Source organism: Cupressus sempervirens, chromosome 2, assembly GCF_028749045.1.
Source record: "Cupressus sempervirens isolate cs-2001-9-10 chromosome 2, ASM2874904v1, whole genome shotgun sequence".
NCBI classification, from domain to species: domain Eukaryota; kingdom Viridiplantae; phylum Streptophyta; class Pinopsida; order Cupressales; family Cupressaceae; genus Cupressus; species Cupressus sempervirens.
The window spans coordinates 123,086,872-123,231,050 of record NC_143119.1 but is presented as its reverse complement, the minus strand read 5'-3'; the positions used below and the strand labels follow the sequence as shown (position 1 = coordinate 123,231,050).

At 35.0% G+C, this 144,179-nt stretch overlaps 1 pseudogene; it reads right to left on the bottom strand.

Moving 5' to 3' along the window:
* Positions 1-50,963: 50,963 nt before the first annotated feature.
* On the bottom strand, positions 50,964-90,177 carry LOC149571327 (uncharacterized; annotated as a pseudogene).
* Between the last annotated feature and the right edge of the window lie 54,002 nt (positions 90,178-144,179).

The following is a 144,179-nucleotide window of genomic DNA, read 5'->3' as shown; positions in this document are numbered from 1 at the left end:
AAGTAATCATTGAAGAACATAAACATGTAAACATAAATATTAACAACATTCTATTTTAGAAGAGAGCACACTCTATTTATGGACACATATTTAAATCTCTCATCAGCATCAACTTGAATAGTGTAGTCCAGTTATAGAAGTTCATACGTTCTTCTTATTGGATCCATGTGATATCTAATGCATGAATCCCTACATGAACCATATAAACATTATATTCATTGTTCCCCTCTTTTACTCCCATTTTGGGACTTTATAGAGATTCAAATCCTCTTCACTCAGTAGATTCCCAAGATGAGGGTTTTGACAGTCTATAGAAAAATCTTTATATCTTTATTAATATTGTATGAAATCTTCATATCTTTATATCTTGGTTCCATAGAACCAAGAATGAAGAAGATTCAATATACTACAATGAAAAATAAGTGGACCATCGAACAGACACTGTTCTCAACATAAAAAACACGAAAATTAGAAAGTGAAAATCTGAATAGAAGAAGGGTTTAGGGCAACTTACACCAAAACTTGAATAACTTGGTCGATACTCAACGAAATTAGATGATTCAAAAGCCAATTTTTTGAGGATTCATGCCTCCACAGTGTCCAATGAAAATCAGATGAAGATATTTAGGATTTGATACGTTCATATGGATTGAAATTGGACTATGTTTGCAAGAAACCAAAATGAAGACCATTTTCGAAGTAACAACCATATCTCCCTTAATAGTCAATGAAAATAAATGCCACAAAAGCAAAAACGTGGCTGATGCAGCCCCCTAACAAATAAAATTGATAGAATTAAGAAATGGAATCATACAGATCAAAAATAAACATTGAAATGAGACTGTTACAGAGAAAGAATCATAAAAATGCAGAAAAACCGTGCTTTATTCAAATCAAACTTCACTAGTACATTTGTTATTTACCATTCTCTCAGGCATGATACATTTAATTAAACTTTATCTAAGTCCCAAAAACTGATCATAAACTCCAACTAACTTCTAAACTATTTAGAACAAACTAAAAACCCAACTATTTTAACTTATTAGTTTTGACAGGTTTATAGCTTAAATTTGTCAAGTTGTCAAACTTTGGTAAGATTTGTATTAACCAAACCTTATTAAGAAGGCCTATACATGACCTCATTACCCTATATTAACCATGAAAACCATAAACCCTCACAAATTAGTCCTTTAGGGTCTATTTTGCCTATATAGAAATAATATATTTTTATGCACTTTTATTGCATCCCATTACATTTTTTGGTTCTATTGGCCCAACCACATTAATTTAACATAGTTCCTATTTGACTCTTTTGTGCATATGATCTTCCTTGTGTTCCATCGAATTCTCTGGGTACATCGGGATCTTTTTGCCATCTCATGGTGCTCCTGCACCACAATCAAACTCTGAATTAATGAAGCATTCTGGAAAATGCTATGACAGTGAAATTCCTGATTTTGTTCTTGGCACAATACAGGTCCAAAAAAAATTTAACTTCCCCTTAACATGAGGGCCAAAGAGAAACATGATTAATTAAGTCAATAATATGTTATGAAATAGACAAAAAGATAAATATAAAAGCAAAATTGACAATTTGGAAGGTTCACAACTCATAAAATAGGTGCTATTTATTCAATTTTCTTGAATTTTCATTCTCCATTTTCTTTGGTCTTTTTGGTGTAGACATGGATCGCTCTAAACGTTCTCCTCAAGGCTAAAATTTTTGATGTATTTTTTCATTCACTGATATAAAAAATTAATTCACCTTCTTTCTTTTGAAGAAACATCTAGCTGTGGTTTTCATAGTTCATATTTCTCTTTGGAGGAGAGATTTTTTTTACATTAACAAAATTTCTTGAAGTTTCCATCAATTTTGTGGTTTATATTTGGGGCATCTATCCTATAGGCATTTGTTGAGTAATTCATGTTTACTTTAAACTTATGTTTTTTTCTTTTATGATATTCATTACTCGGAGAAAGGGAATAAATATCGATAATAATGATGATGACAATGATGATCCAGAAGATTTTGAGAGAGGAAGATACATTTCTTGTGCAATGTGCTCGCCCTCCTATGCTCGGAGACTACATCCATTCTATTTTTCAGAATGATTGTTTTATACACATAATTGTGTTATAGAGACAAAATCTTTAGTAGTTTTTTTAGATATATATGGTCTGCTGCTAGAACAAAACAAATTTTAACAATGGCTAAATGTTTTGAATTATTATTTGTATGTATCTAAGTAATCATTATTTGTTTTGCAACGTGGTAAAAGATGGACGAAAAAAATCTAGACTTATTCAAAGCATACTACGCAAGATTACTTGTGAAGCAACAAATCACAAAGTTTGATGAGCTATTATGATAGCAGGTTGAACTTATGCAAAAGATGCAGGCAACAAAAGCACCTCCTATTTCAAATGGATTACATTCATCACCAAGTATGTTACTTTTTTGCCTCAAGTTTGGTTATAATATTTCATGCTTTCTTACATTTGACAGGGAATGATAGTGGTTAAGATTTGATGCAGTGTGCATAAGCGAGCTATGGTATCCCTACCTAAACAGTAATGCAATCTTTATTCATAATCTTTGTTTCAACAAGATAGATTTCTTCATAATCTTTACATGATTCAAATCTAAATTAAGCCTCATAGAAATAATAGATAGTTCTCTTATTGAAGGCAGGTTCTGTAACTTGATCAATTGGTTATTACACTAAATCTATAACTTGATCTTCCTTTCCCTCTACCACTACTGGACTTGGAACAGTGAGCCATAGATTTCCAATGGACTACATGCCCTTTTCTCAGATATATATATCTATATGGATTTTTCTATGTATCTCCCCCTCAAATAATCTTAAAGAGGGTGGCCTACTATTTTTTAATGCACCTGGGCTAATTCAACTTTAACTAATCTATACCACTAGGGGCTAAAGGAAGGAGCCGGTTATAGCACCACAATAAGCATAAGAGGTAGCGTGGACCACCGAGTCCCCAAACTAATTGATTTAATTTACCCATAGGTAACCTCAACACGCCATGATAGTAACCTCAACACATCAAACAATGTCCACAATTCCAACTGTTCTCGGAACACATGTTGATCCAATACAACTCATATTGATTTGTGCGTTGAAGGTTTGAAGCTAGATCTTAATGCTTCCATATCAAATCCTCTAGTTGATAGGCTTTTGTTATTGATTGTACTGGCAAACACTAGCCATACCTTAGTGTTGCCTAATACTTCTCCTGTAACTTGCAGCACATACCAGATTGTATATTAGAGACGGTTCACAAGGTAACATGCATACATTATATTGCTAAATTAGAAACAATGAATATACATACACATTGAATTCGATTTTTCTTTTTGAACTCTTGGGCAATATATGGTAGTCATTGATATAGTGAATGTGGTTTCACAGCCACAACAACCTAGCATCGAAATTTAATTTCAGCAACCAGAGCATGTGGAACAAGGCAGTGACTATCATGCCACAAAATTCGTTGGGTTTTGGATGCCGTATGCCCCAGGCAACGTCTATACAGCCACGAAAATGCACTTCCATACGAAGGAGAGGACTTGGTCAATTTTTTAAAAAGTTAGAAAAAGCAATGTAAATGAAGTGCATTTTCGTGGCTGTATAGCCACGGGCGTATGCCCCATGCCTCATTTATGGTGCCATTGTACTTTATTAATAAATGAGCACTTCACAAATGTTTTATTTCAAACATTTTTATATACTTGATATTTTTCATGTTTGCTTTTTAGTCTTACATTTTTGGATAATTTGATTTTTGGTCAAAGAATAAAAACTCTTTTAATTTTTAAATTAAATTATAATTTTTATTATTTCTCTAAAAATATGTGTAAATATAATGATGAAGATTATAATTTTTAAATTAATAAATATTTAAATCAATAATTTAATAATGAAAAGTTATAATTTTTTTGAGAATTTTAAATTATTTATTTAATAAATGATTATATTAATTTAAAAAATTAAATGTGTACATTGTGTATAGTCAATAATAATGTTATAATTAAGAGTATTTTGACACTCTTTACTTGTCTATTATTATACTAATATTAACATTACTTACTATTCTAGGTTTGAATTGAATTAAAACAATTTCAAGATTAAATAAAAAATTAAATTTTTATACAAGTGTTACTATTCTAGGTTTGAATTGAATTAAAACAATTTTAAGATTAAATAAAAAATTAAATTTTTATACAAGTGATAAGATTCTTTTTATGCTTAAGAATATTTCAACACACTTTTTACATTTTTATTGTAATTTTTTTTTGTGAATTATTATTTTTATAATGGTTATAAATTTATAGTTTTTAAAATATTTAATTTAAGATTAAAGATTATTAACATTACTTACTATTCTAGGTTTGAACTAAATTAAAGCAATTTCAGGATTAAATAAACAAATAAATTTGTATACAAGTGATAAGATTCTTTTAATTTTTATGGTTAAGAATATTTCAACACACTTTTTACATTTTTATTCTAATTTTTTTTGTGAATTAACTTTGTTATAATGGTTATAAATTTATAGTTTTTAAAATATTTAATTTAAGATTAAAGATTATTATTTGTATACTAGGTAAATAGTGACATCTACTTATTTAATCTTATTTAATTTAAACTAAATGTTATAAGAGTTTAATAAATTTAGATTTTTTTAGTATAAGCTTGACCCCTTACTTACCAATTATTCTATTTCAATTTTTCTTATAAAAATAAAATTCAAGCCACATGTTTAGTTAAGAGTTATTTTTCTTAGGTCTTAAATGAGATTTTAAGTTAACATCTTAGGTATTTGTTAGAGGTATAGAACTTGCAAATATTTGTTTAAAGAGATTATGGGTTTATATTATAAATTGTGATTGAAACTTTGGTTTCCCTATCTTTCCTTCACTAGTAAATTTAGGGCTAAATTTCGACGTGAAAAGGTCGCAATTTCAACAAGAGTAGGTCGATAAAGCCACCAAACTTGCTATCGGTCTATTTTGGTCGGTTTTCTACCACATTCATTTTGAGTCACAATTTCGACTTCATTAAGGTGGACTTACCGACACGAATTTCGTCGATTTCTCTAGTCAACTTGAACTATTATTTTCTCATTTGCGGGCGTAGGTCGTCGCAATTGTGATGTAAACCTACATCAATTTGGCATCTGAATTATGACCAAAACCCCTTACTTTTCTATGCCGATGCCATACTCGCAACGTCAAAGGGGACCAGTTTGGTGTCGCAATCGAGACCAAGATATGTAGAAATTTCGACGCGCTGTCCCAATTATTTTGAAAGCTTTGCTCTCACAGGACCCTTCAAAACTGCACAAAACTTGATTCTAAAGCGTAATTGCTTAATGCATGAGAGTCAGGGTATCATGAACATTTCTACCTCCACACCATTGTTTCATTCTTCAAATGATTTATTTTATACAAAACAATGGGAAGGAGGAACAAATGTGCACGATATCCTATTTTCACTGAGCAATTATGCTTTACAACTCAAATTTTGTGGAGTTTAGAAGCCTCCTATGAGAGCAAAGCCTTTGCAATAATTGGCACAGCGCGTCTAAATGTAACGCCCCGCTCAGGAACCCAAGAGAAATAAACCCAACATGTTACAATGTTTACTGAACTATATTTTTTTTTGAAGTTTAAACAACATCAAGATAACATTAATGCGGAAGCAATATGAACATACACAACAAATACACATTCGCAATTACAGATATAGTTTCAATTCCTCAAGAGTTCCTTTACGTTGAGTCACATTTAATGTTTTTAAATTAATTAATTTAAGTTCCAAGTACAATGTCTCAAGATCATAAGGAAATAACAGATACATAATCGCATAAGCAAAGGCATAAGTATAAAAAATACAATGAAAGTACATCCAATCAATAACATCCACTGCACATGTCGCAGGGTATGTGAAAATAGATACAATACATCAGAATACATGATAACGTATATACATCATCTGAAAAGAAGTCTCTGAGATAAGAAATAAGAATGATAAAGGTACATTTTCTGCATCAAACATCCAACAGCTGGCAATGTGAAGGGGAACCCAAATGGTAAGAAGGCACTACCTCCCGACCACGTGGTTACCTAGTCAGGCTTCCACTCCCACCATGCAGGGAAGATAATGAACGATCCACATACGGCTATCAAACATAAAACATTCCTAGGCAAGGTACCCCTAATAGCCAAAACTACCTCAAAGGTAACACATACTACTCAAGAAGATAAAATAAACCAAAAGTAAGAACACTCAATCCAATACCGACACCACATAACCAAACATCATACACAAACCAAATATAAACCAAATACCAAGATCATAAGATAAAGTCAACGAAAGATAATCATCTCAAGTCAAAAGCCACATGTCAAAAGTACAACATAATGAAACACCAATCATCATCAATGAAAGTAAGTAACCACAATAAACACATCCAACAATAAATACACCACCAGACGTACACAAAATCTATAGAGGAGACTCAGGCTACATACTAGGGAGTGTCATCACATGGCTACTTGAGTTACCCTGGACTGATCTCTTAATAGACCTCGGACCCTCAAGCGTTGAGTTACCCTAGACTGGTTACTCAGAACCCCGGACCCTCAACATCACTCATATGGAAACTAGAAAGCCCTCTCAAGAAGACGAGGCACTCATCTTATTCCCATCCTTAGTCTATACAAGCACTAAAGGAATGGGTAGATCAAATATCTCTAACTTATTTTTTAGTGTGTTTTCCCCCCATAAATTTTAATTACTAGATTATCACTTATTACATAACTTGCATTAGGTTACCCTGGTACTGACCACTTTGGGTCCCGGACCCCTATGCAAGCCACTCCCAAGTCACGTACCTAGACAACCTCTCCTAAGCACATAAAAACACAGTTGTGTCCCATACCACAACACCCATAAAGATCAAACTCGGTTTCTTAACAGGCAACTTGATAACAAGATGGTTCTCCCATCCAAGTACACATAATTTCTCCACAAGATAAACCTCATAAATATAATCTCCAATATAAATCACAAAACACATCATGACATCCAGCCACATAAAGGGTATTAAAGAAATCTGACAAAGCCTCTGGTGTACATCCTAGACTGGTCAAACTAGGTCAACTCCAAAATCCACAAGATAAATCCCCTTTCTTTTAAAATAACAATTACCAGTTCAGAAATTAATTAAATAATTAATAATAAAATTTATTAATTAATTAATATTTAACAAAACTATTTAGTAAAAATTATTAATAATTAATTAAAATAAACTATTTAAATTTCATTAACTATTAATTAAATTAACAATTATTAAAAAAAACATTATTAACAATTTAAATTTAATACATATAATTTAATATAAATATTATTTATTATAATAAAACAAAATTAATAATAAAATCTAATAATAAACATTAAAAGAAACAATCTAATTTTAATGCGAATTGTTTTTAAAACAATCGCATGCCTTTAAAAAGGCTGTGCCGGTGGCAGGCCTGTAGACGCAGGGCCTGCGGCAACTCGCCTGCACAATACTTGCGTCAGCAGGGACTGCCGGCGGCCGTACGCCAGGGGGGAAGTTGGGGGAGGTCGTGGCCCCCACTTCCCAATTTCATTTTATATATATATTTTTTATTTTTAATAATTTTTTTTATTTATTTATTAATTTTAACAAAAGACTTTTTCTCAATAATTTTATTTTAATAAATTTTATAAACATATAAAATTTATAAAACAAACTTTCTTTAACATATATATATATATATATATATATATATATATATATATATATATATATAAATATATATATATATTTATTATTTATTTTTATTTTTATTTTTATTTTTTTTAAAAATTATTTTCAATGTTAATCTGATAGAGAAAATTCGAGCAACTAATCGAATTTTCTTTTATTTTTATTTTTTTTAAATATCATCAGCAAATATAGTCTGGTAGAGAAGACACAACAAATCATTCGAATTTCTAATTTTAAATATTCTTTTCCTTCAAACCCTACATGATTTAATTAATTTCCTCAATGATTCTTCTGTATAAACAATGAGAAACTAATTTAAACCAATTAGATCTTGAAAATAATCGAAATGATAAACAAAATTTTAGGAGACTAATTATCAATCAGTCAGATCGGGAACACAATCAAGATGACAAACGTAATTTCAATCACCCAACAATCACGAAGCAGATAGATATTTCCAATTAAAATTGCATTCACGGGATTTCAAAACCCTACCTCGTACTTGATGCTAAAACTCTAACAGCTGGATGAAAATTTCTACTACAAGCAATATCTTTTAAGCTACGAAAAATTCCTTTTTCTCCAAACCCTCTGAATTGCTCTCCAAAACCTGTGTGTGTTCTCAAACTTGTCTCCCAAAAATCTCCCTTGAAAAATGAACCCTCAAATTGATAAGGAGTTCTCTTCCTACAATCGAGGCACTAATTGTGCGTTTACCCGAGAGGTCTCTTGATCAATCTTGTTAACTCTAAAATCAACCTTTATTTTCTTATCTTTCATATTTTCATGCATGTTAAATGGATTATTAAATCTCTTTATTTAATTTCCACTCAACTTCTATTTTAAATCAGTTTATAACTTATAAATCTCATGCACACTTAATGCGATTAAATATCTTTATTAATTTCACATGTTTAATCTTTTTAATTAATTTCTTTTATTTTCAACTCATGCATAATTCATGCAAACTATAATCTTTATGATAATTAAATATCTTTTCACTTTTAATTTCATTTTTAGAAACTTAATTGATAAAAATATTTATTAACTTAAATAACAATAATATTTAGCATTTATTTAAAAATGCACTCTTAATATATTATTATTAAATTAAATAAATATAATCACGTTCTAAATTTAAACTTTAACTTTTATCTCCAATATTTAATTCTCTCTCATTTAATTAATTCATTCATGCACAATTAATTTCTTTTTTAAATTAAAATATTCTTTTATTATTCTTTCATGCACTTTAAGTGAATTGTTAAATTACTTTATTTAACTTTCCACTTTACTTTACTTTAATAAATTTATAACTTTAATCTCATGTGCACTTAATAAAATATCTTAATCAAGTTCACATATTTTATCTTTTAAATTAATCTCTTATATTTAAAACTCATTCATGCGAACTTAAATCTTTTCCGTAAATTAATATATTTTTCCTTTTTAATATATTTTGAACGTTTAATTTGATAAATATTTATTAACTTAAATAACAATAATATTTAGCATTTATTTAAAAATGAACTCTAAATATATTATTATTAAATTAAATAAATATTATCATGTTCTAAATTTAATCTGAAAACTTTTATCTTCCAATTCAATTCTTTATATTTAATTAATTTCTCAATTAATTAAATATAATTAAATATTCAAAAAGTCATAATAATTCTTCATTAAATTAAATTATTAATTTAATCTATTAATTACACTTAATTAATAGAAAATACATCAAAGACTCACAAAACAATATACGCATAAAATACTCACGGGTTTAAAAAGAGTAGACAGTCTGTTACAAGTCCTCCTTGCAGGACAAGTATTATAGGCTTATGGCTAGGATTGGACCTAATCATTATCTTTCCATTCTCACCATTTGAGTATTTGTAATAGGGCACGCTCATCCTGGCAATTCAGGGAAGTCGATGCCTGGTACCTGCATCCTGCATAAAAGATGAGCATGTACATGTATATAATATATCTAAACTAAACAGATAATGGCGGGGAGTGGTTCATCGTGTAGATCCCGACTAGCAGGTGACTACGACTCCCTCCCCTAACCACATCAAACACGTCAGACAGAAAGATAAAATAAACATGCACACCATACACATGCAAGTATGGGGTAAGTATAAAAATCACAAATCTAAGATCAAATGCGTACATATAATAATGCATCTCTATCAATACAACATAATCATCATTAAAGACATCTTGTTAACATTTTTATGAAAGAAACCACATTTACTAACTAGGATCATCAAAATACCATTAACAACACATGAATGAAATCAACTAAGCAATAATAACCGATGCATTTGTAATTCAAGACATGAAATAATATCATAATATTGTAAATCCAATATCTCTAAACTAATCAATGCATAAAATCAACCTAAAAAGAATTTGACAATGATAACAGAAATGCGAACTAGGGGCAGGCACTACACTAAATTTTGGTTCCTGTAGGGAAGAATAAAATTAGGAAAGAATTATTTATCAGGAATGAAGGCCAATAATTTTATCTATTTTTTTAAGCAGATAAACGTGACAAAAAAACTTACAATCCCAATCACATCATCATAAGAGCGCATATATAACTATAACTATAACTATGTCTAAAACCAACATAATTTACAAATATCCACAATTCAAATATTATCCCTTGATGTTTTCTTTAATGCAAAGTTTTAAGTCAACTATGTTATCGCCCTGGATGTAATACCAAACTGTCATTAGGCTAAAGATTACAGCAAGATTTACGATTTACAAATGCAAGGAGAACTACCCAACCAAAGTAGAAAATGACATGAAAAGTTAACAATCTATCAATTAACAATCTGGATGAAATATTTCTAGCAATTGAACTGTACATTATAAAAACAAAAAAATGCCTTAAAATTGACACCTCGCCAGTTGTTCATTTGCATCCGTAATGGCTTCACAAAAGTTGAAAGCTTATGATTTGTCAAGAACACAAAAGGCACTCGTAGTTCAACTACATCAATAAAACTAAAGTAGTTCAGTTACACAGTGAGGGCAAGAGACTATCAATATCAATTGTGGAGTTGCAGATAGGTAAGCGATAAACATAAAAAGGTAGTACAAGATTTTAATAACAATTGTGACCTTCACAGTTTTTCTCAGTAGTTTTGGGTCATTAAATTGGATAGAAAATTGATAGTAAAATGTGAAAGAGAACACACATAATGTCACATCAAAATAAGTTTGCATCCTACATATGAGTATGCATCAAAACTAAATTTTTACCTTCTCAATCTATCTATATCAATAAAGAAATAAGATGTTTTTGTAATACAAAATTCTTGAACCCTATTCCACTATAATCTTTCAAACCTGCAAAATAAAACAAAAGCCATAAGAACTAAAATAAAAGGATTTATTTCTAACAAACTATCATAGATGCTTTGTATATACCTTAGGACATGATACAAGCTGTTTCACAAGCAACACTTAACATTCCAATTTTTTTCTCATTTACTAGAGTGATGATAAACTATATGCAAAGTAGAAATAGTGCAGCATAATAGATGATTAGTATCTACAATTTTTAATACTGAAAATTATAAAGAATGTAATACTCACAAGTGTCGCTGCCTAAGAGAATGCAACCCAAGTTTATCATGATCTCTACATCATTCATTGCATTGGGAATATCCTACTTATTTGCAAACACTAGTAACACTGCATCTCGTAGTTCATCTTGCAAGAACAAGAAACTTAAATGATAAAAAAAATTCTACGGATAACATGAAAATAATTCTTAAAGAATTAGGCCAGTTTTACACATAATAACCAAAGTTGCCATGAGAAAGACATGAAATCCTATTGATCCATTTTCCAATTGTGTTTATACAATCCTAAAAATTCACTTTGATAGTTCTGACTAATTATTGTTGGAAGGATTTTATTTGCTTCATCAAACGAGTGTATATTGTAGTCTTGGCTTCTTGTATTTTTCAAGATAGTATCATTACTCGTCTAGTATTGTTTAATCTAAAAGGATGATATTGATATGTTGTTTTTCTATAACAACCAAAACAAGGGGTTGTTAACCTTTACACAAAAAAGGGATGAAAACATAAACATAGGGCATCAACAACACAACAAAAAAAACCTCTTTCTATGCACTTGGACAAAAGTCTAAGCAATGCTATTGTTAGGATTGCAACAAAGGAGACCCCACTACGACCTGTCAACAAGGCCCAAGAGTGATTATTTAAGAGTCAGCATTATCAGTAGAATTTTGTTCAAAACAAAAGTGGGAGTAGTAACTTCAACAACATAGGCCACAAGGCTAGCAGGCATCACACCTGAAATACGGTCTAACATCCAAAATTGTGACAAGAATGGAAGTGATAGAAGTCTAGCTCAAACCAACAGCATGAGAAGCATCAATATAATCAAAAAATGTTTCTTCTTCATTAGAAAACAAGTCCTCAAAAGGAAAATCTAAAACAGAATCAGAAGCTCTAATTGTCAAATGGTCATTTTTCATGACCCTCCATCAAGTGACAGCACCTATCCAACACAAAATGGAAATCATTAGGCATGTATCCTATAGAGATGCAATCTCTACAACAAAATGGAAAACCCTCATATTCAATGCTTCACCCATGGCCTCTCATCAACCATGATTGAAGTGGAGAGATCTCTATTTCAACTAGAATACAAACATATAATAGCCCAATATTGTACTAGATCCATCCAATTTTAGGAACTAGCAAAGGGAATTTCCAATGGCCTCAGGCAAAACAACTCACAAAAGTGAAATGAAGATGAGGAAGGAAAACCCAAACATAACTCACATAGGTATAGCTCAATGTCACCAAACATTAGGGACTTCAAAGAATTAGTCACCCGATGGTGTAAATCTTAGAGGCACTAGAGAATCTAAGAATTTATAGACCATACTTCTCCACTGATAAAAGTCCATGTTATCACCACAAAATAGGACAAAATTTGCATTAGACTTGACAGCCCAAGCATAGCTCCTTCAACCAAAATTTGACAGATAATTATCTAGAGCATTCAGTGGGTCTAGAACCACCAACAAGAGCAAGTATCCTAGCACCTAGAAGCCTAGCTTGGCGCTACACTAGGAGAGTCAAACCCCAACAAAAACCATCCAATGGATCTCTTCTAATGGGGTGTGTTACAAGTATATTAAGTTCCCCTATTTATCTAGAGTGGAAAACATCATGAATTTTGAGTTCAGATCTATGTTATGTAATACTACTTTACTCATGTTTAGAGATCCTTACAGTATATTAAAAGATACTTATTATATCTACTCTATAATAAATGGCAGTGTAATAGCATACTAGCATTAAAGTTCACAACCCACATCAAAAGTGGTTAGTTACACAAGAAGAAGCATCCAACATGGGACATGAGAAACAAATTTAGATTGATTTCTCCTCTATTATCAGAGGATCATAGTAAGGCACAACACAAATTCTCAAATATATATAATAGTCAACTGTCATTTTACTTAGATCCTTATGAAAATGTAGCACTAAAATACAATATGCATTGGAGTTAGGAATTTGGTTGACAACCAAAATCAATTGAATTGAAATAAGAAACTTCACCAAAGAATCAACTAAATATGTAATTTTAAGCATATTTTGCTACTCAAAATGTTACGACTTCTTCCTTCTTGACCTTAAACTCGTGACATTTTCTAGTTTTACAGGGGGAAACACGATCTCTCCAATTGTTAGCTCTAAATAGCTTCCACCTTAGGCGCATAGAGTCTTTGAACTAGATAGATAAAATACACAACCATGCTGAAGACCATGGAAATAGAGGATAACATGGAAAATACCAAACAACAAGTTGGATGATGATGAAGACTACAGTGAAGGTAGAAGATCCCAAACATCATCAATTAATACCAAACTACCAAATGGAGTATACAAACTTGAAAAGATAAGACACACTTTACAACTAAATGAAACTCTAGAAGCTACCATCAAATGGCATGACATTGAATCATTACCAATAAATGAATACAACATAGAGAAGCTACTATATATGGTATTTCTATTCATTTTTCAAACAAAAGAGTGCAGTAGGTATGCAACCACGACTAAGGAAAGTGCAATTTCACACCATTTGCCATGTTGATGTTGAGATACAGACCTGTGCAATCCAATCTCCCAAGGAATAGACAACACCACGTATTGCCATCTTTGCCAAAATAGGATTTGTCATAAAGCGATGTTAGAATAGTTACTAAAATGGTCATAAATTATGTTGTTATAGTAAAAGAATACTTTAACTTAAGAAAGAAAAATATACACTATTAAAACATGATATCGTGCTTTAAAAACTAAAAAGGTACCTGTAACGAAGAACTTCATTTCCACTTGCTAATTGGTTGTCACTATTAACTATAAGCTTATCTTTAAAGTTTGAGCTTCACTTGGTTTCGAGAATAGTTAAATATTCTCTACTTAGTAGGGCCAACCACGTGAAGGTGGAAGCTCATTTGGCCCCTCCCCCCCTAACATCACTCTAAAATTCCCATTAACATTTAATAACATTCAATTCATCCATTTTTGAACTATAATATTCAATCATTATAATCACATGATAACATTCATTAACACATAAAATTCATAAACACACAACATTCATGAATAATTCAAGAGTAAGTCATTCATGAATAATTCATTAACACAATATTCATTAACACCCAACATTAATGAATAATATTCATTAAAAATATTCACACAATATTCATTAACAATATTCAAGAGTAAGTCATTCATGAATAATCATATCTTTTTTGCTTTCTTGCCGTTTCTTTTTTTCATAAAATTTCTAAGAGGAATATCAATGTCCTTGTTATCCCCATTAACATTTAATAACATTCAATTCATCCATTTTTGAAATATAACATTCAATCATTATAATCACATGATAACATTCATTAACACATAAAATTCATAAATACACAACATTCGTGAATAATTCATTAACACGCAACATTCAAGAGTAAGTCATTCATGAATAATTCATTGACACAATATTCATTAACACCCAACATTAATGAATAATATTCATTAACACAATATTCATTAACAATATTCAAGAGTAAGTCATTCATGAATAATCATATCTTTTTTGCTTTCTTGCCGTTTCTTTTTTTCATAAAATTGCTAAGAGGAATATCAATGTCCTCGTCATCCCCCTCCTCTACTGGTTCTAACACATGTCTCCTCCTCATCCGTTCAGGAACATCATGAGGTCATTGCACCAAAGGGCGGTCCACTGCAATAACAAGTACTTCATGAGTTGAATTCGCACCATTTTATATTAGTGAATTACGAGTTTTTATTTAAGTAAAAGAACTATAAATCAAAAAATTAATTTAAAAGAACAAAACATAGATTTTCTTTACCTGAATGTGCGACATGATCTACCTGCTAATTAGTCTAAACATCCTCCGGCACTCATTCAGCATGACATGAATCTATATCCTCAACACAAAAGGGTTACACCAAGTTCAATTAAAGATGTTAAATTGTATTAATAATTATATAATTAGTTTTAAATAACAAATGAGCACCTCCATCGATAGTACAATGCACATCAGGGGCTTCATGATGCTGCATATGATCTGTGTCATAATTAACAGGTTGCATTGCAATGTCATGCACATTATTATCAAATAAATTGTTGCTCAAGTATTCAATTTATAATATATATTTTGGCATATTTACCTATGCACATGATGCAAGAGACTGTTCGGTTGGGGAAATGGAAGTTTGTCGTAGGCATTCTGCCTTCGCTGCATAGCCTTGCTTGAAGACAATTTTTTTGTGTTCTTCTGTGGCCTCCAGATTAAAATCAGTGCCCTGCATTTTTTTATTAATTGAAAAAATTATTTTCATTTTATAAATAATTTTTCTTTGCAATTCATTTATTTCTACTTACAATGCGTGCTTTGATTTTCGAATATCCCCGAGAGCCAAGTCTATGCTGCCCAACCTTTTCCAACCTCGCTTTTGTTGCCTTTGATGTGTCCTACAACCTATGAAAAGTTTGAAATATGTTAGATGATATAGATATAAAGATCAGTACTAAATAGTGGATTATTATATATTGGTATGAAGGTTTTAGCACAAAGTAGCATGTTCCACCAAAAATATGAAAAAAGGGAAGAAATTATAGCATCATACCTTTAATTGACATGTGTAATCATGCTATTTATCCATGGAGTTCATGCTATTTATCCATATTCTGACATGCCTCTCCATAAAATTACACATCAATTTCAACAGTCTATATTATCCATTGTCACACAAAGTAAATGATAAGCTAAAAGTTCAAACAGCTACTAGATTTTATAGATTAAATTTTTTTTCCATCAAAGATAAGTCAATTTAGTTGAATGGGATGTGAACATACACTACTACATTTGAGCCCAATTTTCGACCAAAATTTTTGACCATCAATTAAAAAGGTTTAGGTTGGTCAGTTGTAGAAGGAAATCTTTCTCTTTTTTAAAAATCTAACCTGTGTTGGTCAAAATTTCAACCAACACGGGCTTTCACTTTAAAATGAAAAATCATTTGGCCGAGCATGCGAAGGAGTGGGAGAATGGTTATGGGTTTAAGTTTTAATTTGTGATACCAGGACCAAACACGCAACAAGACATGCAACAGGCCTACTGAGAACAGTTGCAACAAATCATTCCTCTGCCATGGTCGCTAGAGGCATTCTTTCTTCCTATATCTACCTACGAGTTGCCTGCCCTACCTACCCCAAACTACAGGTATATCAGGATTTAACCCCTTTATCTAGCGATCATTAGAACGTTACAACCCTAGGAGTAGGATTGAATCGTTTATTGTTTCTATAAGTTTTTTTTTTTTTTTTTAAAGTGTAGTCTGCATCTAGGTAAGGACATTTTAAAATGGATTTGACAAATCTCGATGTATACAAAGTATATTTATAAGCGGAATTCATATCTAGTTTAAATCTTAAGAAATACTAGTGGAAACGTTACATTCAAGAATATATTCTTACACTTTTGGGCGTGTTTCTTTTATCAATATCACATTTCTAAAATGCGAGTGTCCTTTAAAGTAGATTCAAGTTAATTATAACTTATTGTCTCCTTGATACAAGCATCTGCAAAAATGGGCAACTTTTCACTGAACAAGAAGATTTATTTATTGTGTGCCTCAATGGTGGTATGTATTTTTGGTTTGATCTGGTATTTTTAAATTACATGAACCGTTTAGTTATTGTCTTCATTTTGTCTTATGATTAGCCATTTTTTGAATGATCTCTTTTTGTTTTCACCACATCAATTTCATTGTCCTTTAATTGAAAATCCATAAACTTTAGGTATATGCCATGATTTCACCTGACTCTTGTTTTAATAATGTTTTAAATCTAAGGGTTTGTTGACCATGATATCTACTTTTGATTAACTTTGGTATGGTAGATGCACCCAGTACCAATAATGTAGAGGCACATGGAAGCATAGCATTCTGACACAATATCGTTTCTTCAACTATGTTATGTAGCAACACTCACCTATAATTAATAATTGGCTGATTGTGTTTTAAATTTACAGAGCCAAAAGATCCTAGAAATGCAAGAAATGAACTTAAAACTTAACAAGCAATCCACAGGAATTTATGTCCTTACTAAAACCTGCCTGTGCATTGTATGAATTCACACATTAGGATTTGCTCACTGTAATAAGTTTTCGAGCAGATACAAGAGCAGTCCCATTGACCCCTCACTAAACAAACAATACATAGAGAAAGTGCAGAAAATGTGAGTCTAGATTTGTGCAGAAAAATTGCATGATGGGTGTCTTGTTGGCAAATAAGCTAGCTGTCATAGTTATCATGAGCCTCACCATGTTCCACATTAACAGTAGTCATCTACTCTATTCCCTTTTAGTTTTAGAATATGCTTTTCTTTTTTCGTCATTGCCTTTCATTCTTTAATACTTCTGGCTGACAATTTTGACCTACACGTTCTATTATTAGTTTTAATTTTATTTTTGAACTCTTTACAATCTTTCAATTTCTCTAATTGTTTTATGACTCTTCAGATTAATGTGGTTGTGCTTTCACATTATTGGAGGCAATCCACACTAATTCAAATATTTTAAAAATATCACTTAAACCAGTACTTTTACAAGCTTATTAGTTTCTGCCAAAAACTATAGTAAAGATGCAATTTGAGAAATGTTGATTATACTTTCTCCCTATAACCTAATACAAAAGTAGAAATTGTTCATTCTAACATATTTCCTCACAGCCTTTTATAATTTCTCCATTTTCTCCTATTTTCGAGAACCACCTGCCAACTCTTGGCAGGAATGCCCTGTAGCTCTTGTTATCTTTAACAAAGGCACCACTATAAGATACCTTGCACTTTTACATTTTTTCTATAGATGAATTCCTATTTCTTAGAGAAGAGAACCAAGAAACTTTGAGAATAGTGTAGTCTTTTAAATATTGTAGCCTTAATAAATCAGAGTTGTAATAATTACATTGTAAAGCCTTTCTTGTTAAGTTAGAGACTTTTTTTAATATTAAAATCTCATGTAATCCACCTTGACATCTTTGGCACATTTGACAATTAATGAAGAATTGGCAAGGTTTTTGAATTCTTTGCAGTTTTCTCCCTTCTTACATGATCTCCAAATTCCTTTCCACATATTTCATTAAAAGTGAAATGGTGGCATGTTTTAATGGTGGCATTCAAATTAATATTGGGCAAGCTAATCTTATATGCCATACAATCTATAGATATTCTCCTAAAATTAGTGATCATCCCCTTCTTACTACTCTCATTTCCCAACTTAGGAACCTTAACCTTCCTATTAGTAACAAAAATGTTCCCCTTAAATATGTCTATTTGATAATTAAACTCGCCTTCATCCAAAATAAACAATAGATTAATGTCATGTATAATAAAATAATTTGAAAAAGCCTCCCGCCTTTTTCCAAATGTTTAATTTTTTATCATTAATTAAATTAATTTTAGTTGAATACATAAAAAATCACTTTCACTTCCCGGCAGCCCAAAATCTAGTTAGAATATCTGCTGCCCCATTTCCTTCTCTTAGAGTATGTGTGATCTTGACTTATCTAAACATGGCTATCCTTCATTTACAGTCATTCATAAGGACGATATTTCTCTAGGACCTATTATCTTAATTCAAAAGGATATATGTGATGAGTTTGGATTCCTCTTCCAAAATGATTTCTTCAACCGTTAGTTCCCAAAAAGATCTGATACCATGTCACATAGCCATCCCTTCCACATAACTATTAGAATAGATACCTATATCTTCATTAAAACCTTGGATCTTATCTCCTATTTTACTCCTTACCAACCCTCGTATATCAGATATAATTGGGTTTCCTTGGTCTAGATGAATCTATTTAGTTTCTTTCCTTCTCGCTATGTTTAAGCAATTCAAGTTGTTGAGATTCTCATTAATATCATCAGTTAATTTTATTCTAGTTTCATAGTGGTTGGGAAAACAATGATTTAAGGGTAGGAAGTAGCATTGAAATTACCACTAACCAATCTCCTAAGAAGGTATTGTATGCTTGATTGGGTGTGTCTCTAAAATATAGAGAGCATATCAAAGCTCAAAGCAATTTGTTCATATTCAGCTTTATCCATCACTACTACATTTGATCTTATTTTTTGACCAAAAATTTTGACCATCAATTAAAAAGGTTTACGTTGGTCGGATTGGAGAAGGGAAAAATCCTCTTTTTAAAAATATAATTCTGTGTTGGTCAAAATTTCGACCAACGCAGGCTTAACTTCAACATGAAAAAACATTTTTCATTTCATTGATGTTTGAGAGCGCACGCGAAGGAGCTGGATTTGTGTAAGGGTTTTCTTCTGCATTGTGGCAGGAAAAGATATGAAGTGGTAGTCCATCTTTTCAGATCCTGAATCCCATCCAACAGTTTAAGAAAGAGTTTCCCCTGCCTCTCATTCCTCTTTTCCTACTCGACAAACCATTTCAATCCCCGGCTAGTGCTCACTGTCGATGAGAAGATCAATCAAGGAAGGAGGGAGACAATGATATGATTGGTAGGTAAGAAGATTTCTTGTCCTTGGCTTGACGCTACTTGTGCATCTCCACCTGAATCTTGGAGGCAACCATATTTTGGGAGCCCAAGCATATGGATTTCTACACTCAAGATTGGTTCATTATTATTCTTGTTAAATTTTCTTTATGATTTTTTATAGTGCTTATTAATATCATTTTTCAAATATATTAAATTCCTTCATATTCATACAATAGCCAGATCATGTATAGTATGTTAAATGACATTTTGAATATGCCCTTACATTTGCTTTCAGTCCACATATTTCATTTTATTTATCTACTGTGTGCAAAGCTCTTCGGATTAAGGAAAATGTAGAGTTTACAGTATTTTTGTTTTTGAAGTAAACCCTCATTTTGGGTTTTACTCAAAATTCATGTATGAATCCAACCTCCAATATATATTGTGCTATGGAATGATATTTTTTAATGCAGTTAGCATATCACCTAACAGTTCTGTCTTGTAACCAAAAAAATGATAATCCAAATTGATTTGGGAGCTATAGAGCATAAATTGTGTTATGGAATGAAATTTACAATCATAGCAAGAGAATTACCTAATGGTTCAATTTTGCACCCAGAAACATGGTACTCCAAACTATTTTGGTAGATCTTAGGCATAGATTTTATGTCATGGAATGACATTTCCACTTATAGCTAGATTATCTAAGTTCCATCTTGCAACCAGAAACATGACACTCCAAAATGTTTTGGGAGCTTTCATTCATATGTTTTGTGTTAGGGAATGACATTTCTAATTACAACAATAGTATCACCTAAAGGCTAGTAGCTTTACCTTACAACCAAAAACATGGTAGCCCAAACTGTTTTAGGAACTCACATGCATAAATTGTGCTATGGAACTCTTAACCAGTATGAAGTGGACCACAATCTAGCTAATTAGGATTAGGCCATCAGTAGTTCACTTTTTAAAGAGCCATTGGCCTTACTGGCAAGCAACTTCATTGCACATTTGATTCTATAATTAGCTACTAGTTTAAGCCTTTATTTCATTGGATTTCATATAACAATTTGGTTGTACTTACAGTGTAAAATCCTCAAATTCACATAATCAAGAATGTCAAAAACATATTTCAATTTTATTTACAAATATGTTGTCCACTAAAAATGTAGCATTATTGAAATTTCCAAATGTAGTTGTCCATACAATCTAAAATGTCAACCATAGCAGCCTTTTACTTTCATTTATATTTGGAGAAGTGATAAATATGAAAACCCTTTTCTCCAAATTTAAATTAGCATATACAGATTATAAATAAGGAATAATGTGATTATTTTCCTAGTTCAGTCCTTTGCCACAACTACTTTCCTCTGCCCCAAATTACATTTCCCCTATAGGCAGGACATTTGTGGTACTCGACCTAACAACTGTAGAAGCATTACAACTTCTCAAGAATTTGAGTTATGGAAAAATTGTCATATAATAATCTTACTCTCTCAAATTCATTTTTGTTTAGAAGACACACTTTTGAATTCTTTAGAAATGGTTCAACATTTTGTAATCTACAAAACTTTGGTAGCTTTGATAGTGCATCTCCTTGTTTTGAAATATATCCCTATAGCATAACTCTCATCATTACTTCAACAAGCTGAACTCATTGCACAACTACTAGTAACTAAGTCTTCTTACACACATCATGCATAGGCATTATTAATAGCAATCACAGGGTCTTTACTTACAACAACAATTTCATCATTCATTTTTCTGTTTCATTATTCCTATAGAATTAGTATAAGCATTAGGCCTAGAGTCATTTCTTATCTACACACCACAACTTCCATAACCCTATCTTGTGGAGCTCCTGTTGCAACCAATTCAACATTTTTCCTTTTATTTCTTTCATTTCACTGATAATCATTAACATTCAATGTGAGAGATTCAAGATGACTTTTTTGATCATCCATATCATACATCCTTTGCTTTTAATTTTATCTTTTCTTCTAGGCATTTCCAAACAATTTATAGAATTATTACTTTGAATTTGCAGCATTACATTCTTCTAACCCTACAAACTGTCATCACTCATCCTAACATTTTCCATCAAAATAGATTTAGGATATCACTGCTTCCTACTTCTTCATCCTTACGCTTGGACTCCCTACATTCAAGCCTAGGGCGAAGAATAGTAGGGGTAGAAAGGAACTGAGCTAGCATAGTTGAATCTGCCCCCCACACCCTTGACTATTGAACTCAATTTGTAACTCATCGCTCCCTTTGCATTCACACATTGAAAATTACGGAATAAGAGTTCCATTGAAATCTACAAGAGAATCTCCAGAGAGAAACCTCTAATTTGCAAAACAAGCTATTTAAAGGTATGCTTATTTTGATTCTTTCTAATTTGTTTTTCCAAAATATTCTTACGAGGGTTGATTGATCCTCATAATTCAAATATTCTGAATAGTTATTCCTCAAACTCTAACATTAAGCTCCATTGCAATGCATTATAATTTGTTATCCTAATGTGATCTTAGATCAATTGATATGTATCCTCATTTTATTCTTTTCTTTTTGTACATAGATGCACGTATCTGAAAGATGTAATACAAGGTTAGGGAGTTGGATCATTTGAAGAATTCTTTCCCCCTTTAAATTGACAAATTACTATTATGAATCATTTGAAGAGGACACTGAATTGCTTATGATCATCTAAGGTTTGAAATCGAGTCATCCAAATTATGTTTTTTGACTAAATCCTAGACTACATATTGTTATTAAATTGTCATAATGTCATGCATCCAGGTCTGAACCTTAGTGATTTTGATTATTAATCTGTCAAATTACAATTTACCATTAAACTAAACCAAAGCTACAATCCAATTTACCCTTTGTAAAATTAAATCTCTATTACCTTAACTAGTCTTCACTCTTAGTCAATGATGGGTTAAATTGCAGTTGGGTTTTCCTTTCCCATCTTTGTTTGTTTGCAAGTCTATGTTTTCTTTAATTTTAGAACATTGCCATCTGAATGATGTTGATGTCTTTAACTAGTAATTAAAATATTTTAAAATTTAATTAGATCTACCTCTTAACAATTCCTTTAACTGGGCTTATGGTTAAAAAATTAAATATATCCAACAGGCTAACACATGCCTGAACTATTACTAAGGTGATACATCCAACATTTAAACACAATGCAATGGACTTTAAATGACTATCAACACGACACAATGTTAGCCATAGAGGATTTACCAAGCTTATCTCAATCAGCAACCCCAAGGATGTGGAGTAGAAGAATTTGTAGCTACCATCACTTGGGAGTTGTAGTGGATGATGTCAACATGTAATCTAGAGTCTACACTTTATACCCCCTCTATCCATGTCTTGGCTTACCCAAACCTCCACCTCAATCCATAGGGTAATTCAATAGCACTAGTATTCTTCTTAAAATATACCATTACATAAACATTCAAGCTTATTCATAGATGTGGAATATTATTTTTTTTTGTTACCACTATAGTAATGCAAAATGATCTGTTTTGACTCTTCATGCCCTCACAAAGATAACTCATCAAGAGGCCATCCTCACCGACCAATTGTAAACCATAGACCAAAAGTTTTTTAGAAGAAATAGAATAAAATTTAAACGATTAGTAGATTAAATTTAGGAGAAACAAAGAGATAATTCCATTTTTTGTCAGGTTCTCTTGAATTGCATGGGGCAGGTCCAAGTATCTTGTGGGCTTTTCATAGGGGTGAACTTGCACCATATTGAATATAACCGTGGAGTAGATGTGGTTGATTAGGCACATAAACAAAAAATGAAAAACATTTTCGATGAGAATGGCTTTTGGCAACCTGCCAAGGAGATCGTGTAGATAATTTTCCTTTTTGTTCTCATTTCGATTTCATTTCATCTTGTTTATTAACATTTGTTTATGTTCATTGTTCATTTTCAAAAGTAAAACGTAAAACTTAAAGCTTAATGTTTCAAGTTTTCAACTTTCACAGTGACCACAGTTCATAGAACATGTTATTGTTCCCCTACAAATTGCTGATGAAGGGACGCTTGCAATGGGATGCATTTATGAGGCTATGGAGAGGGTAAAAGAGGCAATTAGATCTTTTAATCTAGAGAATTGGGCTAAATATGGTCTCGTATGAGAGGTCATTGATTGATGATGGCACAATATACTTCATAGGCCGATACATGGAGCTGCTCATACCTTAATTCGACATTCCAATTTCACCCATATTTCAAGGTTGATGAAGAAGTGTTGGCTAGGTTCTATGAATTTGTAGAGAGAATGTCTTTTGATTCATTACTTGGACCATACATAGTCTATGAGAAATAATTGTGTAGAAAATCACAAGGAGACTTCTTCTCATGAGACTTATGCAATAAAAATAAGGCACTACCGATGCTAGGTAAACACCTATTCAGGGCATAGTAAAAAAATTAAAGTGCAAACTTTTCTATTTAAGATTTTGTTAGCATTTTGCATTGATAAATTTTAAGTTATAGAATAGATTATACTTTATAGGATTGATTTTTAATTTTTTTTGTTTTAGATGAATGGTGGGAGATGATTGGTACTCAGGTGCCAAATCTATAGGGATAGTTTGTATCTTGAGCCGACCATGTAGTGCTTTAAAATGCAAATGCAATTGGAGCATGTTCAAGAATATACACTCAAGAAAGTACAACAAACTGGTAGTGAAAAGGTTGAATGATCTAGTGTTTGTACAACTTTTGCCTCAATCACAAACCGATTTTGGGCGCTGACACATCTCCTATCATTTTAGAGGAGGTTGGTGAACACATCTTCAATGATGAAGACTTGGAATGGGTTGATCAAGTGGATTGAGAGGTAGAGGTAGTAGTGATGACAGAGGAGGAAGGTAGAGCATAAATAGACCCATTGGAGGACCCTAAATGTGGATAAGGATGTGAATGTTATTGAGGCTGAGCTTGAGACACAGGCATAGATCATGACTGCAAAATCTTCCCAGACCTATACTAGGCATACACATAGGAAGGTTATAGGGTTGATTGGTCATTGATATAGGCTACTCTAGGCCTTAGTGTTATAAGCTTTAGCTTTTATTTTGGTGTATGTTTTGAGCTTTTGATTCCATGGATTTCTTATTCCATGAACATTGTAGAAATTTAACAGTGACCCTATTTATATTACTAATGTGCTATTTAGTTTAGCTTATTTCCTTCAGAAATTCACATTAAAACTAATGTGATCATGTAACTTTGTGTATGTGTGCAAGTTAGCTTCTGTTTATCTCAATTATTGTGTCTTTAAGGTTATTAAATTATATACAAAGTCTTTAGATATCTGTGAATTTCTTGGGTTTTTCAATTTGCGGAGTCCTTATTGAGTTTTTGCCCTGTTTGAGCACCAAGTCTGAGTCTGAGTCTAAAATCAGCTTTCTACGAGCCGAATATGTCTTGTAACACTGATTAGTATTGACTTAGGACCATTCAATAACCTTTTCCTTTTGTACAACAATTGCATTTTCCAATAAATCTTCAACATATACAAAAACTTTATTTTTGTTAGGGAATTTCTCTATACACCATGCATTAGTGACAATCATTTTTTTATTACAAAAACTCTCTTCACAATATGCATTTAGTTTGAAAAATGTCTAGGATGTATCTAGATATTTGTAAATGATGGGTGGAATTGTACAATAAAATGTAAGATGTCTCACGTAAATATTTCTTAATCTTTCTTAGTTTGTTTTCAGTATACTTGATACTAATATTGAAACTGCTAGTTTTTGTACCTCTAAAACTCACACACTTAAAGGATTGTTAAAATTTCATTTACTTCTTTTTTTCTACTTTACATAAAATTATTAATAATCCAACTATTGATATTTATGTTTCAGGAAGGTGTGCTAGAAAAACTAGTTTGTGAGATACATTCTTACCATAGAGAGATTGTCATCCTCACTTTAGGAGCAGGTATTTTAAATTTTGCTACCTTGTCTCTATATATTTTTCTTAAGGTGTAAAACTTATTGAGAAAGAAGTAACTCTTTTTCTTAAAATAGAATTTGTCATATTATGAATATCAAATTAATTTTAAAGCAATCAATTCCTTTTCTGAGATCCATTACTAAACATAAAATGGTGGAATATATTTGAAATAGCATGTTTAATTCATGCATTGTCCTTGTGTACTGTAGTTTATCAGGTCCATCTACCAAAAACATAAATCATGATTGACACTCTTCTACATGGTTCTTAAAGATCTGTTAAAATTTGATTGAATTTAGAGGTTACAGTATTTTAAATTTTTCTTTATAATATTCTGGTGAGATTTGTTTGGCACTTATTGATTTCTGTACCTCCCGAGTCATATTGGATCAATTATATATAGAACTTAGTGGAGACATGTCTACATATGGATATTCTCTATGGAGTCATGTCTTTCCACTGATCACAAAATAATGTTAATAATTAGTATCAACAACATGATTAACATAAATGGTCTGAATAAAATCAACAACATGATTATTAGCATGATTAATAATAGTTATTTGAATTTCAATTTGAATCATGTATACACACACATACATACATCCATGATTGTTATCTTACTATTTATCAATCATGTATTATGATAACAGATTATCATAGCACAATATAGAAGGATAGAGATCAAATGCTCAAAGCCGATAGGCCTCTTATGCATTTGATTTTATTGATAGGAACAATCTGTTTGAAGCTACAATTCATTAACAAGATCAATGGAAGGTTGTAGAAAGATTGTAGCTCCACTTTGTAATTTGCTGATCCTAAATAGGAGTGGGGTATTATGCCGGAGATCTGAAAATGGGGATGGTTCTCTCTTCACCTCTCATTGTGGCCAAATTATGACTCGTGTTCTGAATAATTGGGATTTCAAGGTTCTGGAAATATAGACATGCTCTTGGATTGTTTTCAAATGTTTATTTCTCCCCCCGTTCTCTAAGGAAATTCTTCAATGGTGGCCATCGATTGTCCTTCTGTTCCAGCAACTATATTGGCCTGGAGCTATAGAAAACATTTTTCCTAATACAGGGTCTAGAAAAACCTGTACACTAATTTACTAAGGGCTCATATGCTATATTCAATACCCTATGTGGTGTTTACAGTTTGAGTTTTGGATGCAAATCTCCAATTCCAATGTATCTCCATCTGTTCTTGGTTGTGAAATAGGAAACCTTGTAGGTAATTGCACTTAGACTGATTCCAAGGATATGAATTCTAGTTCAAAGTCTGGACAAATCAACTGCTTGAAGATAGAAATCTGAGTGTCCGATGCTTGAAAGGTTGGGAATAGAAGGTGAAGGACTTATAACCTAAGGCAACAATTTTTTTTAGCTAGTCGTGGACTGGCCTTGTGTATGAGATTAAAGGCAGAGGTGGGAGTTGGGCTTTGACATTGCTGTGAGAGAGGCTAGCTAAAATTTAACAATAAGGAATTGTAACACCTGAGACTTTCTTGCAACAAGAACTTGATTGTTATGTATATAAAGTATGTGGGGGTTAAGGGGGACTGTTCACCATCAACCTTGATTATGTTTTGAACAGAACATTGGTTAGAAGCCATCTCTTTATGCACAGGTGCTCTGTTATTTCTTAGTTGAGAGTTACATGTGGTGGCATTTTATAAACCTTTTTGTCTTTTTATGCAATGCAAGTTGCTTGGATTCCATATCACATTTACATGCTAGTTACATCAAATGTGATCAATCTTGAGATTCCATGTCTCATGAAGTTCCAATTTAAGGTAGAACCCACTGGAGTGCCTTGTCAACTTGGGACACAATGATTGCAGACTTGTGATTATCTTTAATAGCTAGTTCACCAATCTTGGATTCCAAGTTTCCATGAACTTCAACCTTGATTGATAATCCACCAGGGGTTCTTTTAACTTGGGCCTCAAGGCTTGCAAGATTATTTGATCAATTTCAAATATATGTTAGTTGACTTGAATGCTTTATTATTATTTTCATATAATATTTAAGCCATTTGATTGTGAGGTTAGTGGATTCTAGGATTGGAGAGGGACAACTTACAGTGAGAGAGATGATTCCCTAAGTAACTTATAGATTTTCACTGTTTTGATGCTCAGTTGTGGAGGAACAGTTTCTCTTGTGTTGAAAATTTCCTAAAAGCAATCAAAAGATTAAGTGAATTCAAAGGAAATCATGTGAAGCACAAGTGTTGTTAAATGAAACGAGATTGGAATTGGCAAGGCAAATAATGGTGAACTACCTTTGTAATAGAGGTGCACTGTAATGCCTAGGAATGGTAGATTGGGATTTGGAAGGTTGTAAGTCAAGCCAATGAGAATATATTTTATTTTAATTGTATTAAACAGTAAACCATCCAGGTCATCAAAATATGACTAATATTTAGTGTAATACTCAAAGCTTCTCAATTCTTGAATAAACTCTGTATACAGTACAAAATATAGAGCCCTTTTGCGGATCTAATATGCTCGAGAATTTGTGGGTGTTAATCTAACTTTCAATCTTGAACAGAGACTTTCTCCTGAGTAATGAAGGGGACTTAATAAATAACATGAAAATATAGATGCTACTAACTGATTTCATGAATTCCAAGGCCGTGACAATATGTTGGGAGAGTGGGTGGGCACTCTTAAGGTAAAAGATGTCTTGCAACTCTTTGTTGAAGCTCAACAAGTCAAGTGCAATGCTCATTGACATGTGTAATGTCCCAAGCTATTTTTTAAAAAATATTTATGAATTTTTGATGAAATGCATAAATCTTTACACTATTTGATCACAGAATTTTCGATGCGTGCAAGATGCCAACCTACAGTGACATGGGGGACCATCTCTCTCACAGTAAGTTGGATAGACCTAAATGAATTCAGCTTTGGAAATGAAATCGATAATTAATGATGTGGTGGCATAGTAATGTAGACTTCGGATTTAAGTTAGAAATTACAAATGAAATAGAGAATCTAATATCTCGGTGGCATAGTCATCCAGACTTACAAATCTTATCTGAACTAGTAGAGAACCATCTAGTTTATACAATGTATGAACTTTGATTCCTTGGCTTCAAGCCCACACAAATATATATTGCTCAAAATAGTAATCAAATCTTAGGTTTTCCAAACAATGTTTTTGGGTATAAAAGAAACAATCTTGATTGAAGCTATTTGTAATCAATTGTATTAGCTAGGGTATGATCTGAAATGACTGTGTAAGGGTTTTCTTCTGCATTGTTTTCTTTTGTGTAACACTTGAATCCTCAGTCAATGCTTGGGCCAATGATTTTTCTAAGAATAAAAATGCTCTGTGGATTGAAATTTTCTCTCTCTCTCCTCACACTGATTTTGGGAGGTTCCTTTACTTGGATTGCATGGGTGGTGTTCGACAGTGACAAGTTAAAGGAGTGGAGAAAAGCTAATTTCTATAATGAAGTTTTGGATGTCTCATACAATACTTGAGGGTTTTCATCTTCTATTGTGTATTCATTTTTTGTGTAAGTTCTTTATGAGCCATTATAATACATTTTTCTACCTGAATTTTAAGATGGGGAATTCTAGATTCATTAACTAAAATCATCTTTTAGTATTGTAAGTGGTTCTTATCTACACCATTGCTCACAAGTTTTGATAAGTGAGGAATTTGCACACCTCTGAACTATCTCTGAGGTCTTAGGAAACTTGTTAACAACTTCCTTGGTGATTTGCTTGATACTTTCTACCATTTTCTTCCAATCCTTGATGAATCTTAGATCGTGGGTTAATGACTCACTCACTTCCTAAGGAGAGGACCTAGAGGCCAAAGCAACTACCACAACTAAGCCTAAAATGACCATACTAGTAAGCAAGCGAGGGGGGTCCCCATTTGCAGTGGGGAAATATATGAAAAGGTCACAACACAACTATTATACACACACCCATTTAGAGTGGCCTTTTTTTGTTTCTACTATTTTGTAGGCTCTTCCCTTACCTTTCTATTAATCGTTGTACTAGCTTAGCAATTAATCTTCTCAGGTTCACCCCATGCTTCAATTAAGCCCACTTTTTTTTGTTCTCTTTGCCCCATGACTATAGCTATTTTTCTTCACTCCCTTTCTATTGTACCTACTATACATTCTGTCGCTTTTAATCTATTTCTAGTTATTTCTGCTAGACATTGGTATAATTTCTTGGATCAGGAGAAAATAGATTCCATTGAAGTTTATAAAATAAGCATATGTTTGCATGTTATTCATTGCTAGTCTTTCCATCAGAGTGATGCCTACATCATCTCTTCACTCTTGCTTACTGTTGAAATGCATCCTCAACCAGTCCTCCTTTTGAATCTCTTCTCAAACCAGCAAGTGCCACCTATAGACTTGATTCACTGTGTTGTTGATCACTCTTCTACCACATTCGAATTTGTTGAGTGATTTGTATTATGTTTAGTAGACGTATTCCTGTTTTAAGCTATAGATAATGAATCAGAAATATGCAAGTATTATGTCAGTGCTTAACAATTCAGTTAATTGTCCTAGGACAAGTTGTCCTAGTTTGCTTGTATTATATCTAATGTACGTTCTAGCCTGTTGACTTATTCTTGGTCATTCATGGTCATTAATAAAGTTTCTGCCTTTTTTCTTTCTTTCTTTGCATTCTAATGTAGGCTGTTACAAAAGCAAAGTTAGGTTATGATCCATTGGAAGTAAATCATGAGGATATGGTCCGCTTTGCAATGGAAGAGCCACAGGGCAGTCATAATGATACACTTGAATATTGATGCCGATTTCTTGATTCACTCATTTTGTTCTTCACTAGTAGGAGTAAAAGATAATATTGCATTGCTATTTACATTGGTTGTTTAAATTATTTGTCTGTGTACTGGTTATATTGTTCTCCATTTCTAAGTGCCATGATATGTTCTTTTGATGCTTATTTTGTGCAGACAATGGCTTCCTATTCAGTATCTGATGCAGTTGCAACATATTACCTTTACATGACATATGTACACCCTTTTATCTTTTCTTTAGCAACAATAATCCCTATGCCCCCTGATGAACTTTTACGCAAAGGCAATGGAACACTTTGTGAAATGTTGCTTATGGTTCAGGTGACTAATCCAAGCTAGATCTTATTAAGTGTTATAATGCTTAAATGCTTTCTACAAGTCCCAGATTTTCATTCCAAAAAATCTGTTTATTTTCTTTAGCAATTTCATCCTTTTTGTTCAGAGGTTTTTTGAAAGGTACAGTGGATGCTATTGCTTATCCCTTCAGATATGGTAAGTTTGAATGACACTTTAATTTGACTTTTAAATTCAATTGTGTAAATATTTTTAGCATCATCATTTTGGATCAAATGAATTTGTGGTTTAGCATCAACAACCCCATCTGTACAAAGACTATTAGTTTTTAATCCTTCATTCTTTGGCTGTTAAGGGTTAGCATCAAAGGTTTGTGGATAGAACTTAGGGTTACCTACATTCAAGCCTTCCAAAACTTATAAACAACAAGTAAACAAATTTTCATGTAATTCAACCTCAATTTCTTGAGGGATATTTATCTTGGGCTCTGAGAAACCAGTAATTTGGCATTCATATGAAGGAGAGTCATTCTTGGATCTTTCATTTTATGAACTTTACCTATCAAGGATAGGAGTTGTGGCAGAAAAGATCAAAGTTGAGGAGAAGTCAAACCCTCCTTGATTAGCATATTTGTGGCCAAGCAAGAGCCTAGGTATAATTAGACCTTTAAACATTCTAAAATTGCTTTTTGTAGCCTATTTTGCATTTCATAATTTTTAAAGGACATAAGTAATAACCCTTTGTAAAACCATTGTACAAAATGTAACATGAATGTTAAATCTCTTGCCCCATACATCAGCAATCCTTTCATCTAGAATCTTTCTTGTAGGGAGCTTGCTATAGTCTAAAGCAACAAAAACAGATAGCCACATTCTTTAATTTATCCTATTCTCTATCTAACACAGAGACCATATTAGAACTTAGAACAACCACAAGGGATTTAGGGCCAGAAGAAGGGAGCTTAACATCTCCTTTAGCTTATTTACCTTCATCAAGCCTTTCATCCTCTCTAATGTTGAACCTTTTTCGACTATGGAATAATCACCACCACATCCTCTAATAAAATGTCATGGAAAGATTAACTTTCTTCTCTACCAATTATAGCATTCAATGCACTCTTAGCCATGGGGGCCGTAGGAGCTCCACTAAAGGCCCTGCTACCGCTAGGAATTAAAGGATGGGTACATTCATGTGCCTTAATGGAGTATCAATCAAAAAAAGAACAAAACAAAAGATTCAAATAAAAGTGGGAAAAGACATAAGTGAAAGCATCAAAACAAAAGAGAACCTCGGAACCCAAAATGGAAGCCCAGAGAAATAATGACTAGCATAAATGGGAACCAAGAGGATGAAAGAGGCAGGAGAGCTTTGCAGATAAATGTTGGAAGACTGTTTATTCATTTTTCACTTCACAGAGCTTACCATAAAGTTAGGACAGTTACCCATTTTGTGTAGCAACCTTGTTTTGATCCTGCAGATGTACTTGGAAAAATGCAACATCCTTATTAAAATATTAGATACTGCAAAAAATATAGTGCATGTTGATTGAGGAGATAAAGTTTTTATTAACCATCATTTACTAGATGCTGGCCTCAGCTTGTGGCTCTTTTGTTTAGGAACAGTGGAGTACTCACATTTTAGATGTTTTTTTGGTCCAGTAACCACCACAATGCAACAAATTTGGAGGAGGTGATGCCCACAAATATATCTAACATGTTCACCTTGGAAAAATCTTCATTATCTTGTTTTATTTCTGTAGAACTAAGATGGTGGCATTTTCTTTTAGTACAGAAGAATTTTGTTGTCCTCACTGCAGTTACAATTGATCATAACATATTTTGAAATGTTGCCAATCCGATATAATAATGTGAAGGAACAAGCATGGGTAGATTCTGTAGAAATATTCCTCTTTGTAATCATGGATACCATATAATTATATATTTTTGGTTTGCTTCAAACTTGATAAGAGTTGTGAAAGAATCATAGGAGAGGTGCTTATACTTTCAACATTTCTATTAACTAGTTTTGGTTTGTTTGAAGCTGAACTATGACGATTGATTTGAATTTGCATTCCTTTTGGTGCTAAGATTCTCCTATCATACTAAAGGCAATTACTACTTTGTAGCTTATAATACATCAAGCAATTGAAATTTCATTTGAGAGAGTCTCCTCAACCTTATAAATCATTATTGTACCATCAAGTTACTGATTTTTTTAAACATTCTATTTATGTGATAGAGTTTATATTATTATTTAATTGACTCAAGGTGCTAGTGAAATATGTATGCTGATAAAATATTTCATAGATGATAATAATTGTATTAAAAAATTGATGGTTGTCATTTACTTGACATGTGTCCTTTGTATGCATTTTGATTATCATAACATCTTTTCAGGAATTCACTAGCACTATTATTGACAAGTTTTGTTAGCCAAATTTGCTAGACTTTTTGTTGTATCAGACACAAAAGTGATTTTTTTACTTGTTTACATTTACTCAGTATCTCTAATTACCATGGCATTTGCACTAAGCACCATGTTTACAATGGTATGCTGTAATAATCGCCCTTTTCTTATGTCTTTCAGATGTTTATGCATTGGAAAAACAATGTGAATAAAAATAATTTTTTGGATAATTAATTTATTTTAGCCATATTTTAGATGTTATATGAATTCAAATTGATTGTGTTAATAATGGTATGAACTGGTTCTGACTAACTTATACAGGTTAGGAGAACATTAAGTGTGTCTGGAGCTCTTATGATTCTTGGTAGCTTGATCATAATTCCAGTAGAGTTGTTGTAGTGGTCAACTATAGTGTGTGCACTTCTTTCTGCATTCTCGCCAATAGGGTATATCTCAACCTTTTCTTTTTAGCAAGTACAAGAATAATCAAACTTCATTGGCTTAGTGTTATTGTATTATGCTTAACAATTTATGCTCCACAATCTGTAGTGGATATTTGCTTAGTGTTACTGTATTATGCTCAACAATTTATGAACAAAGAGATTTAGGATTTTTTTGATACTAATTATTCTGGATATATGATGTATATTTTTATCTTTATTTTTGGAATGTCATAATTTCTCACAGTTATTACTTTATTTCATACCAAGGATTAATAGGCTTAGAATGTCCTTTAGTTATTGACTAAAGAAAATTAAGTTTTAACAATAGCATGACTTAGAAATATCAACATATTAAATATCAAAATCTGGTTGCATTAGAAGAGGACTATTACAGAGATCTTGAAAGCTGACAAGGGATCTGTAGAAAAAATTTTGGCACTGCTTATGATTGGCTGATGAGCTTTTCTCTGTGGAATGATTAATGGGACCGTATCTTCCAAATGATCAGTTCAAATACTATTCCAGTTCAGCAACCTTCATGTGATATGAGATTTGAAGACATATTTTCCCCTAATTTAATTGAATTCTTATGACGTTTGACTCATCTTGATGAAGCAAACATCCCCCAAGTGGTAGTGTCTGCCCAACATTGATTGTGGATCTTGGAAAGTGATTTGAGATGACTTCTTGTTTCAAGTATTATTACTTTTATTATTAATATAGAAAATAAATATAGCTTTTGTTTTCAACTTTTTGATACTTGCATATTTTCTTTCGTTGCACTGTAACTTGATTATTTTTTTTGTTCAATAAAATGAGAGCTAAATGGGTCCCTCCTGTGTTTGTAAAAAGCAAGACATTACTTGGCACCAAATAATGTTGAGTGCTGGATATATACATAGAAAACTTTGGAGATTATGTCCACATCTGCTGCCTTATTCTACTAAACATAGTGTGTGTGTGTCCATATATATATATATATATATATATGAGAGGTACTAACAAGAGCTTTATAGTGAATACACCTTGCAGTAATTTCCAAACCATTATTAGGTGAATAAGCTTCTAAATATATATAGAATGGAAGCTATGCACTAATCGTTTAGTGGGCCTAGAGTTTGACAACTGGAACCCTTGCATTGACTACCTAGGCAGGAGCAATAGTAGGTGAAGTGCTTGGAACTACACCCTGTTGCTGCTCCATTATGCCTGAGTATGCTTGAGTATGAACTTGGCGAGCGTGCTTGAACAATCAACTTGGTGACATGACTTGGTGGGGTGACTTGGCGAGCCCACCTGGCAAGCATACTTGAATAGTCAACTTGGTGAGCCGACCAAGTGAGCTGACATGGTGAGTGGGCTTAGAGAAGAAACTTAGTGGGGCAACTTGGCAAGCACACATAACGAGCCAACTTGACAAGGCAAGGTGGTAAAACCACTAGGTGAGCCGACTTGGTGAGCTAACTTAAAGAGTTGACTCATTAAGGTGATTTTGTGGGGGTGACTTGGTGAGTTGACCTAAGGGGAAGACTTGGTGAGCGAATATAAAGAGTCAACTTGGTGAGCATACTTGAATTGTCGGCTTGGCAAGCTAACTAGGGGAGTCAGCCTGGCGAGCTAACATGGCGAGTCGACTTAAAGTGGCAAGTTGGTGGGGCAAGTGGGGGTGACTTGGTGAGCTGACCTAGAGAGTTGGCCTAGGGGGCAGACTTGGTGAGTGAACTTAGAGAGTCGACTTGGTGAGCGTACTTCAATTGTCAGCTTGGCGAGTTGACTAGGGGAGTCGGCCTGACGATCTAACATGGTGAGTGGGCTTAAAGTGGCAACTTGGTGGGGCAAGTTGGCGAGCCAATTTAGTGAGGCCACTTAGAGATGCGACATGGCGAGCTGACTTGATGAGCAAGCTCGATGAGCGGACCTAAAAACTGACCTTGATGAGGCACTTTGGTGGGGTGACTTGATGACTGAACTCAAAGAGTCAACTTGGCAAGCATACTTAAATAGTCGACTTGGTGGGGCAAGTTGGTGAGTCAACTTAGTGAGTCCACTTGGTGAGGTGAGATGGTGAGTCGACTTGGTGCAGTGACTTGGCGAGCTGACTTGGTGAGCAGACTTAAAGACTGACCTTGATGAGGTGCTTTGGTGGGGTGACTTGATGAGCGAACTTAAAGAGTCAACTTTGTGAGTGTACTCGAATAGTCAACTTAGTGACATGACTTGGTGGGCTGGCTTGGCAGTCTGACCTGACGTATGTACTTGAACAGTAGACTTGGTGAGCTAATTGAAAGAGTCAACTCATTGAGGTGATTGGGTGGGAGTGACTTGGCGAGCTGACCTAGAGTGTTGACCTAAGGGAAGGGCTTGGTGAGAAAACTTAAAGAGTCAACTTAGATCAAAATCTGGCCAAAATTTTGATGGATGCCTATAGCTTATCCCAAAGCTCTCATTTAGCAGTTATGAGATGATAAATCAATAGGAAATAGTTGAGAGCTTAAAGTGACACAATTTTCAGATGATCATATGGAATGAAATGGGTATGCGAGTAGAATTAAAGAAACTAGTAAGACATTGTGTACAAATGAAGGCATGAAATGGACGGTTTTGGAGCACTTAGCACAGACACTCAACATTCAGTACATATCATCATTTGAGATCAAATGGGTGTATGGGATTATATGCATAGTGAATAATAAAGGAGGGAATTGAACCCTCCCTGAGGCTCATAGTTGTTGAGGTCCACTTCAGCAATGGCCCTTCCTATGGAATTGCCATCTAAAAACTTTCTAATGAGATAATGTGTTATGAGCTCTTCATTAGTGGGATGGAATGTGAATCCAAGAGGTAGTTGTGCATCACCCATATAGTTAATAATAAAGGAGGCAATTGAACCCTCCCCGAGGCTCACAATTGTTGAGGTCCACTTCAGAAATAATTGCCATCTAAAACCTTTCTAATGAGATAATGTGTTATGAGCTCTTCATCAGTGGGATGGAACATGAATCCAGGAGGCAGTTGTGCATCACCCATATCATGTATGATATGGGTGATGCACAACTGCCTCCTGGATTCATGTTCCATCCCACTGATGAAGAGCACATAACACATTATCTCATTAGAAAGGTTTTAGACAGCAATTTCACAGGAAGGGCCATTGCTGAAGTGGACCTCAATAACTGTGAGGCACAAAAAAAATTTGACCAAGCATTGGTCAAAATTTCAACCAATGCCAATAGTTTTCTACCAAGCATTGGCCAAAATTTTGACCAATGTGTTGATCAAATTTGGTCAAAATTTGGGTCAAAATTTTGACCAATAAAGGTCGAAAAATGAGCCCAAATGTACTAGTGATATTTGGTAAATTGGGGGTGGGGGGCTTCATGAAGGAACCACTGGTTCAAATTGTAGTTTAGAGTCTATACGCTTAGTGGAAAGGCATGAGTCTAGTAGCATTACCTTGGTATCATTACCTGCTGGTTCTTGATGTTCTGCAGAGTATCTATAGGTTCCACACTCAAAGTGTTTTTATTCCCAAGGCTGCAACAAGTATAAACTTGAGGGCAAATGTCAGATTTCATATTGTTTTAGTAGCATTCCTTTTTACCCGTAGTTGAAAAGTAAGTATTTTTTTGTTTTCAATTTAAAAGACATCACCTTTGTGCATCAAGTGATTCTTTAGCCTCCACATTGCATGGAACTGATTTTATAAATGGTGGTTGTAACTGAAACAAAATCCCCATTGATTTGCTAAGGTAACTAGCAACTAATAGGAACTACCTAGCATTGTTCCAGCAGAAGACTCATGACTTAAGACTTGTCTTAATCTATGTTTATTTTCATTACTTCTAGTAGTGGAGCACCATTCAGAATGTTTGAGAAGATCAGAAATGTTACATCATAGTTTGGAGGATGTTTTGTATAGTATACATCCACAACAAACAATTTTAAAGCTGACAGTGGGATAGAAAATTGTTTAGATAAGCTTCAACTATTCTTAAAAGTCACACAGTAAAAGAAGAATTAAGGATTTTAAAAAAAAAAAGTCAACTTTAACACTTTTACTGTAGAAATTAAGAAGATTAGTATGTGATCATGTTTAAACCATTCGCTTTAATAATGCCACATAATTTTGATCCTATAAATAAGGTATAAGAGTTTAAGAAACAACAAATTTCATAGAGTGGAAAGAAATAGCAGAAATTATCAGCATTATTTATAAGAATGAAATTTGGGTTAGATTTTTCCAAAAAAAAAATCATAACTTTATGCTTGCAAACAAATGCTTTCATGCAGATTAAAATAACATAAATGCTTACACTTGTAGGGGACATGGCCAATAATGGAGAATGCACGCACAACTCCTCCAAATAAGGAAAACATTGTAGAACTTTGACATTAGCAAAATCTTCATCATCAGAACAAGTGATTTTCCTGATCGATTTCACTTTTGCAAAATGTTCTAGAAGTTGAGTGTCAATTTCCAAATAGAGACATTTAGGTAAATAGAAGCTCACCATTATCTTACTGGGAAAACTGCAATAAATAATTCTAATGCTTTCTAAGAGTGGACAATTCGCATCTAGTGTCATATATATATATATATCATTGACATGTCGGAGGGGTGATACAATCAAAATATCAAAACTAAGTGCTAATCAGCGCACTATCAATATCTCAAGTCTCAAAATGATACATCAAATATACAATGAATCTCATGATCAATATAAAGATACAGAAAGGAACAAAAGATAGCATGGACCTAACTATAGCCTTCCCCCTCATCACTAGGAGGAGGAGGAGGAGGAGTAACATCTACATGTGCGGGAGGAACTACACCATCAAAAACTCAAGCATAATCAAAGAACCTTGAGACATGTTGAGCTAGAGGTACTACATTTTCATATACTACATAATAATGAGCAGCCTAAGAGGTATGATGACAGGTCTCATCTTGCTCTAACTCTATCTATCTCTTTAGCTCTATGATCTTAGACCATAGATCTACTATCTCACAGTTCCCCTCTTCTAGCTAGTCATGCATCTCTAACTATAACTTGCACCTATAACTTGCCCACCTACCTCTGAGAAGTCCTCAATCTCTCCCTCACATGTCATAGAGAATCTTGAGATTGTGCTAATACATCTCCTATGGGTGAAACCTATGGAGGCTAATTTGGCATGTCATCATCCCCTCCTCCACCCACATTTTATTGTGGTGGCTCCTCTACCCTATGTCTCCTGGCATCACCTCCTACTACACCCATGGTGCTCATCTCTCTATGAGTTCTCACATGAGTAGGCCTATGTGCCTATTCATTGTTGCTCGATCTAAGATCCAATCTAACAGTATGAGAAGGAATTGTAACAAGAACTACTAGTGGCCATTATAATGGTCTCTCCTCCCTCAAAGGATGTTCTTGTCATTGCTGAACATCAGGGTGTGGTGCCTGACTAACTACCCCTATAGGATTAGTTATATGAGGAAATGAATGTGTGGCCAAATGCTCTATGTACTAGGGAATGACACCATCATTCACTACATCTAGAAAGTAGTCCCACCTATAAATGGTAAGGCACTAACATCTTCCATACATCTAATTGGGTCCAATCTAGGAGAACAACCTTTCTTTACCTCCTTGGTGAAGCAGATGTAACTACAGTACTCCTGTGATATACTGTATTGATAGTTGAACTGTCTCTAGACATGGGTTAGCAGAAATCTCTCTATCTTCAATGAAGAATGGCCATTCAGTGGCTAAGATACCAACATGAATCCTAGCTAGGAGAAATCATCATCTTATGGCTCTATGCCTAGCCATGGTCTATAGGTAACATACATCATGTCATCCAAATGAAGTCTCAAATAGTTTTCCTTACCTAGTGTAGGTTGGATCATCTCTCCACAATACCAATAAATATAAATCTACAAGGGTTGTTGTCAGTCCTCAAAGATAGGAACATGATTGTTGGCATTAACTTGTGTTTATGGCATTGAACGTGATCCTTATTACTTTTAGGAGACTGACCATTAGTAAAATTCCTGCAAAGTTTTTCAAAAAAATTGTACTTGTCATTACAATTACTAAATATCATTTATCACCTATACTACTAACACATACAACTATGGTACATGTAGTTGAGAATTACTATATTTTCAAGACATAATATAGCTATATGTGAAGTTATAAGTGCACTATTTATATCTTATGCAGGATTTATGCCCAGATTGAGATATATACAGTTGTGTCAGCATTGAGATTGAGATTTATAAGCAATTGTGTCAACATATGAATTTAGGATTTATAAGCAGTTGTGTTAGTTATATCTTATGTAGGATTTATGTCCAGATTGAGATTGAGATTTATAAGCAATTGTGTCAGCATATGAATTACATACCTTTCATCAATAGATAGATTAAATTGAGCTAGTTGAAACTGTCGATACTGAAGTTGAACCTTAAATTTGCTCATTAATGTACTAGTAGTTAATTCTATTGCATACCTTTTCGGATTTGTTGGTGTACTTTCTTTTGGATGTTCCCCTTTCTCCTTTGCATCCAAAATGAACTCATTCCAGTCCCTCACTGAAACAAAGGGAGGATGCTCATATTTTAGGTTTAGGATGAGGCTCTTTCTCTATGTGTCCCTCACAACCTTAAGATGTCTAGAAGCTTTTTGTAACAATTTCCTATGATAAAAAATATTACTACCAAACTCATGCTCTATATCTTTGATGAGCTCATCTTTTAATTTTTGATCTTGGTAGTTCCACCTTTTAAGAAAAAACACAAAATTGTTAGATATAGCTAGTATAAGAAAAAACCTGAATGAAAGGAAAAATGTTGCACCAATTAATGATATGAAAAAAAATAGTGGGATAAAATTAGTTTAGTTATGATGTTCCACTTTTTACGTATGGTGGGCCCGAATCTTCGCAGCGTGAGGTCATAAAGCCTCCTATAAAATGTATCGTTTCTTGCAAAAAATGTCATGGGATAATTAATAGTAAGAACCATTAAAATGAATCATGCAAAGAATAATTTTCATAGTGAATAACAAATACATAAAATGAGATACATTTCATCTTTTTAGTGATCTATTTCAGGGTTGGAGGATCAACTTGACCAAAATTGACCAAAAAAGAAGTTTGGAAAAAAAAATTAAAATGTCTAAAACCAGTCAAACTCTACCAAGGTTCTGTTGCTGATGTTCTGAAACTAAAAAATGTACTATGACTATATTAATCAGTATACCTTGAAAAAGAATATAGTGCATAATACATATAACTTGCCATGACCTTCATTTTTTGTCATTCTTAATTGATGTTGTCACTGATCATACCTGGGATATTATGGAAAACAAATATTGCTAAAATAGATAGTGAAGCTGAAAGTGAGCACTCTAAAACTCTAACAGGCAATAGCAATGATGTTGGAAATCATTGAAAACTGAACATTGAATGTGAAAGAAGACTCCCACTTTTGGTTCTCTATAGAAAAATTGGTTAGTATATTCTACTAAAAGCATGAAATTGCAATGTATCGAATTACTAAACTAGAGAGTTACTAGTATAGACAAAAGGTCATTGATAATTTAGATGATCCTACCAAACCCCTAATAAAAAGGAATTCTAGAATAATTAAACAACTTGCACAATACGACATACTAAAGAAGGTCATGAGGCATCACTCCACATCAAAAGCCCTTGCATTCACCACTTCCTATCATGTTTACGTCTTGCAAGAAAATCCTTATTACAATATAAAAAATAATTATTTAAAGTACCTGAAATCTTAGGACATTTCAAAGGCATTGATTCATTATCGTCAATCAACAACGATGTCTGCATAGCTCTCGTGCTAGAAATACGGGTAGCTCCAGGAAATGACGGTGAATTATCACCAATACATGCACTATGATCTGCATTTGGCAGCATACCAGATGGTGCATCTCCTACCACAAAAAAAAATACACTATGTGATGCACCCAAGATTAAGGTACATATTATCAACTCATAATTAACACAAAACCAAATATAGCAAAACAAGGATTTACTAGCTAGACGTCCCCTTGTTGCCAACATTGCAGTCAGCAATCTCGTATGGGCATCCGTCAACTTTGTAGGAGTCTCCTGCACTGGATGACTTGAACAATACATTGTTAGCAAAGACATTCTGAAATAATAAAAGTAAGAGTTAAGAAGTTTTGAATGTTCAAAATAAAAAATTTCTTCTAACTTGTCAACTAAAAGATTATTTTACTAGTGGCAGTCGGAGCTCTGCTACTACTGGCCTCACCGCATTTTCCTTGACCAAGTTGTGGATTAGTTGCCAAAAATTCTTATATAACAAGAATGTAGTAGTTAAAGTTTCTTACAACTCTTTAAAAAAATTGCATCAATAAAGTATTTTTGCACATATTACATATTTTACTTCACAACATAAAAGTTATAAAATATAAATCTTTATTGAACTTTTTTTATAACTAAATATTCATTGGAGCTTACTTCATAACGACGAGCTTGCGCTCTCAAATCTTATAGGGTGATCCCACAATAATGGGTTCCACTTTTTGACCAATTTTGACTTTGAAATCAATATTTTTGCAACAAATGTCACGTTCAAGTGACTATATCTCCAAAACTATAAATAATTTCAAGATGACATAAACTAGTGATTTTGAGTACTTTGTTCCTACTTTGTAACCATATTTTTTAATCTAAAAAAAAATTTATTTATGTCAATTTTTTTTATCTCCTCCAAAAAGTGGTACATAATAAAATTCAATATTTTAAAAAGTGACAATCCGTTTGACACACAACTTTTTTTCTAGAAATGATAATGAAGTAATTCTTTCTGCGTTGGATTTGTAGCATCAATATCCAGTGTCTGCATTTGGTTTGATTTATTTTTGTTGAATATTGTATAGTTTATTAAGTTTTGAAGTGACATGAACCGTAATTCAGACATACGTTCCGTTTGACACAGATAATTTGAAGTCAATTTATCATAAACCATTTTTTTTTTTGAATAGAAAGGTATCTCAATAAGCCAGTGCCTCCATATTTTTCAAAAAAAATTTGACCTAATTTACTAATTTTCCCGAGGTGTCAAAGTCGGTTGATGTTCAATCAGTAATGAACCTATAATGAGTTAAACTCATATTTGAAAGTCATAATGATTAAATTATGTAATAAAATTATAGTCATTGGAAAGCTTGCTCTGAGAAGCACATTTTGATATTTTTTATTTTATAGTAGGAGATCATTCTCCTACAATTATGGTAGTCAAAAGAGCAAAAAAAAGAAAAAAAGAAAAAAAGGTTAAATTTTTTATGATTTTGCATGTCCGTGCGAACATGGCGTTCACGCAAACACATTTACCATGTTTGCGTGAACCTATGTTCACATGAACATGCAAATCATGTTTGCGTGAACATATATATCACATATGTTCGTGCGAACATACGAAATATGTTCGCGCGAACATGATTTAAAAAAAAGTTCGCGCAAACATATGGTAAACTCAATTTCTCATTTTGAAATTTTTTTCATTTTTGTTCGTCCCACTAAAGTGGAACCCATTATTGTGGGTTCACCCTATAGCCTCTTCATCATCTCCTCGGATTCCATATTTGCCTCATCCAAAATTTTCATTGCTTCTAAATTAATTTTTTTTAAATTTTCGTCAACATTTTTATGAAATTGGGAGTTTCAACAATATCCTCATCACAAGGCATAGCTAGTGGCTCGGTACTTACTGATGTTTCTTTACCTTTATCCTGAACATCAAATTGTGAGAGGAATATTAGTAAAACTATCATAAAAACTAAAAAATTGTAAATAAAATAATGTAATAATATAACATTTTTCAACTATCTAATTTGTACAATTTCAAAAAGGTTTACCCTCGCTGAAGAAGGGGTGGGAGTAGCATCCTAGTGACCTCTATCATCTGTCGGATCCATATCGTCTTGTCACAAAGATTAAACATAAAAAATTTAGCTAACTGAAAGCAATAGACAACAAAAAAGAACTTATTAACAAAATGGTAAATAGTACTTACAGCCCTTATGATAGTAACTTTGTTTGTATCTATGTGATTTAAATGGTAATCAATTAGCAGTTCTTCCCCTACACTTATTGATTTTATTGCACAAACAAAAACTTCATTCCCCTCATGCGCCTCAAATATGCAATTGGGTTGCTTACTTGTTGAAGAAGGTCGCGTACTATTTATAAAACCTGCAATATTACCTATTGCATCTGGTCTCCCATCAATGTACATAGAAAATCTTTTACTTTGATCATTTTATTTCCATTGTATATAATTAGCTGATACCCCATACCTACGCATACTTTTTTTATATCGAACAATCTGCATCCAATCATTGTAATTGTAACATGGACTGACATAATTGAACAATTCAACAACTTTGTTGTAACATGCCTTTATCCCATCCATGGAAAATAGGCCCAAACCATGTAATGAGGATGGAGCAATGCGATATATCCTCTCATTAACACAAAAATCTGTGTTAATTGGAGGTTGCTCATTGGGTACCCATTCTTTCTCAATGTGTGAGTACCAAAAGGGCACCTTGATATCGCCTTTGGTCTTATCATCATAAGAACATGACCCCCCATTAGCAAAGAAAAATTGCATGCGTTTATCAAATTTTTTTCTATTCTTTTGACCTCTAGTTGATCTCCCTATTTTAGCCGTACTACATGTAGAGCTTTCATCTACTAGTTCCTCATTTCCCTCATTTGATGTAGATAGATCTAACAAGTACCTATGTAAACTGATATATTTCTGGATTTGATTGTGTAAAGATTTTTTACCATCAACGTTTCGAATCACACCAAGTGATCCATCATCAAGATGAAGAGAGCAAGAGATGTCAAACAAAATGGGTTGCAGAAGTTGACAGACTCAAAGATATAGGGACTAAGGGAGGGGGATTGCACGCACACCAAAGAAGTCAAATGGGGAGATGGTAGGATAGAAGACCATAAGTGCGTGCAATCCCCCTCCCTTAGTCCCTATATCTTTGAGTCTGTCAACTTCTGCAACCCATTTTGTTTGACATCTCTTGCTCTCTTCATCCTGATGATGGATCACTTGGTGTGATTCGAAACGTTGATGGTAAAAAATCTTTACACAATCGAATCCAGAAATATATCAGTTTATTTGCTATGGATTGTGGAAATTTAATCTCTTTAAGTACCTATTTGTTGGGTCCTGCAATCCATCAAATGGAAAGTGAAAGTGACAAATATAAAATGTAGTAAGTTGAAAGTGATTATACAATTATATTTCTATATGGACCTTCTTTGTCTATATATACATTGTATGATTATATAATATGTCTATTTATAACATACATGCTCAATGATAAAGAAGAATAATATAAGAAAATTATGTCTATTTATTGACTTATACCTGCTGATCCATGTCACTGTGCACAATCCACGCCAAACGGGTCAAATTTCCTGTAGTCAATTGACTATTTGTACAAAGGGTGACAATCAGACACAATATAAACATTGGTAATTATAAATAACATATGTTGTAATCATTAGAAATGAATACAATAAATATGTAATCAAATTTCCTGAATATGTTAATCATTTACCTTAAGTTAGCTAAAAATTACATGATACACGTTTGCTACAAATAACTTAGAAGACAACATGAACAATAGGCAACATCACAAACATGAAAAAATTTCCCTTATATATGGAATGCAAGATCGTCAACAGAATGGGTGACAATGCACCTATAGTCAATTGACTATTTGCAAAAAGGATCATAATCCGACACAACATAAACATTGATAACTATAAATAACATATGTTGTAATCATTAGAAATGAACATAATAAATATGTAATCAAATTTCTTGCATATGTTAATCATTTATCTTAAGTTAGCTAAAAATTACATGATACGTGTATGCTACAAATAACTTAGAAGACAACATGAACAATATGCAACATCGTAAACATGTTCAAACAAATTTACCTTATATATGGAATGCAGGATCATCAACAGAAGGGGTGATGACGTTTGTAGTCATTGATTATCTTCTTTATCATCATCATCATCATCATCATCATCATCATCATCGCCATCATCACCATCATCATCGCCATCATCATCGCCATCATCACCATCATCATTGCCATCATCACCATCGCCATCATCATCATCATCACCATCATCATCATCATCATCATCACCATCACCATCACCATTATCGTTATCACCATCATCTTGATCTTCATCATCTGCTTCTTCATCATCTTCAATATCTTCTTCTTCCATAACATTATACTTTATCGACCTTCCTCTTGGATCATGTCTAACAAAAAATGACCAACCCTGTTTATGTGGAACCTCTGAGTAAAACACTTGCTTACATTGGCTTGGAAGAACATAGGGCTTATCTCCAACTAGCTCAAACAACCTTGTATTGATCATTGTAAATCCATTATCATGTTGAATAACCGTTCTATCTGGATCATTTTGATTTAGTCGTAACCTATACCATTTGACAATGAATAGAACTACTTTGAAGGTGTTAAATTCACACTCAGTTATATCATCCAAGATGCCATAGTATTGATTTTGAGATTGTTGAGGATGTATGTCATTTCTAGATGATATATTGGTGACTTCAAAAACTATAGTTATCCCAGAATCACAAGTTTTTTTTTGTGTCATCCAACCTTTTTATGCAAAATTTGTGGCCATGATAGTACATAGCTTTGTGGTGCTTGACCTAAATTTTTTTGAGTGTGTGTAAATTATTTGCATCATGAGTTGATACGAAACATACGTCGAGTTATAATCATTAATAAATTTCTACATACCTCTCCACCTCTTAAACCCATTACTAGATCAACTACCATGGGCATAACATTGGAATCTCCATTACGATGAGCTTCTGTAACCAATGAAGCAACACCTTCCCATGTTAATGAGCAACCATTTTGTTGAAATCATTCAATCCATTCCATCATCCAATCAAGATTGTTCGCAATATACAAATGTATTGCATCCCACTCTCGACCACCTATTTCAAAAAACTACACCAATTAAAAATAACTTATATTGAAGATTTATAAGAATTAATTAACTACAATAACATTTTAGATTTACCTCTCACTTTCCTTGATCTACCTTTTCCCATCAAGTACTCCCCTTCGAATTTGTTAATTGATTTGGGATCCCAAATATGATCTACATGAATCTTTGCTGCAAACTTAGGAAGATATTCACTAATGTACACCATGGCCTGGTATAGCATATATCCCTCCACCATAGAACCCTTGGGATGTGCTCTCTATCAAACCAAGCCTTTCAAAAATTTCAAGTGCCTCTCAACCATCCACATTGACTTGGTTAGTACAGGTCCACACAATTCAATCTCCTCAACTTGATGTATGAGGTAGTGCTCTTGTGCATTGAAAAAACTTGGAGGTAGACACTTTTGCATTTCACACATCAAAAGATGAATTTTTCTCTTCCAATATTTTATATCTTCTTTATTGATTTCTGTAGATGACAACCACCTCATGTATTTTCCAAGATCATATATAAGCTGTTTGACATTGTTGGCGAAGTGGCGTGGGAGAGATAGAGGTAGAATGTACTGCAATATTTGTAAAATGATCTTGTCAATATTTTATAAAAGAATGCAATTGAAACTACATGCAGTATATAAATATATAGTGAATACAAAATAACATGAATTACCTTAATAAATGTATGCCAAACATGTGTTTTCAACCCTGGCCCAAATTCACTTTTATTTGATATGACATTGTTTATGTTCGCAACAAATCCTATGGGAAATCATTTTTTTTTTACGACTTCTTTTATAGAATTGCTCTACTACTCTGACAATAACCAACTAAGGGTACTTGTATCAATCTGGTCTCCATTTTTATTTGATCAAATTCCATTTTTCATTGCATGGTTGGATTCTTCAATGTCACTACAAGTTTTGACAATTTGATCTTTGTCACGCCTTCCATCCAAGATTTTCCATAATGTCTCTGCTACATTCTTTCCAATATGCATAGGATCAAACAAATGCACAATTGGGAGTTGCTCGTAGTACGACAACCTAGTAAATTGCATAGGATAAATTTTTAGTCCTTTTGGAAGTTGGTCATTCATGTCTTGATGACCTTCACAAGCATCAATCACATCATTAGTAAACAAAAGACAATATCGAAATATAAATTTGAAACAAAAACCATCAAATGGAATGACATTACCTCGACGATTTATTTTATTGTATGCCAACTTCCATAGGCGAGGTGTCATTCTCTGTGGCTTTGATGTAGTCTCTTCTAGATCATTGAAAAGATGTTTTTCGATAATTCGGTACTTATGATTTCTGTGCAGAAAGTGTCTATTCTCATCAAACACCTACTTTCTTAAACTTTTTGAATGACGAGATTTCATCTTTAGACCACAAACTAGACATGCAAATTTACCTTTTGTCTGAAGACCTATAAGATCATGTATAATTGGATTAAATGTGTTAACTTTGACATACCAAAAAAGAGGTGTCAAGAAGAGAACATACCACAAAAATGTGTTAGCCCAGGGGCATCGTGTATTGTCCATACAAGCATTGCATGAAATTGAAATTGTCTTTGTCGTATTGGTCTACAAATGTCATACATAGTAACCCCATTCCATAACACCACCAACTTGTCGATAAGGGGTTCAATATATACGTTGATATCTTTAACTTGGTACTTACCTAGTTGAATGAGCAAAAACATTACATAATTATTTTGACCATTTGATGGATTAGTAATAATAAATTAATTTAGATGACCACTAAATCAAAAAATACCTAGAACAATCAGTGTCAGCATTATGTGCTCTCTCTTTATGGACAACCAAGGAGGTATGTTATTGTTGATAACAAAAACAGGCCACACCGAGTAAGTAGATCTCATCTCTCCATAAGGATTGACACCATTTGCTGCCAATGAAAGCTTGAGTTTACGAGGTTCTTCTTTAAAGTGTGGCCATTTTTCCTCTATTTCCTTAAATGTCGAACCATCTGCAGGCATTCACATAATGTCATCTTGACTTCTATTGAGTGCATGGTAATCCATAAATTGTGCCAAGCTATTGCACTTGAATAATTGTTGCAGACATGGAATAATGGGAATATGCCGAAGAATCTTGCGAGGCACCTTTTTGGTTAATCGATCTGATTGATATCTACTCATATGACAAGTAGGGCATTATGTTGCAAATTCATGATGTTTATGATATATAATATGATCATTCGGACATGCATGTATTGTTTGATACTCCATTCCAATATCTTTCATGATGGCAAATAATTCTTGGTACGAGCGAGGTAGAATGTTTCATGGTGGAAACAAACACTCACCTATCAACCTACGACCAAAAATATAATTTCTTAATTTAAAGAATATTAATTGCTACACGAACCCAATGTTAATTGTAAGGGAACTACGAGTAAAATAATGAAAGAAGATGGCATACCTTAACATACGTGTCATTTCTACATTGGATAAACCATTCATAACCTTCAAGTTCACCAATAGCAATACAGCGGCAAGAAGAGTTGTTTTGGAGCTTTCGTATAGGGACTAGTGTGCCTTCTCAAGTAAAGGTACATCAAGCTCTGCATCATCATCATCATCATCATCATCATCTTGATCATTGTGATCATTTTGATCATCATGATCTTCATCATCCTAGTCTTCTTCCATGGTATCATTACCTTCTACTTCAATATTCACACCTCCATGTTCCCTCACTTGGAAATCTGCATTCTCTGAATTGTCATGGTCCATAACATGAAACTTAGGGATGTTGACCTATATGAAAATGAAAACCTTATATTAACCATGACCATGATGTCATCATCAAATCATGTCTTATGTAATTTATAAACTATTAAAATACATACCAATGGGCGATACTCATTTCCTCCTTCAATGTGACCATGTTGCCTACAATGTTGCTCAGTTGTTGTGATTAGATATCTTCGAGTCTTTAAGCCCTTACACATTTTGCAAGGACAATAACATTTTCTATCACCTTTTCTTTTTAAGTTAGACCACAATCTAGCAATTGTCTCCATATTTTTTTGTGCATTGATATTGTCAGACATGGTCTTTCTTGAATGGAATGACTTGTTGGTGGAAGAAGGATGATTTGTTTGCAACCTACAGATGGAGTAGTAAGGGGAAGACACATATAAAAAGGATTTAGGTCTCTGAACCAAGTAGGAGTTAGGACATGATGGAGTGGGGTCAGCCCAAGATATTTTGGAATCTTGAAGAACCTGGTAAAGGGTATCTGGAAAGGTGAAAATAAACAAGTATTTTTACAGCTACAAAGGAGGAATCGAGAGCATTATTAATAATGAAGAAGAAACTTAAATCCATACAACTTCACCTCTATTTACAATTTGACCTTTCTGCAAGTGAAATATGACAATATACAAAATTTACAATCACATTTTCACTTAAAAAAGAACACCAAATATACCTTTGCTACAATATCTTCTTCAAATTCTTCATTATCAGATTCTATCTCAATTGAATAGCAAGTACTATAGTGAGTATTAGGAAACTGACCTTGCGAATAGCATCTAGTTCATAAAGTATTAGGAAAGTGACCTTGTTGATTAGTTTAACATAGATTGGTGAACATAAAATTCATAATAAAAATCTAATTTTTTTCCACACTTGTTCAAACCATATAACGAAATGACAAAAAATGAATTGTATACAAGTCACTCCAAATCCTTATCTTTTAATATGCTTCATAGATGAGATTGCATTATATGTTTTGAACAAGATGTGGAATAAAATCAAATGACATAGATATAAGCATTCTCACACCATGAGTGAAGCAACAATTGCATAAAGCTTTATTGCAAAAAAATTGTCAATATTATTTACATTGTACATACTTGTTTATATAATGCTTCAATTCCTAAACTAAGAAACTATAGCTAGCATTCTAACCATGCATAAAAATAAAATTACAGTGTAGATGTATGAAATTATATGCATAACTACTCCTATACTAGTTTATAACTACTATGGAAGCACAGCACTGCAATCACAATACCAAATCCAACTCCATAACTTAATCCCAATCCCATTGCCCACCATCGACTCTCCATTATACCTTTGCTACTACCAACTGTAGTCTTATTCCATTCTGCTTGATTCTCTCTGCAACCTGAACCACAACCCAGTGTTGTATTTTCAAGGGGAAAACCATGAAGGTTGGGGTTTCCTAAAAAGGAGGAAGCCTCAAATGTTGCAAATTATTTTCCCTGTGGTATTAATCTTGACAACAGGTTGTTTGAAAGATTCAATACTTCGAGGAAGGTTAGATTTGAAAATTTGAAAGGAATTTTTCCTGACAACTTATTTTCTGAAAGATCTAGAGACTCTAAATGAGCCATGTTTGCCAAGGATTCAGGAATTGAACCACATAGCTGATTATTTGAGAAGTTGAGAGAAATTAAACCTTGGAGGACTCCCAATGCTGGAGGAATATTTCCTGAGAGATTGTTATGTGAGAGATCCATGAACTTGTCTGCATAGATTATCTTCTCATATGTTTGAACCCTTCCTTTTATCCAAATTGTTACTTCATCCTTGAACTTTGATTCATAAGGAGAGTCCTGATTTAAATAAGTGAAATAAGAGAAGGTAAGTCATTCATCAATAATTTGAGATTGATTGACCATAGCATATAGATTACTTTGATCTTGAGGGATACTTTCTGATAAACAATTACTCGATAAATTTAGAATTTGGAGATTCTGCAACCTCATAAGTTGGGATGGAATTTTACCTTCAAAATTATTAGAGGTTAAGCTCAAAATTTTCAAATCTTTCAGCTTTTCAATCCAAATAGGAATTTTACCTTCAAATTTATTATTTCCCAAATCAAATATTTTGAGACCTGTGCAATTTGAAAGGGACGGAGGAATATTACCTTGAAACCTATTGCCATTGAGATTTAGTACATGAAGAGCTGCGAGATTTCCCAACTCCTCTGGAATCTCCCCTTCCAAATCATTGTGAGCCAATTTCAAAACCACTAATTGAGAACATGACCTGATAGTTGTAGGGATCTTGCCCGTCAGCTTGTTATTTGACAAGTCCAAAATGCCCACTCTATCTGAATTTGTGCAAGTAGAACTTGGAATTTCTCCGGAGAGGTTATTTCCTGACAATGACAGAAAGATCGATGCCCAAATATCTGATGGAGGTCTAATGTTTGGAATCGAGCCATTAAACATATTATCTGACAGATCTAATAGGAATGAAATAAAATCCAGAGTAGGAAGTGTGCCATACAATCTATTCCCTTGCAAATCCATCACAAAAAATCGATGGGATATCTGCTAGGGTAGAGAACCTTCTAGATTGTTATCTGAAAGAATGAGTGTATCAAGATTAGGAAGATCCCACAACCATGAAGGAATATTTCCCACAATGTTGTTACTTGAAAGATCTAGTTCCTTCAATTGATATTGTTGGGACAAAAATGCAGGGAAAGCACCTTCTATATTGCAAGACCTCAATGCCAAGTACTCCAAATGGTCAAACTGTGGAATCCAACTTGCAGATATAGTAATAGATAACTGATTTTCAAAAAGGTCCAATCCTCGTAAGCGAGTTTGATTTTCGAGCATCTGAAATAAAATGTTGCCTCTTAATCTGTTGGAAGCAAGCGCCAACACATTTAAACTAGCCATCTTCAAAAGAGAATCTGGAATTGTTCCTGACAGCTAGTTATCGCCCAGATGCAGCTCACTTAATGTTGAAAGCTCACATAGAGAGGGTGGAATCTGGCCAATCAGATGATTATGGCTGAGTAAAAATACTCTTAAACTTGCTAGCTTTGAATTGGAGTCTAGGATTCTTCCTGACAGCTGGTTGTTACTGAGGTCTAGATGTGCAAGGGATAAAAGGCTATCAAAAGAGGATGGCATAGTTCCCTCCAAATTATTACAAGACAGATCCATGGTCTCAAGTTTTGAATAGTTTGCAACAGAGTGGGGAAACTCTTCACTTAAATTGCCGCCAGAAAGAGATAGAGCAACAAGTGAGTTGGAATGGCCTAAAATGAAAGAAAGGTTTCCCTTCAAGTCATTATTACCACTAAGGTCAATATTTCTCAATTTTGAACAGGGCATGAAATTGGAAGGGATGGAGCTATTTAGATTACTATAGCTGAGATCAAGTGAAACCAACGAAGATGCATTCTCAATCCAAGAGGGTAGTTCGGACGGGAATGAATTCCATGATAAATGCAGATGGGACAAAGAGGTCAGATTTGATAGATCTAGAATATTACCTGACAGCCCACAACTAGATAGTTGAATTTGGGTGAGATTGTGAAGACCGCTGAGGGCCTCACCCTAGCGCTCCAAGCCCATTGTCAGGTTCACTTCATTCATTCCAAAGAATTCAAGGCTTCTCAGACCTATGGCCCATACATCAAACTTACCACCCTTAAATTCCCAATTATATGAAAGATCCACATGACGTAAGCTTGACATATTTCCCAACACTAGAGGAACCTCACCGCCAAATCCAGCATTTGACAAGCTAAGAAATGAAAGCCTCTATAGTTTTGAGAACTATGGAGAAATATAAATACATTGAAAGTAATTCCAACTGAAATCCAAGTGTTGTAGGTGTTGTAGATCAAACATCGATGGATGAATTTCACCACTCAATTGATTGCTTAGATCAAGGGTAATCACATGCGATGTATGATAATCACAGCCAATGCCCTCCCACTCGTAATATTTCAATCCATGCCAAGAGGATAACTGACCTGAGGAAAGATAAAGGACACCCTTGAAATCTAATAGAGAACTTCTCTCATCTTCGATACATGTTATTGAAATTTACATATTAAGTTATGGAGTTGGATTTGGTATTGTGATTGCAGTGTTGTGCTTCCACATTTCTAAAAATTATAGCGCAGATGTATGAAATTATATGCATAACTACTCCTATACTAGTTTATAACTCCTATATTGTGATTGTTTAACTCCATCACCCAAGAGGATGCCAAACAAGATTAAGTTTTACTAGAGATGTCAAAAAATTACATTCAAAAAAATCTAATTTATAGAAATAATTGCAGCAGGTAAAGCATATTTGAAAGATAAAAATAGACAACTTATGTATATAAATCCTAGAATCGTTATGATTCAAAATATTACTTGACTTATAATTAATAATTATGGAAGGTTTTTTTTTCACTGCAGTCAAAATCCGTTAACAGAATGGGTGAAGGTAAGGTAGGGATATACCAAACTCGCACTGTAATGTGGTTCCACATTTATAAGACACAACAAAAATTGGTTCCACATTTATATGACACTTTTGAAATATTAAAAATATATAAGTAGTTCACCATAGTTTTTAACTCTCAAAATATTAAAGAAATGATATTCTATGATGCCAGTGTTTTTCCTAAATGCTAGACAAACTACGTTAGAGATGTATAGTATTTCATACACTACTACTCAAAAGTTCTAATCATTTCAAATTGTAATAGAATAATTACTATATATTAAATGTAGATTTATCTCACATGGCCTTTACCTTATTGTTCACTTGTTGTAATGCTTATTTATGGATCATGTACAAATGTGTTATGAGTTTTGGAAGATATTACCTTATCTTATAGACATCCTTGGTATCAAGACTAGCTTAGTTGTATATATGCAAAGCATATTTTCAACATTTCCATTAAAAAAGATACTTCTACATTTTCCATTATCTCCTCACTAAAACACAAAACACTAATTCTAAGCCATAAGTTTCCATCAATAAAATATAGATGTATTGATAAGACATAGATCAATGCAAAAGCAAAGAAGAAAAGCTTGGTGAGATAAGGCCACATAATAGAAGGAAAGAAGTGTAGGAGAAAATTGTTAAATAGGCACACTAAATTGATCATGGAGAACATTAAAATAAAGTCAATGAATTGAACTTCTATGATGCCCCCAATCCAGTCGGTTAGTGCACCACTACAAGTGATAAACGTGACATTTTTAATTACCCTTACAAATACCCATAACTAGTTGAAAAAGATAAGATTTGTGCATCTCAAATGCAACTAGAAATTTTTTGCTAACACTATTTTGTAACCCTGTGAATAACATGCAATTAGAAAAAGTACCAAACTTCCATTAAGTTTCAAGCAGATTCCATTTAATATAGAAGAAAACAAATCTCAAACCAGTTAGCATATTAGTTTCCTGATTTCCACGAGTTTTGGAGGGCCTATAAGCAAATGAGAGGGAAATCCCCTTAGTGATGTAACATAAACAATTATTGTTCTTGGCTCTCAGTTGAAGAGGTTTCGATACAAGGCTCACACTCCCATACCAAGTAACAAAGACGATTGGTGTTCTTCACTACCAATTAAGAATATCCCAATCTAAGGTTTGTGCTCTCATATCAAGTAACAAAAACAATTATGGTTCTTGGTTCTTATCAAAGAGGTTTTTCAAGCTAGGTCGTAGGCTTCCATACCAAGTAGCGAAAATAATTATTTTCCTTGGCACTCAACTGAAAAGGTTTCAGTTTAAGGCTCTTGCTCCCATATAGACTAGAACAAAAACAATTATTGCTCTTAGCTAACAATTGAAGAAGCTCTAATCTAAGACTCATGCTCTCATATCAAACAATAAAAAATTATTATTATTCTTGATTATTTGTCCAAGAAATATTAATCTAGAACTCATACTCTTATATCCAATAACAAAAATATATCATTCTCAACTATCAATCCAAAAAGTTTCACTCTAAGAATTCTACTTCCATATCAAATAAAAAATATAATTACTGTGTTGCTCCCAATATAAAATGTTCCAATCTAAAGCTCATGATCCTATATAAAATATTATTAAACAAGCTAAGATTTCTTCAATCCATAATAACTTCTCCAAATATAGAATATTATTCATCAATTTTACCAATAACCAAAGTAATTGGTAGACAAAAGGTCACAGGCTGCAAATTCAAACCATTGGAGTGTCTAAAAGAAATTGCATTGTATAGCTGATAGAAAACGTGAGCCAAATTGTTGCATGAAGCTTAAAATAGTGAAATAGTTGAAGTCAATGAAGTCAATCATAACGTAGGTTCAGAAAATCTAAATTTTTTTGGTAGAACTTGCTCAGCACACTGAATTAAGATCTGAATTGTTAGTTTTTCAGCTCCCCAAAAGTAGGATGCCATAGCAAAAAATTGCCTTGTCAGGACAGCATAAATGAATATCTCACCAAGCCACTTTCCACATGAAATCAAAGATTATCTTGGTTAATTTCTTTGTTCAATTCAATGGGCTCAATATAACTTCAATCTCTTTTCATAAGTACTATTGTTTTCAGCTGTTATATGGTACATAGTATTACAATTGTTTGAAAGTTTTTGTAATGCACATTCAAAGCCCTTCTAACAGATAGTTTGATGGACCAGAAGTTCCACAAGATGAATACAACACGTGGTTGTAGAAGACTGGGATGCATTAAGCAGTCAGTACTGAAAAAGTAGCACAAGATTAATGCATGGAGTGCTCAAACCACTAATTTTGGAGAAAATTCCGCCAACATGGAGTCCCCAAGCGCATTCTTATGAAACCCCTTATAGTGTGGTTGAATTGACACCACATGGCAGAGAAGGGAACACTTTCTATTCTTGAATATAGGAGGATAATAAATCATGTAAATCATGCACCAACTAACAATACATAAACAAGGGCTTGAATGCAGAAAAAGGCACAATCCAAGGTTTGATTGTGCATGAGGAGTTGAGTGCTTGGAAGAGGGGATGAAGCCATTCATGGTGAATCTATGTGGAGTCTAGACAAGATAGAGGGTGAAAAAACTAGACTGTGGGAGTTACCACCAAAAAAATGCACCAACAAAAAATGACACAAGTCATAGAGCGCTTATAGCCCATGTCGATCTTCCTTGCCATCTAGACACATAGTTGCGGCCAAAAGATTGATTGCAGCAAGAGTATCATAACTGAAAATCACATAGAAGGTCAAAATGCTCCCTTCCTCAATTGAATTTAAGTCATACAATTCAAGAGTTTCACATTCTTCACTACTGAGTGGTGATCATTTAGAAAAATTACTCCCATCCTCATCTGAAGAATCCTTCTCTGATCTCTTTGAACACATGTATCTAACAATTAGCACTCCAAATGTACACACATTTATGAAAAAATGATAGTTAAACATGAGAGTGCTATTAAGGGTTTGAAAGCCTACAAGGCTTTTAATAACAAGTTTCTATGTTCGGCCTCAGGTATATATGGGAAGTAATCAGTGGTTAACCCTACACCTCAAACACAAGGATTTCATACATAATTAGCTAGACAAAAACCTTATCAACTAAAATTTTATATATTAAAACCCTACACAATGTCATGGTAAAGAAAACCATATAGCGCTAAACTCTTACCTATTACAATGGTCCCTACACAATGCCGAGTCCTCTCTTCTAGAACCCGCCCTTGAAAATCTATGCCCTCCTACGAGCGAAATGTTAGAAGTGAAGGAGTTGAAGTGGTGGGTCAATGGAGGTCGACCACCGGCACATCAAGAAACATTCCAACAATTGCCATACAATTCTATACCTAAAATTATATGGCAATCGTGAACCATCGAAAGCTTGCCCTTATGTTCTGTTCTTCGGACTCGCAGCAACCCTCGCACCAAATTAAATGTGTTATATTTTTTCCCCTTTTTTTTTTGTTTTATGCTGCGGTGTGTGTCACAATTGCGACAAAAATAGTTTCTCGTAATTGTGACCAACACGGGTATGTTATAAAAACAAACAAAAATTTTCTTTATAACTCGACCAACCAACCCATTTAAAATACTTGCTCACAATTTTTGGTTGCAATTTAGGGTAAAATGCACTAGTGCTTTTAATTATTTCCTTAAAACCTAAATTAAGAAATCAAATCAAATGTTTACTAAATCAAGATAAGAAGTCAACAACTGATTAATCCACTTGGCTATAAAAATAAAATACAAGACAAAGTAGTTGGGGTGACAAAACTTTTGTACATGTTGGAACAATATTGTACCTCGTAGGTTATAGACATATATCAAATAGGTGAAGAAAAAGATGGTCAAATTAAAATGTGTCAAGTCTATCTATTCTGTTTAGTGATTTGTGTAATTTAATTCAAGTTGTGATTTCTAAGAATATTCAATGTGACCTCTTTCTAGACCAAGTTGTGTGTTATCTAATATATATCTAGTTGGATAGATAAAGGTACTTCCTAGAGAATACTTTAGTTGATTTATTGAACCATTCATAACTTTCTTAATTGATTTATAACAACTTTTTATTAATTAGAAATTTTATAGTAGAAACTAATGATGCTAAGCACTACATTTAATTCAAAACACTACATTTAAATTGTTTAAGGTACTTATCGCTATATAGTCATAAATATTTTTTCTCTGATAGAGGTAAGTACATTCATATTATATATTGGATGAAACTAAAAATAAATCAATTTCTCTGAGCAAAATAAAATTTAAGAACTTACAACAACAATAAATTATCATCCAAAAAAATAGACTTAATTCTCTCCCTTGTTGGCACAAATAAAGGTATTTCTATTTTTGTTCCACAACCTTATCATAATAAGGGTAACAAACCACATGCAATGAATTTGATGCTGAAAATATTATCTTGATCTTTATATTATACATTTAATAACATCACTATTCTTTAAAGGGCACTAGCTCAATAGAAGAGCACTTGCTTTGTAAGTAGGAGGATGTTGGTTCAATTCCATCATGCCCTAATATGATTAAATTAGTGATTAAATAAATTACCAAATATAATACCAAATAAACTACCAAATATAATACCAAATATAATACCAAATCAACTATCAAATCAAATACCAAATAAGTTACCAAATATACCACCAAATATACCACAAAAAAGACTACTAAACATACTACCAAAATTACCAAATAAACTACCATGAAACAATTATAAATGACCAAAGCAATGATTACATCAATGACCAAATTAATTATTAAAATAGTTTAGTCATACATTTGGTTGCCAAAGTAATGACCGGATATAAACTACCAATGGTCACGTGATCAAAATTGGTCACATTTCTATAATTTTTAGTAATTTATTTAGTGGTATATTGTTGTTTTTGTACTAGTGCTCTCCCATTGCCTTCTCTCTCTCTCTCTCTCTCTCTCTCTGCTCTCTCTCTCCCATCCCCTACTCACTCTCTCTATCACCCCTACTCTCTCTCTCTCTCACTTCCTCTCTCTCCCATCCCCTACTCTCTCTCTCTCTCCCCTCTCCCATCCCCTAATTTCTCTCTCTCTCTCTCTCTCTCTCTCTCTCTCTCTCACACACACACACACACACACACAAACACACTCTCTCTCTCTCTCTCTCTCTCATCCCCCCTCTCCTCTCTCTCTCTCGCTCTCCCACCACCTACTCTCTCTCTCACTCTCTCTCCCCCATCCCCTATCTCTCTCATTCTCCCACCCCCTACTCTCTCTCTCTCTCCCACCCCCTACTCTCTCTCTCTCCCCCATCCCCTCTCTCTCTCTTGTTCTCCCTCTCCTACTTCCTACTCTCTCTCTTACATCCCCTACTTTCTCTCTCTCACTCTCTCTCTCTCCCATCCCTCTCTCTCTATCCTGCATCCCCTCTCTCTGCCTTGCTCTTCCTCTCCCACTCCCTCTCCCACTGCCTACTCTCTCTCTCTCCCTCCCATCCCCTACTATCTCTCTCCCACCCCCTACTCTCTCTCTCACTCTCTCTCTCCCTCTCTACTCTCTCTCTCTCCCCCATCCCCTACTCTCACTCTCTCTCTCCCATCCCCTACTCTCTATTTCTCCCTCCCTCACTCTCTCCCTATCCCACCTCCTATGCTCTTCCCATCTTCTAATCTCTCTTATTCTCTACCCTCTCTACCTCTCTCCTTCCCTCTCTATTGAAATTTAGGTTTTAATAATGTGTGTGCACTAAAGCACATACATGCTATTAAGACCCAAAAAAGCTTTAAATAGCGTGTGACGCTATTCAAAGCTTTGCATTCTACCAAGCCTAAGGCTTGGTTTTGTCTTGGGGATCCAACCCAAGGTTTTGGAGTCTCTAAACTAGTTTGAGACATGTTTTGCTAAAAGCATACCAAAAATAATCGATTTTTCTTGTGTGCTCTCCTTCGAGTTTCCTCATGGTTGAGCATCAATAAAATTAGGATACATGACATTGTAAGTCTCTATGTTAGCTATATAACCATATAATTTATTTTTTATTTGAACTATTTCAATCCTTTCAACTATAATTTCTTTTGAATGTATGTCTATTTTTTGGTCAAAAACCAACATGTACTAATTGGGTTGTAGATTTTAGCTCGTTCATTGAATTTCACAACAACTTAGTTTTTTAGAAACTAGACTCCATTCTACACACTTTGAAAAAAAGAAGTTTCAATTTTAGATTAGTTTCAATCATTTCTAGGGGGAGCACACACATATTTCATGTTTTTGGGATGTGTCCAATTAAAAAATTCATTAAAAAAAAACACATTATAAAATTACCCGAAAAATTTGGGATAAACTACACAGTGTTAGGTAACTTTTGACCAAAGTGATTAAAGAATTTTTTTTAAAAAAGTTAAAATTTTAGGGGGGCCACACTTTGTACTATGTTATGTTTTTTCTGAAGAAACAGTAATGTTGTGGTGTCCACAACACACGTCCCATTCCTTACTAGGAATGGGGACCCCCTACTTTTTTTTACTTTTGGACTCATAGTTCGGGAGTCGGGAGAAGAAAATTTGGTTAGAAGTTAGAATTTTAGAGTAAAAAAACCAAAAAAATAAATTTAAAAAAAAATGAAATGAAAAAAATAACAAAAAATTGAAAAATTGAAAAACACAAAAAAATTATTTTTCTTTAAAAATATATATATATTATTAAAAAAAAAAAAAAAAAAAAGAGTGCACACCACAAAGCTCTGCGCGCGCGCACCATGATGCGATGTGCGCACACGCGCCAAGGTGTGGCTGCACGTGCCATGAGCGCATGCCAAGGTGTGGCCATGCGCACCATGACGCGATGCGTGCACATGTGCCAAAGTGCGGTCACACACGCTTGCCAAGGCACGGCCACGCGCGCCATGATGTGCCAAGGTGCGACCGTGCACACGTTTGTCAAAGCATGGTCGTGTGCGTCGTGTGCACCATGAAGCATCATGAGCATGCCATATCGCACCGCGCGTGTGCCTTAAAGCACTGTGCCTCCCATTCACCTCTCACGTACCGTGCAGCTAGTTTTTGAGGTTTTTGTTCCAGTGTCATTAGGGTTTGCCTTAACTAAGCATTTTCATCTCTCTGGACTAATGTTTGCTTCTTTTTGTAGGTAAAAAGGGTATCCTCAACTTGTCGGGGTCATAACTTTTGACTCAAAGCTCGGAATTCAGAACCGTTTACACCATTGGAAAGAAGAACTGAAGATCTAATTTCAATCCCTAAAATAGGGAGCCTTTGGCTGCCCTAATTTAGGGACTGATGAAAGTTTCAACTTGAAATTTTGAGCAAAAGACCTCGGAAAAAGCCATTTAGAAATGCCTAGAAAATTTGTGAAAAATTATGAAAAAGTTTCAAACATTTGATCATCTAGATCACTTGGTTTCTTGCCGAGAAGGATAGGGTAGTTGGAGGGAAGACAAAGGTTGAAGATACAAAGGTTGGACACATGATGTAGAATAGGTTCCTCATCTTATGCAACTATTAATGATGAGATTCAACGCAAGTGCCTTGGGATTTTAGATTGAAGAAGTAGGAGTGCAAGTTTATGAAAGTGATTGGCTATAAAGAGGGTGCAAATCATCAAAAAAGGGCAAAGAATGTATACAAAAAATGATCTAAAGCCCCATTTGAGAAAAACCCATAAACCATTTTCAAAATTGAGAACTTTGATTTTTTGGCGAATTGAGCTTCTGAGGTTCGCAGATCCACAAGTACGCAGGTCTGCAACTTCGCATTTTTTAGCTCCACAATTCAGAGGTGTGTTGATAGTTGATTGCTAGCTCCAAAAATAACACTTTCCATGCATTGGGAGCACATTCTGATGGCAAGTTAACTTCGACACATGCCTATTGAAGGGTCAATTTCCATTTTTGATGTCTCCAAGCACTTCCACTTGAACTGATGGCTTCCTCCTACATTCTCTCTCATGCTTTCTCTATTTTTGACATGTAAAGGACTCATGCATCCAATTAATGAATAAAATATGGATGGAGTCCCTCTAAGCACCAGTTAAATTGTCAGTTTGTATATATTTAGTTTGTTTAAATGTTTTAAAAGCATTTTATTGCATCAAGATATCTCTCACTCTCAACACAAATTGAGGAGATGATTTCTTATAAATACCCCATTGTAAAATGTAAGAAGGGCCACCGTTATTATGCAATAAAATTATGCTTTTGGTGTTAGAATTTAGAGTGTAGTTATTCTTACCTGAATGTGTCATTATTTTGTGGATTTTATTCATGAGATTGTGATTGAGCCAAAGGTTTATTGTATTGTTTCTGGTTGTGCGATCTTTTAGTTCTATTTTTTTTTTATAGATATATGAATTCTGTTGACGTAATGAGCTTCAGAAGAGATCACCCTATTATGTCTACATAGCTTTTTGTCTCACATGAGCGCACTTTCTGTGGCCTTGCACTTTGATGAACAGTGAAACATCACTCGATTTGTTAAAGATTCTCACTGACGATTGCATCAATGGATTCTAGGAAGCGTTGCTCCTATTTTCATTGGTTTTCTACCGATTTCTTCAAAGGTTTAACTCGCAGCGTGTTGTGTTCTGTAGCTTATGTCCATTTAGGAATTTCAATTTCAAGTTATTTAATTTCATGTTATTTGCTTTCAGTTTCGTTATTTGCTTTGCTAACCCCTTGTTAGAATAGGACCTCATACTAGCTGCATTGTTAGAATTGCATTCATTGAAAAACAGAAAATACAAAAATATTGTTCTTTTGGTGTGATATTTTTAGACAATGAATAGATTTTACTTCAATTCCAAGATAAAAGGGTTTTTAGAACGAGCAAAGGCCTCCTTGTGAACACTCGCATTTATCTTCTACTGAGCAGATTTTGGTACGTCATAAGACAAACACTGAACCTTGGAGTGGATCCTTAAAAAGATTTTCTTTTCAAGAGAGGAATTACACTATAGATTCTTGTCATTGACCTCGTGCAAAATGAACGCCCAACAAGTACCACTTTCTGTGGCCCCCTTTTTTGAGGACCTAAAACTAAACCATTTTGAAAAAAAATTAGTAGTTTAGAAATTAGATTCAAAGGACTACTTTTGTTTTTGTCATATCTTAAAATTTTAAGCTATACTATCTTCAAATTCTTGTTGAAGTTCAGAAATTGCTAATTTCAGAAAAAAGGTGTCCACTTATACCCCCTTTTGGCACCACAACTTGGTGCACTTACCCAAAAATTGAACATCACCAGAGCTGTCATGCCCACCTGCCCCAATACCAGTTAGTCCAAGATTTCCCCAAGAAGAACCATTAGTGTTGATTTTAAGAACTCTAGCCTCGAGAGGAGTCCAATGCCCCTCATAATTAACATGCTTAGAGTGTTGCCTAGCTCTATTCTGAGAGCATCTATGGGGGAACAAGGGAGTGTCACCCTAAAGAGGAAAGGAAAAGCATGAGTAAATACCAACATCTCTAAGATCCAAACCTCCACCAATGTGCCAAGAGTGTTTCATGAAGAGAATTAGCAATTTTCCCCCACATGTGCCTAATCTCAAATTGCACATCATCAAAGATCCTCGTATTTCTCTCAAGCCAAACATGTCATAAAATAAGGGAAGGGTCAATAGTCCAAGCAACCTAAAGAAAAGAGCTCTTGGAAGGGGGATGGCCCAGACAGTTCCAGAATTCAGACAAGGAGGAGACATGCCAGCACATGCATCCCCACACACTCCACCAAAAGTGCCACATCTATTTAACAAAGGGGTGCTGGAAAAAAAAGGTGAGAAATATTCTCTTCACTATTGCGCCATAAGAAATAGATGGAAGGCCCTTGGAAGCCTCTCTTGTAGAGATTCTCCCAAATAAGACAATGATTGTAAACCAAAATCTAGAGGAAAAAGTTACACTTAGGCCAAGAAAAGCTATTCCAAACTTTCTTCCACCAAGAGACCTCCACCTCACCAAAAAGTTTCTTAGTTAGTGTAAGATACCCTGAAGAAATAGAATATTTGCGAGAAGAAGCACCTCCCCAAGCCAAAACATTAGGTTCCTATAGAGAGTTGCACTCCCTAGAAGCCAATATCTGAGAAAGTTCCAACCGATCCCCTAGAGAGCCATCTGACGACCAATCAGAAGAATTCTTCCATTTGTAACCAATAGCAAGGCCCAAGTTATAAGCCTCCTTATAATGAGCCACCTTATTCCATCTAGCAGAAAGGAAAAAATCACAAAGAGGTTGCAAGTGCAAATAAGAGGACAAGAGAGGAGGATGCACATTCCAGGAATCACTCCAAAATAGAGCTTCAGTACATCTATTATAGATCCAAAATAGACTTCTCTTCACCAGGTGAGCACCAATCTTGAGGGTATTCCACACCATAGAGCCTCTTCCCTCAAGAGAAAATCTGGAAATATAATAGAAAAACCTAGTTTTCACAAAAAGAGGTGCATGTATATGAAAGGGAATACTCGGATTACTTATTCTACAGTCTTCTTGCAAGCTCTTTTTATTACTACTGAGCAAGAAGTGTGCATCATAAAGAGTCAGTTTATAGACAAATTGTAGCTTGTGCATGTGGGTTCCAATTAGCTTGGTAGATCCAAAGTTATATGTTGAACAAAAGTGCACATGTGGATGGTGATGAGATGAGGACAAGGATGATGTGATGGAAAATAGAGTGGACCAACTAGAAACCTCCATATGGCATGCATTTTGAGGAGACCATCTGGAGTGCATGTATAGGTGTGAAGCATGCATTTCATTGCACCGAAGGTGTCAATATAGCAACACAGCTGGAATGACTTTGTATGGGACGGCATGTATCAACATCTTGTTTCTTTGCAGAGGAAGAGACCACGTGGAGTGCATGGATAGGTGTAAAGCACACGTTTCATCACAAGACAAAGGTGTCAATATAGCGATGAAGACAAAATGATTGTGTACGGGAGGACACGTATCGACATCTTGTTTCTTTGCAGAGGAGGTGTCAGAGTATAGCGATGGAGTGAGATGTTACCACATGTCATGGCATGCCTAGGATGCCCAGTAAGCAAGTCGGTGACATGGTACGTGGGTGGTAGATGATGTCTTAAGTTCTGATCTATTTTGTGTCTTTCATAACTTATTTCATGCATCTTGAATTTATTTGTCTCAAGGAAATGAATACAAAGGAGCAGACAAAAATAATTTCATTCTTATTCTTGTCTTTTGTCTCTAATATTTGCAATCTTTTGTGATTTGTGGACAAAGAACATAGATCTCAGTTACAACTTGTTTAGGGTTGTATGTCTTAGTATATTTTGCTGTTGATTCAAAGAATCAAGTAAATGCTTGATGTATTTTGATAGGGATGCAAATTTCATGGAAGGATATTGATAAGCATGCATTTCATTGTGAAGAATGATGCCTAATTTACAAAGTGAATAGATAGATCAAAAATATCTTGATATATGTTTTAGTTTGTGTTATACCCAATGGATTAGGCATTGATCTTAGTCAGTAGATCTCATATTTGTGTTTCTTCATATCTGGGTTATGTTGGAAAATCATTCAAATATCAAACTATTTTCCTTTTATGTTGAAGAGTTGAAAGGAGAACCCTCACTTTACAAGAATGATGCAGTTGTATCAAGGTTCCCGGGTAAGAGAAGGGGAAATGTTATTTTATTGAAACTATTGATTTAGTAAGAAAACCTCCCATCTCCTATGTCTCTGAGTGCTTCATCACAGATCATGGTTCAATCAAGTACATCTCACACAAGGTTGTAGTTTGTTGCATAAGTTGAAACGTAATGTGTTAGGCTTCTAGTGTTGAAATTGGGCTCTAATACCAGAATGTCATGCCTAAAATTTCAAGACAAAACACAACTACAAATTTATTTTTTAAAAGATAACTTTGGGAATTACTCATTGACATAGGCATGTTGCAACTAGATTAACAATAGTTAGGTAGTGATATTGCTATCAAGATTTAACTGTGTAATTTTTTAGTCAAACTCATTGACCCATGTTTCATGAGCAATGATTCAACATGATTCCATCTCTCATGAGAATAAATGGAACACTTAACACTCATTGGATCTAGGTAATGCTCACAGGGGTGAAGCACCAGGACTTCCTATGAGGTCACCCTTCCCGGTACTACTCCAGTTTGAGCATGCTTAACTACAAAGTTTCCTCCATGGTTAAACCCAAAGCTTGCAACCCCATTTACAAAACCTTCACCAAGTGTTGTGTCTTATGAACCATTCATTAGAAAGCCAACCCCTTAAGCTCATTAATTGATAAGTGGAAGATAATTTCTATAGAAAGTCAAATTGTGATATTGTTATCAGGATTTAACTTTGTGATTTTTGAGTCAAACTCATTGACCCATGTTTCATGAGTAGTGATTCAACATGAATCCATCTCTCATGAGAATATATGGAACACTTAGCACTCATTGGATCTAGATAATGCTCACGGGGGTGAAGCACAGAGGCTTTCTGGAAGGCATGAGTGCACTTAACTACAGAGTTTCCTCCATGGTTAAACCCAAAGCTTGCAACTCCATTTGCAAAACCTTCACCAAGTGTTGTGCCTTATAACCATTCATTAGAAAGCCCCTTAAGCTCATCAATTGATAAGTAGGAGATAATTTCCACAGCAAGTCAATTTGTGATATTGCTATTAGGATTTAACTGTGTGATTTTTAAGTCAAACTCATTGACCCATGTTTCATGAGTAGTGATTCATGAGTTTGACTCAAAAATCACAAATATAATCCTGATAGCAATATCACAATTTGACTTGCTATGGAAATTATCTCATACTAATTATCAATAGTTAGGTATTCTGATTACATTTACTCAGGGTCTTTGAATAACATAATTTGTATGTAAGGGTGATATACCCTACTCACTGAAGGACCATAATCCCTTAAATGGATTCCTTGAATGTTCAATTCTAGTGGGTGTCAAGATCAGGTGACTACATCAATAAACGGCTAGGGAAATATATTCTGATAAGTTCTCGATGCTAGCATGCTAGGGTTCATCAGGGTCCATGTTATGACATATGGACTAGGTGTTGATCTTCATAAAAGTATGTTTTCCTACGAGTTTTAACTATGTAATTTTTGATATAGGGTATCAATTAAAGTAACAACCTAACCTAAGAATATGTTTTGCATCTATAAAATATCGTATAAGAATCCTTCCACGCATAAATTCACAATTGAACTGGTTCAAGTGGGTACACATAGTTAAATTTATAATCATGTTTGTCTTTGAACACTATGTAAACTTTAGGGTACATTTTATGGTACCCTTGCTATAAGGTGTTTAGATGGATGATTCAAGCATATTTGTCTCTTTTTCATTTTACATATCATATATGTATATGTATGCATAACCTTTATCATCTGATGTACATTAAACAATGCACATGTTTTTATTTGCTATTATAAATGTGTATTATAGTTTAAAATGTTGAATATTTTATATTATTTTTTTATGTATATTCAAACTATTAAACATTTGTGTCATGGCCACCAGGTACAAACTATTATTATATATATTTCTCACTTACTAAATACTCACTTAAGACTATGTATATGCTCTACTTACCAATTAGCTATTTAATTTACCTAGTATTCTAACAATAATCACTAAACAATAATCTTACTAACCATCTATTAACCCCTTACTATTTAATAATTTTTTCTAAATTATTTGTTCCTATCTCAATCGTACTTAACACCTCTTTTATAATTAGCTACTATTAATTTAAAAACATTTCCTAAACTTTAGGGAAACAATCCTAACTAACTATACACTATTCTTACTTTTACTAACTATTTACTATCACTCCACTCCCCTGCTATCTTAATACCTAACTTTATTTAACTACTTTGTAAATCCCTTTCTGAACTATTTCCATTCCCTTTTAACTCCCTAAATCCCATTACCTACTCTCGTCACTTCCCACTAGACCACGTGGCCCATAGCTTTCCCAAAGCGCATCTCCCTAAAGTGGCAGTGTTGGGAAGGACCAGTCACATCGTCGCTACTTGGATTATGTTCCAAGTACGATGTTCATCAAACAAGGGACCATTCCCCTTAGTTAATATATACATATTTGACTTTTAAGAGGTCACTTTCCTAATGACCATGTGGGTCGATCCTTTATGAGGTACATTATAGGGGAGAGGACCCAGTACTTGAACGCGTTCCAATAGTTGTGAATGGAGTTGTTCACTTGATACCTACACTTGTTGACTTAATGTCCAATTTTTTTGACAACATTGTACCAATACTTGTGACTTTAAAGTTGTTAGTACAATGCTAACTACCTAAAATTGAATAAAATGTACCTTTAGTTATAAAAATTAGCCAATGATGTGATGCCACATCAACTGTTCAACTATGGGTACGCTTTATGCACGACCATTGGTCTCATTTTTTTTTGGGCTATTTTGGACAACTTGGCAAAAAGCATGCTGATGTGGCATCATAGCAGGTGATGTGGACTTGAAACCTTAGTTATAAGTAGGTGACTCACCAACTAAGCTATTGTAAAAAATTGGGAGCAATTTGGAATTTTTACATGGGGTTTTGATAAGCGTGAAGTTAGGGTGTTCAAGTACTGGGTCCTCTCCCCTATACATATTATTTTCGTGAGACTTCCTCCATGCTCACCTGCTCCGCATGCTTGTATGGATGATAATGCAACCTGTAAAAGTCATTGACCAAGGACAAGATCAAAGGTGGAAACTGAGGAGGGTCCCGGAAAGACCTAATAGTCGATCCTAGCCCGTGTGCCTAGTCACAATTTCAAAACAATATCAACTTCTTGTTAACATCAGCAACTATAGGTTGATAATGATGGTCACATATATTGCCATGCAAGTTATAAGGATTTTGAATGCAAGTACAATTGTTTAAACAAACTTTGCAAATTTTCCATGTACAACCTTAAATTATTTATTATAGATCAATCAATAATTTTTAAAACAAAGTGTTACATTTAAAATTATATTTCAAGTGACATGTTTTGCACAAAAAATCTACTAGAAGGGAGAGGACCTATTTGTTGTGGACATTTCAATAATTTTTATAAGGCTAGTTGATTTGATAGATATTATATTTAAAAAAGTAGTTCAATGTGTGAAAGCACTTCATTGCACTAAGAAAGCTTGACTTAGTACATATTTATGGGTCTTTTTGAAATACCTTGACAAGATGTATGATAATATCACATCATATTTGATAATGTGACACTATAATCTTAATTCTAAATAAGAGACTTAAATTGATAATGTAACACCAAGAAAACCAAGGAAAACGCTTGGAGAGTTGGCGCCATCGACACCACCATGAAAATAAAGTTAGATTCCATTTAAGTAGTCAAGGTCTGAATTTTTAAGTAATGGCTGGCATCCACTTGTTGGCATCCACTTGTTGGGCCCTCGATGTTCTCAACGTGAAATAGGACGAACTAAATTTTCTAATCTACCTACGGTGTAGTCTTGCTCAGAGCATGGAAAACGCTTAGAAAGTAGGCACCACTTATACTGCCATGAAAAGTAGATTAAATTCCATTTAACTAGTCAAAGTCAAAATTTTAAGTAAGGATTGTCGGCCACTTGTTGGGGCCTTGGTGTTCTATAAAGTGGACAAGCTGAATTTTCCAATCCACACAGTGTAGTTCTTGCTGAGAGCCTTCAGATGACAATCAAACTGATCATCACCACTAATTCATGTGCTTGTACAGATCAATCAATTTTTGTATGGAAGTGTAGGTCAATTAACTCTTGTCCTCATCTGGAAAAAAAAATGTGTTTCAGTAAAACATGTGAGTTTTATGTACGTATATTCTGTCTGTATATTCTGTGACCTAATAGACGAAATGGGTGGTGATGTGTTGGGGAGTGGTCCTGAGCAAAAGGCCTATGGCTAAATAGTTAAAGAAATGCACCAGATGTTCTATGATTTTTTAATTAATTAATAAATGAAACAAAATGTCAAATTTGGGTTCTGTCACTTTTTAATTAATTAATAAATGAACAAAACGTGAAATCTGGTGCATATATTCTGCTAGATAGATGTTGCTGACCAAAAGAGCCACTCACCCAACAATTCATTTAGTTTATATTTGTTTATATGTATATATATATACTTTTTGGTTCCTCCTCCATTGGTTTAGGTTGATGTCTTGTATGGTTGATGAAATTTTAATGATATATATATAGATATAATTTTAGAGTGTGATTTATTTACACAAGTCCTAGTCACATATTTCTTGTAAGTTAGCCTCCTCCTTGAACTTGGGTAATGTTATGCCCATTGTATCATGAGACTATTACTAATTTATTGTTTTTCTATTTAGAAGATCTCAAGGAATATTCCTCTTGAATATTTTATTGGATTGTATTAGAAGTCTGACTGTCAGTTATTTTTCTCCACTCCCATGCAAAATACGAAGAGTTGGAGATCTACTTACAGGCTTGCTTATTGACATATTTTATTTCTTTGTGCGATGATGTCTATATAGTTTTATCTTCTCTACTCAACTATAGTGATATGAATCTTATTTTGGTAGTACTTTGATTTTATTTTTTAAAATTTACATTCTAATGTATATGTGTAGATTAACAAGTTTATTGAATCACTTGAATAATAAATTTAACATGTGCATTTCATTTGAACAAAGTCAAATATGGAAACTAATAGATCAATTTTTTCCTATCTTTGATGAAACTTTAAATGAATTTTCGTATTCAACTAATGCACGAATGAGTTTTCTTTTCATGAACAATCTTTTCAAATGCAATCACTTGTATTGATTCATTATTCAAATGAGTATGATTCAACATTACATATTCACTACATGAGTATTAAAACAATGAACTATCCTAGATATGAGTCCATTTACATTCCATCTAAGATTATTTTGATACATCAATCCTTCTATCTCAATACACCTCAACTATAATCATCTCCCAAGGTTATCATGATGTAGTGCAAGGTAGGAGAATCCCCAAAGGAGATGTCCTAGCTGTAGTGCCTCTCATGTTTGCAGTCTGTACCTTGTCTATTTTGATTCAATAGATACTTGATACTCTTATTTTGTACCTTATGATGACTCGAGGGTTAGATGTTATACTTTGACTCAGTTCCATAGATGCTATGCTGCTATGCTGTTCAATTTATCATTTTGCATGTTGATGCTATTTTGAGATGACAGTAGATCTATGATGATATTTGGTTTTATGGTTTACTGGACATATTTGTTGAGTATGTTATGAGATGGATTCTATGTTATGGTTGTTTACTTCATTATTCTATATTTATGCTTTCTGCGAATGTGATTGATGTAAATGGATTAAATAGGTATTTTAATACATGTTTCTTCAGTTATGATATTATATGCAATTGCACTTGATTGTGTGTTTTAGTGTGCAGGAATTATATCCCTAGCAGTGGCACATGGAGTTAGTGATTCAATTGTTCATATTTTGCCAATGTCATCCCTGTATGGTCAACATACCCTTATTTAGTTGTTTAAATCTAAACCTTTCGGTGATTAGTAAATCTAAACTCATCTACATTATGTGATTAGACTAGTGAGCGTATTTGTACATTTAAAAGTTTGCATTTGTCACGAAAGTGTTAAGTGATTTTTTGTGATTTTGGGCTTTCGGATTTAATTTTTGGCAGCTTTGCCTTAGATGAATTTTCATTATAGATAATAATCCATTTTTGTTTGGGTCGATTCGAAGTTTAGCTACTCTGGCTGGCTAATTTCTAGAATCGACTATTCACTCAAAAAGTGAATAAGTATTGGAAAAGCGAATTTATTATTGACTTTCACTTTTTAAATAAGAATTTTGAGAGAAAATTTGTAAATCCTCTTTTGAAGGATTCTTGTTTTGTTCATTTTGGGAGCTGTGAGTGTCAGATCTGTGTGAGGTTGGTCTCATTGGATTTAGCTAGGGGAGTTTATACTTTGTCATCATTTTCAATAGATTCGAGAAGTGATTTATTTTATTGGGCGAGTTACTATTTCGGCCCCTTTTTCTATCAGGTAGGGCTTTCTCATTTTGTTGTTTTCGCTCCATTTCAGCTTTCGTTTCTTGTAGCAGTATGTTAGGAGGTTGAGAACTACTGTTCCCCTCCGTTTTTGTTTGCTAGTTCTGCCTAGTTGGTCGAGTATGAATATTTTCCCTATTTTTTGAAATGGGGGTTTGGGTTTTTGAGCCGTTATGCTAGCCATTTTTGCATATGGTGTTTGATTTCAATTTTTTTTTATTTTTGGGGTTTTTGTACCCAAAGGCCAAATGGGTTTTAATTTTAGATTTTTTTTCAAAATTGGGCTTTTTGCCTCATTTTGTGTGCCACCCTTTTTTCTCGAGTTTTCTTGGCACAATGTGGGTTATGGACTTGGATGATCCATTTGGATATCTGTTAGACCACTTCTGCACTTTTTGTTGCATTGGGATGTGTGTAGCATCTGTCATCCTGATTATGCTTTCAGTTGATTGACTTTCTGTTTGTGTTCTCATCCAATCCTTGTGTTGATCTTCATGATGGTGGTGCACCACACACGAGTACAGTTGTCGGGTGACCTGCAGGGCTCGATCTTCTGTGGTATTTTTGGAAGTTATGATCATTGGGGTTGGGTTAGGAGTTTGCATGCCTAGGGCAATCATCACTGGATGAGCATGGGTAGGGTAGGGTAGCATATGGAGGGGGCTTCTATCTTGTAGCCTAGTGACCTTGTCCCATAGGGTTAGTGTGAGGAATTTTTAAGTAAGTGATAATTAAATAAAACATTGGATGGTAATAAAACTTAAGATAATGAAAAAGTTCTATGCATTGGCCTTCAAGGGAGTACCTTGAGTGAGTGTCTGCATTTGTGTGATGACCTCCAAAGGAGTACCTTGAGAGTGTTTCCACATGTGATCCAAGCTTGGGCTTCTGGATGCCAAGTGACTCTCCATGATGTTAGTCCCTACATAGTAGCCCATTGAGATGTTTGACCAAGACCTGTAGTTTATGCATTGTCTATATCTTGGATTCAGTCATCATACTGCTTAGCATGTGTGCTAGCCATGGATGTTGTTTTGTGTATGCTTTTGGTTGGATCATTATCTCCATCAGCATAGTGGGTGTGGACCTATGGGTACAACATGGTTAGAAGGCATAGCTACCTTCACCACTGCTAGGGACTAGTGTACAAAGATGATCTTATATCCTAGTGCGATCGTTGTTGGATGTGTTCACTTGGTAATTCAGTTTACGGAGTATGCTTCTTGTGATTTATGTTTTCATTGGGATGTTGTTTATCGTGTTTAAATGATCTTAGTTTTGACACATTCCTTATTATGATGATTAGCATGTGATAGGTGATGTTTATCTACTTGCAAGTTTACCTTCTGTTGTACTACTAGCATGTTAGATTTCCTTATGCTTTTGGTTATTAGCATGTTTAGTAGTGACGTCCCTATCATGATAGTACCGACGATTTGATTGGTGGCTTGGGATGTTACGCATAGGGGATGGCTAGGGCCCATGGTGGTCTTATGATGCCATTGACGGTTGGGAGGAACCTTGTACTTAGTTTGGTTGTTTTGCACATTGCGATGTTATTTTAGTTATTATGATGTTGCTTTAGTTCACTGCGATGTTTCTTTTTTACTTTTACTCTTATCTATTAGATGGTTAGATGTTCTTTCCATATTTCCTTATTTTGTTTGAGTGTTCTTGCCTCGAAATGTGGATCCAATACTCCCCAGTGTGGAAGTTCTGAACTCAATTTTTCCCCTTTGGTGTTTTTCTTAAGTGTTCTTATGTCTCTATGGGCGACCTTTTATTAGCATGGTGCAACACAAAATTGTATCGCATGCCCATTGAAACTGTATTGTTCGTTCCCTGATTCTATTGCACACCTCTTGGAGAAATGTCGTGTGATACTAGAAAGTATCACACCTCCTTATAAGAAATGTCATAAGACACCCTTAAAGTGTCACACGCCTTTGGGAGAAGTATTGCCTAGTTCCTAAAAATGTTGCCTTCCTTCCTTAGAAATGTCACATGATACTTTTCTGTGTTGTATTAAAGTATCACCTAGTTTTTGTAAAAACTTGTGTGGGTGGGTAGCAGGCACTTTTTAGTCTAGTCTGAACTTTTTGAGAGTTGATTTGGATACCCTCTTCAGTGTTCTTCAACCCTATGGTGTCACATTTTGATTCCACTTGTGCATGTTGCCATAGTTAGTTTCTTGGGGTTTAAAATATATCGTTTAAGTATAAGTTCCTTATACTTAAAATATATCTTAATATATGCGACGATTCATTTGAGATGATTTTTAGACCTCTACGGGCTAAGATAAAGATTCAAAGAAATTCTAGGGCTTCAAAATTCTAGACTTAGCCAAATTTCAGGGCTTTAGGATTTTAGACTTAGCCAATTTTTAGGAGTCAACATTTGTCTATCAGCTTGGTTGATCTCATATGTTTTCTTATTTATGTTTTGGTTAGTAGTGGCATTTGGAGTTCCATTGGTGTTGGTTGATTGTCAGTCTTCCGTTGTGATCTTTATGATTTGTGTAGGTTGTTATCATGTGCACTTACACTTGTTTTAAAAAAAAAAATTATCTTGCTTTTTTTTCATCCTTGTTTCCAAGGATCTCTGGGCGCAGCATTACATTTGGTATCAAAGCCCCTATTGCAACATTGGGATCTCTGTGTTATGCTTCCACTATGGTTTTTTTTTCCATTGTGTATTGTTATATTATGTTTTTATTATGATATCTCTTGGGTTCATGTTTTGACTCTTATGCTTATGATCCTTATGTTTGATTTTGCCTTGTTGCTTCCATACAGATGCCTCCTGTGTGTGGGTCTGGTCGAGGTGGTAACTGATAGGTTGTTCAAGAGGAGGAACACCATGAAGAGGAATGTTAGGATGGAGAGGGAGAATGAGGTAATAACACTAATCAAGATGGTGTGGGGGTATTGTTGCCAGTACTCTAGGAGATTCTTGCTTGGTTGGGCCCTTGTGTTGAGGAGTGCCAACAGGATCATAATTAGGAAGAGGGATCTCATCATGGGGATTCCCATCACTCTGAGCATAGAGAGGAGGAATGTGAACATGAGCGTTCTCTTACTCCACTAGGTGGCAAAGGGCACCATCAAGGTGATTGAGATCATGACAGTGAGGATTCCATCAGATTGGACATCATGAAGTCCGTTCAAGGTTATAGACTGCCACTATATGATAGCAAGGGAAGTGGCCTCAAAGCTGAGACCTAGTTGTTAGACATGGAGTGCTGCTTCACCATGTATCCATACTCAACCAAGATGAAGGCTCGTTGTGCAATTATATAGTTAAGGGACCATGCATCCATTTGGTCAGAAGTTATAGGTTAGTGTTGAAGATCTCACTTGGGAGGTCTTTGAGGAGAGATTCCAAGAGATATTCTTATCTCCTTAGTTCAGAGAGGCCCGTGTTGATGAGTTCCACGCGATCCAACAAGGAAACATGATAGTGGATCAGTGCAAAATCTGATTCTTTGAACTTAGGTAGTATTCATGCTACAAAAATGATGATTTTCTCTTAGCTCGTCATTTCATCCGTATCCTTAAGGATTCTGTCATTAGAGAAGGCCACATGCATTAGCCTAAGACTCTTGTTCTCACTGTTGAGAAGGCATGTATTGCTGAGAAAAATCTAGCTAGAGGTTTTAGTAGCAGAGTTGGTTCTCAAAACTAGATTGCAAATAATTTAGTTCAGGATGCACAATATTCTTAGTCCTTAGGGAAGGGATAGAACCAATCAACATCCTCCCAGGGTGGTTCCCATCATAACTGACAGAAGGTTATTAGACCAAAGGTGGTCAATATTTTGGTACCTCAAGAAAGAAAGGAGATAATCAGAACTAAGGACAAAAATCTTAGCAGGATCATCCTCTATAGAGTGTTCAGTAGAATTCTAGTAGGGGTAGTGCACCTTACCCTAGTGCTACTTAGGATGGTCGTGGAATAGGTTTTGGGTTTTCAAGAAACTGTTACTCTTGTGGGTAGCTTGGCCATAGATCTTTTGAGTGCTCCATCAAACCATCTATAGGACCGAGTAAGGGTGCAACAAGATCTGAGCCTACTATAGGAGATGCGGGTCAGAATCACAAAGTCTTTGTGGCTATTGACAACCATCAAGCTAAGCATCAAGGTATGGTAGTTGAGGCTACAGGTACGTTACATGGTATTTCTACTTTAGGTTTTTTTGACTTTGGTTCTTCAGATTCTTTTGTATCACCATCTTTAGTTTAGTGATGTGGGCTAGTGGCAATGCATCAGGTTGAGTTAGCCACGGGTTCCAAGGTGGCTTTAGACTCATTGGTCAGGAGTTGTGTTTTGAATTTGGGAACCTTCACCACCATAGTGGATCTATGCATTCTACCTCTGGGATCGTATGACATTATGTTGGGCATGGATTGGTTAGCCTTCCATTAGGCGAATATCAATTGCCATCATAAGGTGGTATAGTGTGTTGATGATATAGGTAGGTAGGTGAAACTTTCGGGAGTCTAGAGATCAGTCTCGCTTTGTATGAATTTAGCTAATCAGCTAAAGTAGAGTGTGCAGAAGGGTTGCTAGTTGTTTCTTGTGTCTCTCAGTAATCTCAAGGAAGTTGAGAGTTGTATGGTGACTCTTGATGATCACCCACTCCTTCCTAAGTATGCTGATGTATTTCTTGATGAGATTCTAGGTATGCCACCATAGCGTGACATTGATTTTTGAATTGATCTTGTACCAGGAGCGGAGCCGATTTCACGAGCTCCTTACTACATGACTACTTAGGAGTTCAGTGAGCTTAGATTGTAGTTGGAGGAATTGTTGGCTAAGGGAAATATTCATCCTAGTGTATCCCCGTGGGGTGCACCAGTCATCTTTGTGAAGAAGAAGAATGGTTCTTTGTGTTTGTGCATTGAGTACCGATAGTTGAATAAGGTGATGGTGAAGAATCATTATCCTTTGTGAAGGATAGATCACTTGTTTGATCAGATAAAGGGAGCTCGAGTGTTCTTGAAGATTGATCTTAAGCTAGGATACCATCAGCTTCATATCTATGAGGCTGATATTCATCAAACAACTTTTCGTACATGGTATGGGCATTATGAGTTCATGGTTGTACCCTTTGGGTTGACCAATGCACCATCAGTGTTTATGAGTTTGATGAATGGTGTATTTTGCACTTACCTCAATCAGTGTGTCATCGTATTCTTGGATGACATATTGATCTATTCAAAGACTATGGAGGATCATGAAGTCCATTTATGTTAGGTATTACAGTGCTTAAGAGACCTTCAGTTGTATGGAAACTTGAGTAAATGTGGGTTCTTCTAGTCTGAGGTGAAGTATTTGGGACATATCATCACTGGTGATGGAATTACAGTGGATCTAAAGAAGTTTAATGCTATCATGGATTGGATGACACCCACTAATCCCTCAGAGGTTCATAATTTCATAGGATTGGTGGGTTACTACCATCACTTCATGAAGGATTTCTCACGGGTAGCCCATCCCATCACTTCTCTTTAGAGGAAAGGGAAGAAGTTTGTTTGGTCAGACCAGTGTGAGGCAAAATTTAATGCTCTTAAGGAGTGTTTGACCTATACACTAGTCTTTGTAGTGCCTAATCCTATAGGTGATTTCATGGTTTGCACAGATGCTTCGTTAGAAGGCGTGGGTGTGGTGTTGATGCGAGATGGTCAAGTGATTGCATACGAGTCTAGAGAACTCAAGGACCATGAGCTTAACTACCCCACTCATGATTTTGAACTCGCAGTCATAGTGCATGCCCTTGTCCATTGGAGGCATTTTCTTTTAGGAGATAGGTTTGAGCTGCATAGTGATCATAGGAGCTTGCAGTATATCTTTACTGAGCCAAACCTGAATGCACCACAACATCATTAGATGGAGTTCTTGTGCGAGTATGACTTTGATGTTCATTGCATTAAAAGGAAGGAGAATGTCATCGTAGATGCTTTGAGAAAAAGGCAACATGAGGTATCAGTGTTGTCGTTGGGAGTGGATTTACGAGGCCATATTTTGGAGGTTTTGCCTAGTGACACTTGGTATCAAGAGGTGATGGCAGAGATCGAGTCTAGACGTACCCTTGAGGGGAGGTTTTCAAGTTATATGCTTGAGTCTAATGGACTACTGCATCACATGGGGCATATCTATGTACCCATGTCGGGTGATCTTCGTACCTTGGTTTTGTCTAAAGTGCATCGTGCATTGTATTTTGCACATCTCGGTGTTAAGAAGATGCATGTTGATCTCAAATAGTTGTACTTTTGGGTAGGGATGAGGCACGATGTTGCTGATTTTGTTGCTAGATGCCTAGAGTGCCAGAGAGTGAAGGTAGAGCATCAGCATCCGGCAGGTCTTTTGCAGCCACATACCATTCTTGAGTGGAAGTGGGATACAATATCTATTGATTTTATCATAGGGTTGCCTATGTCATCGTGGAGACATGATTGTATCATGGTGATAGTGGACAAGTTGTCCAAGGTAGCACATTTTTCACCCATGAGAGCATCCTACATAGTTTCTTCAGTAGCACATGTTTTCTTGGCAGATATTGTTCGATTGCATGGGATTCCTCATCGGATCATTTTTGGATAGAGATCCAATGTTCAGGTTTGCACTATGGAAGTCTCTCCAACATGCGTTGGGTGCACAACTCAATTTTAGTTCAGCTTATCACTTAGAGACCGACGGTTAGACTGAGAGAGTGAATTAGGTTCTTGAGGATATGCTTTGCATGTATGTTATGGATAGGCAGGTGAAGTGGGAGGACTATTTGTACCTTGTTGATTTTGCATACAACAATGGGTATCATAGTTCTCTTGGCATGTCACCTTTTTAGGCCTTGTATGGTAGACCATGTCGTACCCCTTTGAGTTGGGATTGTTTAGAGGATCAAGTTCTTTTGGGTCCAGAGATGATTCAAGATATGGAGAAGTAGGTTGTTTGAATTAGGGAGCATTTGGTTACTACTCAGGATAGGCAGAAGAAGTATGTAGATGCCCATAGGTTGGATCGTCACTTTTTTGTTGGTGACAGGGTGTGTTTGAGAGTGCGTTTGAGGAAGAGTCCCATCCATTATGGGAAAGGCTCTAAGTTGGTGCCATGTTTTTTTGAACCTTTTGAGATCCTTGAGAGGATTGGTCCTTTTGCTTATTGACTAGCATTTCCACCTAGCCTATCGTGCATCTATGATGTTTTTCATGTTTCTATTTTGTGATAGTATATTCTAGACGTGACCCATGTTCTTGATTGGGATGCTTTGTAGGTAGAAAACATGTAGCTTACTTTGGAGCCCATTTGTATCCTATAGCAACAGAGGCTGACCTTGCGAGGTTAGGACATAGAGCTAGTAAGGGTCCAATGAGACTCGAGTGATGAGACCTCTGTGAATTGGGAGGATGCTTCACAATTGAGGGGATTGTACCCCTACCTTTTTGTTTGCTTCCAGGAGTAAGCCTATGCTAGTGAGGGAGGATGTAGTGCCTCTCGTGTTTGCAGTATGTACCTTATCTATTTTGATTCAAGAGATACTTGATACTCTTATTTTGTACCTTATGATGACCTAAGGGTCGGATGTTATACTTTCACTCAGTTCCATAGATGTTATGTTGCTATGCTATTCAATTTATCATTTTGCATGTTGATACTATTTTGAGATGGTAGTAGATCTATGATGATATCTAGTTTTATGGTTTATTAGACATATTTGTTGAGTATGTTATGAGATGGATTCTATGTTATGGTTATCTACTTCATTCTTGTATCTTTACACTTTCTGTGAATGTGAGTGATGTAAATGGATTAAATAGGTATTTAAATACATGTTGCTTCAGCTATGATATTATATGCAATTGCACTTGATCATGTGTTTTAGTGTGCAGGAATTATATCCCTGGCAGTGGCACATGGAGTTAGTGATTCAGCTATTCATATTTTACCAATGTTGTCCTTGTATGGTCGATGTACCCTTATTTAGTTGTTTAAATCTAAACCTTTCAATGATTAGTAAATCCAAACTCATCTACATTATGTGATTAGACCAGTAAGCATGTTTGTGCATTTAAAAGTTCGCATTTGTTGCGAAAGTGTTAAGTGATTTTCTGTGATTTTGGGTTTTTGGGTTTTAAATATTTTTGGATTTAATTTTTGGCAGCTTTTCCTTAGGTGAATTTCCATTACAAATGATAACCTATTTTCATTTGGGTCAATTCAGAGTTTAGCTACTCTAGCTGGCTAATTTCCTGAATCAACTATTTACTCAAAAAGTGAATAAGTATTGGAAAAGTGAATTCATTATCGACTTCTCACTTTTTAAATAAGAATTTTGAGAGCAAATTTTAAAATCCTCTTCTGAAGGATTCTTGTTTTGTTTGTTTTGAGAGCTGTGAGCATGGGATCTATGTTAGGTTGGTCTTGTTGGATTCAGTTCAGGGAGTTTATACTTTGTCATTGTCTTCAGTAGATTTGACGGGAGATTTATTTTATTGGGCTAGTTACTGTTTCGGCCCCTTTTTCTATCAGGTAGGGCTTTCTCATTTTGTTGTTTTCGCTTTGTTTCAACTTCCATTTCTTGTAGCAATATGTTAGGAGGTTGAGAACTAGTGTTCCCCTCCGTTTTTGTTTGCTGGTTCTACCCGGTTGGTCGAATATGAACATTTTCCCTATTTTTTGAAATGGGGGTTTGGGTTTTTGAGTTGTTATGCTGGCCTTTTTTGCATATGGTGTCTGATTTCAATAATTTTTGGATTTTTGTGGTTTTTTCACCCAAAGGCCAAACATGTTTTAATTTTAGAACTTTTCCAAAATTGGGTTTTTTCCTTGTTTTGCATGTTGCTCTATTTTCTCAGATTTTCTTAACACAATGTGGGTTGTGGACTTGGATGATCTGTTTGGATGTCTATCAGACCACTTTTGCACTTTTTGTTTGTGTTCTCATCTAGTCCTTATGTTGATCTTTGTGATGGTAGTGCACCACACACAAGTACAATTGTTGAGTGACCTGCAGGGCCCAATCTTCTGTGGTATTTTTGGAAGTTATGATTATTGGGGTTGGGTTGGGAGTTTGCATGCCTATGGGAACTCATCGCCGGATGATCATGGGTAGGGTAGGGTAGCATGTGGAGGGGGCTTCTATCTCGTAGCTTGGTGACCTTGTCCCATAGGGTTGGCATGAAGAATTTGTAATTAAGTAATAATTAAATAAAACATTGGATGGTAATAAAACTTAAGATAATGAAAAAGTTCTATGCATTGGCCTTCAAGGGAGTACCTTGAATGAGTGTCTGCATTTGTGTGATGACCTCCAAGGGAGTACCTTGAGAGTGTTTCCACATGTGATTTGAGCTTGAGCTTTTGGATGTCAAGCGACTCTTCATGATGTCAGTCCCTACATAGTAGCCCATTGAGATGTCTAACCAGGACCTGTAGTTTATGCATTGTCTATATCTTGGATTTAGTCATCATACTGCTTGGTGTGTGTGTTAGCCATGGATGTTGTTTTGCATGTGTTTGTGGTTGGATTATTATCTCCATCAGCATGGTGGGTACCATGTGGTTGGGAGGCATAGCTACCTTCACCACTGCTAGGGACTGGTGTATAGAGACGGTCTTATATCCTAGTGCGATCGTTGCTGGATGTGTTCACTTGCTACTTCAGTTTATAGAGTATGCTTCTTGTGATTTATGCTTTCATTGGGATGTTGTTTATCATGTTTAGATGATCTTAGTTTTGATGCATTCCTTATTATGATGATTAGCATGTGATAGGTGATGTTATCTACATGCAGGTTTACCCTCTATTGTACTACTAGCATGTTAGATTTCCTTATGCTTTTGGTTATTAGCATATTTAGTAGTGATGTCTCTATCATGACAGTACCGACGATTTGATCAGTGGCTTGGGATGTTACATGCAAGGGGATGGCTAGGGCCCACAAAGGTCTTATGATGCCATTGATGGTTGGGAGGAACCACGTACTCAGTTGGTTGTTTTGTACATTGTGATGTTATTTTAGTTATTACGATGTTTCTTTAGTTCACTGCAATGTTCCTTCTGTATTTTTACTCTTATCTGTTAGATGGTTAGATGTTGTTCTTTCTATATTTTCTTATTCTGTTTGGGTGTTCTTGCCTCGAAATGTGGATTTGATACTCCCTGATGTGGAGGTTATAAACTCAAATTTTCCCCTTTGGTGTTTTTCTTAAGTGTTCTTGTGTCTCTATGGGGGACCTTTTATCAGCATGGTGTGATACAAAATTGTATCATAGGCCGATTGAAATTGTATCGTTCATCCCTTGATTCTATCGTACGCCTCTTGGAGAAATGTCTCATGATATTGGAAAGTATCGCACCTCCTTATAAGAAATGTTGTACGACACCCTTAAAGTGTCACACGCCTTCGAGAGAAGTATAGCCTAGTCCCTGAAAATGTCACCCTCCTTTAGAAATGTCACGCAATACTTTTTTGTGTTGTAATAAAGTATCGCCTAATTTTTGTAAAAACCTGTGTGGGTGGGCAACGGGCACCTTTTCGTCTAGTCCAAAATTTTTGAGAGTTGATTTGGATACCCTCTTTGGTGTTCTTCAACCCTATGGTGTCACATTTTGATTCTAGTTGTGTGTGTTTCCATAGTTAGTCTCTTGGGGTTTAAGATATATTTTAATATATGCGACGATTCATTTGAGATGTGTTTTAGACCTCTACGGGCTAAGAGAAAGATTCTAGGAAATTTCAGGGCTTCAGAAATCCAGACTTAGCCAAATTTCAGGGTTTCAGGATTTTAGACTTAGCTAATTTTCAAGAGTCAGCATTCGTCTGTCAGCTTGGTTGATCTCGTATGTTTTCTTATTTATGTTTTGGTTAGTAGTGGTGTTTTGAGATTTGGTCAGTCTTTCGTTGCGATCTTTATGATCTTTGTTATCATGTGCAATTACACTTGGCTTTAAAAAAAAAATCTTGCTTGTTTTTCATCCTTGTTTCCAAGGATCTCCAAGCGGGGCATTACACTAGCCCCCAACAAATAACCACAAAGCAAAAATACAATATAAATGCAAGATCTGATACCAAATCACAACTCTTTATTCATAAAATAATTGTTTACATGCAATGTGTTGGGCTATAAAACCTTCTGAGTTACAACCAAATATAATAGCAATTATAATAGTAATTATGTAAGATCCCTCAAGATCCAATCCCAACTCTAGCTAGTCCAGATCCAACTCTAGTAGAAATCTCCAAGGAAGATCTCAACTTGTGCTCACAAGCCCACCAAACAATCTCCTTGATTTCCAAGCCGCAGCTACTAGCTCTTCACACAAGCTCACAACTCCATGACAATCCTACTGTAAACTACCTCACATTCAGCGCTCTATCCATAGACTTAGGAAAACTCATTCCTTTGCTTCCTCCTCTCCAAGCTTTTACTAATAAGAGATCACACCTTGAAGCTTCATTACAAATGCTCATATGCCTTGCTTAAATAGGTATTTACCATCCAAGATGTTACAAACACAACCAATGGGGGATAAAAGGTAAATGTAACTACCTTATAAAAAATATTTAATTCCCACCCAAACACAAGTAAGCACCACCATGTGGCCCAAAAAATATTAAATGCATGACTTATGGAAATTTTCACAAACATTTAGAATTCCACCTACACACCTTGATAAATGGAATGACAACCATTTTTTTTTCTATTTGCCCTGCATATGCACCTCGAAAATAGAAATTCCTCTTTTTCTCCTCCCCCCCCCCCCTTTTATTTATGTTATTTTTTCCTCTAATTTTTGTCACTTTCTCTCTCCTCTAGTTTTTTGTAATAATTTTTTTTGTATATTTTCTTAGGCAAGATGCTCTTGCATCATATCATCTCTTTCATGAAATTATATTTCACAATAATGTGCATATAATAAAGACTTTATTTCTTTACAAATGTAATACATAACATAGATGGAGAAATCTTCATTCAAATGCATCACATATTGGTAGGATTCTCCCTCATGCTACATCATCACATTGAGAAATCCAAGATTTTACCATTCATTTAGTGAGCACAAAATCTACAAATGCATAAAAATAAAAACAACAAGAACTATGGAGGCTCACCTCCCATCCTAGGCCTCTATGAGGTCACCCACCAAGCTAGGGGAAACAAGGCTCAAATAGGATAGAATGTACAATCTTGCAAATGCATCAACATCACAATGCAACACTTGAACAATCCCAATTCAAGGTTTTCACAATGGTTCACAAATGGAACCATGAACACAGGGTGAAGGTGTGTCTTTGAAAGAGGAGACTTGCCATATCAAAAAATATCTGCAATAAGAAATTTTCATGTCCTTTCGAGGCTTTCATAATAATAATTTTTTATGCCCTTTCGGGGCTTTCATAATCAACAATTTCCATTCCCTTTTGGGGCTTTCACAATCATCCTCCTCTTCAAAATAAATTCCTAAACACACTACCATCATCTATAGCTTTCTTGGAGCCCATACTCCATTAACTTCCTCTCTACACCATACTTCCCTTATCATTCTCAAAGAAAGATGTGAATGATTGTGGCGTACAATGGAGCCCACACTCCAAGGTTCTCAACTACATTGTCAAGCCCAACTAAGTCCTTCACCCTAGACTTCTCTTCCCTTCCCAAAGGGTGAGTGAAGTCTTCACACCCATAAACAACATACATAACAAAATGGAGAAACAAAGAGAAAATCAAATGCAACAAACACATTTTCATCTCAACACAACAATATCACAATCTTTCCACAACATGAACCACCATTCCAACATTTACATGAATGCTACATCATAATGAAAGTATCAAAGAAAGAAACTCCATGAGAAAGATGAACCAACTTTAGTCCAAGAAAAAAGGCAAGGAGAATTGTTGAGGAGCTCAATTTTCCCCTTGGCTTCCAAACCCTCAGTGTCTCTAAAGTTAGAGAGTGGTTGAACACCCCACTAGTTTTTCCAAGTCCCCTAAAAAGGCTTGTCCACTATCACACTTTTGGAAAAACCATCAAGACACTATATCTTACACCCTTGTCCATACCAAGATTGTTACTTTGACCCAGTGGAAAAGTGGGGTTAAACTCATGGGATAACTCCAATTTTGAATTGGTTGGAGAATGCATTGTTTAAGGGGTCCCCTAAATTAGCTAGGCACTAAAATGGTTAAGTTTAGGCCCCTAACATGTTATGTTATCATATGGGTGACTTATTTTCACAAAAAATGACACTCTAGGACCATTTTGACCCTCTAAAATCCTTGTCAAGTTTGAACTTGAAATCCACATAATGGTGACCCATCCTACCATTCTCCCAAGTGGATTTACATAGTCTTTAAAATAGAAATTAGTTTAAGGTTAAGTGACCTCATGACCAAAACCCTAGGTGATATGTCATCAACACATGAACAATTACAAGTGTCGAGTGACACATTAAAACACATTACACATCACAATGACATGTCTCCAATTTACTCATGAATTTACTATACACATGCAAACTCATATTTATGAAATAACCACATCACAACAAGGCTTTGAATCTTCCAAGGATTCGCCTTGGGTATACTGTGTCTACATAAGTTTGGACCTTGTTTCCCTCATAAATTTTCATGGTTCATTTTCTTGCATACTAAACTCAAGCATCAGTGGTCCGATGAAAATCATATAGAAAAAATACATTTATAGAGGTGCATAATAATTTAATGTTGTATGATTCACATTAATAAACATATTCAATTATTGTAATTAACTTTCCTTTTCTAATAATTTTTGTATGAAACATTCAAAACATTAAAATATCAAAATCTACATATCAACATGAATCTCTATTTAACATAGTCAAATTAACATTATGAAAAACATCATAATTCTATTTTCTATCCTAGCAATGAAATATTGAATCCCTAACCATCGTATCATTAAGCATGTGAACTAGGTCCTAGTATATATCATAAGTTAAAATCCTAATAGTAACATTTTAGCATTTCAAGCTTTTTTGCGAATTGGTTTAAATCAAAATAGTGAAATACAAAAAATATGTAACACTAATCATCAAAACATATAACATAAGTGACTGTCATCATAATGCAGTATTAAAATAACATAATCATAAAATTTTATGTCTATCTAGAGCACAATTGTTTCAAACATCAAATCATGAAGTGTTAGAATGTAAATGTATCATGTATGCTATAATGGGTTGGGGTGAGGCCTCACACAAACTCACCTTGCCACTCAACACTTAGACTCGCCTTTCTCTACAAGTTTAAAGACCTAACACCCTATGCGATATTTACATAATAACTTTTTATGGCTTTGGGTGGTTCAAGTCCAAACTTTCTCCTAATTTATTTTTGATGTAGGGGTATCCAAGGATCAAGGTTGTTGACTCAAATGTGGTTTCTAGTTGAGATGTACTTCCAGGGATCATAACTTTTGACTAGGATGTGGGTTTTGGCTAAAGTTTTACAGGCAGTTGCATGAGGAGGAGTTATTTGGATTACCAATCAAGCTTAGATTGATAAGTGGCTATTTTGACATTATTTTTGGGAGCTTGAAATATTGTCTTGACCTTCAAAACTGCCTTTTTGTGTTTTTTTGTAATGAATCTAAAATCATATTTTTGATTTTGTTGATTAGTTACCAATTCATCTTGCCTTAGTTGGGGGTTTTTCTTGGGAAAAAATGGGATTCGTAGGATGAGTTTTAAAAATTACCAAAAATAGAAAAATCTATTTTCCCCTAAAATCTACCAAATATGGTAATTTTTGAAATTGTAATAAGTAGTTGTTTTCTTTCATTGTAGAGGGAGAGTAGAGTTGTGAAATTTTTAATGAAGAATTATGGTGTTTTGAAACATTTGTGTTGTGTCAATTTCTAGTTTTTTATTTGACGGGATTGGGTTACATCAATTTTCACTAAGACCATATTCTTCACTCTTCATTATCTAACAACATGTAACAACATCAATCTTGCTAGTAGCAACTATGTTAATAACAGTTTCCATCACCCTAATTGTCACATCAAACCTTTCAACTCAATATCTCATCCGCCCTATCATTTGAACTCCATCTCTAAATCTCCTAAAATTTGTTCATACTTACAACACTAGCTTGTCTTATACTAAAAGCACTATGAAACAAATAAGGATAGCCTTTTTATGTCTACGGGATAGAATTTTCATTTCTATAAGTGTTTATGTATGATATGAAGTAGTTCAATAAATATTTTCATGCACAATGCTAATAGACTACAGGGAATTGTCACAACTTGTAACTCTTGCAAGATTTGATCAACTATTACACTTTGAAACCAAATGGCTTATGAAGCCTTACAAACACATCAAATTTGATCCAATAAACCTATTGCCACTTTTAAAATGCCCATTCAACCTAGTTTGACCTATCTTGCCAACTTTGACCCTTTAGGTCTAATATACCAATCAGGTACATATGTGCCTCAAATGACCTTACATTAACATAAAATACACAAAATAACTTCAAATCAACATTAAAGTAGTAACTATGGACTTGATGTGGCCCAGTTACATTGATTTTCTTGATCAAATAGACTCATTCACCCTTTACCTTGTGATTAGAAAATTTATTTTAGGATCCTCCCAATCTTAGTCTTATAGAGTATCCTAACCCCCGAATGATAAAGAGGCTTCAACATAGATTACATCAAATAGACATAAGAATGACCTTATTATAACAAATAAAATAAATTTGATCATTTTCTAAGGTGGTTCTAGTTTTTTTTTTTGTTCATTTTGTGAATTTTCTATGTTCAAATATTTAAATTTGGTATATTGTTCTAAAACATCATTTTGTAACTAATATTTCAAGTTCCATGTATACTAGGGTCTAAGAAGATTAGTGTACTTGCAACATCATTTTTCTTATTTTGTGATGGTTAGAGCAAAAAGTTTCCATAGCTTGATTTTTTTTCTTGTGAAGAAGGATCATGTCAAATGATATAAGTGAAGAACAAAATAGGGAGATAGTTGCTAGATTGTGGTCTAACTTCAAAAGAAAATATGATGAAAAATGTTATTATTTTTGTAGAATTCGTAAGGGCTTAAAACCCAAAAAAACATCTAATCAAATAGCTAAAAGATTGTAGGGACCATGATCACATTGAAGCGGGGTGCATGATTATCATCCATTGGTAAGTTGTTCATTATGTCATTTTAATAATTAAAAGGCATAAGAAACCTCTTGATGATGCAATCACAATCATGGTTTATTTATGTTGATCAATTTTATATAGGTTGAACTCCCTAAGGAAAATGTTATGGAATATCACAACCCACAGAATGTGGTTTCAAAAGGTGATGAACATGGAGGCATGAATATCAAAGCTAAAGATAATTTTCCCATGGAAGATGATGATCATATGCCAAATAATACATTTGAAGATGATGATACAAATGCATTGATTCATGACATATTTGATACAAATGCATGTGATGGTGATGATGAAGATGGCCTTAATGTTGTTAATGATATACCTCTATTTAAGAAGGTAGACATGACCCTTTACAAAGTCTCTCAAACAACTCTTCTCTACATTCTATTATTGTTAGTAAACTTGAAGGTTATGAATGATTTATCCAACATTACAATGTCACATATGTTAAGGTATGTCACATATGTCGTTATAGTTGATAAAGGGTGAAATATGTACTATTAATTTTTTTTATTAGTAAAATAGGTTTTGAAGGGCCCCTAAAACCCTTTACATAGAGAAATTAAAGATATGTCATTAAGACGTCAAGAGCAAGCATGACAAACAGGAACAAAGCCAACAACCAAACAAAATCTAGCTATAAAGGATAGCATCACTACCACTAACCACTTGACAAAAATAGAATAACAAAAAATCCAAAGATAGATGGACATAATATGGGAATTAACGCATTTTATTTATCATCTCTATAGCCTTCTCCTTCAATCAATTCATCTTTTGAGAAACTTCCTTGATCTGGTTAATGTTCAAAGAGGCCTTTGCTACCATTTTCCCCATGCTAGCTTTGGTCCTCCTCCTAGTCCCTTTCTATTAGTAGTAGCACCTTGATCTAAATATAAATAGTAATAATAACTTTTTTCCCTAGGACTACTCCAACTCACTGATCAAAATTTTGATATGCTCAGTGAAAAATTCAAGAATTTTATAGCTATGATTTGTAATTCTATTGAGGATACTCTCAATACTATTCACCCTATTTTCCAACTCTGACACCTTAGCCTCCATCTTATAGAAATATCCCATATCAATCAATTATCCCATAAAATGGTCCTCCATGTCATCAGCATTATGACATTTAACCTATCAATCCTCCCCTCCGAAAATCCCATTCTATCTTTTAATTCCACAATTTGGTGAAACATCCATTTGATGGACCTAAATTTATCCAAGAGATTATTTCTAGCATTGTTAAGCAGGTCCATATTTTCCTCCTTTTTGTAACCACTTAGAATAATCATAGAGGGATCAATTAATTCTTGAAACTCCATTTTACTTAGTTCCACCTCATCAACCATAAGGTCAATCTTCTCCTTGATGATCTCCAGCCTCACTATATTCATACTCATATTCTTCCATGCCAATTTCCTCCTCTTAAAAGGGACATAAGCATTAACATGGACCTTGGTCTAAGTATCCTAGGATGGAGAAACATTATGGCCCAGAGTCTCCAAGGGAGAATCATTGCCATACTGGTCCTTGATCAGATTTAAAGGGGAATCCAAATCCTTGTACCTTTGTCACCACCTTTTCCCATTTTCAAGTTCCTCCTAGACTCTTTTGTGGCCTTACAGATACCCTCTTCCTCAATATCAATGTCCATTTCATCTCAATCATCTTCATAGTCATCCAATGAGATGATCACTTTAGCCTATTTTTGGGTATATGGGGTTTTCCAATCATTAAGGTTGACATTTTCCTCTTCTTTTTATCTACTCCCTTCCCTATTTACTTACTACAGTCAACTTTCTCCATATCAATGGCCAAAAAATCATCCTCATTAAAGAGATCTTTATTTGAATTTGCCATTTTTTGGCCTTCCTCCTAGTAGGAGGAGCAATAGCTCTTTTCTTTGGAGTATTTACTTTCACTAGGGTTTTGACTAACCCCTTACCCTTTCCTTTACTTTTAGGCACATCCACCTCATCCTCCAAGTGCTTCCCTTCACTATCCTTAGTTTTAAAGGCCTTAATAATTGTTTGAAGCATCCTCATCAACATTCTACATACCTTTCACCTCAAGGAACTTAGATCCATAGAATGCACTTTTATGTAATCATAAATGAGTAGCATTAAGCCATCATGGAGTGGGGGATTAGTGAGAATTTTCTCCCTTATACCACTAATACTTGCATTCATGGAAGAATGAAGGTAAAATGGGATGGAGATTTTAATTCTATGTTTGAAAATGATTCAATATAACAAAATCATCTGAACAAACCCTAAAGAATCTCTCATTCAGAGTTAAGTAACAGATAATTACACACTAGACAAAATGCCAAATATTTTTAATGCAATTAGACTGAAAGTAGGCTTTACTATCCTGCTTGACAAGGGCTTCACTCTCACCAAATTTTTTAGGAAACTCCTCAATGGTAGTGTATGGGAATTCACAATCTCTACAGAATTTCCTACAAATAAATGGGATGTCTATCACCCTAGAAACTAGCTCCTTAGTTGTAATTTCTTCTTCTACCAATATGTAGGGTGCCCTCATTCCACCTTTGTAGAAAGAGATGAGTGATATGCATGTTACCATCATGAAGATTGTCCATGAAAGTGGTGATACCACCACTTTCTAGAATCTCCCAAAATTCCATGTTTCATTTCTATTTGTCACAATTAGATAGCTCACGTTGTCTTTAGTGACCTCCCATGACTTTGTGATAGTTCTTAGTTAACAAAGAGCAGTTGCAAGGAGACTTTGCAAGAAATTGTAGAGCCAAATGATAAAAAAAAGCTCTCAAATTAACCTAGAAAGTATACAAGAGAGTTGAATCATTAATACATGTGTTCCTACATACTCTCTTTTGTGTAGCTCAAAATTAATTTAATTTGTCACCTCTATGTGTGTCCATTCTTTTTAATAAATACTTCTTCTTTCCCAATAATGATGTCATAATAAATGTTTGATATGACCTCAATAGGTAGGCCATCATTTCCCTTCAATGTCATTCTCTCATCACTCCTCATTGCCAAATTGACTATAGAATCTGCCACCTTTTTTGATTCATGATAGACATGAGAGATAAAGTAATTCTCCATAAATTAATCATGTTAATTATCTTCTTAATGATATTTTCAATATACCAAGAGCCACTAGAGACACCATTTAGGTAGTTAACAATGTTCATTGAATATCCCTCTATCCAAAATTAGAAACCCCTTGTTCCTTAGCCAATTTAGTAATATGGAGAGATGTTATGGCCTCATTGAAGTGGTTAAACTAAATTCCCAAGGGGAGTCCCATAGCTGCCAAACACCAACCATAGTGATTTCTTATCACTCCCCCACGCCCATCCAACCTAGGGTTAACCTTGGCTTCCTTGGATATGTACCATTAATGTTGTTTATATTAATAAATTATATTTTTTGTTGTAGATTGATATTTTTTTTTCCACCATCAAATATTTTACCTTGCTTATAGGAAGAATTATTTGCCATTATGAATGATATTAGAATGGAGTATTAAACAATGGATTCTTGGCCCAATTATGATCATATTATATACCATAAATAATGTGAATTTGTAAAATAATGTCTTGAATTTCACACAAGGAGATATCAAACATATCAAATTAAAAAAAAAAATTTATATTCTCATAATTCTTCATATGCAACAATTATTCAAGTGCATAAGCTTGACTCAATTTATGGTTTACCTTGCACATAATAGAAGTCAAGATAAAATTATATGAATGCTTGTATATGGTTTGACATTTATGGTCATAGAGTAAAAGTGATGCACTTTAAAGAAGAACCTCACAATCTCAATCTTTCATTGGTAGTGGACAATGTCAATCCATTTAGAGAGATGATCTTTGTTTACTCGGTGTGGCCTCGTTTTGTAATCAACAATAAAATTCTTCCATGGATGTCAATAAAGAGGGATAAAATTATATTGGAAATGATTTTTCAAGGTGTTTTTTCATTTAATAGTTATCTACATTCAATTATAAATTTTACTATAAAATGGACACAATAATTATGTAATGTTGTTGTGCATTCAACTAGGTAAGTAAAAAGTTAAAGATATGAACATATATTGATTCTCTTATTAAGTGTTGATCATAGAAGGTATCTATATAGGTGATGAGTATGCATAATTTTTTGAAGCATTTCTAGGAGATAACCCTACCACAAATGTATTAGTGATATTAAAATCTTACAAAATTATCACTAGTATATTTGGGGCAGGGTCAAGCTCCCAACAATGCTTCGACAGATTTGTGTGTCCATCACTAGTTTATATATTATATAAATAGGTGAAGACCATATATGTTGAAGATATTCAAAAAATTATTAGTGATCAGAACTCCTTGGTGGTTTTCTAATAGGGGATTCCATAGTTGTTTTATATAGAAATATTTTAAGCTTTTAGTTGTTTTGATTTGTTGGCTTAAGGGCATTCCTTTTCCTATAATGGTCATAATTTTGATCTCCATTTTGATCTATAACATAAAAAACTTATAGACCTCTAGTAGAAATGAAAATATTGTTGAGAAAATATTGATACAAGTATAAGAATGTGTTTTATTTTGTTAGTGATATCAAACCTGCTTCTTGCTGATAAGATAACTACTTAGTTGATTTGAGTACTATCATTTATTTGATTGAAGGAGAGGATTTGATCAAATGTGATAAAAAGAACACCTAGAGAAAAGGTTGAGTTATGGTATGAAAAATGAGTACAAAGATCAATTAAGACATTGATGTTATAGTGTATTTATTATCTACTTGAGGCAACAAAGGTTGGATACACTAACTAAGTCTAGAAGAACAAGTAAGAATAATTGAGTCTGCCAAGCTTGACTAAGTGAGCAATAGGTGCCGAGAAAAGTTAGTGCAAGCCAAGGAGAAAATCAGTTGGATCCGAGTAAAGTGAAGTATTCAGTGTATGCCAAGTGAACTTAGTGTAAGATGAGTAAATTTTAGTTGATTCTGAGCACTAGTTAACTTTAGTGTTTATCGAGTTAACTAGTGGAATACGAGTAGAAGAACAATACGGAAGTCGAGTGATAGCATATTGATGCTAAGTGCCACTATTCATGTTAAATTATAGATTTGATGAATCTGAGCTAAATATTTTATTTTCTTGAACTGTGTGAAACATATGGAAGATAACTATGATGAGCTAGTGGCACAAAATTCAAGGTAAACCATTTTGAGGTGAATAGAAGGGAGAAGTTTCTAGAGGAACCAAATGGAAAAGTGTGTAGTGTTAGCCATATTTTCCCTCCTGCCAAAATTTGAGTTTTTCTTGTCAAGCATGGCCAACGGTCACATTTTAAAATATTCAATTGATCAAATGTTAAAAGGTACATGTAAATCCTTGGGTTGTATTTTATATACTAAGTCTTGGGATTTTCATGCTTTATCCCCTTAGAGACTGAAGTCATGATCATGCAACTATTTTTCATCGCCCAATCATTGAAGTCTATGGCTTAACCATCAAGGGATCTATGAATATGCGATACGATCTTTTCAACAGTTAGTGCAACTTTGTAGTTTAGGAGGCTAACATCTAGTTATTAGTGGCAACATAGCGATTTCTCTTTATTGCTCAATCACAAGGTTATGATCTTGACTTGGTATTTCAGTTGTGATGTTTTGACACTTCCTCATTTGCATGATCTCAAAGAGTTTAGTGTTAACCATGGTCAGGATGGTGAAGTCATGAATCACCTTGTGTGCATGGTCATTAGGGTCAGTGATGAGTTAAAGAATTAAGTTGTGAAGCAACAATAACATGAAAGGAGTAGACTAGATGGTTGTCATAGCTTCATCAGGTTTATGGTTTGAGCCACAGTTAGTACTATGGTCATACATCTCTTCCTATTTTCATGTTCAAACCTGGGTTGAGGTGGCGACTAAGTGGTGGTAGTTTGGATCACAGTTTCACACGATCTAGGCATTTAGCGCTAGTAGGAACTAAGTTGCGACATGCCACCATATGGATGAACCCTAGTGATATGGTAGTTCCTGATTGGTCAAAGAGATAAATAATACATGAAGGGTCCCAATTATATTTTGATCATTAGATTTGGAGAAAATAAATGGCTATCATTATATTGCTTCTTGGAGTTGTAAGTTTATTAACCAAAGCAACATAACAAATATGCAACATGTGTCCTAGCGAACTTGGGTGTCAAATGAGTTGTGGTAGTTAAGTTCATTTTCACAAGTTCATGGGCATTTTATGTTAAGTTAGAGTTTAAGTCATGATAGTGTTAGTGTATGTGTTTGGTCTTTGAATGCAGAGCTGAATTCTTGGCAAGATGAATGGCACTCTGACTATTTATAAACAAATAATTATCCTTCTAAGGTTGTCCCAATTATTCTAAAAAGAATTGAAGCCATATCGTCTCCTTGGCTGCCTCTATAGTAGCTACATACTCTACCTCTATAGTGGATAAATCATTAACCTTTTGTAATCTAGAAACCTAGATCATGGCTACCCCACCGATAGTAAAGACATAACCTGTGGTACTTTGCCTAGTATCAATATCCCCTACCAAATCTAAGTCAACATAGCCCTATAAATCAGTAGTAGAGCCCCTAAAGCGTAGACACATATTAGATGTTCCTCTCAAATATCTGAGAATCCATTTAATTGCATTCCAATGCTCAATTCCTGGATGACTTACATATCTGCTAACAACTCCCACTGCATGTTCAATATCTAGCCTAGTACATACCATAGCATACATCAAGCTTCCTATAGGTGAAGCATAGGGTACCTTGGACATATTATCCTCCTCTTCTTGTGTCTTGGGACACATCTCCTTAGTCAACTTCAAATTACTAGGTAACGGTGTGCTAACAACTTTAACATTCTCCATAGAGAAATGTTGCAACACCTTCTCAACATAATCAACCTGAGATAGCGCCAATTTTTTATTCTTCTTATCTCTACAAATCTTCATACCAAGGATTTGTTTTGCTGCCACCAAATCCTTCATAGCAAATGCATGTGCTAACTGGTGTTTCAAACCCTTAATATGATCCATGTCAAACCCAACTATAAGCATATCATCAACATATAAACATAAAATAATGTACTTGTCATCATCCAATCTCTTAAAATAAACACAATGATCTAAATAATGCCTATTGTATCCATGCTCATGCATAAAACTATCAAATTTTAGATACTATTTCCGAGGTGCTTGCTTCAAGCCATATAAACTTTTCTTCAATTTCCACGCTAAGTTCTCCTTACCTTTGACCTTAAATCCCTGTGGCTGAGCCATATATATCTCTTCATCCAAATCACCATGAAGGAAGGCTGTTTTAACATCAAGTTGCTCCAAATGCAAATCTTCAGTAGCCACAAGACTTAAAATAGTATGGAGAGAAGTCATTTTAACAATAGGAGAAAACATCTCATCAAAATCAATTCCTTTTTTTTGTGCAAATCCTTTTACAACTAACCTGGCTTTAAATCTTTTCTTACCTCCATCCTCTTCTTTTAACCTGTAAACCCACTTATTCTATAAAGCTCTTTTACTTGCATGAAAATTGCATAAATCCAATGTCTTATTCTTTAGCAAAGAGTCCATTTCATCATTCATTGCAAACTCCCACTAAATCTTAGTATCTACCTGCATAGCTTCATCATAACATTCAAGTTTCATCAGCATCAATAAGTGAAATAGAATACAAAGAGGGAGCAAATATTTTTGGAGGTCTAATTTTCCTTTTTGACCATCTAACATTCACTGGTGTGTGTGGTATTTGTTGCTGCAATTTTTGCACATCATGAGGAATGACTGGAACATCATCTTTTGGAGTATCATCTAGCACTACATAATCATCTTCTTTCTTCTTATGTTGTTGCAACAGATCTTTGTACAACACTTTCTCATTGAATATGACATCCTTGCTTCTTACAATTTTATGATTTTCAAAATCCCAGCCTATAACCAAATTCATTAATGCCATATCCAACAAATATGTTGGTTTAAAGAATAATTTTTATAATCGAGTGTCAAATACACTTAACCATTTTTCACCATACATGTTGAGCAAAGAGTAGGAGCTGAGTCACAGTCATCTGTCGAGCAATCTAGTTTTATCAAGTGTCGAGTGATATCAAGTACCGAGTGATATCAAGTGTCGAGTAATATCAAGTGCCAAGTAATATCAAGTGCTGAGTGATATCAGGTGCCGAGTGATACAGTTTTGTTTAGGTGCTAAGCTATCTAGGAAACAGCATGTGCCGAGCATCAGTAATGCTTCATGAGCTGAGTAACTCAGAATATCAGCATAAGAGTTTGTAATTGCACAAACTATGATGTAAACCATTTTTGCAGCTGACACAAGAAAAATCTTGAAAGATCTAGAGATAAGAATGAATCTTTCACATTTCCTATGTAATCTGCATGCAGCCAATTGGAAAATTGGAAAGGCATGCAACCAATCAGAAAAAGGAAAGTATTGTGCAGGAAATTGAGATTCAATGTGGATCGTAGATCCATATCTAACCCTAAGTCTTCAAAGTCTTTTTAAGGAAGACAAAAAGTCTCACTTTAAAAAAAAAGAATGGATGAAATAGGGAGAGAACAGTGTTAAGAGGAAAACATAGTTGAATTTAGTGAAAGGAGACATAGAGGGTAAGAGCAGGAATTCAATATTCAGTTGATCAGAACAAAGCAAAGGAGACGAATAGAAATCAGATCTCAAAGGATCAAAATCAGAGAGAGAGCCAAAACAAGTGCCTACATTTAGCAATCAATGATTGCAAACTATCAGGTTTATAATACCTAATACTCTCTTAGCATTGTATTAGAAAGGAAACCTTATGTAGATAGGTTGGCTTAACAGCTATTTGTAGATCCTTATCAAAAGGTGATTAAATCCTTTTAACAGGGTGCCACTTCATGTAAAGTGTTTTTAAATCCTTTAACTAGGTCACTATTGACATAGTGTAAAACCTTTAACAGGGCAGGCCATCAGAAGTGGTTGAACAATATTGCTGTAGTAATTTTGTGGGTATCATCCCCACCCCAGTTTTACCTTCTTATTTTTGGAGGGTTTCTGGGTCACCAAATTCCAGTGTTATGTGTTGTTGATGCATGTATTAGTTTCATGTTTATTTGATGTGTTTACATGCATGCAATTTACTTTCAGTTAAAAGTTTTATTGGTTAAAGTGTGATACTTCTGATTCAGCCCCCCTCTCATAAGTATTCTTTCCATATTTGAATATTCCAACAATTGGTATTAGAGCTATTGGTTCTCACAAGAAGTCTAACAACTTGAAGAAAAAGATCTAAAGATGGAATTCTTCAAACTTGGAAAGATTATTGACAATCAAGTGATTGATGTGCAATTGGCTCTACACAAAGTAGAGGAAGCAAGGGAGGAACTGAGAAAATCCTTGAAAAAAAGAAATAATTTAGCCATAGCTGAAAATGAGATAAACTACAAGGAGATTGATACCACAAATATATTTACCAATGGAGACACTAAAGAATTTGATGCAACAATAGCAGAACTGATGGAGAAAAACAAAGATCAAGAAAATGAGATAAGATCTCTCAAGATGGAACATGAATCACAGGCCATAATGTTATGTGAAATCATTGAACAAAAGAAAAGAGCAGTTTAGGACAAAGTCATGATGGAAGATGACAAAAGAAATCTTATAAACAGACTAGAAGAAAAGAGTATTGAATTAACAAGGATCTCAAACATGCAGATGGATACACTCACCCAAATGATGAACCTTCATCATGTACTAAATGTGAAAGACATTGAGATCTCTACACTGAAGATGTAGAATGAACAATTGTAGAATGACTTGAGACGAGAAAAAGAAATCTTAGAGAGCTTCAACAAACCCAATGAAGCCATCAAGTATTTTGAGAAATTTCTGAAATCCCCAAGATCAACCCATGATACATCAAGACTTGGATACAACAGTATTGAAGTTGGAGAATCATCAAAAGGTGTTGAACAAAGAAGCGACAAAGGTAAGGATTCAAAACCCACTTGTCATTACTGTAATAAGAAGGGGCATACTTCTAATGTTTGCAGGAGTAGGAGAATCAATCAGCCAAACACACATAAAAGCAAGAGTTACTGTCACAAGTGCAAAATGCAAAGGACATATGACACAAGATTGTAGATTCAATGTCACAAGGACACAAAGATTTGATGGACATTGTCATAATTGCAAGAAGTATGGACATAGGGCATTTGACTGTAGATCAAAACCTATGTGGACATCAAATCAGCCAACAAAAACAAAAGGAAATGAAAGTCATTATCATTGGGATTACAACACCAGGTACAGTTGCCACTATTGTCAGGAATATGGACATATACCCCAGAATTGCATAAGAACACATTTTAGGGGGAACTATAAAAGATGGTTGAATCAAACCACATGTTTCAGTTGCTTGAAAACTGGTCATATCAGCAGGAATTTCCCAACAAGGTCAAAGGCACCAAGTTCTGAGTTCAACAATGGAAAGGCAAAGATAGATGTTGAACACATCAGGAGTGAGATGAATAAGACATGGAAGAAGAAAGATGAGTGCAGCACATCAAGTGCAAAGACCACTTCACCTAATGGGTCAAGTGATCACACTTCATCTAATTAAACAAGAATGAGTGTGTGGGATTGATATACTAAGTTATATCATACATCAGTCCCAAAACATAGAAGAACTGCAAAGAAGAAATCAGCATAAGCAAAGATGCTAAGCCAAAATTAAGAATCTTGCAAAATCTGTCAAAGTTGTCTTCAAGTGCCGAGTTGCTAACATCGATCGAGTTGATAGTTGATGCCAAGCTATGAAATATCAATGGGAGCCAAGCAAAGTGAAACAAAATGGGTGCTGAGTCATGTTGAAATCCTTTAGGTGCCGAGTAGATAGTTGTCAGCACACTAAGCATTAATTGCTCTATTTTGAAGGGTACATAGGTCAATTTTTTATCATTTCTCACCATTCAAATGCGAAGCAAAGATGAAAAGAGTGCAGAAGATCAAGGGCAACTTAAAAGCCATTTGCAAGGATTTCCACAGTGATCCAACATGAGTTTCATTGATTTGAGGTATTTTACTTGTGTGTCGAGCTATGTAGTGTTTATAAACTAGTTTAAACTATAAACCCTAGTCTGGCAAACAATGGCATCTGGGTCTGGAACCACTAAGGAAAAAGAGAGTCATGAAATATAGTTAGTTAGTAATGAAGTTAAGCAACCAGAATTCAAGCCCATTCTAGAAGTTGCATACAAGAATGATCCCGCAGGTGCATTATCCGTTATTTCTGATAAAGTTGTCATGGTCCAAGATGTTCGTAGATGTTACAACTGCAAAATTGGAGCCATAGGAGATCTAGAAATTTATAATGCATATGACAAGCTATGTGAGAACAAAATACTAAAAGATGAGTTCTCAAGAATAGAGAGAAAGGTATTGATGAAAACCCTAGAGTTTCCAATTGTTTTCAAAGCTGAATGGGTATGCATAGTTTTGAGCAGAATACATGATGGAGCCTTTTGGTTAGAAATAGGGCCAGTGAAATTTACCAAGAAAACTGTTCATAGGGTTACTGGTATTCCAACCCTAGATCGGCCAAAGACCCTACGTAGTGACAAAAAGGAAGTAGTAGAGAGAAATATTGGTGCTAAATGGAACAATAGGGAAATGACTATTGATACAATCATAGAACCCCTACTAGATTTTTCTGTGAGAATAATTTCACACAAATTCTATCAGTCAAGCAGGTTAAACAGTGTGCCTTGTATAGCAGTTGATGTTGCATACAAATTGGTTAAAAAGGATCATACCTATGATCTAGCAGAGCTCATGTTTCAATAGATTAATGAGAATCTGGTAGCTATAAGGAAGAGCAAGGGAGCTCACTACAAATTTGGATTAGTTTTTGTGTGCATGTTTTTCTATTTGATGAAAGAATTTCCTTCTATAGGTAAGGTAAACTGGAATCTAGATAAAACAATTGTTGAACAGATCAATGGATATATTGAATAGATGGGTGATAATTTTGATGCCCAAATGAGTAGCTACTTTAAGGACTTCAAAAAGTCCATGAAATAGAGAATGAGGATTCCAGTCTCATTGATTGAGAAATATGAAAAAGACATTTGTTTTCTTGTAGATATTGGTTATACTTATATACAGGCAGTCATACCTGGAGTGAGATGGCTTAAGCAACTAGGTTATGAACTCGATATTGATCAAGCCTCTACAGTAATAACAACTCTCCTTGCAGAAGAAGTTGATAAGAATGAAAAAGCCTTTGGAACTTATGATGTTGTAAAATCGAGGGTGGTAATAGATTTGAAAACTGCCTCAACAATAAAGAAGAAAGAAAAATTGGTAAGGAAAATCACAAGAAAATTTGGTGTTGAAGGAGAAGGAACAAAAGAAGAGGAAGAAGAAGACATTGAAGATGAGGGAGATGAACCTCAAGGTCTGACTCAAGCATTAGGAGAAGACAAAGAGGAAAGTGCTAAGGAAGAAGAAGCTGAGGAAGCACAAGTTAGAACCAAGGTCACAAAAAGAAAGGCCACAACTCCTCCTGCTCCTCAACCCAAGGAAAAGAAAGTAGCTGCTCCTGCACCAAAGAGACCTACTACAAGGGTTGCAGCACAAAAAGCCCAAGAGGAGGCAAAAGAGAAGAAGAAAGCTTCAAAGAAGACTACTACCGAGCTAAAGAAGAAAAGAAAATTTGTTGCCCAACCTCAAATAGATGAAGAGAAGATTGAGTCAGAGGACAACAACTAATTTCATGTGGTAAGTCACAAACCTCAGATTGTCATTGATAAATTATGCTAAAAAATTAAGAATGATGATTTGAAAAGTTTAAAGAACCTAAATTTTTCTAAGCTCACCAAGGAGGAACAAAATAAATTAGAGGAATCAGTGTATGCTATGATGGCTGAGTATAGGCACACACCTCTAGAGTTAGATGAATCAATGCCTAAGGAATTGTACAAAATTGTAGAGGATAAATGGCATTTTTGTTTGCAAATGGAAAGGGAGATAAGAGAATCAACATTACCTAGGTTATTGCCTGATTTGACTAAAGATCAAATAACAAATACAGTTAAGAGGCATAACAATAGATTCACTCCCAAACATAGAGCTTTTAGCATTTTGCAGAACAAAATTGAGGATGTAGTTACAAAGTCCACAAGATTGTGGAGGATAATTTACAAGAAAATAGAAGATGTTTACAATGAAGAATATAAGGCAGAGGCAAGTGCTAGGAAAAAGAAGAAGGTTGAAGAAGAAAAAGAGAAGGAACAAGTGTAGAAGAAGGTTGACGAACAAAAGGAAGATGAAGAGGCACATACAGAGGAGAAAGAGGAAGAGAAAGATACAGTTGAGCAACAAGATCAAAGTTTGCAAGACACACAGCTATCAACTCCTAGTCCTCCTCATGCCATCATCACACCTACAAAGATTGTCAAAATCAAGGATGTTACAAACACTTCTAGTCCAAACATCAATCCATTAACTGTAGAGGATTTAACAAAAACTCTTGACCAATCAACACTAGTATCAAAACTATGTTCAAGTCCTATATTGGTCAGTGTTGATGAATTGGAGAATCTAGTAGCTAAAACAAAGGTAGTCAAGGTGAAAACACAAGAACCACCTTCGATCATACAACCTACTAGTATTCTATTCCTTCCTCCACCACCTCAACCAAGTGTAGTCACTGATACACTTCAAATTTCGAGTACAACAGCAGGGGAAGTCAAAGAAACATCTAAACAACCAATAAGTTCAACCCCACCTATTGATCACCAAAAGGATAAACAAGCTGAAGAAAAAGATGAGACAAGTAAGAAGGAGTCTTCAATACAAACATTGGTTGCATTACCCAAATCTGGTACTCCAACGCAGACTCTTCAGCAGCCGAGCACTGATAGGTTACCATTACAAGTCAGGACACCAAGCTCGAGCTCATCAAGGGCAATCAAGAAACTTCACTATGGAGTTCCTGAGCTTGATGAAGAAATAAAGATTCCATATTATGAATCCAACACTCTCACTAAAGAAGAGATCAATGAAATTTAGAGTGCATTGGATAGAAGAAGGAGACAAGAAGCACTAAGAAGAGAACACAAGAACAAACATACCGTGAATGAAATCAAAGACATATTCATAGGAGCTTTTAGCTTAAAGTCTCTAGATGAGTCAAGGCCAATCATAGAGCAACTATTTGATATAGTTGACTAGGTGACTAGTGAAGACTAGGATACAAATGCCAAATTACTAGAATGGTTAGAAAGAAAGTTTCAAGGCAAGGTAAATAAGAAAATATCCAATGATATAGCACTATCACAAGTGGAGCTGGCTAAGAAAATTGAAATAGTTAAAATTGTACTTGGAAACATATTTTCCCTGTACAACAAGTTGTGTGATTTTTCCACATTCACACAGGACACTAGCCAGAGAATACTGAGCTTGGAGAAAAATTTGAAGATTTCTAGCATGCAACTTCCCACAAATCCAGCTCAGAGTGAGAAGCATTTTTCCCAATCGCTTCACACAAAAAGAGAGTTAGCTATTTTAACAGTAGAGGAGGCAACCGACAAAGCCAAATTGATGCAAATTCAATCCTCAATAACTCCTCATTTGGAAATACTTCATAAGGAGCAGATGAATGCAGAAATAGTCCTCAAGAAAGACCCCAATCTTTCTACTTCTGATGGACTTATACACCTAGCAGCAGAGATTGCCATCTAGTATAAGTCATTGGATATTGCGCTAGCAAATTGGGATGTAGCTTTGAAGGTACTCCTCAAAGTAAATAGTACATTTTTGGCCAAGTATGGCATTTCCCTATCGAACCCTTGACATAAGTGTCAAAAAGGGGGAGATTAAGTATGGGGGAGTTAAGTAAAGATTAAGTATGGAGGAGATACAAAATGAAGTAGGAGATACAGAATGAAATGTTAAGTATGATGAAAGGGGCAAAATTTTGAAAAATTTTGATATGACATATTGGTCAGAATGTAGAAATAGGACAGAAGTCACTGAATGTACAAATCATAATCAAATCATAGGGAGTCATAAGGTATATTTCTATTTGTTCTTAAAAAAAATTTTAAGCAAATAAGAGGATGCATGAAATAATGTCAAGATCACAAGATCTTAGTTAAGTGTTTTTGCAACTCATGTCAAAGGGGGAGATTTTTGGTTTAAAGAATAATTTTGATAGCCGAGTGTCAAATACACTTAACCATTTTTCACCATATATGTCGAGCAAAGAGTAGGAGCCGAGTCATAGTCATGTGCCGAGCAATCCAATTTTATCAAGTGCCGAGTGATATCAAGTGCCGAGTGATATCAAGTGCCGAGTAATATCAAGCGCCGAGTAATATCAAGTGCCGAGTGATACAGTTTTGTTTAGATGCTGAGCTATCCAGGAAATAGCATGTGCCGAGCATCAGTAATGCTTCATGAGCCAAGTAACTCAGAATATCAGCATAAGAGTTTGTAATTGCACAAACTATGATGTAAACCATTTTTGTAGCCGACACAAGGAAAATCTTGAAAGATCTAGAGATAAGAATGAATCTTTCACATTTCCTATGCAATCTGCATGCAACCAATTGGAAAATTGGAAAGGCATGCAACCAATCAGCAAAAGGCAAGTATTGTGCAAGAAATTGAGATTCAATATGGGTAATAGATCCATATCTAACCCTAAGTCTTTGAAGTCTTTTTAAGGAAGACAAAAAGTCTCACTTTAAAAAAAAAGAATGGATAAAAGAGGGAGAGAACAATGTTAAGAAGAAAACATAGTTGAATTTAGTGAAAGGAGACATAAAGGGTAAGAGTAGGAATTCAATATTTAGTCGATCAGAACAAAGAAAAGGAGATGAACAAAAATTAGATCTCAGAGGATCAAAATCAGAGAGAGAGCCAGAACAAGTGCCTGCATTCAGCAATCAAGGATTGCAAACTATCAGGTTTATAATACCTAATACTCTCTTACCATTGTATTAGAAAGGAAACCCTATGTAGATAGGTTGGGTTAATAGCTATTTGTAGATCCTTATCAAAAGGTGATTAAATCCTTTAACAGGGTGACACTTCATGTAAAGTTTTTGTAAATCCTTTAACCATGTCACTATTGACACAGTGTAAAGCCTTTAACAGGGCAAACCATCAGAAGTGGTTGAACAATATTGCTGCAGTAATTTTGTGGGTATCATCCCCACCCCAGTTTTACCTTCTTATTTTTGGAGGGTTTCTGGGTCACCAAATTCCATTGTTATGTTTTTTTGATGCATGTATTAGTTTCATGTTTATTTGATGTGTTTACATGCATGCAATTTACTTTCAGTTAAAAGTTTTATTGGTTAAAGTGTGATACTTTTGATTCACCCCCCCTCTCATAAGTATTCTTTCCATATTTGAATATTCCAACAAAATACACATTTCTTTGACTTAGCTTCTAGCTTGGTTCTATTTTCAGAATCTATGTGAGAAAATGCTTCACAATCAAAATTTTTGAGAAAAGAATAACTCACCTTCTTACCAATCCATGCTTCCTCTAGAATACCACAACCCAAAGGAGTAGAGGGACCTCTATTAATAAAATATACATTAGTATTGATAGCCTCCACCCACATGTGTAAGGGCAGCCCAACAGCTAACATCATGCTCCTTACATGCTCCATTATAGTCTTGTTCATGCATTCAGCCACTCCATTTTCATGTGGAGTCTTTGGAATAGTTTTCTATCTACGAATACCATTAGTGAAGCAATAATCTTCAAATTCATGACTGAAATACTCACCACCATTTTCAAATCTGAGATTTTAATTTCTTATTAGTCTCATTTTCAACCAAGCATTTCCATTTCTTAAAAATTTGAAATACATCAGATTTATATCCAAGGAAATAAACCCATACTTTTTTAGTTGCGTCATCAATAAATGTAACATAATAATGAGATCCACCAAGGGAAGATACCTAAGCTGGTTCCCATACATCTGTATGTACAAGCTCTAATTTCTCCTTTTTGTTTTCCATCCTAGTCTTCACAAAACTCACTCTCTTTTATTTTCCATACACACAACTTTCACAGAAATCCATATTAACACATTTTAGACCTGGTAAAACTTTCTTTGAATGAAATAATTTCATACCTTTCTCACTCATGTGCTGAAGTCTATTGTGCCACAACGTTGTATCTGAATTTACAGCAACTATTTGTTCTCATTGCTCAACTGCAACAATTGTTCTTGAACATTCATTTTTTTCTAAAACAATTAAAGTAGAGGGAACAATATGACTTTTACAAAGATATAAAATGCCTACTTTCACACCTTTTACTACTACAAGGGAACCTTTTGAAACCTTCCAATTTTTATCATTAAAAGTAACTACACAACCATCATCACTGAGTTGCCCTGCTGAAATTAAATTCCTACTTAGCCTTGGAATGTGTCTTACCTCATGTTGTAGCCAATGATTCCCATTCTACAACTTAATCTTAATTTTCCCTTTTCAACAATTTTACATGGTTCATTATGCCTCAAATAAACAAGTCTAAAATCTCCTTGGACATAATCAATAAAATAACCTCTATGAGGTGTAGCATGAAATGAAGCACCAAAATCTAAAACCCATGAATCATCAACACTTTCTAAAGATAGAAGCAAAGCACCCTCTTCGAATTTGTTACTTACCACATTTGCCTCCTTGTCTCCATTTAGTTTATCTCTTTCATTTTTCTTTCTATTCCAATAATCTTTCTTTGTATGCCCTGGTTTCCCACAATACCAATAGTCATTTGGTCCTCTTGATTGAGACCTCCTCCCCTTTGACTTTCCTCTTGATTTTCCATTATTTCTAGAATTACTTCCTCTCTCAGTCATTTTTCCCTTGCTTTGTGCATTCAAAGAACTTCCTGATGTAGATCCACCTGAGGTTTTCCTATGAGTTTCTTCACTCAAAACAACACTGATTGCATCATCATATTTTAGGGTACTAGATCTAGTAACAAAATTATCCACAACCATTATCAAGCCATTCTAGCTTTCAGGCAAAGAACACAAAATAATGAGAGCCCTAAATTCTTCATCAAAATTGATACCCACAGAAGATAACTGACTAGTAATAGTATTAAACTCATTTAAATGATTTACAATAGATCCACCTTTTTCCATTTTCATATTAAATAAATGTTTCATGAGAAATACCTTGTTTGGAGTGGAGGGCTTTTCATACAGTGTCACTAGAGTTTTCATCAACTCTTCTGTTGTTTTCAATTTTGTAATATTAAATGCCACCAATGGTGCTAAGCATAATCAAATGCTTCCAACTATCTTTCTGTCTAAAAGATCCCATTCGTCATTTGACATAGATCCCTAATTCTTTGTTTTTCCTTCCAATGGCTTTAATAAATCTTTTTGATACAGATAGTCTTCCATTTGCATCTTCCATAACTGAAATTTCTACCCATTAAATCTGTCAACCCTTAGCTTACCCTCATCTGCCATTGCTCCCACTCAACTATGAGACTCCCACTTAACTGTGAAACTTTCCTATAGAGGATAACTGAAAAAAACAACCTGGCTCTGATACCACTTGTTAAGATTAAACCATAGACATAAATAAAAATTACATGCAAATATAACTAATATCATAAAATAATAGATCACATTAAAAACAAAACAAGACACCAAGATTTAACGTGGTTCAGCCAAACCTTAGGCTATATCCACCAAATAGCAAGTCCAATATTTTTATGATCTAGTGATTACAACCCAATTACAATCCATAATCCCTTATAGCTCAATACCGCCGCAAGAATCAATTTTCACATCACAACTATAAAACAATCCCTAACCCTAAGCTCTTTTATACAAGTATTAAACCACTTTAGGATTATAATTAATAATTACATGTCAGCCCAAAATCCCAATAAAATAGGGCCCCAAAGAATTTATAAAGTATGTACAACACTTTCCTGATTAGTCACCACAAACTAACAATTGACTCTTAGTCATTCTACATGCCTTTATATGCAAGCACTTCTAGTGTATTCAAATCAAATATTCATTCTCATATTGTTATTATGATCATACATTGTTGGTCCATATTGTGCTAAGTTCTTGAGCTTCTTCATCTTGGTGTCATTTTTCCCTAAGAAATTTTTTTACATGGTATCAAAGCTATACCAAATTCTTGTAGATAGCATGAATGGTATGTTAGTAGTTAAGTCCCCATGGTTTGTTGGGTCGTTGATATTTGATGTTAGCAAGAAAACTGTGACGGTGATGCAAAGGAAAAAATTCATGCAGTTGCTAGGTTGCAATAGTTAGTGGAAAATATTAAAGACAAGCTATGAAGCACTGATAATAGTTAGTTTGACCGAGTTTGTAGTTTCACAAGGATAGGCTGTTAATTAAGATAAAAGGTGACGAAGTTGTAACTAGGGAAAATATGTGGGTCAACATAAGTTTGAATGCTAGCAAGGTAAAAAAATGTTTTAATATGGTGGAAAATATGATCTTCTTGATCTTCCACAACCACTCTTCGATGTTCCCCATGTCTAATAAATGAAAAGAGACATTTCTCTTACATCCTGATTATCCATCTACTTGGTTAAGGCATTAATGACCACTGTTTCTATCTTCTCAAGGCTCTGTTGGCTATGAAAGGTATGATTTTCCTACATCTGAATGTGTACCATGATCATATCTTTTCTAGATTTGCAATGATTGTTCTTTGCAACCCTAAATGTAGTTGTTGAGCTTTGCCTTAGGGTAGAAGCTATCTAAGTTATGCTAGAACTATAAAAGCAGATTTTGTAATCCTTCTGAGGGTTGGTCATTTCTTCTTTGATTCTATAACAATACTATTCTATACTCTATTACTGTAATTTCCTTTTGTTTATGAGTGAATGTAATCCTCTCTTTACCTTATTCTCCTATCAATATTAGTGCAAAATCTTCTTGCCTCTGTTGGAGTTTTATTTTCATTCTTCAATCTACATAACAGTATCTACTCTTGCCTTTGGATGTTATAGAGTGAAGTTCCTTCCTTGTGGCATTTTATTTGGTTTTTTGACCTGAATGTAACTATTGGATTAAGACAAAGGTTGAATCAATGTATTTTGAGGTTATATTGATGAATAATGCATTTTTAGGTAGAGATATGACTAAACAAACTATTTTGGTGTATCACCCCCTTTAGATTAGATTAGGTAGTTTTATTTCATGCATTCCTTCTCCCTTTTCCTCTCAAAGAGTAGTTAGGTGCACCCTAATAGTAAGGAAACTAACATTCTCCAAAAAATTAATCTCACAGTTCAAGTTCCTTAGCTTGGAGATTATTTCCTTGTTTCACAAGGTTGCCTTTAGGTAAAAACTTTGGGCAATGGTGCAAGCTTTTTTGACAATAGCTAGATTCATTATATCCTACCTAATCCTATTTAACCCTAAAATGGACAATTAAGGTTGAATGGTAAAAAATCCTAAATCTCTATTTATAGAGAGAGTTGGTCTGAAGCAAAGGTTGTCATTTGTGAGAATCTAAGGAAGACAATGAGTCTAGGGTATTTGCTTCATTCAATGGCAGAATAGAAGAGACTGTCATTGGCATGAAAAGTGAGAAGGCTTAAGAGTATGAATTCTTGAAGGTTGAACAAGCTATTAGAGCATTCATACTCTTAAGCCTTTTTGCTTTGCATGCTAATAGAAATCTTTTCTATTCAGCCACTAAATGAAGCAAATACCCTAAACTCATTGTCTTCCTTAGTTTCTAGCACATGACAACCTTTGCTTCTGACCAACTCTCTCTATAAATAGAGATTTAAGATCTTTTGCGATTCAACTTTAATTATCCATTTTAAGATTAGGTAGGATTAGGTAGGATATAATGAATCTAGCTATTGTCACAAAAGCTTGCACCATTGCCTAAAGTTTCTATTTAAAAGAAACCTTGTGAAACATGAAAACAATCTCCAAGCTGTGGGACTTGAACTATGAGATTGAGTTCTTTTGTAACAATATCTAGATTCATTATATTCTACCTAATCCTACCGAACCCTAAAATGGATGATTGAGGTTGAATGGAAAAAAATATTAGATCTCTATTTATAGAGAGAGCTGGTTAGTAGAAAAGGCTATCATATGTGAGAATCTAAGGAAGACAATGAGTCTAGGGTATTTTCTTCATTCAGTGGCCAAATAGAAGAGACTATTATTAGCATGCAAAGCAAGAAGACTTAAGAGTATGAATGCTTCAAGGTTGAACAAGCTATCAAAGCTAAAGTGTGTGAAAGCCAAGCAGAATGGACGATTGAAACAAAGATCTATAATCTACAAGTGAGCTGTAATTTGTTATCAGATCAAGCCTTATTACTACTTTCTAATCATTGTATCGGTCTAGGATAAATCCTTTGGATTAATGTTGACCTAATAGTCATTTTTAAATCTTTTAATTGGGTGAAATTCCAAGTGAATGATCTAAAGTCCTCTAACAAATCTCATTCCTAACAGGGTGATTGAAATCCTCTAATCATGTCACATATAATAGTGAGTATTGTAACCGTTAGCAAGGTTGGCCTTTCATAGGGCATCACTTCAAAAGAGTGAGAATTAGTAGCATGTTACTGGTGGTTTTCCCAAATTGGGTTTCCACATAAAATTATTGTGTCAAATGTGTTATTGAATCTATTATGTTTCATGATTACATTTTTGCAAAGTTATTTTGACAGTAACCTATAAAGTTTAAGTATTGTATGATCTAATGGATGCATGCATGAAAATATTTTATGGATATGGGTTAAGTATGCTATGAAAAGTTTTATTTGTAGATCTGGACCTTGGATAACTGATTCAACCCCCCCCCAGTTATTGTAAAGAATTCCAACAATTGGTATTAGAGTTATTTGCTTAAGAGGACTAGTTTGACGGTACTAGAAGCAAAAGATCAAGATGTCAAAAAGAGAGGTACCCAAGCTTAACAAGGATAACTTCCCTGCATGGAAAAGTCTAATGAAGCTACACCTAGGAGGTCTTGGAGAGCATGTACAATCTACCATCATCACTGGGCATGTTGATCCTGCTCGAGCCCTAATTGTTGAAGATCTGAAAAAGAAGAAAGAACACAACTAGGCAATGTTGGAGATTGCCTCTATCCTAAGTTAATCTGAGTTTGATGATATCCAGGGTTGTGATTTTGCAGAGAAGATGTGAGATGATCTTCACACCACTTATGGGGGAGACACAAATGTTCTAAGAGGAAAATCTAAAAGTCTTAGAGGTAAGTTTGATGATATGAGAATGCAAGAAGGTGAGAATGTTGCTCAATATTGCTCAAAAATAAAAGATGTTTTTAATGCTATAAGAGGAGATAATGGTAAGATAGATGATGATACTATATTAAGTAAAGTAATAAGGACACTATTTCCCATATATGCTATTAGAGTTTTTTCCATATAATAACTGAGATGTATACCAAGTTCTAATTTGACTCTGAAAGGTTTGGTAGGTAGGCTTATTGCCTTTGAGCTATCTAATTTTGATAACTTCAAATTTGACAATGTCAAATTTGCTTTCAAATCTAAGCTATCATAAAAAGAACATAAGGAGAATAAGAAAAAGGTTAAATATGTTTCTAGTGATAGTGACATAGATGAGGAGGATGTAGAACAACTTGTAACACTGCTAGCAAGGAGATTTCACAAAGGCAAAGAAAAATTTAAAGTTAAGTTACCTATCATGTGTTTTAATTTCTATTGATCATATTGCTGCTAGATGTCCAGAGAAGAACTATAGGAGTGGAGACAAATACAAAACTAAGAGAGATGAGGATAGCGAAGATTACAAAGATAAAGGCAAGAAGTCTTGCTACATTGCAAAAGAGGAAATCAAAGATGGATCTGATGATCATGATGAAGAAGTAGTGTATGTTGCAATGAATGGTGATTTTGATGAAGATAAGGAAATTGCACTGGTGTCTTGTGTTAACAAGAATGACAGATGGATCATTGATAGTGGATGTTCATGTCACATGATTGGGGATAAAAATAAGTCCATTACACTAAATTATTATGATGGAAATAGTGTAAGGTTTGGTAATGATGCACCTTGTTTGATAAAAGGAAAAGGATCTATCAAACTCACTGAAAATATTTTGTGTGACAATGCTTATTATGTTGAAAGACTTAACTATAATTTTTTGAATGTGTCACAACTAAATAGTTCAGGTTGCAAAGTTGAGTTTGAGAACAAGATAGCTAATATCTATGATACTAGTGGTAAACTAATTGAGAAAGGTGATCAAACTAGAGGTAATCTATTTTATCTTGATATGAATGATGTTACTTGTCTTGTTGTAGAATTTGATGATGTGTGGTTATGGCACAAGAGTTTATGTCATGTTCATTTTGATAACTTGGTTAGTATCAGTAACATGAGAAGAGTCAGAAGTTTGCTTATATTGAAGAAGCCTGACAATATAATTTGCAAACAATGTCAATTAGGAAAAATGACAAAGTCTAGTTTTAAGAGTAAGACTCACATCTCTAAAGAAATTTTGGAAACTGTTCATACTAACTTGTTTGGACCAACTGATGCACAAAGCTACAAGGGTAACAAGTACATTATGCTATTTGTTGATGATTATTCTAGGATGATGACAATTATGTTTATGAAATAGAAATTTGATGCCTTCCAAATGTTTAAGTGGTACTTAGCAATAGTTGAGAAGGAAACAGGTAAAAGCTTGAAATGTCTGAGATCTAAGAAAGGAGGATAATTTGCATCAAATTAGTTTAAATTTTTTTGTAATGATAGAGGAATCAAATGATAGACATCTACACCTAGGACCCCTCCACAAAATGGAATTGTTGAAAGGAGAAATATATCTATAATGGATTGTACTAGGACACTCATGATGCAGAAGAATATTTCTTTGAAATACTAGAGAGAGGTTGTAAGTACAACTATCTATACCTTGAACCCTATGCAAGTCAAGAAAGGTACTCATTGAACATATTTTGAACTATGGTATGGATACTCACCCAATGTAAAATATTTTAAGGTATTCGGAAGCAAGTGCTATATTCTCAAAGATTTTAAGAATGTAAAATTAGATATTAAAGTGAAGAAGGTATATTCCTTGGCTATTCCACAATAAGTAAAGCTTATAAGTGTTTAAATACTAACACTATCAAAGTTATAAAAAGTGCAACTATTAAATTTGATGAATATACAGAGGTACACAAGGTTGAACCTATGAAGGAACTAGATGAATAAAAATCTTTCATATACTCTTATGAAAGTATGCCTGTATAAGGCCCCTTCCACAGTACCCTATTATAAATCTTAAATAACACGAATGTGGCCAGAGCTAGGAAGTGTAAGGAGGTGATATGTCATGTCTTTGTCTCACATGTATAGAATGTGAGTTATAGACTATTACCTTACATCTTATGATTAAATGCCATTAAGAAGATCTGAGATCTAAGTGTGTCATGGTTGTCATTTTCCTTATCAATAACGAACTTGAGATCTTATTGAGACTGATTTATATATATATATATATATATATATATATAAGTTATTTTAGTGCTAAGGATTCTATTCAAGAATTACATTAGGTTGATAAGCTAAGATCTATGAAATATAATGTGATTTAGATTATTGATTTGATCATGATAGGGAAAGATTAATGTTGATATGAAGATTTGATATTTTAATGTTTGAATACTTTTTATATGAAAATGATTAGAAAAAGAAAGGGTAATTATGGAAATTTGAATATATTGATTTTTAAATGTTAAATTGTCATGTATTTATACACATGTATTTTTATATGTTTTTCTTGGACTACTGATGCTCAAGTTTAGTGTGCAGGAATTTAACCATGGGATTTAACAAGGAACCAAGGATCATTATCATATGAACATGACATAGCCAAGGTTGAATAAGTGGAAAGGATTCAAACCTCATTGTAATGTGTTTTATTTCATAATGTGAATGACATGTGTGGAATAATTGAATTAATTTATTATTGGATACAAGTCACTTTAAATGTAATGTGTTGTTTTTGTGTCACTTGACACTTGTGTTGTCCACATAGAGATGACTTGGCATTTAGAGTTTTGGGTGGAGTAACCTAACCTAAAACTAACCCTGACATAGTACCCAAGTTGACCTCACATAGTACCCAAGTTGACCTCACATTGGAAGATGTTAGGATAAGTTCCTATCCATTTGAAGTTTGAATTTCAACTTTCCATTAATTTTTCAGGACCTAGGGGGTTGCCATGGTGAAAAATAAGTGCCCACATGATAGTAGTATGGGTTGGGGGTCTAAATTTAACATTTAGTAACCCTATATGACTTTGGGAACCCTCCAAACAAGTCACTTTCAAAGCAATTCCAAATTAGGAGTGTCACATGACTCCTTCCACAACCTTTTTAGTTGTTTAAGGCTACATTTTTCAGAAAGAGACAATGGTGTAAGTAAAGGAAGCTTATGTTATGACTATTTTTAGATAGTGAGGGTTTTGGAGATCCTTTTTACATGATTTGGGATCAAATTAGTGGGTGTCTACCCACTCTCAAACTTTAGAGACACTTAGAGTTTGGAAGCTTGGAAGGAGCTCTTCTACAACCTTTCATTTCCATTTTGCAAAGAAATTCAAGGTTGGTGTTTCTTGCCATGTAGTTAATTTCTTCCATTTTGAAGTGAAATCTTGGTATTGCATTCATGAGAATGTAGGTAGTAAGAGTCCCATTGTAAGGAAAAAGTGTGGTATCATATTGTATCATGTTGTGTTGTGTTGTGATGAGCATGAAGTTTGGATTTTCATTGTTCTCTTGCTTTCAATTTATCCATGATTTTGTGCATGAGTGTTGTTATGGGTGTGAGGACTTTACCCACCCTTTGGGAAGGGAAGAGAAGTCCAGGGTGAAAGGGTTAGTTGAGCTTGAAATATAGTTGAGAACCTTGGAGTATGGGCTCCATTGTATGCCATATTCTTTCATATGTTTCTTTGGGGTTGATAAGGGAAAGATGTTGTTAAAAGGAAGTTTATGGAGTTAGCAAGTGTTTTAATTGCAATGAGGTTGGTCATATTGGTCATTTTTTAGAATTTTTATTCTCTTATTTACTAATTTTCCATGACTGTCCAATACAAAAGTTATTTTTTGATAATAAACCTATTTTTAGTTGACGACCAATAAAATATACCTAAAAAACTCAAAATATATCAAATCCATAGTCATTAGAAAGCTTGTTTCAAGTAATTGTGTAATGCAAAATGACATTTCAACATTCAATCTAGATACAATAATTGTTCCTAGAAGCCATGAAAATAACAGATTCTTGTGGTCTCTCCAAAATATGCCTAATTAGGTACTTTCGATAGAAACTTAATTTCTATCAAAAGTACTTTTCCACTTTTGATAGAAACAACATTTTGCCAGTTTTGATTGAAACTAAGAAGGAAAATTAAGATGTATAAACATACTTTTTCTAGTTTTGATTGGAAGTAACTCTGTCATTTACTTTTGATTGAAAGTAAATAAAAATTTACTTTCTATCGAAAGCAATCCACTTCCAATCAAAATTGCCAGACTAGTTTCTATCGAAACTACTTGACTAAAAAAATCATGGTAGCACTTTTTAAAAAAAAATTCTTCCTCTAAAAAAGTAGAATCTAGTATTATGGGTTTAACCACCCCCATTCCCCGCCCCCCAATTAATACAAAGAGTAATAATAGGGCTTCTGGGCTCTGAATATTTGGGGATTGACAACTTATCGAACATCAAGTCTAATAATTGACCCATAACATGAATTTTAAGGATCCTTTCTCTTCCTACTAGGTTGTCTAATACAAGCTAATAGCTTTAGTGTATGCTAGAACCTCTTTAATAGCATCCATCAATGATATTTTGTTGATCATTTACCTCAATTGATTAAGTAATTCTACTAGAGCTAGATTTTCAACAAGGGTAGAAGGATTAGCAAGCCTCTAAAGAAAGGGTGGATTTTTTTTGCTGCAAGCATAGGTGATGGAGTAGTTGTTGCAAGAGTAGATGATAGAATAGGTGCATCCTTACTCAAAGCAGGAGAATTATCAACAACTATTTCTATAATGATGAGACCCTTCAGTGCAAGAAAAGAACTTCTTGATTGCAACTATGTTTTTTATTAAGGAAAACATGTTTTGAAGGGTGCCTGAAACCCTTTATAGATCATATAATTTTCAATGAAACCCAAACATAATAACAAAAAACCTTAGTTGAAATAGGTCACTCAAAAAAAAAAGGTGACCAAGGTGGACTCACAAATAACACAATGCTCTACTACCATCTAAACAGGTTTTAAATGGGATCCTAAAACCCCATGGTTACAAAAGAAGACATTAATCTAGAACCATGTCAAACTACAAGACAACAGGCCAAAAAACTAGGAGAACCAAAAAAAAAGGGGGTAGCCTCAAAAGGACTAGGTGAGCAACAAGAAAAGTAATCCAAGCCTCAAGATTTAAATTTAGATCCCATCTTTTGAGAATGTAAAGACATATCAAATGATGGAATAGAGGGCTTGACTTTTTTTCCTTTTACTTTTTTCCATCCATCCTCCACCATCTCAGTAGCCTTCTCCCAAGAAAAGTCATCCACACTGCAAATAACTCTTAAAGCCCTCTCATCTAAGGACAAAGTATCACCACCACACAAAAGAGAGGCAACAACTCCCCAAAGCTAGAGCCACATGAGGAGCAACAATAGAATCAGTAGTAGAAGCAACTAAAGGAGGGACAAGTGTATTGGCCAACACCGTAGGGGAAACATTTAAATCATGAGGAGCAGCAACATAATCCACCTCCAAAGAATCGTGAGAGGAATCAACCAACCCACCCCCAATAGAGGGAGCTTACTAAATAGTGTAATGGTCATCTAAAACCCCTTTCCACCAAGAAGGTGACTTCTTCAATCTAACCTTTCTAGAGAAGCATTGTGTTGTGAGGTGGCTAGTCTTATGGAATTTTTGACATTTGAAAGGAATGCCCTCATAATCAAGAAGCTAACTTTAAGATCCATTAGGAAAGGCTAACTTAATAATTTCTGGGAGCCCCTTAGAGATGTCTATCTCCACAATAATGCGATCATACATCGTTTGAACCATATTTGAAGACATGTTATCAACTAGAAAAAAATCCCCTAGGGCCTCCCCCATATCCTTTAGGACTGAATCCAACCATAAGTGAATGGGAAGATTAGGCAACCTTACCCAAAGAGGAATCTTGTTAAAGGATTCAATCGACAGATCAAAATCCACAAAACAAGGTTTGGCATCAAGGGGAACTTGTCCTCCCAAGAGAAACCATGCTGAAGGATGTCATTTTGATCATTAGTAGAAGCAAATTTCACAATGAAAAAGCCCCTTTCCATAGGAAAAATCTAGATTATATTTGAAACAATAGGCTCCCAAAATTTGGAAATCTAGGCATGCAAATCTAATAGAGAGAACCAGAAACCTGTAAAACAAAAAATGGTAGCAGTAGAGGAGAAGTCCTCCGCATAAGTAGAAATCACATCGACAAGATTAGACTCTAGATTGATCATAATGGGGTTAGTTGTAATAAAGAAAATTGGTCACATCCTTAAATGCAAAATTACATCTTGAAATGGAATAGGTTCAAACAAATCAAACAAGTCAAATCAATTTGAACCCATTCAATTGTGACACATGAATATTAATTTTAGAATAATAATTAATGAGTCATTATTCTAGAAATTAATTTAATATTGACAAGGGACCCCCTATCCATAAATGAATATTTTATTCTTTATGGGGTCCAAGGATATTCTTAAACAATTCTGAGTGGGCTCTACACTTTAGATTATTTATTCTGAGTGGGCTCTCCACTTTAAATTGTTTATTCTTAGTGGGCTCTCCACTTCAGATTGTTCATTCTGAGTGGGATCTCCACTCTGCATTATTTATTCTAGTGGGATCTCTACCATGAATAAAATAATCAACCCCCAACCTCATGGTTGGATCAAACACTACCCTAGGGCCTTACCAAAATCTATAAATGCAAGACTCATTTGGGAAGAAGAGGGAGGAAAAAGTAGTGAAATGTTGTTAAAGTATTGTTAAATTTCATACTTATCTTGCATTTACATGCTTTCAATTCTAGAATACTTGCATACATGCTCACTTGATTGCTTATCTTCATTTGGAATGAACATGCATATTCATCTAGAGTAAATGCATTGCAATTAATACTCCATTCAAATCCTTCATTCTTAGCATAGTCTATGGTTATTGGGCTCCCATGTTTGAGAGCATCAAGTCACCCCATCTAGTTAGAAGGCAATAGATCACCTTGTGTATGCACGTCAAATGAACAACCTCATTTTCACTTTGGTGTGATAGCACATAAACAAAATTCATATTGAAGTGTGTGTGGATTAAGAGGCCATATTTCATACTCACATTTCTAGTGTCCAATGTGGGGCACAAAAAAATCAAATTTTCTAGCCTCTCTCATTGAAATTTTCATATTTTTCTAACTTGTTGTCATGCACAGTAGCAGATCCTCACGCATGGAACTAGTTTCTCACGTGAAGAAACTCACTGGCCCGCATGAAGAAATAGGGTGACCCACGCTAAGAAGCAGTTCCTTGTACCATTTAATGTACTTTCTTGCATGCCTCTCTACACTTTCTCGCATGAGATCTCATATGCTCATGCAAAAATAACACTTCCTCATGTAGCACAAAGAGAATCTTCGCGCATAGTGTAGAGAATCCTCACGCAAGTTCTGGCACTAGTTTTTCTAAAATCTACATTTCTTGTTCTAACTTTGTAATTTTTACAATCTAATCTTAGTTTTGCAACATTTATTTTATGATTCCTAACTTGTGATGTAGCATAATAGTGGTTTGTAGGATGTTCTGACGAAGAACTTGAAATAATGACTCTAACACTTTAATTGTAGGATGCTTGATGAAGACATTGATGTAGAAAATGCTAATGGTTTGATTGCAGGATGCGTGCCAAAGAAAATTCAAGCAAACATTTCATCCTTTAATGCTTTCTAAACATAGTCTAAATAAGGCTTGTGAACTTCATAGGGTGCAAGACAGGGGAATAGGGGAGTATGCTCTTTACTACTTGGAAGTGATGCCCAAGAGTAAATCAGAAACCTAGAAGCCTCTAAAAGATGGTACCCAAGGGAGGGAAGCAAGGTAGTGGTTCTCCTAAACAAGTCTTAATAGACAAGTTGGGATTGATAAGCTAGCTCGATGATGAACGTATTCTATGAGCTTTGAGTGAAGAGACGAGGTAGAGGCGAATGCTCTTTTCCCTTTTGGGAAAATAAAAAACTTTGACCCTTGAATCTGACCTCTAGTTTGAATCATCCTTTAGAGGGCCTGCCGAAGTAATCCAACCTCTGGGAATGACCCAAGTGAGCACACACCTTTTGTTGGTGATTTCATCTCACTATAATAAAGAAGTTTTTTTGGGCGAAAGACTCCAAAGCCATGTTAATTTCCTCTTCTTCATTCTGATATCTCATATCAAGAAGAGGCTCTATATGTTACACTGAGTAGTGCCACTCCCAGTCTTGCTAGTCAACTGTGTGTGCATATAGATGCTGGTGTGGGTTGTTGGCCTCAACTTTGTTTGCGGAGCCACTGGGGATTAATGTGAATAGAATCCTATTAAACACTTTGTAGATAGTTGCTACCCGATTCACCTCTGAAAGTGTCATAATCCTTATGCAAGGACTGATCTAAGTGGATTACTTGGATAGCCTGAAGAAATTACACTTACCATTTGTACTCCACAATTACACAAATATGAATGGGTTTTCTTTGAACTTGAGGTTCACTCATTCCCCCAACATGTTATTTTTGTGAAATACTTAGCGTGGGAAAGGGTTTTGGTCACTAAGCCATTTTTGGTTATAGGGATAAAGAGTGTTTGTTATGAAGCCTCACACTTGTCCAAAACATTTTGACTAAAAGGTCAATACTCCCCTCATCCTTCCGAGTTACTTTGTCTTCGATTGGACTATTTTTCACTACTTCATGCATCCCTTGTGTGAAGATCAACTATTTTCTTACAACATTACATACTACCTGAAAGCCTAAAAACAATGTTCAAATCTAGTTGAAAATTGTCAAACACTTTCATAAATCGATCTCAAAAACTGTCTGAATCATCAAAATCTCTTGAAGATGTCCAAAAATTTTGGTCAAAATTTTGCCTCCTTTTCTACAAAATCTTGCGTGAGAAAATGCATTTCTAGAACTTTCTCATACCATTACCATCACTTCCTTGCATGGTCCATGGAGAATCCTTGCACAAGAAAGTGACCCCTGTGGTCAAAATTGTCAGAAAATTGCCATGTGTATCAGTTTTGCACTTCCTTGTGCAGCTCTACCAAAATCCTTGCATGAGAAAACACCATGCCAAATGTTGCTCTGAATCCTCACATCTTGTTCTACACTCTTGCACATGTAAGCCTGAATCCTCGTGCAAGCTTTTGCCTTCAAACTATCAAATTGGTCTACCAGAGGTATTTTCTCGCCTTTGTGTCATTTCCTTGCACGAAATTGTTGGATTTTGCCCAAAACAGTGAACTATTCTAAGTTTTCTTGTTTGAATTCAACCTAAGTCTGATCTTTTGCATGATGCATTATGTTGTTTTCTCTGAGTCACAACAGTCATGAAACTTAGACTTCTTGCTTATGAGCTACACATCGATTAGTCTTGTCACTCATCATCCTATCTTATGTTCTAGTGTTTGTCGAACCTTGGGTCACGATATTAGAAAACTATTGGCACCTCATAATATCAGCCAGATGAGATGCTTACAGGGAAGACTTTATTCTATATGCCACTTCATCTCACAACTAGCTATGAAAATAGAACCTTTTAATAAAACTCTACATAAAGGTGTGATATATGACTAGAATGCCGATTGTGATAAAACTTTACACAAATAAAACAATATCTTGCTAATCCACTAATATTGATGCATCCTATTTATGGGAAGCCTTTGATCCTATATATTTCTATGATAAACTCCTCTCTAGGTATTTTGTTGGCTCAAGAAGATAATAATAATAAGGAACAAGCTATTTACTACCTCAGTCAAACATTGGTCTTGTATGAAATAAACTACAACATGATTGAGAAAGCTTTCCTAGTAGTAGTATTTGCTTCCCAAAATTTTTGATACTATATACTTGCCCATACTACACACATAATAGAAAAAATTGATCCATTGAAGTATTTAGTGAGTAAGGCTGCTGTCACAGGAAGGTTAGCTAAATGGGTCATGATCTTGAGAAAATTTGACATTCAATATGTTGAACGAATATCTATTAAAGGGTAGGCAATTACTGATCAGCTAGTAGAAGCACCAATACAGAGTCTTTTTCCATTGGCCATTGACTTTCCTAATGAGTCAATCTGGTGCAGGAGCACCTCTATGAGGGCCCTACCCTTTTTGGTTTTGGTGTGTGTTGTGAATGTAAATAGCAATAAGAGTCCTTCTTCATGATGTTTAACTCAAGTTTTGGTTGTGACTAGGATAGGTGATAGTCCTAGAGGTCTGCTAAACTTTATGAATGTGTTTTATCCATTAACTCAAGCAAATTAATGTGAATATAAAAAAAGCTGCTAGCAAATATTGCCTTGTAATGGAAAAAGGGAAAAAGCAGCTTGTCACACCCTAAGACCCTAATACTCACTCCTAAACCATCCTATTTAATGCTTTGAAAACCCTAATGTAGGGGTTGTTGTGTTGTCAGAGTTTTTGAAAAGTTGTGCTGTAGCAGACTGGTTTTATTCTGAGAAATGCAGCAGTCACTGTTATGACTGTGATTTTGTGATTTTGTGAATATAAAGAGTGTTTTTTGGAAGTATTGAAGGTTTTCTTTGTTGTTAGTGTTTATAATTTGTGTGTGGAATTTAGTTTAATTCGCTTTTACATTTTGTGTGGCATATTTTGTATATACAACTCTGTGTGTTAGTATTCTGCCAGCTTTGGAGTGTTTCTTGAAAATGGGGCTGTAACTTTCTTATTCACCGTGGGATTTCCATGGGAACATGGATATTGAAGGTACAGACCCCAATGTACATTGCTACAAGTGCAGGGCCCTTGAAGATGCAAGCAAACAGCTGTTTGACAAAGCCTAGGCGAATATAACTATACTCGGCTAGGTTGGGACAGCACAAAAACGTGCTACAGCAGGTGACTGGTAAAGAGTCACGACCTGCCCTCTTGGGGAAGTCACAAGGGAGGTGTAGCCGTCCTAAATCCTGGAGGAGAAGGCTGGGTAAGTGCTGGAAAGCTTTGGAGAAGACTGGGAGTTTGGAGAGTCCATAAAACCCTCAAAAAAAAAAAAAAAAACCTCATTATTGGCCAAGTATACTGTACAGCCTTTTGAGTACTTGAAACCTCAAGAATATTTTAGAGGGGACTAATCTAAGAAGATGTTATGTTCACCAGCAGTGCTGAATCTTTAAGCATTAATCAGAAATCTCCCTACAAATCCGGGTGGAGGGCTAATTAGGCTTAGTCTTGTAGCCTAGTTTCCAAAGAAACTATCAAATCGGGTGAAAACCCTATTGCACAAAGGTGATAAGTAGGGTTATAATGTCCTAAAGATACATTGGATCCTATTAGATCTCTTTCTTGGAATACGTGACAGCAGCGGGAATTGAAAGACCCTTTTTAGCCTATGTGGATGCCTAGTTGCTAGGATGCAAAGCAAGAAGATTGATGAATGAGGGTGTGAAACTTGGTGGGGAGGTTATACAGGTCAGGGGAAGTCCTTAGAATAATAAGGAATCCTATAGATCTATACTGGTGTTGAGGAACACTAAGATCCTAAGTAAGGGTCAGGAGCATAGACAAGCTAGTCTATCCTAGCTACCCCATCAGATTGGTATCAGAGCCTAGTTAAGACTTGGGAGGTGATCAGTTGACGTTTCAGCCGTCAGAAGAATCAGTGGGGTCATCAAAACAAAAGGAAATGGTGACTAATGCAGAGCTAGCTAAGAAGGTAGAAGAGCAAGAGGAAGACAATAGATCTTTGAGAGAAAGATTAGCACAACTAGAACGGTTGTTGGGTGAGGTCCAAGACACAACAGATAAAGTCATGGACAAGATAGAACAGAAGGAGGAGAAAGATGTCAAAGATAAAAACATTGAGTTGGAAGAAGAAGTTCTAGCACCAGATCCTGTTCTAGCAGAAGAACCTTTCTTGAGGGCAATAAAGGCACTCAATAGTAAAGCATTAGAAGGCATTCCCCTATTCAGTGGCAAAATGGAACCAGACCTTATCATGGAATGGATTGAATGGATGGAGAACCATTTTGAATGTGATGGTATCTCTGATGCTCAAAAGGTCAAGGTGGCCAAATCAAGGCTGAGAGGTACTGCTCTAACCTGGTGGAAGTTTGTTCAAATAGAGAGGGAAAAAGAGGGACAGCGTCCCATTGTTACTTGGAAAGGAATGGTAGCTAAAATCAAACAAGCTTACATTCCTGAAGACTATGAAATGCAGCTGCATAGGAAGAGACAAAATCTAAGGCAAAGGGATGTGGATGTGCACTCTTACACTGAAGAATTTCAAAAGCTATGCTTAAGATCCAAGGTGGTAGAAGATGAGAGCATTAGATTGGCAAGGTATTTCAATGGACTCAAGTGGTCTATTCAAGAAGACATGAGTCTTGTTACTCCTAAAACAGTCCATCAATGTTATCAAATGGCTTTGAAGGTGGAAGAGAAAGGAAAAAGAAAGCAAGACCGTACTTCCAAGAATAGAGGAAGAGGTAGAGATTCTAGAGGTGGTCAAAGAGGTGGTTCTAGTCGAAGTGGTGAATCAAAGAACCAAGGGGAAAATAGACTTTTGGAACAAAGTTCGGAAGTTAGCACAAGGGGATCTTTTGGTAGAGGAAGGGGACCTCCAGGAAGTAGAGGAAGAGGAGCAGGGAGGAGCAGCTCCTATTTTGCTACCATGAAGTGTTATCAATGTGGCCAACTTGGGCATCCTGCTTACAGATGTCCGGACAAACCATCAGCCTCTAGTAATGAAAGGAAAGTGGCTTATGTCCAAGAAGATAGTGGCAGCTCCAATGAAGTCAGAAAGTTAGAATCTGAAATGGGTGAGAACTTGATGATTAGAAAGGTGCTCATAAGGCAGCCAAATCCAAGTGAACCTAAAAAAAGGAGGGCTCTTTTTAGAGTTAGATGCAAGATACAAGGGAAAGTATGCAAGGTGATAGTAGATTCAGGATCTACTGATAACATCATAGCAGAAGAAGCAGTAAAGAAGCTGAAGCTAGCCAAGCTCCCACACACAAATCCTTACAAGGTGACTTGGTTGAACCAGAAGCAAAGCGTGCTAGTGAATGAGCAAGCATGGGTTGAATTCTCCATTGGAGGTTATAAGGACAGAATTCTTTGTGATGTCTTACCCATGGATGCATGCCATCTCCTATTGGGAAGACCCTGGCAGTTTGACAGGAAGATGATATATGATGGGGAAGATAACTCCATTTCTTTCAAGAAGGATGGACGAACTTTTAAAATTCAGTCATTGGTAGAGAATGATGAAGAAGTTTCCAAGACACCTAGTGTATTACTCAGCAGGGGTAAGGAGTTTTTGCAAGTTTTACAGGATGAGGAGGCCATAGGGTGTGCTATTGTAGTGAAACCAAAAGAAGAAGAAAAGAAGGAGAAGGCAGATTTACCATTGGAAGTGTAGCAGCTATTAGAAGAGTTCAAAGACATAGTAAGTGATGGAACCCCTGCCACTTTACCTCCAAAAAGAACAATAAGTCATCAAATTGATTTTGTTCCTGGTGCTTCTCTACCTAACAAAGCAGCCTACAAGTTAACCCCAGATCAGAACAAGGAAGTAGCCAGGCAAGTGCAAGAGTTGTTGGATCAAGGGCTGATTAGGAAGAGTATAAGTCCATGTGCAGTCCCAGTAGTTTTAGCAGCCAAGAAGGGTGGAACATGGAGGCTTTGCACAGACTCACGGGCTATCAATAAGATTACTATCCGGTATAGGTTCCCTATTCCAAGAATTGAAGACTTAATCGATTGCTTAGGAGGTGCCATGTATTTTACAAAGCTAGATTTGAAGAGTGGTTATCACCAAATAAGAATTAAGGAGGGTGATGAGTGGAAGACCGCTTTTAAAACCACTGATGGATTGTATGAATGGCTTGTCATGCCATTTGGGCTTACTAATGCCCCAAGCACCTTCATGAGGTTGATGAATGAGGTCTTGAAGGACTTCACAGGAAAATTTGTGGTGGTATATCTGGATGATATACTCATCTTTAGTAAGACAAAGTCAGAACATCTTGAGCACCTAAGGTTGGTAATGAAGAGGTTACATGAAGAACAATTGGCCATCAACTTGGAAAAATGTGTATTCATGCAACAAGAACTGGTATATTTGGGCTTTGTGGTATCTAAGGGTACCTTGAAAATGGATCCAAGCAAGGTGGATGTGATCTTGAATTGGACTACTCCAAAAACAGGGACGGCTGTTAGAAGTTTCCATGGTTTAGCCCAATTTTATAGAAAGTTCATCAGGAACTTCAGTGGGATTTGTGCACCAATCTTGGATACTATAAAAGGAGGGCTGAAGACTAAGTTTATATGGACTGATACAGCTGAGACAGCATTCCAAACATTCAAACACGAGGTAGCCACTAAACCTATTCTACTCTTACCTACTTTTGATAAACTATTTACTCTTGAATGTGATGCAAGTAATACAGCAGTAGGAGGTGTTTTAAGTCAAGAAGGAAGGCCCGTAGCATTCTTTAGTGAGAAGCTTAATGAGGCAAAGAAAAAGTATTCAGCTTATGACCTGGAGTTGTATGCATTGGTACAATCTCTCAAGAAGTGGAGACATTATCTCTTGCCTAAAGAATTTGTTGTTTATACTGATAATCAGGCTTTAAGCTATATAAACACTCAGGAAAAGCTTAGTAACAGACACTTGAAATGGATGGAGTATCTCCAATCCTTCACCTTTACAATCAAGCATAAGAAAGGGCAGCTCAACAAGGTTGCAGATGCTTTGAGTAGAAAATTACTGACTGTCCAAGAGATACAGCTACAAAGCATTGGAATAGAAGGTTTTAAAGACTTATATGAGGAGGATGAAGACTTCTCGCAAGCCTACAATGTGTGCCAAGAGTTTGAGAACAACTTCCATGGTGAGTTTGCAGATTACACCCTTCAAAATGGGTTGTTGTTCAAAGGCAATCAGCTTTGTGTACCTAGGGGATCCATGAGAGAAAATCTAATTCAAGAAAAGCATAATGGCAGTTTGAGTGGGCATTTTGGCATAAAAAAAACATTGGAATTAGTACAGAGATACTACTTTTGGCCTAAATTGGCAAGGGATGTACAAAGATATGTTGAGCAATGTGGAATATGTCAAAGAGCTAAAGGAGGTTCAAGCAATGCGGGACTTTATCAACCTTTACCAATTCCAAATAGGCCATGGGAGTGCATAAGCATGGGCTTTGTGGTTGGACTCCCTAAAACCAAATCAGGTATGGATAGCATCTATGTTGTTGTTGATAGGTTCTCTAAAATGAGTCATTTTGTTCCTTGCAAGACAACTCATGATGCAAGTTATATAGCACATCTCTTTTTCAAAGAGATAGTTAGGATTCATGGACTTCCTTTGAGTATTGTATCAGATAGGGACAGCAAATTTATGGGTCATTTCTGGAAAACTTTATGGAAAAGGCTAGGAACTAATCTCTCTTTCAGTTCAGCATACCATCCCCAAACTGATGGCCAAACTGAGGTCATAAATAGAGTGCTTGGCAATTTGTTAAGGTGTCTAACAAAGGAGTACGAACAGACTTGGGATCTTGTTATATCTCAGGCTAAATATGCATACAATGATAGTGTGAATAGGACCATAGGAAAAAGTCCTTTTGAGATTGTTTATGGAAGACACCCTAGAGGAGTGTGTGAGTTGAGGGATTTAGGTTCCATGGAGTTGAAAAGTGGACAAGCTGAAGATTTCACGCAAACTATCAAAGAGGTTCAAGAGCAAGTGAGGAAAACTATGATGGAGACTACTCAAAGGCTCAAAACTAAAGTGGATGCAAAAAGGAAAGAAGTCAATTTTCAAATTGGAGACTATGTTATGGTCCATCTTAACAAGGCAAGAATGCACAAAGGCATATCCACTAAGCTGCAAATGAGAAGAGTAGGTCCATGCAAGGTATTAGCAAAGTATGGAGACAATGCTTACAAGGTAGACTTACCTTCAGAATTGGCCATCTCACTGGTATTCAATGTTACAGACCTGATCAAATTCAAAGGTGATGTTCATCAGCAAAAAATAGGTATACCTCAAGTTCTACAAGACATTGATCCAAATACCATGCCCAAGAAAGAACCGGCTCAAGCTGAGAGTATCCTTGAATCCAGGGTAAAGAAGGCAACTAGGCATCACATCTATATGGAACACTTGGTCAAATGGAAGAATCACCCTGAATCTGAAGCGACTTGGGTTGAAGAAAGCCAGCTCAAAAATTTTGGGGTTGATTTAGCACTTCTCAACCCCAAGGTGCCTTAGTTTGTGCTGAGGGGGAATATGGTGCAGGAGCACCTCTATGAGGGCCCTCCCCTTTTTGGTTTTGGTGTGTGTTGTGAATGTAAATAGCAATAAGAGTCCTTCTTTATGATGTTTAACTCAAGTTTTGGTTGTGACTAGGATAGGTGATAGTCCTAGAGGTCTGCTAAACTTTATGAATGTGTTTTATCCATTAACTCAAGCAAATTAATGTGAATATAAAAAAAGCTGCTAGCAAATATTGCCTTGTAATGGAAAAAGGGAAAAAGTGGCTTGTCACACCCTAAGACCCTAATACTCACTCCTAAACCATCCTATTTAATGCTTGAAAACCCTAATGTAGGGGTTGTTGTGTTGTCAGAGTTTTTGAAAAGTTGTGCTGTAGCAGACTGGTTTTATTCTGAGAAATGCAGCAGTCACTGTTATGACTGTGATTTTGTGATTTTGTGAATATAAAGAGTGTTTTGTGGAAGTATTGAAGGTTTTCTTTGTTGTTAGTGTTTATACTTTGTGTGTGGAATTTAGTTTAATTCCCTTTTACATTTTGTGTGGCATATTTTGTATATACAACTCTGTGTGTTAGTATTCTGCCAGCTTTGGAGTGTTTCTTGAAAATGGGGCTGTAACTTTCTTATTCACCGTGGGATTGCCATGGGAACATGGATATTGAAGGTACAGACCCCAATGTACATTGCTACAAGTGCAAGGCCCTTGAAGATGCAAGCAAACAGCTGTTTGACAAAGCCTAGGCGAATATAACTATACTCGGCTAGGTTGGGACAGCACAAAAACGTGCTACAGCAGGTGACTGGTAAAGAGTCACAACCTGCCCTCTTAGGGAAGTCACAAGGGAGGTGTAGCTGTCCTAAATCCTGGAGGAGAAGGCTGGGTAAGTGCTGGAAAGCTTTGGAGAAGACCGGGAGTTTGGAGAGTCCATAAAACCCTCAAAAAAAAAAAAAAAACCTCATTATTGGCCAAGTATACTGTACGGCCTTTTGAGTACTTGAAACCTCAAGAATATTTTAGAGGGGACTAATCTAAGAAGATGTTATGTTCACCAGCAGTGCTGAATCTTTAAGCATTAATCAGAAATCTCCCTACAAATCCGGGTGGAGGGCTAATTAGGCTTAGTCTTGTAGCCTAGTTTCCAAAGAAACTATCAAATCGGGTGAAAACCCTATTGCACAAAGGTGATAAGTAGGGGTATAATGTCCTAAAGATACATTGGATCCTATTAGATCTCTTTCTTGGAATACATGACAGCAGCGGGAATTGAAAGACCCTTTTTAGCCTATGTGGATGCCTAGTTGCTAGCATGCAAAGCAAGAAGATTGATGAATGAGGGTGTGAAACTTGGTGGGGAGGTTATACAGGTCAGGGGAAGTCCTTAGAAGAATAAGGAATCCTATAGATCTATACTGGTGTTGAGAAACACTAAGATCCTAAGTAAGGGTCAGGAGCATAGACAAGCTAGTCTATCCTAGCTACCCCATCACAATCTTATCATTAGCACATCACACTTGGGTGATGTTCTTTGATAGTTCTTTCACATAGCAAGGATCTAGTGTAGGAATCTTGTTTTTGACACCACAAAGATACTCTATACCAAAGGCATACAAGATTTTATTCCCCTATACAAATAATATTGCTAAATATGAAGCCTTACTCAATGAAATGAAAACTGATATGGAATTGTAGGTAGATCAACTTAGAATCTTTGGTGACTCATAGTTGGTAATCAACCAAATTAATGATGTTTATTAGACCAAAGATAAAAAGTTAGTACCTTACAAAAGGATAGTGGATGATTTGAAGATATATTTTGCACATGTCACTTTTGAGCAAGTTCCTCAGGCAGGTAATAAGGTTGCTGATGCAATGGCTTCCCTTGCTTCAATGCTCCAAATGCTTGAAAATGATTTTTGACATGAGTACCTGGTGGAAATGTTATCCTACCTAGCCTATGATTCACCTAACTCTTGGATGATTTTTCCTATCATAGGACATGATTCATCTCGCTACTCTCATATCTTCTCTTACCTTTATGACTAGATAGTTTTGGATAATCTAACTTAGAATGAAAAATGTCACCTAATTCATAAAGCTTCATGGTATGTTATCATTACTAACGACTTGTTTAGGAGAGATCTCGATGGAACACTCCTTAGGTGTCTAGAACCCAATGAGTCTAAATGCACATTAATATATGTACAGGAAGGTATTTGTTGGAATCACTCAAGTGGCCTAACACTAGCATGCAAGCTTGTTAGAGCTGGTTACTATTGGCCAGAAATGGAGAAAGATGCAATCCAATACGCCAAGTCTTGTAAACAATGTCAACTCCATGGGAATCTAATTCATGCTCCAGCCAGAGAGCTCATTCCATCTATCACACTATGGCCATTTCAACAATGGGCTTTTGATCTTGTGGGTTAAATTCATCATTACAACTATAGACTACTTCACTAAGTGGGTGGAGGTAGTCCCTTTTTCTATAGCAAATGGAAAAACTATAGCTCTCTTCATTATGAATTACATTATATGCAGGTATAGTGTACCTTCCTCCATCATCACTAACAATGGAGGGTAGTTCAAAAATAAGGATCTTACGGTATTATGTAAAAAATTTAAAATCATGCAACATTGGTCTTCTATTTATTATCCTCAGGGTAATGGCCAAGTAGAGGCATCCAACAAGGCGATCCTTAAAATCTTGCATCACAGAGTTAGCAAATCTAGAAGGGACTGGCCCCTTTGGATTAATCTAGCTTTATGGGCCTATAGAACAAGTATCAGAACTCTAATGGGTACAACACCCTTTGCTTTGGTATATGGAGTAGACACTATGCTTCCCATTGAGGTTGAGATCCCCACTCTAAGAATATCCATGAAGGGCCTCATTACTAATGATGACTATTGAATATCTTGGCTTCAATAGCTAGAATTGTTAGATGAACATTGAAAAGTGGCATGTGATCATCTTCAAGCTTATTAGTAGTGTATGTCTAGAAGCTACAAAAAGAAAGTTAAGCCACATGAGTTCCAAATGGGTGATCTTGTTTTGAGAGAAAATCCTAAGAATTAGCAACAATGGGCACAAAAAGGTAAGTATGAACCTAACTGGCTTGGTCCATACATAATTACTATGGTGTTTGGGTCGGGTGCTTACCAACTATCTATAGCCAAAGGATAGATGCTCAAGGAGCCCATCAACACTCTCCACCTAAAGTGGTTCTACAACTGATCTAATTCCCATAGCTCTCTGTACATACTTACAAGTCCTAAAAAAGGCCTAAAAATTGCAAAATGTCTTGAAAAATTGGTTACCCTGGTAAAAGCTTAGACTTAGATGCCTTGGTAGCACCAAAAATATTTCGTTTGTCGCTTTTCCTACTATTAGTGTTTTACGCTCTGCACCTTTCCTACTTTGGTGTGTTGTTCTTTCTCGTACATAAGCTAGTCCTCTAGAAACTCCAAAAAATTTGTAAAACTTTAAAAATCTCAAAAACATTCGTATAGTCTCAAAAAAAACCAAAAAAATTTGCTAAACAGTCATGATCTTCTCAACTGATGTTGTCTCTTTAGCAAATGGCCACACAAGACAGTGTTTAGACCAAAACGAATCAGCAACTCTCTTAGTTATAGCTGATACTATATGCACAGTTTCTTTGAATTGAGTTCATCCCTATCCTAGGGACAACACCATAGGATTCATTAAAAATCCCTCAAGCTTCAATCACCAACTATCCTAACTGTGTCTACCTACTATTTTTTAGTTTACTATTGAGACTCTTCTCCATGAAGATACTCTTTGCATTAGTCACTAGTTGTCCCAGATGTGTCTGTCTACTGTTGCCTAGTCTCTCTGACTTTAGTCACTAGTTATCCTATAACTGTGTCTACCTATTGTTTTCCTTTTCTTGAAGAGATTTCATCATATCATATCAATTTGCTAAAACTTTGAACTAAAAATGATAACACTGTTTGAGCAATGCTGAGCTTTTCTTTGCATGTGGATTTTCGCTTTATCATTCCCCCCTAAGAGACTCGATGATGTCTCTTTTAGACTAGAGTAGCAAGGACTAGGGGCATGATTTTTCTTTTCTTTCTACTTGTTGGTTTAGTCCTAATGATCTGAAGGATACATATGAAATGAGCATCTACTATAAGAACCTCTATCTAGTGTTGGATGGTCATCTATACCTTGACTCCTTTTATATGGATGCTTTTGATTTGGTTGGTTCTTCTCCTTGCTCTTTGGAGTGAATTCTTCATGCTACAATAAAATCAGGATGCTCCTCCTATTAAGTGAACATACAAGTCACTGTGAGCATGCTTACCATACCTCTATCTTAGGTCACGAACAAAAGGGTCAATGCGGACAAAACACTACTAATTACTTAGCACAAGAGAGATCTCCCACATGTCTGGCATGTTTTTTATGCAAGAAACATTCTTGTCATCCTAGTGTTTATGGTTTGATGCTTATGTTGATTTGCTACATTAAAAGGAACAAATGTTTTGGTCATTCTAGATTCTTATGCCTCAAATGCTTACATTTAATCTTGATAAACTAGACACATGTCATATACATATTCACATGATTGCAATGTCAATGCAAGTTGAAGGACATGCATGGGTTTGACTCAAAGCTCTGTGATGATAAAAAAATATTATGGGTCTAATAACAAGTCCTAAGGCTTGAATTTTTCTTAGGTTGCATTTCATTTTAGCTTTGCATTTTGATACATCATGGAATACAACTTCACTTCTATCTCTCAAGTCGAGTAAGTCTCAATATGACACAACCCATCTTCGCATTGCAAGTGTTATGTGCTTCAATCAATCTTGGTAAATCTACTCAATTACCTACACAAGGAGAATACATGAGAACTTGCGTCATATGTTAGTCACATATCTTAATGGCATATCTATACTATGAGATCATACATCAAAGGAAAGGATATCAATCACATCTATCTAGCTCATAAAATGGACAATCATCAAAGACAAGGGTGTAACACATGCACATGATACTTGACTCAAGATCTCATGTGTGTGTGTGTGTGTGTGTGTGTGTGTGTGTGTGTGTGTGTGTGTGTGTGTGTGTGTGTGTTGTGTATGTGTGTGTGTGTGTGTGTGTGTGTGTGTGTGTGTGTGTGTGTGTGTGTGTGTGTGTGTGTGTATTAGTATCAAAAGAATAGATTAGTACAAAAAAATGGGCACTACTCGAGTGATGTCAATCAAAAATGGCCCAAAATGGTGTTGGCACACCAATTGATACATAGCTAGTACAAAATTAGACAAAATCAAGCTAACTCTCCCTTAGTCCCTCACATCTAGGAGGAGGGCAAGGAGAAGGAGACACATTTGGTCTCATCAATGAGCATGCACCACCAAACTCTCTCACATACTCAAAGTTTCTCAGCACCTACACTAATGTGTTAACCACTACTACAACATATCCAACATAATAGTAAGCATCCCTGGATGATTGGAGTCAAGCCTCATCCTATTGGTGCTCCAGCTGCTCTCATAGCAAGAGAATCTCTCGATCTCACTTTGCCAAGTGTGTATCCCTCACCACAAGCTGGATTTGCATCTCTGCCAGCTATCGTTGCATTGTCTTAGCTCGATCCCTAGCCCTCCTAAGGGCATCTTGGGTGTACATCAGCAGGTCTCCATCCTGTGAATCTATCACAGGCTAGTCTAGCATGTCCTCCTCCCCCATATCCTACTCAGTTGGCTACTCCTCAACCCATGGTCTCTGTGTATCACTGCCACTCATGTTAGGGGCACCCATCTCACCATGAGATCTCCTATGTGTAGCCCTACTACTACCAACACTAGGATCCACTCTCATCTATCGAGGAGGGATTGGGACCTATGTAGTCTACTATCATGGCTCATGTTGTTGTGGCTACTATAGCAATGGAGCCTATACTAGTATACTGGTACTACCATCCCCATGGGATCTATGAACCTAGGAAAGAGGTGGCTCACAAAATACTCTCTATATGCTAGGGTCATATCCCCATCTATAGCTATGGCCATATAATCCCATTGAACAATGGTAAGAGCTCACATCTCAATCATTGATCAGCTAGTGTCCAATCTGACAGACCATCCCCTCACCTCCTCTGAGGCAAAGTGAGCGTAAGTGAAGTACTCTTGGGATATATCCTATGGCCAGCCATTATGCCACCACATGCGTGTCAACAAAAATCTCTCGATCACCTAGAATGAATGGCCAAACAGTGGCTGAGAGGCAAACATATATGCCAGCTCTACTCTTGTCTCATCCCAAGCCTCTGTCTCTCTCCAGGGCTGCCATACAAATACCACAAGATCATCTAGCTACCCACACCACTGATTGGTCTTACCTAGAGCAGTCTAGGTCATCTATCCTCTATACCTACAAATATATGGCTCATGTGGCTATCTCATATCCTTGCATATGGTCCTAGTGATGAGAAGATGCTCCCATGCCCATACCTATAGTACATATACTCCTGCAACCATGGACTTCATCTCCTTGTAGGCGATCTCATGCATCTCATAGAACATATGGGCCAACATACACTAACCCCATCCAAAGCATGTTGGGTGCTCTAATATCCTCTGCAACATCTAACCCCATCTGCACACAAGCCCATGATGCCCTCAGTCTGGCACCATAGAGAAGCTCAAGAAGAATGTAAGAACTCTAGCCAATCTATGAGTAAGATAAAAAATCTGCAATAGATCATCCCACAGGATGGCTTGCCCTATGATTAAATCCTCCTAAAATATGGCCTATAGTGTATCTATACCCAGGTGTGGCTATGTGTCATAATCGACCCTCAATCCATGGAAGGGAATCCAAAATATCCTATATATATCCTCCAAAGTGATTGTCATCTCTCCAGGTGGTAGATGAAAAGTATTCATTTCCGAATGGAAACACTCAACAAGGGTCGTCAATAATCTGTGATTCACCACAAGTGAAAGGATATCATAGAGCTATGCATGACCAAGAGTGTAAATGTGTGTGAGCTCTATCGCATCTAATTGTCTGATCAAGGCCCTGATGGTTAGATAATGTGATTTGAAAGAGATATCTTGAAAGACCACCTATGTACACAATCAACATAAAACCAATCAGTACTTGATATACGTGAAATGCATACTACTAATACTACTACAATCTAAAACCTCACAAAGTATGCTAAAAATGCTTGACGATGCAATTAAACACTAAATTGGCATTTTAAAACTTCATAAATTGCTCATTGTTGTTGCCATTTTTCATGCGAGATTTCACAGTCTTCCGCAAGAAAGTGCTTTCCTCCCATGAGGGAATGCTTTTGCATGTGACAAAAAGTCCTATTAGGGTTCTCTCATGTGAGATCTAGGTGGCCCTCATGCAAGAAAACCTAGGGACCCATGTGAGAAAGTTCCTTTGGTGCACTTTCTCATGCAAGCTTTCACCCAGGTGCGTGCAAGAAAATTGTTTCCTAGTGCGGAAATTCAACAACTTCCCAAAAATGGTTTTAAAAATCACAATTTTAAATTAAAATATGACAAATTTGAAATTAAAAAGTGGTTAATTGAGTACTTACTGGAGGCCTATAGTTTGTCAGCCGATTGTGATCCCTCAAATGCTCAAATCTATGGGAATGCACTAGAACCACCATAATTTCTTCCTCAGAGCTCCTTTCTCACAAAAGTCAAATGCACAAATGATTTTAAAATGACCCTTTTGGGCCCTTATATAGTAGTTGACCTAATTCTTAAAAGTGCTCCAATCGAGGTAAAAATCACCCCCTATCTAATTTGATAGCTCTGAGTCCATTTTCATGATAAAAATCAAAATTGGATGCATGTCAATTTCTCAAAATCACACTTTAAAATTTTGGGACCAACATGGTTGCACGCTTGCACAATCTGATTTCTTGATACCATGCAACTCTTGGCATTTCACTGAAACACCATTGCTTCAACTTTTTCCTAAATTTATGAAAAAAGGTCAACTATGGTCAATTGTGATCAATTATGACCTCCAAATCAATCTTAATTGCCTTCTTGCTAAGGCATCATCTTTTAACTTTGCTCTCAAAAGGGGGTAGTATGATTATAACATCGCTCATGATATCAATTTTGAATCCTTATCGGATATCTCAAGCATGATTTCAAATCTAAACATAATATCTTGACCACTTAGGGCATCTCAACACTTGGGGCATCTTCATTCCCCTATTTGGCATTATACGCTATCTATTCAATCAATTTTATAACAATCATTATCATAGTTTGATGGACAAGTATCTGAGTGTTTTACTTAGACTCTTGAGGAATAAGCCTTGTTTTGGGGATAGTTCTGCAAATCATGACAATCTTTGAACCAAATAGGTATTGGGGCATCCTAACCTTAATTCCTAAGTTTTGAGTCTCATTCTGAGAACAATTTTGTGAATTAGATCTTCAATTGATTAGATTGGTATCTAGGCATCCTATCTGGACTCCAAAGAGCTAAGATTCATTTTGGAAATAACCCTAGAATCTCATCAATTGGTCTCAATGTCTTTAGATCTGAAATCAATCTCAGTTCTTGACTAACACTTCAAATTCATGATTATCTTTGAATCAATGCACTACTCACACATCAATTCAAAGAGGGGAAAAATGTAATAATGCAAAATTGGTCACATCCTTAAATGTAGAATTACATCTTGAAATGGAATAGGTTCAAACAAATCAAACAATTCAAATCAATTTGAACCCATTCAATTGGGACACATGAATATTAATTTTGGAATAAGTATTAATGAGTCATTATTCTGGAAATCAATTTAATATTGATAAGGGACCCCCTATCCATAAATGAATATTTTATTCTTTATGGGGTCCAAGGATATTCTTAAACAATTTTGAGTGGGCTCTCCACTTCAAATTAATTATTCTGAGTGGACTCTCCACTTTAGATTGTTTATTTTGAGTGGGCTCTCCACTTCAGATTATTTATTCTAAGTGGGATCTACACTCTACATTATTTATTCTAGTGGGATCTCCACCATGAATAAAATAATCAAACCCCAACATCACCATGGTTGGATCAAACTCTACCCCAGGGCCTTGCCAAAATCTATAAATGCAAGACTCATTTGGAATGAAGAGGGAGGAAGAAGTAGTGAAATATTTTTGAAGTATCATTAGATTTCATACTTAGCTTGCGTTTAAATGCTTTCAATTCTAGAATACTTGCATACATGCTCACTAAATTATGTATCTTCATTTGGAATGAACATGCATATTCCTCTAGGGTAAATGCATTGCAATTCATCCTCTATTCAAATCCTCCATTGTAGGCACGGTCTATGGTTATTGGGCTCTCATGTTTGAGAGCATTAAGTCACCTTGTTTAGTTAGAAGGAAATAGATTGCCTTGTGTATGCATGTCAAATGAACAACCTCATGTTCACTTTTGTGTGATAGCACACAAAAAAAGATCATATTGAAGTTTGTGTGGACTAAGAGGTCATATTTCATGATAAGATTACTTACAATAACATGCTCAGCAGTATAGGGCCCTGGACACATAACCTTACCACTAAGACCAACCTCATAGGTGGCCACATCTGCATAGGAAATGGAAAAACCACACCCAACACATGGGGAACAAATCTCCCACTAGGAATAGGAGAAGCCCTATCCTGAAAAGTAGCAGAAGGGTCATCCCCCACCTTGGGCAAAGGGAAAAACCCTCCCTCTAATACCACCTAAGAAAAGCTAGGAGATGCCTAGTGAATGCAAGTTGCAACATTAGCGCCAAAGGAATTGGATGAAGTAGGAGCAAAATCCCGGCAGACATGGATGCAAGAGCAGAAGTTGCAACAAAACCCAGAGCGGGAGCGAGCACCATAATTTATTTTAATAAGTGTTTTATTAATAGTAATTGAATAAGTTTCTTGTTGGTTAGGTTACTTATTTTTAAGATTGGAATTAGATTAGGCAGGAATCTAGGTTTTCTTTCGCTAATTTGTATTGGTTGTAGGAGGAGGAGGAGGAGACAATATAGCTAGCTACTAAGGTGGTGGCATTATAGCTTGCTGATTAGGCTGATTAGTTCCCAACTTAGGTGACATTTTCCAATTACCTTGTGAAGGTTTTCATCAATTAGATTGTTGCGAAGGTTGCTGAGACAATTGCCATTGATATTTTTGCCAATTTTGGTGATGTTGATGGCATTGTTGGTTCGGTTGTTGTCATTGATTAGATATCTGTTGTTTCTATTGGTTATTCCATAAAAATGGAGATTGGTTAAACTACTTATTATTCCAATTAGGTACTTGAGGACTAGGATTCTAAAAATATTGATGTTGTCATTGAGTATTATTATAACTTGAATTTTGCAAAGGGTCTTAAGTTACACTTTGTCTTTGAGCCCAAGGCCTCATTTTTCCTTTTAGCTGGCATGGTGTCTAGTTGTGTAGCAACATTATTTATAATTTCTTTCTTAAAATTAGATAACAAATTAGAAAACTCCAACTTTGATATTCCAAAAACCAGTGCTTTTACTAGGTACAGTCATAACTTCTCTTCCTTTCTTTATAGTTGACCTTGAATAATTAAGGCATATTATTTTGATGTCTTGTAAACTCCTTTGAGTAATATCACCCCCTGCCACTAGGTCCAATGCTTCAATACTTTCATCATCAAAACCTTTTAAGAAAAGATATTTTTGAAATTCCTCATTCAATTGATGTTGAGTTTTTATTTGCAAATTGAACATGAACCTAGAAACATAGTCTTCTAATATCTCATCCTCTTTTTGTGATATTTTAAAAAAATTATCCCCTTTCATATCATAACCTCTACAATACTCCTTATAATTTGTAAGAAATGAAGTCTTCATTGTATCCCAATCAACTACATCATTAGCACCTAACCCCATAAACCATTGTAAGACTGCCTCTTTTAGAGTAGATGGAAACAATTTCAACTTATGGAAATCTATTTGTTGGAACAATTGATTAATTGTGTATTGTATTTGATGTTACACAAAATTTCATATCATCACCAGTCAATATATGCCAAGCTCACTTTGGCATTGAAGACAATTTTTTGTGACTACCGAGCATTCTAGAGTTTTCCTAGTTCGGAAGTCAATATCTACCAAGTTCACTTGAGTGCCAAAGGAAAATCTGTAGAAGATGAGTGTTAACTAAGCTCACTTAGTTAATGAAGGAAATGTTGGATAGAACGAATGTTAATTGAGCTCACTTGGTTACCAAATGCAATGTTAACTGAGTTCACTTGGTTAACATAGGAAAATCATTTCTAAGTTAGTGTCTATTGAGCAGGGTGGGCTAACAAAGGATTTTCTTGTTTTGGAATATTAAGTTCAATTGAATTGTCTATTGATTCTAGCCAACTAAGAAGATGAATATCAATTATTCTAAGTTATGTTCTAGCTGACTTGACAATATGAAAGATATAAATATAAGGTCAAGTTGAGGATTAGAAAAGTGTGAATGCATGGAAGACAATTGAAGATTTAATGATGCTAAGAGGAAGCGAATTAGAAAGATAAGAATAATATCCTTGAAGCTGAAAAGATACATTCAATCAAGAAGGATCAATTATACAAGCCATAATTGAGATCTGTAATTAGTAATTCAATTGCATCAAAAACTAGGTCATCTCATTGTTACTCTCTAACCATTGTAGCAATGATCTAAATCTCTTAACAAAGTTAGCTTAACAACTATTTGTAAATCCTCTAACAAGGTGACATTTCTATTGAATTTTCCAAAGACCTCTAACAAGGCCACTCCTAACAGGGTGATTCAATTCTCTAATAGGGTCACACCTAATAGTATGTTTTGTAACATTTAACAGGGTTGGCTCCTAATAGGGCTCACTTCAGAAGAGTGGATTTTAGTAACTAGTTGCAATTGGTGGTTTTTCTCAAATTGGGTTTCCATGTTAAAATCTTGGTGTCTTATGTGTTCATACTATTTTTCTTATGTGTTTGCAACTAAGTCAAAGTAATCGTAATCGTGTAGATAACATCTTAATATTTTCATGTTAAGTGTTTGCTAGGCATTCTTAGTGTTTACCGAGTTACATCATTTTTTGTGAGTATACGAGCAACAATAGAGTTTAATTTTTAGAGATTATTTTGTACAGACATCTAAAGGATTTGGAATTTATTTTTGTAGTAGTTGATTCACCCCTCCCCTCTCAATTTCTCCTCTTATATTTTCAACAATTGGTATCAGAGCTTTTGGTGCTTGCAGGAAAAGGTTTCAAGGACCTAAGCTAAAGATCAAGATGTCTTACAAAAGAGAGATTCTTAGGTTGAACCTAGACAACTTTGCAACATGACAAGGAATTATGAGATTACATTTGACAACTATCAATGATCAAGTTGTAAGTATCTTGATACCAAATACAAGGCTCCTACTGGAAAATTATTAGTTGAAGACATTGCTTAAAAGAAAAATCATAACATCATGATGATTGATATTGCATCTGCTCTTAATTATGTTGAATTTGATGAAGTGAAAGACTACACTATAGCTCATGCAATGTGGATCAAATTGAAAGACATCTATGGAGAATATGAAAATGTAAGAAGAGGTAAAGTGGGAAGTCTTAGAGGATAGTTTGATCAGATGAAAATGAGAGAACATGAAAATATTGCAAAATATGTGGAAAGAATCAAAGCAAGTGTAAGCGCAATCAAAGCATCTAGAGGAGACATTGATGAAAAAACAATTCTAAACAAGGTACTTAGAACTCTTCTTCCTATTTATGCAATTAGAGTGTCTAATATTCAAGAGATGAGATGTGATCCAAATAGCAATATAACTTTGGATGCTCTAGTTGTTGGAAGATTGACATTTTTTGAGTTGGATAACTATGATACTTATGTTCCTAGCTCCAAAGGTATTGAATCTGTATTTGAAGCTAAACTCTCACTCAAGAAAAAGAGTAAGAAATCAAAGGCCAATCAATCAGGAAGTGAAGGAGAAATAGAAGAAAGTTCAGAAAGTGATCTTGAAGTTGTTGAAGCCCTACTTGAAAGAAAATATTTCAAAGGTAGAGGAAAGTACAAAGGTAAGATTCCTCTAATATGTTTTTCTTGTGAAGAAGTTAGTCACATTGTTGCAAGATGCCCAAACAGAGAAAAAAAGGATGAAAAGAAAAGTAATCATTACATAGTCAAGAAGGAATTCAAGAACTACAAGTACAAAGGTAAGAAATTTTGTTTTATAGCTAAAGATTTTGACAACGGTGAAGATGAAATGGTATATAATAAAAGATGAATCTAATGATGAAGGAGATAAGATGACACTTATCTCTCATGTTAGCAAAAATGATACATGAATTATTGACAGTGGTTTCTCACATCATATTACTAGAGACAAAATAAAGTTTGAACACACACTACTACATTTAACCTCAATTTTTGACCAAAATTTTTGACCATCAACTAAATAAGTTTAGGTTAGTCGGAATGTTAAGGCAAAAATTTATAATTTTTACATGTTAGCCCCATGTTGGTCGAAATTTTGACCAACATGGAGGCGGGGGCTGAAATTTTGAAATTAAAAAAAAAAAAAAACAAAAACATTTCTCAGTTCATCTTTCATGCGCGGGTTCATTTGGGTTTTTGTTTTTTGTAGAGGGTAGGGTTGTTGTTTAATTTCAAATACAATCGCAAGCTCACATGATCTTTTTATTTTGGAAAAGGATGAATAGAAAGATGAAGACGTGCAGGAGTGTTTCACGCCTAAGTCACGCCGGCTCCTCCTGCAACTCCATATGCATCGGCAATTTTTGGTAATCTTCACTTTCAGGTCAAATAATCATGAGAAGCAGCATCAATAAAGTTTTTTACAAAGGGTAGGGTTGTTGTTTAATGTCAAATACAATCGCAAGCTCACATGATCCTTTTATTTTGGAAAAGGATGAATAGAAAGATGAAGACGTGCAAGAGTGTTTCATGCCTAAGTCACGCCGACTCCTCCTGCAACTCCATATGCATCGGCTTTTTTAGTAATCTTCACTTTTAGGTCAAATAATCATGAGAAGCAGCATCAATAAAGACTTATCATAAGTAGGTGTTTTCTTGTCCTATTATTCAACGTCAGAAGAGTGTAGATCTAAGCTGGGAGTAGAAGAACAAGGATTCAATCTTGTTTCTTTGGTTTTTAGTATGGCTTTAGAGAAAAAAGCATCCTTATCAAATGTCAGGGTTTGGGAAATGAAGGTAATTAGCTCTATGGGGATCATAATGGTTGATAAACAACTTATGTCTGGATACAACTTCAGATTTGGTATGTTTGAATTATTTGTATTTATCAAATTTCATTTGAATAACTGCTTAATGGATACTTTCTCTAGGAAGAAATAGCATGGAAACTACTTAATTTTTAGCTTTTTAATTCATTCATTCAGACTAAGATCAGTAAAATTGTAGTTGTATTATTTTGTCTCATAGTGACAGGATATGTTTATTGTTCATATTAATTACAATTTAAGATATGAATATAAAATCCATGGTCCTAAATTGTACAATCCTATTTAATGGTCTTTTACTATCATTGCCTCATTCTTGTTTATTCTATAAACACTCCTTATTTCATAGAACTTGTAGTTTTCTAGTCAGAAAAATTGATATTTTTTATAAAAAATTATTCAGGTACAAATGGAAAATTACTAGCTGCACTCAGAAGATGAATAAATTCAACCAGTTGTCAGACCACTAGCTAATTGTTGTCCTGCTGAACTGAGTTGCTCTCCTATTTTTGTAGTGTGGACTGCAGATTGTACACATTTGGTTAGCCTCAGTTTTGTTTTGAGTCCAAGATTGTACTTCTCTAAATACATATGTATTATCAATGTGTATTATCACTATGTATACTGTGTTGTGTTTGTAAATAAAATAATGATAATGCAGGGTAAGAGCCCATTTTATGTATGTTTTCTCTTCCTTGACATTTTGATTGTGTGGAAAATACCCATTTCAATTAAGTTCTTTTTATGTCCAAATATGGCATCAGCTAGTTTGTTCTTGAAATATTCTTGTACCAGTTCATGTTAGAACAATATTCACTCATTGACATCATACAAGGACATTGGGAATCGAATCCTCATTTCATTGAACCCAACATAATTATGGCTAAACATTGTGTCATATTATGTTTGCCATTGCTAACTAGCTTTGGTACTAATTAGAAACTTTACTTGTATAATTAGTTATTACAATTACAAATGCTATAATTCTCCATACCGTTTAGAAGTCGAATGTAAGCAAGCCAAAAATGTGTTTATGAATGAATAGTTGTTTTTGAATGCAAAGTTGTAAGCTCAACTGAGATTCAAAGACAAAGTAGTAAGCTAAACCAACCCAACTCTGGTAGTAAGTGTTGTCTCTTTTATTTATTTGTTGAAAATTTTTCATCATAAGCTGCAGAAGCAATTGCAACTTTTCTTGATATTTAGCGGAGATAATTACTGATGGCTGATGACATTTGGCTATGGCTTTAATCAATGCATCAGAAATGCCACATAAATTGAAATAATCTAACACATTCAAAAGCTAAGAAATATAATTTAGTTTTCTAATTAGATGAAATGATCTATATACGATTATAAAACACTAATACAATCAAGTAGCATGGCAGTATAACTGTTGGAAGTAGCAATAGCAAACCAGCAAAGCCTGCTGGAAAAAAAATAGCAGTAGCAAGAAATTCAAAACTTATGAGGGGAAGTATTGGGATTCATCAATTAAACCCTAAATAAAACACATATTCATCATATGATTGAGGTTATGGTACATAGGCTCTACAATATTTTCTTTTAACTTTAACATTTGCCTTCCATTAATAAAAATCTGAGATGAATACTTTTTAAAGAGTAAAAAGACAAATATTTAGGGATACCAATTACAAATAAATTCTTAGCCACATAACGACTTGTCCTTATTGAATCTTAGTTATTTTATTAGTACAAATTGAAGACTTATTTTAGCGACGTTGTCACCAAATTTGTTTCAGCAATAGTCAATAACATGGATTATCTGATGGACCATGGTATAAATGTCCCTTCTACGATAAAACAACGTAGTAGTGTATTTTTTATATTAAATACTTAAAAATATGATATATAGCTATTTAAGTAAAAGATAGGTAGAACAGAATCAAACCAACTATTTGGTGAAGTGTAGACAAAATAGAATTAGTTGGATTTTTGTTACTAGAGCTAGTTGAATAGGAGATAAGGGTCACAACGAGGAGGTTTTCCTAGCCATATTGGAGGCCTTGGCCATAGAATAAGCTTATGCTTGTATCCATTTCTCTCCTTTTCTTGATCGGTAGGACACAAGAAAAGATGAGACCATAGTTAGTGAAACTTTACACTATCATGTCAGCCAAGGATGCTATAGTCACATAGATTGGCCATATGATGGTGGAGAGCAACTTTAAAATTCATGTTAAAGGGACTTGAGAGATGTGTGAAGGGAGTATTGGAAAAATATGTGAGAGAAGTTCAAAAAAAAAACTAGTGTCCCTTTGGTAAGAGAAGTTTGAAAAAAACCTAAGGGATTATTGGCTAAACAACAAACTAATGAGTAAAATATGTGAGAGAAGTTTGAAAAAAAAAACTAAGTGTCTGTTTGGTGAGTATTGGCTAAACAAAAAACTAATGAGTAAAATATGTGAGAGAAGTTTGAAAAAAAACTAAGGGAGTATTGGCTAAACAACAAACTAATGAGAAAAATATGTGAGAAGTTTGGGAATAAAACTAAATATGTAAGAGAAGTTTGGAAAAAAAATGTGTCCCTTTGGTGAGTATTGGGTAAACAACAAACTAATGAGTAAAATATGTGAAAAAAGTACCAAAAGGAAATTTCGAGTCTAAAGGATGAACTTGATCAATTAAGGAGGGGTATTATTGTGGCAACTAGTTAGGAGGAGCTTATGAC